The 144,179-nt window shown below is 41.8% G+C and overlaps 3 protein-coding genes and 1 pseudogene across 5 annotated transcripts; 2 read left to right on the top strand and 2 right to left on the bottom strand.

The window, feature by feature from the left end:
- Positions 1-30,883: 30,883 nt before the first annotated feature.
- On the bottom strand, positions 30,884-35,895 carry LOC102182391 (annotated as a pseudogene).
- Positions 35,865-75,569, top strand: OGT (O-linked N-acetylglucosamine (GlcNAc) transferase). Of its 2 annotated transcripts, none has more exons than XM_013976396.2 (22): positions 35,865-36,126; positions 39,480-39,660; positions 40,530-40,773; positions 50,183-50,251; positions 53,514-53,630; positions 56,428-56,507; positions 56,977-57,172; positions 57,429-57,569; positions 58,150-58,250; positions 58,409-58,562; positions 58,664-58,765; positions 58,964-59,143; positions 60,009-60,167; positions 60,284-60,373; positions 62,287-62,412; positions 62,817-62,987; positions 63,095-63,211; positions 63,304-63,474; positions 64,821-64,973; positions 66,851-67,103; positions 67,326-67,449; positions 74,505-75,241. In XM_013976396.2, the coding sequence occupies exons 1-22, from the start codon at positions 36,090-36,092 to the stop codon at positions 74,677-74,679; spliced, it is 3,141 nt and encodes a 1,046-aa protein (XP_013831850.2). In that variant the 5' UTR covers positions 35,865-36,089; the 3' UTR covers positions 74,680-75,241. The 2 variants fall into 2 exon arrangements, with proteins under 2 accessions (XP_013831850.2, XP_013831852.2); XM_013976398.2 differs by having other exon boundaries at positions 35,894-36,126; positions 39,510-39,660; positions 74,505-75,569.
- Positions 75,570-78,355: 2,786 nt separating this feature from the next.
- ACRC (acidic repeat containing) lies at positions 78,356-103,353 on the top strand. 2 transcript variants are annotated; one of them, XM_013976420.2, is made up of 11 exons: positions 78,356-78,675; positions 78,766-78,840; positions 80,348-80,402; positions 88,352-88,398; positions 88,809-91,348; positions 93,772-94,137; positions 96,300-96,375; positions 99,646-99,790; positions 100,936-101,074; positions 102,023-102,227; positions 102,524-103,353. In XM_013976420.2, the coding sequence occupies exons 5-11, from the start codon at positions 91,234-91,236 to the stop codon at positions 102,771-102,773; spliced, it is 1,296 nt and encodes a 431-aa protein (XP_013831874.1). In that variant the 5' UTR covers positions 78,356-78,675; positions 78,766-78,840; positions 80,348-80,402; positions 88,352-88,398; positions 88,809-91,233; the 3' UTR covers positions 102,774-103,353. The 2 variants fall into 2 exon arrangements, with proteins under 2 accessions (XP_013831874.1, XP_017899238.1); XM_018043749.1 differs by having other exon boundaries at positions 78,356-78,840.
- A 1,986-nt stretch (positions 103,354-105,339) lies between these two features.
- Positions 105,340-108,053, bottom strand: CXCR3 (C-X-C motif chemokine receptor 3). Its single transcript, NM_001285723.1, is given in 2 exon segments — positions 105,340-106,829; positions 108,017-108,053. Coding segments are annotated over 2 exon segments (1,101 nt in total). The 5' UTR covers positions 108,029-108,053; the 3' UTR covers positions 105,340-105,740.
- Positions 108,054-144,179: the final 36,126 nt, after the last annotated feature.

The raw sequence follows: 144,179 nt of genomic DNA, 5'->3' as shown, positions 1-144,179 counted from the left end.
TCTGAATTTCAGTATTTAATCCAATACGAATTTCAGGGTGACTTTTTCTATTCAATATGAATTTCAGGGTGAGTTTTTCTATTTCTGCAAAATCTCCACTGGTATTTTCTTTTGTTGTTTGTTTGTTTGTTTTTTGACTGTGTGGCATGCAAAATCTTAGTTCCCTGGCCAGGGATCAAACCCACACCCCCTGTAGTGGAAGCTGGGAGTCTCAGCCACTGGACCACCAGGAAAGTACTTCCACTGGCATTTTGATAGAGATTAAATTGACCTGTAGATTGCATTGGGGAGTATTGTTGTCCTAACCATACTGGATGCCAGATGTGAAATTTACCTTGTTCGGTGCTGGATATTCTTATACTACTATAGATATGCTTAAAGTCTTGTTCTGGGAAGTTCAGTTCAGTTCAGTCGCTCAGTCGTGTCCAACTCTCTGCGACCCCATGAATCGCAGCACGCCAGGCCTCCCTGTCCATCACCAACTCCCAGAGTTCATTCAAACTCATGTTCATCAAGTCGGTGATGCCATTCAGCCATCTCATCCTCTGTCGAACCCTTCTCCTCTTGTCCCCAATCCCTCCCAACGTCAGGGTCTTTTCCAGTGAGTCAGCTCTTCGCATGAGGTGGCCAAAGTACTGGAGTTTCAGCTTTAGCATCAGTCCTTCCATTGAACACCCAGGACTCATCTCCTTTAGAATGGACTGGTTGGATCTCCTTGCAGTCCAAGGGACTCTCAAGAGTCTTCTCTAACACCACAGTTCAAAAGCATCAATTCTTCAGCACTCAGCTTTCTTCACAGACCAACTCTCACATCCATACATGACTGCTGGAAAAACCATAGCCTTGACTAGACAGACCTTTGTTGACAAAGTAATGTCTCTGGTTTTGAAGATGCTATCTAGGTTGGTCATAACTTTCCTTCCAAGGAGTAAGTATCTTTTGATTTCATGGCTGCAGTTATCATCTGCAGTCATTTTGGAGCCCAAAAAAATAAAGTCTGACACTGTTTCTGCTGTTTCTCCATCTATTTCCCATGAAGTGATGGGACCAGATGCCATGATCTTCGTTTTCTGAATGTTGAGCTTTAAGCCAACTTTTTCACTCTCCTCTTTCACTTTCATCAAGAGGCTTTTTAGTTCCTCTTCACTTTCTGCCATAAGGGTGGTGTCATCTGCATATCTGAGGTGATTGATATTTCTTCCAGCAATCTTGATTCCAGCTTGTGCTTCTTCCAGCCCAGCGTTTCTCATGATGTACTCTGCATATAAGTTAAATAAGCAGGGTGACGGTATACAGCCTTGACATACTCCTTTTCCTATTTGGAACCAGTCTGTTGTTCCATGTCCAGTTCTAACTGTTGCTTCCTGACCTGCATATAGGTTTCTCAAGAGGCAGGTCAGGTAGTCTGGTATCCCCATCTCTTTCAGAGTTTTCCACAGTTTATTGTGATCCACACAGTCAAAGGCTTTGGCATAGTCACTAAAGCAGAAATAGATTTTTTTTTTGGAATTCTCATGCTTTTTTGATGATCCAGCGGATGTAGGCAATTTGATTTCTGGTTCCTCTGCCTTTTCTAAAACCAGCTTGAACATCTGGAAGTTCACGGTTCACGTATTGCTGAAGCCTGGCTTGGAGAATTTTGAGCATTACTTTACTAGCATGTGAGATGAGTGCAATTGTGCAGTAGTTTGAGCATTCTTTGGCATTGCCTTTCTTTGGGATTGGAAGGAAAACTGACCTTTTCCAGTCCTGTGGCCACTGCTGAGTTTTCCAAATTTCCTGGCATATTGAGTGCAGCACTTTCACAGCATCATCTTTCAGGATTTGAAATAGCTCAACTGGAATTCCATCACCTCCACTAGCTTTGTTTGTAGTGATGCTTCCTAAGGCCCACTTGACTTCGCATTCCAGGATGTCTGGCTGTAGGTGGGTGATCCACCATCGTGATTATCTGGGTCATGAAGATCTTTTTTGTACAGTTCTGTGTATTCTTGCCACCTCTTCTTAATATCCTCTGCTTCTGTTATGTCCATACCATTTCTGTCCTTTATCGAGCCCATCTTTGCATGAGATGTTCCCTTGGTATCTCTAATTTTCTTGAAGACATCTCTAGTCTTTCCCATTCTGTTGTTTTCCTCTATTTCTTTGCATTGATCGCTGAGGAAGGCTTTCTTATCTCTCCTTGCTATTCTTTGGAACTCTGCATTCAGATGGGAATATCTTTCCTTTTCTCCTTTGTTTTTTGCTTCTCTTCTTTTCACAGATATTTGTAAGGCCTCCTCAGACAGCCATTTTGCTTTTTTGCATTTCCTTTTCTTGGGGATGGTCTTGCTCCCTGTCTCCTGTAATATGTCATGAACCTCTGTCCACAGTTCATCAGGCACTCTATCAGATATAGTCCCTTAAATCTATTTCTCACTTCCACCATATAATCATAAGGGATTGGATTTAGGTCATACCTGAATGGTCTATTGGTTTTCCCTACTTTCTTCAATTTATGTCTGAATTTGGCAATAAGGAGTTCATGATCTGAGCCACAGTCAGCTCCCGGCCTTGTTTTTGCTGACTATATACGTCTTCTCCATCTTTGGCTGCAAAGAACATAATCAGTCTGATTTCAGTGTTGACCATCTGGTGATGTCCATGTGTAGAGGCTTCTCTTGTGTTATTGGAAGAGGGTGTTTGCTATGACCAGTGCGTTCTCTTGGCAAAACTCTATTAGCCTTTGCCCTGCTTCATTCTGTATTCCAAGGCCAAATTTGCCTGTTACTCCAGGTGTTTCTTGACTTCCTACTTTTGCATTCCAGTCCCCTATAATGAAAAGGACATCTTTTCTTGGGTGTTAGTTCTAAAAGGCCTTGTAGGTCTTCATAGAACTGTTAGGTAGGTAGAACAGGGAAAAGGAATCCAAAATGGCAGTGGCTAAAAGACAAGGAGGGGAAAAGCCCGCGAAAATAGAATAAATGAAGGTTCGAGGACCAGAGTGAGGACCTCAGGTAAAACAAACAACACTCCTGGCTGGCCCAGTTTACATAGGACAGGCCCAGGGAGAGAAAAACATATAAAAAGAGGAACCAAAGCTAGCTCGCTCTCTTGCTCTTTCTCCCCCGCGCGCTGGGGCACTCTTCTCTTCGCGTTTTTGGATTGACGTGCCCTCACGCCTCCAGATGGGTTTTCCTAATATCTTCTAAATAAAATAGAGCTGTAAGTAACACTGAGCTGTAACACTGATTTGTCTAAGAGCTATAACACGGTCCGTTTGAGACCTGAGAGCTATAACACGGTCTGTCCAAGACCCGAGAGCTGTGACATGCCTAGGGGGCTTTAATGTCCATCACTCCAAATCTTTGTTGTGATGAAACAAAAACTGAGGAGCATCCAGTCGCCTGACATCTATGGTGCCGTGACTCGGGTTTAACCTGGCTGAAACAACCTCCACGCAAAAGAGGCCAAGCACAGCAGGAGCCCAACTCAGCGAAGCTCCCGTGGTAGAAGCTGAACGCAAAGAAAACCCAGCGCAGGGGAAGGCCCATCGTGCTGGAAACCGGGACAGTGAAAAATGAACTCAGCAGAAACTCACGTGGCTCAGTCTCAGATTCCAGAAGACCTCTGGTTAAGGTAGGAGGTCCTCGCTCCTATGGCTGGAGGGACATGCCTAACAAAATCTTAATTCCTTTATAATCTCTCATTTCTTGTTTCCTCGAACCTCCCGCGAACAGGCAGGCGGCAGTGGGCATAACTGAGGGACTCTGGAGAGGATACTCCTCAGCATGTCCCAAAGGTGCTATCTGCTGAGCTCCAGTAGCTGTTACACAAGCCGGTGGGGGTTCTTCTGTCCTTACTTTTCTTTGTGCCAAGGATCAGACCAATGAAAACTGAGCACCGGTCAGATATTTAGCAAATTTTCCAGCACACTATGAAGGGGATCCCTTGGCACATTTTTCCCACTGCTTTTTTTCCCTCCTGTCCTTCAGCTCTCTTTCCCGGGACTTGAGACCAACCAAAACCCAGGATGCCCAGCTTCAGGACCTAATGAAGCTCAGGCTCTGATGTCTCATTGCAAAAATTCAGTGAGAGACAAAGCGATAGGTAAGAGTTGGACTTGTTAAGATTCAGAGAGAAGCGCCCACTCTACAGGGTACTGGCCATGGAATGCGGCCAAGCTAGGTTTTGCGAGCAAGATGAATTCATATGCTAATGAGTGGGAAGATCATCCCAGCCATTGGGGAACCACCCACTCCTCCATTTTTTGACAGTGACTTGACGCTGTCCTGCCTCTGGGTGTGTCTGTTGGTTTATAGATTGGGGATTAAGGTTTACTTGAATTTGACTTGTCATCTTGGACCCAGTTGATTTTCATTGGTTTCCGTTATACCCTTGTGCTATGTCATTCTTTCAAAGGTTGTGCTCTGCCCTCTTTCTTCCTGTTTCATGCTCTTTTCCTGAGCCCCATCCAGGCCCACAAGGTTGCCTCTACAATCTTCTGGAGAGACAACCAGAAAATAGCTGGCCTTGGGAGGGAAATACTGTGTAATATCCAACCCCTTAATCCTACCTAATATTGGTCACACTGGAGATCTTGGGGACGCCCAACTCCAGTCTGGGGGTCCCAGGAGGTCATCATGCCTTGACCTGCCTAGGGATCTGGTCCTCAAAAGGTTGTCACGCCTCAACCTGCTCTGGGATCCGCTAGTCCCAGGGTTCCCAGGAGGTTGTCACGCCTTGACCTGCCCGGGGATTCAATCTCTAGGAGGCTGTCATGCCTCAGCCTGCCTGGGGATCTGCACCCTGACCCAGGGACACCTGGCGCTCAGGTTGCAACAGTACTAAGTAGGATGAGGTTACATCATGCTATCTATTCCCGTCCATGGTGGGCAAACTAGCAATGAGTTACAAACCCCTTAATTCTACCCAGCAGTGGTCATGCTGGAGACCTTGGGGATGCCCAAACTCCAGTCTGGGGGTCCCAGGAGGTCATCACGCCTTGACCTGCCTAGGGATCTGGTCCTTGAAATGTCACGCCTCAACCTGCTTGGGGATCTGCCAGTCCCAGTGGTCCCAGGAGGTCGTCATGCCTTGACCTGCCCAGGGATTCAGGAGGCTGTCATGCCTCAGCCTGCACCCTGACTAAAAGAGGTCCTCCAGAAGTTTACCAATCTGGACTTAGACTCTTACGAGGGACAGGAGATTTTAAAGGACAAATTCCTGTCCCAATATGCATCAGATATCAGAATTAAGTTACAACAGCTACAGCAGCAGGACCCTGCTTCCTCTTTAGAAGAAATGGTCCAAACAACCACCAATACCTTTTATAACAGAGAACAGGAGAAGGAGGCCACGGCCCAGGAGAGGGAGAGAAAGAGACAAGGCATGCCCAGATGCTGGCCCCCCTCCAGAGAAGCCCTATGGCAAACCCTGAGTCCTTGAAGGACAAGACACTAGGCAAATGCCTAATCTGTAGACAGGCGGGGCATTGGGCCAAAGAGTGTCCAAACTGTGACAAGTCTAAAACGGCTTGCCACACATGCCATCAACTGGGACATTGGGCGGCACTCTGCCCTCGGGAGCCAAGGGCCTCAAGGTCAAGCGCCAAGCCTTCCCTCATAATGGTTCAAGAGGACTGAAGCAGCCCACTCCAGCCAGCCTGCCTGTCACAGATAACCATCTTGGGGCTGGAGCCAAGGGTGCAAATGGATGTGGCAGGTAGATCCGAAAGTTTCTTGGTTGACACAGGGGCTACCTGTTCTGTCTTGATCTCCTACTCCAGAGCCTTCTCCTCCCAAACCTGTACCATTTTGGGTGCTACAGGAAAAAACAACTACTAAAAAATTCACCCAAGCACTTCTTTGTTGCTGGGATAGGCAGATATTTTCCCACCAGTTTCTGGTGGTCCCTGAGTATCCTACTCCCTTATTGGGAAGAGATATACTCACTAAATTAGGGACCACCCTTGTGATGGGAAGTTTTTCAGCCCCTAGAGCTCTACAGCTCCTGGTTACTACTGAAGAACCCATTACACGTTCTTCAATAGAGAGGGACCAAAAACTATGGGAAAACAAAATTAACCCCCAGGTGTGGGACCAGGGAATTCCTGGACGAGCCCGCCAAGCTGAACTGGTCATCATTGTCCTCTGAGATCCCACTCGGTTTCCTAACCGGAAACAATATCCCCTCAAAAGAGAGGCTCGGGAGGGACTACAGCCTTTAATAAATGAATTCCTTGCTTGCGGGCTATTGGTCCCCACCAGTTGACCATGTAACACCCCAATCCTCTCAGTAAAGAAAAAAGACGGGACCTGGCGAATGGTTCAAGATCTCCGGATCATAAATGAAGCTGTAGTCCCCCTCCATCCCACAGTACCCAATCCCTATGTAATCTTGGGAGAAATCCCACCCAGTGCCAAGTGGTTTACAGTCTTAGATCTCAAAGATGCATTTTTTTGCATACCGCTGGCTAAAGAATCCCAATATTTTTTTTGCCTTTGAGTGGGAGGCTCCAGGAGAAAAACACCAACAGATGACTTGGACAGTATTACCTCAGGGGTTCAGAGATAGCCCCCACCTGTTTGGACAGGCCCTTAGCCAGTATCTCCTAGATCTGGACCTGGGACCTAATGGGAAAATATCACAATACATAGATGACCTACTAATCTGCTCTCCAGATGAGAAAGTGCCCAACAACATGCAATTCAGGTTCTAAACTTCTTGGCAGAAAGGGGATATAAAGTCTCCTGTGCTAAGGCACAGATGGTCAAGACAAAGGTCACTAACCTGGGAGTTCAGATTACACACGGGTCCAAGAGGCTGTCCTCTGATCGGGTACAAGGAATCCTCCAGTTGCCCTCCCCCACAACTCGGAAACAATTGAGAGCTTTCCTGGGGCTAACTGGGTATTGTAGAATCTGGATACCCAACTATGGTCTAATTGCCCAGCCCTTATATGAAAGCTTAAAGGGAGATGATTCAATTCCACTGATGTGGGAAACTCCTCAAAAGAAGGCAGAGGCTACACTAAAACAGGCCTTAACCCAGGCACCTGCCTTGAGGTTGCCAGATCCAGAAAAAGCATTCCAACTTTATGTCCATGAAAGAGAGAGAATAGCCTTGAGAGTGTTAACTCAAAGGTTGGGATCTAAGCCCCAGCCTGTAGCTTACTTATCCAAGAGGCTCGATCCAACTGCCCGAGGCTGGGCCCCCTGCCTTCAAAATCTTGTAGCTATTGCAATCATGATAGAAGATGCTTTAAAACTCTCCTTTGGGGGCAAACTAACTATTTTTTACCAGCCACGAAGTAAAACAACTCCTAAATGGGAGAGGCCATTTATGGATGTCTGATCAAGAATCCTCAAATATCAAGTAATGCTGATGGAAAATCCAGGCCTCACTATATATTGCCTTGTGAGGTTCTTAACCCAGCCACCCTCCTGCCTACCCCCGAGGGCTCTCTCCCCTTTCACTCTTGTCTAGAAACCTTGGACCACTGGACAAAACCCCAAGAGGGATTGTCAGAAGATCCTCTGACCAATCCTGAGGAAATCTGGTACCGATGGAAGCAGCTTTGTCTTAGATGGAAAAAGAAGAGCCGGGTATGCAGTAGTCTCCAATTTTGAGACCACAGAGGCTAAGCCTCTGCCACCAGGTACTTCAGCCCAATTAGCTGAGCTCATAGCCCTGACTCGAGCTTTAGAGCTGGGAAAAGGGAAAATAATAGCCATTTACACTGATTCCAATTATGCCTTTCTGGTGCTACATGCACATGCTGCTATTTGGAAAGAAAGGGGCCACTTGACCACCCGAGGGTCCCCAGTCAAATATGGTGATCAAATTCTTAGACTCTTGGAGGCAGTCCATCTGCCCACTGAGGTTTCAGCCTCCCATTGTAAAGGACACCAAAAAGGGAGCACAGAAGTGGCACAAGGAAACCAAGAATCTGATCAGGCAGCTAAGAGAGCAGCATTACAGAACCATGACCTAATAGGGGTTGCCACCTTAGTTCCACAGACTAATTTGCCAGAAACTCCTTCATATACTGAAGGTGAGAGTCTTAAAGCTAAGAGTGAAGGCTTTCAAGATCATATCGGGTGGTTCCAAAAGGAGGGACTCCTTGCCTCCAATGGAAGTTGGTTAACTCCTTACAGGCCACCACTCATTTAGGAGAAAAGGCCCTCCAAAGATTACTAGAAAGGTCCTTCAGAGGAACAGGCTTCCAAACAACTATAAGACAGGTGGTCTCCTCTTGTCCCACTTGCCAATTAAACAACCCCCAAGGAGCTCAAAGACCCCAGCTGGCCCAGCCCATCCAACGACATGGGGCCTACCCAGGAGAGGACTGGCAGATGGACTTCACCCAGATGCCAGTTTCTCAAGGGTATAAATACCTATTAGTCGTGATAGATACATTCACAGGATAGATTGAAGGCTTTCTCACCCGGACTGAAAAGACACTGCTCCAAAATCATTCCAAGATTTGGTCTGCCCATGTCATTACAAAGTGACAATGGGACATCATTTACTTCCAAGTTCACCCAAGGGGTCTCAAAAGCATTGAGCATTACTTATTATCTCCATTGTGCCTGGAGGCCTCAGTCTTCAGGAAAAGTAGAAAGAGCCAATCAATTCTTAAAATCAGCTATAAAAAAGATAACCCAGGAGACCTCCCTGGGATGGAAGGAGGCTTTGCCAATAGCTCTCCTCCGCACCCGCATTGCCCCTAGGGAACAGCTTGGTCCTAGTCCTTATGAGATGCAATATGGGAGACCTTTTGTTTATGTCAATGACCTCTTCCTAGATCCAGAGGTTCAGACCCTCCAGTCTTATACCATGGCCATTGGGCAATTCCAACAGGATATACGCTTGTGGGGTATGAACCAGGACCCAAAAGATTCTAAGGAGTCACCGCTCCAGGGACTCAAGTCCTAATTAAAGTCTGGAAAGATGGGTCCCCAAAGGCTCAACTCCAGCCCACATGGAAGGGCCCCTACCCTGTAATACTTTCTACCCCCACAGCAGTCAAGGTACCAGGACATGACACCTGGATTCACTACTCATGAGTCAAGCTGTGGAAGAAAACAGAAGAGGACACTCAATACACCTGTGAGCCCCTGGGAGATCTCAGATTCCTATTCAGAACTACAAATGAGTGCCAGTCTAATGAACACCCCCCAAATCTGGTTTCTACGGGTAAGATTTCTCAGGATAGCTCTAAAGAACCAACACAGCTTGGTAGGGACTGTACTCCAAAACAGACAGGAGATAGATCTTCTGATCCCTGAACAAGGAGGGACTTGAGCCATCCTGGCAATATGAATTTAAAATGGGCTAATGCCCCTACTAGTCCTCGTTATGCTATATTGATGATGCTTATGATTGTTCCATGTACTGACAATTGTCTAACCTGTTTTGTCTCTGCCCAGGTTAACAAGCTACAACATGCAGTGCCAGTTCAACAAAGATATAAAACTACAGCCGACCACAAAAAATATCACACACCCTTAGACGGACACCGTTATAAGGACTCTGAGGCTTGAGACTAGCAAGAGCGGGAGGCCCAATACCCCTCGCCATTCCAGTTCAGCAGGAAGTAGCCAGAAAGACCTTGACGCTCCTATTCCCAAAGAATTGGGCCTCTCTTGAGGGGGGAATCTTAGGTAGGTAGAACAGGGAAAAGGAGTCCAAAATGGTGGTGGCTACAAGACAAGGAAGGGAAAAGCCCACGAAAATAGAACAAAGGAAGGTCCGAGGACCAGAGTGAGGACCTCAGGTAAAACAAACAACACTCCTGGCTGGCCCAATTTACATAGGACAGGTCCAGGGAGAGAGAAACATATAAAAAGAGCTCTCTCTCTCTTTCCCCTACGCGCTAGGGTGCTCTTCTCTTCGCGTCTTTGGATCGACGTGCCCTCACGCCTCGAAGATGGGTTTTCCTGATATCTTCTAAATGAAATAGAGCTGTAAGTAACACTGAGCTGTAACACTGATTTGTCTAAGAGCTATAACATGGTCCGTTTGAGACCCGAGAACTATAACACTGTCCAAGACCCGAGAGCTGTGACACGCCTAGGGGGCTTTAATGTCTGTCACTCCAAATCTTTGTTGTGATGAGACAAAAATCGAGGAGCATACACTCGTCTGACAGAACTGTTTAACTTCAGCTTCTTCAGCGTTACTGGTTGGGGCATAGACTTGGATTACCATGATATTGAATGGTTTGCCTTGGAGACGAACAGAGATCATTCTGTCGTTTTTGAGATTGCATCCAAGTACTTCGTTTCAGACTCTTGTTGACCATGATGGCTACTCCATTTCTTCTAAGGGATTCCTGCCCACAGTAGTAGATATAATGGTCATCTGAGTTAAATTCACCCATTCCCGTCCATTTTAGTTCGCTGATTCCTAGAATGTTGACATTCACTCTTGCCATCTCCTGTTTGACCACTTCCAATGTGCCTTGATTCATGGACCTGACATTCCAGGTTCCTATGCAATATTGCTCTTTACAGCATCAGACCTTGCTTCTATCACCAGTCACATCCACAACTGGGTATTGTTTTTGCTTTGGCTCCATCCCTTCATTCTTTCTGGAGTTATTTCTCCACTGATCTCCAGTAGCATATTGGGCACCTACTGACCTGGGGAGTTCCTCTTTCAAGTATCCTATCATTTTGCCTTTTCATACTGTTCATGGGGTTCTCAAGGCAAGAATACTGAAGTGGTTTGCCATTCCCTTCTCCAGTGGACCACAAGCTGTCAGACCTCTCCACCATGACCTGTCCGTTTTGGGTGGCCCCACACGGCATGGCTTAGTTTCATTGAGTTAGACAAGGCTGTGTTCTGTGTGATCAGATTGGCCAGTTTTCTGTGAGTATGGTTTCAGCGTGTCTGCCCTCTGATGCCCTCTAGCAACACCTACTTGGGTTTCTCTTACCTTGGACGTGGGGTATCTCTTCACGGCTGCTCCAGCAAAGCGCAGCCACTGCTCCTTACCTTGGGTGAGTTGCCCCTCCTGACCTTGAACGTGGAGTAGCTCCTCTCAGCCCTCCTGTGCCCATGCAGCCACTGCTCCTTGGAGGTGGGGTTGCTCCTCTCGGCTGCCGCCCCTGACCTCGGACGTGGGGTAACTCCTCTCAGCTGCTCCTGGCTCCTGGGAAGTTAAGTTACTTGGCAACAATTTGATCTTTCAGAGACTTGTTTTTCAGTCCCCCCCCTCAAATCCAGAATCAAAGCAGCCTTTTAGTCTTGGGCTAAGTTTGCTCTACTACTGAGGCAAAACTCTCATCAGTATTTTTATCCTGTGTCTTGTGACATTTTGCCATGCAGGATGTGGGAATACAAACGATCTGGTCCTTTTGTGAGCTTTGAATATTTTCCCCTCTAATCCTTTCAGGTGGTTCTTTCTCCAGCTTTAGGTAGTTTCTTTACATGTATTCACTAACCAGTCCTCAGCTGGAAGACTCAAGGAGTATCCTCTGCAGATCTCCAGAGCTTTCTCTATATTCAGCCTTCTTCTCTCTGGTACTTTGTCCTGTGAATTTTAGCTGTCTTGTCCTCCCTGAACTCCCAGCTCTCTCTTCTCAGCTCACAGAAGCTGCTAGGCTCTGCTTAGATTCCACCTCTCTGCACAGTAGCCTAGAAACTCTCTACCGATAGTATGCTAGAACAGTCATAAGACTCAGCTTGTTTGTTTCTCCTCTTTCTGTGATCATTATCATGTCCTGCTTGAGGTCCAATACCTGAAAACTTGTTTAATAGTCTGTCCATTTGTCTTTGTGGCAGGAAGGTAAATTATTCTATCTTGGCCACAAGTTGAAATCCCTTCTGGCTTTTTGTGAGACTGTGGCATGAGATTTCAGAAGTCTTATTTTTCTGAGCAATGAAGAAGCCCAGGATGTGGCTCTGAGAGTGGAGGCTGAAAGGGGATGGAGATCAAAGTTCCTGGAGTAAAAGCAGAATAGGAACTGGAAGGCTGGATTGTTAAATGAGTCATTCATATGGATGCTCAACTGGCAAACTAAGTGGGGGTGGAACTGGCATTATAGACAGAAGGAGGAAGATGGCAAAGGGCCTGGAGGAATAAATTAGCAGTAGCTTCAGAGAACTGTAAAATATTTCTTATAGCTGGAATATAAAGTACCCAAGAAGCCATGCCAAGAAATAAAGTAGACTGGTGACTATATTTGAAGGATGCTGTCTGTTATACTAAGGAATTTGGATATTTTCTTGAAGGCAATTGATAAAGTCAGGAAATTGGGAAGCCGGGGAGTCAGATGATCATCCAGATTAATTCTGGAGTTGTCTAGCTGATGACAGGACATGAGGTAGAGAGGAAAACTGAAAGCTGGATTCAAACATTCTTACTGAATAAACGAGGGTGGGATCATAGGCTTCCACAGTGGCTCAGTGGTAAAGAATCCACATGCAATGCAGGAGTCGGAGGAGGCGCAGGCTGGATCCCTGGGTCAGGAAGATCCCCTGGAGGAGGGCATGGCAACCCACTCCAGAATTCTTGCATGGAAAATCCCATGGACAGAGGAGCCTGGTGGGCTACAGTCCATAGAGTTGCACAGAGTCAGGCACGACTGAAGCGACTTAGCATGTATGCACGCAGACAGTTATAAATCCAGATACAGCCTCAAAGGAACAGAAATGGTTCACCCATGAGTGGGTGGACTTGACAACAGAGAGCAAGGAGAAAGCTTCCCTCATTCGCCCTACTGCTCCTCACCTTTGTGGTAATCAGAGTGTGAGAGAAGAAGCAGCCACCTTCTGGAGAGGAGCAGGAAAGCAGGAGCCTCAGGAGACAACCCCACATCAGTTAAGGACTGGAAGGAAAAGCTCAGCAGAGAAAGCCAATGTGTCAGAGGGCACAGTGGAAAGGGCTTTCAGAAATCAAATAGTGGCAAAAACAGGTTGCAGGTGTATGTGGAGGAAACAGAGCATCTGGGGCTCTAATATCAGTCTTCACCTCTTTTCCAATCTTGCAAAGGTGGTAACACCTCCTCTACTGTCATTTATTTTCAATGCCCTTCTTAATGTGCTGCATTATAACTGATTTTAGTTTCACTTGAACATATTTCTAACTCTTACTTTGCTTTCTGTTTAAAATTCATATGATCAGATTTACGTATTTCCAAGGAAATACTTTCTCTAGCCCTCATGAAATGTGCTCTCTCTGTAGCAAAAACCTTGTCATTCTAATATCTTAAGTCTTGGTCCAAAAGGCCAAATTGCTTTCTCTGACCCTGAGAATTTGATATCCTCCCCGCTCTTCCCAGAGCCCTTCTTTTAGTGGATGAAGAAATGGCAGTGCCCCCTTTCTCTCCCAAGATCGTCAGCTTTTGCCCAAGCATCCTTCCACAGAACTGCTTTGCAAGTTATTTGTAGATGTGCCCTTCAGCCCTGTTGGAGGTGCCAGGAGCAGATAGAAGTCAGAAAGTTAGGTGGATGCTATGACATACTCCATATTCATAGTGGGAAGATGGCACTGCGTTCAACGTTACTTGACATACAATATTTAATTTTTGTATACCTAATGATAGTACAAAAATTAAAATCTCCAAAAATATATTTGGTAAAGAGTAAGTTTCACTTCCTTCTGTATCCCCAATTCACTTCCCCTCCCTGGAGATAACTACAGTTATCAGTTTCTTGAATATGCTTCTAGAAATATTCTATACATTTATCAACTTATTTCCTCTTTAAAAGCCACAGATAGTAGCATCATATACCTACAATTTTGCTTTTTTCACTTAAAACTATATCCTGAAGATCTTTCTAGGTCAGTCCCTATAGAGCTGCTCATTGTGTGACTGTGTAGTAATACACTGCTAGTTATACCATAGTGCATTTAACCAGTTTCCCACTGGCAGACTTTTAGGCTACTTCCAATTTTTTGCTCTTGCAAACAGTGTTTCAGTGAATATTTTTGTACATGTGTCATTTCAAACATACATTTATAGAGTATATACAGATTAAATATATAGGTTATATATAGAATACATCACTTGAAGTGGATTTTCTAGATCAGACTATGGCACTATTGCTTTTGATTGGCCCCTGAGGAAGCTTTATCCAGTGATCTCTTGAACATGATGGCAGCAAGCCATCCACTTCCACAGTCTCCCTTACTGCTGCCAAGGGCAACTGTTTCCACTTCTTTTTGTTTCCACTTACAGAATCCTCCCTCTTCTTCTGTGGAGAATGTGATAAAACATCTTTTCTAGTGAGCGTGCAAAGCCTTCACGGAGAATGCTCTGTTTCTGTGGTGTAATGTGGCTGGTTCAACTTGTTTTTCTTTTCACATTTTTCTACTTATCATCATAACCTTGGTTATGAGCCCCTCGGCTGACCTCCTGGTGTCTTCCTTCTCCTTTTCCTCTTTTTCCTACGCCTCTTTCTCCCTTCCCCCTTTCTCTCCCTCCTCTTTGTTCTCCTTTTCCTTCTTCTTTTTCTCTTCCACTTCTCCCCTCTTCCTCCTCCTTTGTGATGGTTTCTGATGGGTCAAGTTGCTAGACTACAGTGCGCAGTTATTGAATCAAAATAATCTTGCTGTTTGCAGATGTGAAGTCCATAAGTAGTTGGCTTTAAGTAAAGGAGATTATCCTAGATAATCTGGGTGGGCCTCATTTAATCAGTTCAAAGGCCTTAAGCTGGGGCTTCTCTGATGAAGAAATTCTTCCTGTGAACAGCAGTTCCAGCCTGCCTTTCTTGACCAACTACCCTACAGGTTTTGGACTTGCCTAACCAGCCCCTATAACTATGTAAGCTTGTTTCTTGCAATAAATCTCTTAATATATATCTTCTATTGGTTCAGTTTCTCTGGTTGAACTCTGAGTGATACATCCTTCAAAGTATTTTCTCCATCCAGTCTGGGAAGTCCTCATTTCATTGACAAGTGTAAGAAGGTACTCCTCAAACTCTTTTATCTGTTCCTTAAGGTGGAAGGTGAACTTCAGTAAGTACTTACCAAGGGCCATCATTGCCTCTGATTGGAAGGAAACCATTCTTCAGGTCCCAGGAAAGGTTCCCCAGCATCAGGAACAATGTGCTTGGGTTGTCTTATTGGTTGATTGGCTGATGTCAGATCACTGTTAATTGCATTAAGAAGAAAGTAAAAATCATTGAACAAAAAAAATGAGAATGGGCAAAGTATAAAATAAATATCTCTGTGTCCATACTGATATAAATAAGCGATTGACTGAATGAACAGATAAATACATGGAAGAGAAGAGGCAAATCTCCCAGGCAGAAGAATTTCAAATAATTTACATAGGTAATCTGCCCTCAAAGAGATGGATCATTACTCTCTATTTCCTAAGATTGAGTGGGCATAGTGACTTTCTTTCAAAAAGAACACTGTGGAAAGAGGGAGGGAAGACTAACTCTATAGTGTAGAAATCTGACAAATGCTACCTCAGTCAGGCTATCAAGTTCAACATCAGTCGTGCAAAGTCATGTTGATACTACATATCGCAGCTATGATGCAATGAAAAGGCACTTTACCTCTGTGGTCTTCTCCCCCAAACCCATAATCCTAGTCTACTCAGGAGAAAAACGTCAGAAAAATCCAAGTTGAGGGACATTTTGCTAAGTAGTTGACCAGCACTTCTCAGAACTGTCAAGTTAAAGTTAAGTCACTCAGTCGTGTCCAGCTCTTTGCGACCCCATGGACTGTAGCCCACCAGACTCCTCCGTCCATGAGATTCTCTAGGCAAGAATACTGGAATGGGTTGCCAAACTGTCAAGGTCATCAAAAACAAGAAAAGTCTTAGAAACTATCATGATCAAGGAAAAGCCTAAGGTAAGACATGACTAAATGTGATGTGGGGTCGCGGATGCGATTTTGGAAGAGAAGAAGGACATTAGGTAAAAACTAAGTAAGACTGAACAAAGTGTGGACTTTTATTAATGATGATGTATCAATATTGGTCCATTAATTATATGTGTCATACTAATGTAGGATGTTAATAATAGGGATGGATGGATGTTGGGCATATGATAGCTCTCTGTATTATCTTCTCAGTTTTGCTACAAATGTAAAACTGCTCTAAAAAATAAAATTTATCTCTGAAGACAATAAAAATATCAGTGATTGCCAGAGGTTCTGGGAAAGAAGGAAGAGAGGATTGAATAGGCAGAGTTCAGGGGGGTGTAAGGCAGTGAAATAAAACTGCATGATACTGTAATGGTGGATAAGTGTCATACACATTTGTCAATGCCCACAGAACGTGCAACAAAAGAGTGAACCCTACTGTAAACTATTAACTATTAGACTTTGTAACAATGTGTCAACATTGGTTCCTTAACTGTCACAAATGTACTACACTGTTGCAAAATGTTCATAATTGGGAAAATTGTGTATGCCAGAGTTGGAGTGGTGGGAGAGGGAGAGGTGGGTGGGGTGAGTATACAGAATTCTATGTAATATCTGCCTAATTATTCTGTAAACCTAAAACTGTACTAAAACACTGTCTACTAAAATAAATGAAGAAGGAACTTGACTATCATTTCTCCAAAGAAGATATACAAATGACCAACAAACACTTGAAAAGGTGTTCAATGTCACTAGTCATTAGGGAAATGCAGCTGAAACCTACAGTGAGATACCACTTCGCACCCACTAGGATGGCTATAATTTTTTAAAAGTAAAATAACATGTGTTGGTAAGAATGTGGTAAAATTGGAACCCTCATGCATTGCTGGTGGGAATGTAAAATTGTGCAGCCACTGTGGAAAACAGTTTGACAGTTCCACAAAAATCTTTTTAAAAATAGAATTACTGTATGATCCAGCAATTCCACTCCCAGATATTAAAATAATCGAAAACAGGTATTTAAACCATAACTTACCAAAATTTGCACACAATTGTACCTATCTCAGTATTCACAATAGCCAAAGAGTGGAAACAACTGAACTGTCTATCAATGGATGAATGAATAAATAAAATGTGATATAGCCATACAATTAAATTTTACTTAATCATAAAAAGGAATGAATTACTGATGTATGGTACATAGATGAAGCTTGAAAACAGTATGCTATGTGAAAGAAGACAGACATAAAAGGTCATATATTGTATGATTCCGTTTTTATTAAATATCCAGAATAGATAAATCCATAGAGACAGAATGAAGATTAGTGGTTGCCAGAAGCTGAGGGGCACTGGAGGAATGGGAAGCGACTGCTTAATGGGTATGGGTTTCCCACTGGGATGATGAAAATGTTTTGGAACTAGATAGAAGTGATGGTTACACAACATTTTGAATATAGTATATGCCCCTGAATAGCACACTTTAAACTGGTTAATTTAATGTTATGTGAATTTTACCTCGATTTAAAAACCAAGCAATGTACAAAGTACAAGGAAACCACTAACTGCTTTAGGAGAGGTCAGAAGATGGGAGGATGGGAAGGTTTAAAGTAGTTTTCAAGAAAGTATTGTTTGAATTGAATTGAGTCAATCAATGTATCAATCAACTATCAAACATTTATTGTGGGCATGCAAATGCCAAGCACTAAAACACTGAGGAGATATATAAATATATATATATGAATGAATATGAATTGAGATCTCATTTGCCCCCTCAGGGAGCTCATAATCTGTTTGGGAGAGACAGACACGTAAATAGGCAATTGCAGGGCCTTGTAGTAAGTGCAGTGATAGATGTGTGCACAAGGTATTGTTGAAACACACCCTTGGAGTGTTTGAAAGGATAGGTAGGTAGTATGAGTGAAGAGGGAGAAGGAAAGTAATTTTAGTAGAGGGAACATAACAAAGGCATGGAACCAAGATAGAAAGGGTGTGTGTGTGTGTGTGTGTGTGTGTGTGTGTGTGTGTGTGTGTGTAGGGAGTAATTACAAGTGCTTCCATGTTGTAATAGCAAAAATTTTCAAAACAGCAAGTGGCAAATGAGGTTCAAAGCAGGAGGATGACAATCAGGCTTGTATTTTAGATAAATCCCTCTATTAACAGTGGAGACTGGGATTGGAAGGGCATGAGACTAGAGGCAGGCAGACTAGTAGGAGGCTGTTGCCATAAGTCTGGTTGAGAAATTATCTGGGCCTGAGCCAGGGAAGTGGTAATTGGGATAAAGAGGAAAGATCAGAACCAAGAAATGCTTAGGAGATAAAATGAACAAGACTTGAGGATTGAGTGGATGTTGGTGGCGAGGGAGAATCAAGAACAACTCTAGGCTTCTGTTTTGTGTGATGGTATGATATTTGTCAGAGGTATTAGTTGATAGCAATAGAGGCTGACTCCAGTTGACTAAAGAGAAAAGCCAGTTTTTAAACGAAAGAGTATTGAGGTGCTCCCACAAGTATTGGAAGGGTTGGAGCCTGAAGGCTAAGCTTCCAGGAACAATGCCCCAAACCATTGCAGAAGCAGTCAGATGATACAGGTAATACACGTAGAGCCCAAAAGGAAACTGCTACTGATGCTGCTGCAAGAGGTCAATCTTGAAAACACTGGGAAATCTCTGATAGCAAAACTGGAAGCTCTGCATAAAGCTGGTTTCCCCATGGTGCTCAGTTCTGAATCAGTCTCATGCAGATGTTTCTGAGTGGAGAAGTGAGGGTGGGGGGGCAGCAGGTAGTCTTGACTCTTACACAAGGGAGGCAGAGCTCATAACATGTAAATACTTCCACATGTAAAAAGGTATTCCGATAATGAGGACAGCCACAAGTATAACACACGGTGCTGCTGTCACCTAATGTAGAGGATGCAAGTTTGCAATTTCCCCTGCGGTCCGGGGGTTAAGACTTGGCCTTCCAGTGCAGGGGGCATGGGTTCAGTCCCTGTTGGGGAACTAAGGTCCCACATGTTGTGGGGTGCAGCCAAAACTTTTTAAAAAGTTTTTGGGGATGAGGGTAATGAGTTCCATCTCAAACTTGTGTAGTTAGAACACTCAGCTATAGATGTCTGGAAGGTGGTTGGGGTATTTGAAGGTCCCAGCATAGAGGTAGCAGTTAAAATAACAAGAAGAGGTGGGATGGTCCAGGGAGAGCATGTAAAGTGAGATGAGAAGACAGAGGATAGAATCCTAGAGTGGGAAAGAAAACTTCCCAGGATTTCTCAGTGCCCCTGTAAAAAGCCTGTAACACAGGAATGTATACAATGTAAAGATGGAGAATGTTTGCTTTCATTTCCCCTGCATTTCACTTTTTACATGCCTTGAGGATATTTCTAGTCCTTTGTCTAGCTCACTGCTGTGATCCAAAGGGATGATAAAACTTCTCTTATCTCTCCAAGAGCTCCAAGCAGTGACAGCCTGGACCAGGTCCCCAGGTGAAGTGCCCAAGATTCCAGGAAGACTGAGCACTATTTCCCTAAGTATTAACACTTCAAAAGGGATAAAGCCCAGACTTTGGAGATGTCTCTAGGCTGTAAAAGCTGGAGACAGGGGACTTATCTGGCTTTTGGAAGGACATGCTGACCTTACAAAAGATTGGTATAAGAACCAGGACTCTTTCCAGCTCCTCTCCCAGGAACAAAGGGTTTTCTCTTTCCTTTTGGAGGGGAGCAGGATGGCTGTCTCTTTCCCATATATAAATGGAGAAAATCCACTGTTCTCTATCTTTTATCTTGGGGGTTAACCCACCATTCACATAGAAAGTTTCCATCAGTTCTCACCCTGTTGCCTATGGGTCCAGGTATGGTGGATTGACATGGTAATATTACTCTGGCTGTTGATCTGGTTCTGAGTATCAAAAAAACAAAAACAAAACAAAACAACTTATCCCTGATCCAGGTGTAGTCTGCTTCTTTAGTATCCATACATACATATAATGTACATAACTGTGCAAGTGGGGTAACACCTCAGACCCCTTGACAAAAGTTCTTGGCAAAACATTGGGGAAAATAAGCATTTAAATGGTGGAAGGAGGAAGAGATTTTAAAAAGAGAGGACAAATGAAATAATGCCATTTGCAGTGAGATGGATGGACCTAGAGATAATTATACTAAGTGAAGTTAGAGAAAGACAAATATCATATGATATTACTTATATTTAAGGCCTTAAAAATGATACAGATGCTTATTTACAAAACAGAAATGGATTTACAGATATAGAAAACAAATTTGTTGGGGACTTCCCTGTCAGTCCAGTGGTTAAGATTCCATGCTTCCAATTCAGGGGCTATGGGTTCAATCCCTGGTTGGGGAACTAAGATCTCAGATGCTGTACAGACCAAAAAAAAAAAAAAAAATTTATGATCACCAAAGGGGAAAGGAGGGGGGATAAATTAGGAGTTTGAAAGGAACCGATACATACTACTATATATAAATTAACAACAAGGATCTACTATGTAGCACAGGGAACTACATTCAGTATCTTATAATAACCTATAATGGAAAAGAAACTGAAAAAGAACATAGATGTGTGTGTGTGAATCACTTTGCTATATACCTGAAACTATCAGTTCAGTTTAGCTGCTCAGTCATGTCCAACTTTGCGAAACCATGGACTACAGCACGCCAGGCTTTGCTGTCCATCACCAACTCCCGGAGCTTGCTCAAACTCATGTCCATTGAGTCGGTGAGGCCATCCAACCATCTCACACTCTGTCGTCCCCTTCTCCTCCTGCCTTCAATCTTTCCCAGCATCAGGGTTTTCCAATGAGTTAGTTCTTTGCATCAGGTGGCCAAAGTATTGGAGCTTCAGCTTCAGCATCAGTCCTTCCAATGAATATTCAGGACTGATTTCCTTTAGGATTGACTAGTTGGATCTCCTTGCAGTCCAACGGGCTCTCAAGAGTCTTCTCCAACACCACAGTTCAAAAGCATCAATTCTTCAGTGCTCAATTCTTCCATCGTAGCTCAGTTGATAAAGAATCTGCCTGCAATTCAGGAGACTCTGGTTTCATTCCTGGGTCAGGAAGATCCGCCTGGAGAAGGGATAGGCTACCCACTCAAGTATTCTTGGGCTTCCCTGGTGGCTCAGCTGGTAAAGAATCTGCCTGCAATGTAGGAGACCTGGGTTCAATCCCTGGGTTTGGAAGGGTCCCTGGAGAAGGGAAAGACTACCCACTCCAGTATTCTAGCCTGGAGAATTCCATGGACTGTATAGTCTGTGGGGTCGCAAAGAGTTGGACACAACTGAGCTTCACTTTCACTTTTCAGCTTTCTTTATGGTCCAGTTCTTACATTCATACATGACAACTGGAAAAACCATAGCTTTGACTATGTGGACCTTTGTTGGCAGGATAACAACCTCATTATCCTCAGTGAGACTATGAGCCATGCTGTGTAGGGCCACCCAAGATGGACAGGTCATGGTGGACAGTTCTGACAAAACGTGATCCACTGGAGAAGGGAATGGCAAACCACTTCAGTATTCTTGCCTAAAGAACCCCACAACAGTATGAAAAGGCAAAACGATGTGACACTTGGAACTGTCACAACATTGTAAATCAACTATACTTCAATAAAAAGTAAATAAAAGAAAATGCCTGAAAATAATATTGCCTACAAAACCAACAAGGATCTACTGTATAGCACAGGGAATGATACTCAGTATTTTGTGATAATCTAGACAGGAAAAGAATCTGAAAAGGAATATATATATATATATATATATATATGTATATATACACACACACACACGCACACATATATTTATAACTGAATCATTGTGCTGTATACTTGAAACTAACATGATATGGTAAATCAACTATACTTCAATTAATAAATAAAAATAAATTTTAAAAAAGAAAGAGGGACTTCACTGGTGGTCCAGTGGTTAAGACTTCATGCTTCCACTGTAGCAGGCATGGTTTCGATCCCCGGTTGGGGAACTAAGATCCCATATGCTATGCACAGTGTGGCAAAAAAAAAAAAAGGAATGCCCAGAGAAGTACACAATAACCAGGCAACTGAATGAATTCCATGTGATGGAAACCTAAGAACAAGAACGTTTCAAGGGGGAGGCAATTATATGCAGTGTCAAAGGCATAGAGAGGTTCGATAACATCAAGACTGAAAAGCTCTGGCAGTTTGGAAGTCACTGGTGACTTTTCCAAAAGAAAATTCAATATAAACATTTTTCAGTAGTTTGAGGCATGAATGAATTTAAGAAAGTAGAGGCAGCAACCATAGGCTACTATTATTTGGAGAGGCTTAACCTGAGAAGGTAAAGAGAATAATTGGCACCTCATGAAGATTTCAGGTCAGGAAACTTTTTTTTTTTTTAAACAGGAGAGACCCAAGCAGGTTTAAGGATAAGAAAAGGTACTACAGATTGAAATCAGAGACAGAAGGGATAATTGATGGGGCAAATTGCTAAAGGTGGTTGAAAAAGATGGCATATAGGGCCCAAGTGGGTGAGTGGATCTTGAACAGGAAGGTGGGATGGAGACAAGGATGGTTGTGAATGTAGGTTTGTCTGTAGAAGAGATTAGACAATGAATTTAATAACTAGGTGGAGGAGAGAAGGGTGGTTGGTAGAACTGACACAGAGTGAGAAGTTTGTGGGGCTGGTTTGGCAGACAGGAAAAGGGAACTGAGGCTGCTGGTGAGAGAGTAGTTCAGGTGATCAAGCATGACGTTAAGAAAGGTTGGGAAGAGAAGGAAATGAGGCCAGGAGGGGCTGGGAGATTGGGAGAAAAAATGGAGGGTGCAAAGGACTAAAGGGGTAAAAGGTATATGAAGTAAAAGAACAAGTGTCCTGTGAGACCCTTACTCCTGAGGGATCAGGTGGAGAAGAGATTGTCTCAGAATGGAAAAGTGAGGGGTTCAGTGTTAGAGGTGAGCAATTCTGGGCCGCAGTGAAGTTCAAGATGTGGTGCTTTGGGTGCAGGTGGCTTAAGTGGAATGGGGAAGGTAACTGAGAGGGCCAAGGGACCCAGAGGTTGCTGGTTGTGTCATCTCCATGGACAATGAGATTTCCCAGTATGAGTACCAGGAATTAGGAGGGCATGGGGGAGGCACCAGTCTCCTTATTTAAGAAGGGAGGAGTGAAGGATACCTAAGAATTTTCTCAGCAGACTGAGATGGAGAGGATGACCAGTCTAGATAGAGCAGATTAAGAAAAGGCATGGCTGGAAGTGTGAAACAGCCTGATCTTTTCAGGGAACTGAAACCAATATGAGTGTGAGCACAGAGATGTGGCAGCAGATGAGGCTGGATCAGCAAGTGGAGCTGACATTGGAGGCACAGCCACTGAGAGGTCTTAAGCAGAGCATTGACATCATTCTGATTTGTGTTTTAGATTTTCTAAGGTGAAGTGTGGAAAACTAGAGTCAGGTAGGGTTAGAAACCAGTTAGATATAGTAGTGTGCTATTTATAAAATAGATGACTAATAATAATAGACCTACTGTATGGCACAGGGGACTCTACTCTTATAATTGCCTATATGGGAAAAGAATCTACAAAAGAAGGGATATATGTGTATATATAGCTGTTTCACTTTGCTGATTTCCTAGGCAAGAATACTGGACTGGGTTCCCATTTCCTTCTCCAGGGAATTTTTCCGACCCAGGGATCAAACCCATGTCTCCTACATTGCAGGCAGATTCTTAACCATCTAAGCCATCAGGGAAGACCCATGTGCCATGCCACTTCTATATGGGAAAAGAATCTGAAAAAGAAGGGATATATGTATACATATAACTGTTTCACTTTGCTCTACAGTAGAAACTAACACAGTATTGTAAATCAACTATATTCAAATAAAAATTTGAAAGAGAGAAACCAGTTAGAGGGCTCTGGGAATTGCCTGGGCCAGTACCAGGGAAGTGGCACTGACAGAGGAGGTGGAAGATGAATTTCAGAGCTATTTTGATATCACAATTGTGTTTTGGCAGCTCTACACCCTTTCACCTATTTTCAGCATATGCAGTATGAAGCCTGCTAGGTTTGTCCTTTCAGTTTATGTATTTTATGGTTCAGCTCTTCATCACAGAAGCTTTGATATTATCAGTAATATCTCCATTTTGTCCATTGTATAGGACAGGGTATGCACTTATCAAAGATTTTGGTCTCAATGAATTTACTTGTCTTTGCTTTCCCCACCCGCTACCAAATCCTTCAGTTAATCTGAGGCTAGAATATGGGGTTGGGCTGTTTCCCTCTTTTTGTGCTCTATTGCCTGGAGCTCACATGTGGCAAATCCAAAGGGCTAGTATGGTATATGAGAGTTGAACTCAGTATGTGAAACTGACAGCCTCTAGTTAGCACTTCTCCTTTTCCAGGGTTACTCTGCCATTTGTTGCAGGTAGGATTCTAATGTGGTCCCCAGGATTCCTGCCCTCCTGGTCAATACACACCTTCTCCCAGCTCTTTGCTCAAAAACTAATCTAGGTGCTGCTGTGAAGGGATTATGCAGATGTAATTCAGAATCATCTAACTTAAAAAAAAAAAAAACACCTAGATTATCCTAAGTGAGCTGACCTAACCAGCTGGTCTCTCTTTAGTCACAGAAGACAAATACTGTATGATTTCACTCACATTAATGTAGTCAAATTCATAGAAACAGAAAGTAAATTCCAGGGGCTGGGGAAGGGGGAAATGGGGAGTTGTTTAATGAATCTAGAGTTTCAGTTTTGCAAAGTTTAAAAGTTATAGAGATGTGTTGCACAGCAGTGTGAATATACTTAGAACTACTGAACTGTACACTTAAAATGGTTAAGATGGTACGTTTTAAGTTATTTTTTATCACAATTTTTAAAAAGTGGGAGAGATGGGGCTCTTTCTGGTGAGATTCAAAGTGCAAGAGGAATTTGACCTGAGGGAGATTCTCCATTGCTGACTTTTTGGGTTGCCTCTACCAGCTGAGAGTACCTTCCAAGATGACTACTATTAAAGATGTGGAAACTGTGGTCCTATGACCACGAGGAACTAAAATTCTGCCACAACCACATAAGTTTGGAAGAATATCTGAAGTCTCAGATGAGCCTACAGCCTGACATCTTCATTTCAGCTGATGAGACCCTAAGCAGAAGACTCAGTTAACCTGTGCCTGGATTTCTTTCTTTCCTTCTCTTTAAAAAAAAAATTTTTATTTATTTGGCTGCACCAGGTCTTAGTTGTGACATGTGGGATCTATTTCCCTGACCAGGAATCAAACCCAGGCCTCCTACATTGGGAGCACGGAGTCTTAGCCACTGGACCACCAGGTAAGTCCCTGTGCCTGGATTTCTGATCCATGGAAACTGTGAAAAAATAAATGTGTGTGTTGTGTGTGTGTTTGGTATATGTTTTTAAATGAAAATTTTATTTATACACTGTATATAGAAGTAGATACATAAATTCGTGTACAGTTTATTTCCAAATGTGTGCAAGAAATTGCTATTATTTATTTACAATCCAAACCACATATTGCAGTCAGTGGACTTGGGATGATAAGTGAGGTTCTAAATACAAATGGTTTTACACACCTGATTTGAAACAGAGAAAAAGTATAAACTACAGCAGTCTGGTTTGCAAGTATTAATCTCATGACACACCATGATTGTAAAATTTCTAACCCAACATGTGTACTTATCACAAATTCCATAAGGATTTTTCATCATCTCTAGATGTAGAGTTTGTAACACTTTTCAGAAACAGCAGCTAAACATTTTGTCATGTCATAATTGATTAATAAAGAGGTTATAAAAAAACCTTCTTTACCAGATTAAAAAAGTACTAAAAGAAATGAAATTTGTGATTACTAGCATATCAACACTTTATTCTAGAAATGCAAAGTTATTTATGGAACGGGCAATTGTTCTTTATTGGAGTATTCAACAGAACTGTCTATTGCTGATAGTAATGATTTTGTTTTTCAAAGACTTCACATTTGAAGACCAAGGACCTACTGTATAGCACAGGAAACTATATTCAATATTTTGTAATAACTTACAATGGAAAAAACCTGAAAAAAAATATATGTATGTATTATTGAATCACTTTGCTGTACACTTGAAACTAACACAACACTAAATCAACTACATTTCAATTAAAAAAAAAGAATTCACAGAGTCCCCTGGTGGCCTAATGGTTAGGAGTCTGAGGTTTCACTGCTGTAGCCTGGGTTCAATCTGTGGTCAGAGAACTGAGATCCCACAAGTGGAGCAGTGCAACTAAAAAAGAAAAAAATGTTGATGAAAAGCAATTACAATATCCTGCTGCTAAGTCGCTTCAGTCGTGTCCGACTCTGTGCGACCCCATAGATGGCAGCCCACCAGGCTCCCCCCGTCCCTGGGATTCTCCAGGCAAGAACACTGGAGTGGGTTGCCATTTTCTTCTCCAATGCATGAAAGTGAAAAGTCAAAGTGAAGTCGCTCAGTCGTGTCCGACTCTTCGTGACCCCATGGACTGCAGCCAACCAGGCTCCTCTGCCCATGGGATTTTCCAGGCAAGAATACTGGAGTGGGTTGCCATTGCCTTCTCCGCATTACTGTATACATATATATATATATATATATATAAATACCTATTATTGAATCATTCATAAAGCAATATCTCTCACAACATGAAATGTACAATAATTAAAACTGCAATTTCTGAAGGCATTTATTTATATATATTTTTTTTATATTTATTTATTTGGCTGCATTGGATCTTAGTTGCAGCATACAGGATCTTTGCTGCCTCATGTGGAATAGAACCCCAATTCTCTAGCCATGGCATGCTCAGGCTCCTGAGTACCCGGGCTCAGTTGCTCTGTGGTGTGGGGGATCTTACTTCCCCAACCAGTAATCAAACCCATGTCCCCTGCATTGCAAGGCAGATTCTTAACTACTAGACCACCAGGAAAGTCCCTCTGAAGCCATTTTATAGAGGAAATTATTGTTTTAATTAATTAATTTTTTTTGGCTGCCTTAGGTCTTCGTTGCTTTTGTGCTGTCTTTCTCTAGTTGCAGTGCACAGACTTCTCATTGTGGTGGCTTCTCTTGTTGCAGAGCACAGGCTCCAGCCTCTGCAGGCTTCAGTAGCGGCTCCATGCGTGCTCTAGAGTGAGGGCTCAGTAATTGTGGTGCAGGGGCTTAGTTACTCCACTGCATGTGGAATCTTCCTGGACCAGGGGTTGAACCCTTGTCCCCTGCATTGGCAGGTGGATTCCCAGGGAAGCCCTCTGAAGGCATTTTAAACAAAATGTTTAGACTTTTACCTCTAGCAGAGACATTGCACATAATCTATTTAAGATTTTAGTAACTTTTATCTTTTTATCCAGTTTCAATAATACTGGCCCAGAAATTATATACATACATACATACATACATACACACACACACACACACACATATATATATATATATACATATATATATATACATACATATTTTTTTAAACTTGTTTTGGTCACGTAGCTTGCAGGATCTTAGTTCCCTTACCAGGGATTGAATCTGGGCCTTTGGCAGTGAGAGTGCAGACCACTGGACCACCAGGGAGTGCTCACTTCAGCAGCACATATACTAAAATTGGACCACCATGAAATTCCTTCCCTTCCATTTTTAACTAGACTCTTTGAGTATCATGTAAAATTAACATTTTACATTCTGTTGTACTACCTATGTCTAATGGCTCTCTATGTATTAATACAAAAGTGTAAAATACTGCAATAAACTTTTCTTTTTATACATTTATTTTTTGGCAAAAATTTTTTATTTTAGTTTATATATTGTTAGAACCTAATAATTTCAGATTGCATTATAACAGGGCATATTTCTTTAAAGTATTTTATCATCCAGCTTCACAAAGACACATTAAAAATTGTCTTTCTGAATAGAACAGTATTGACATTTTCCCTCTAAAATAACACAAATTTTTTAAAAAGTTAACATTTAAACAGATAATCCATTTAAAAAATGGGCAGATGACCTGGACAGACATTTTTCCAAAGAAGACATATGGACAGGCACATGAAGAGATGCTCAACATTGTTAATCATCAGGGAAATGCAAATTAAAACTACAATGAGATATCACCTCACACCTGTCATAGTGGCTGTCATCAAAAAGAACACAAATAAATGTTGGCAAGGATATGGAGAAAAAGAAACCCTCATACACTGTTGGTGGGAATGTGAATTGATGAAGCCATTGTGGAAAACAGTATGGAGGGTTCTCAAAAAACTAAAAATAGAACTGCTATATGATCCAGCAATTCCAATCCTGGGTACATATCTAAAGACAATGAAAACACTATTTGAAAAGGGACATGTATCCCAATGTTCACAGGAGCACTGTTTACAATAGCCAAGGTATGGAAGCAACCTAAGTGTCCATGAACAGATGAATGGATAAAGAAGATATGGTATATGAATACAAAATGGAATACTTCTCAGCTATAAAGAACGAAATTTTGCCATTTGCTACAACATGGATGGACCTGGAGGCTATTATGCTTAGTGAAATAAGTCAGAGATAGAAAGACAAATATTACATGATATCAATTACATGTGGGATCTTAAATAAATGAACATAATGAAACAGAAATAGACTCACAGATATAGAGAGAACAAACTAGTGTTTACTAATAGGGAAAGGGGAGGGGAGAGACAAGAGGTAGGGAATTAAAATGTACAAACTACTATGCATAAGATAAATAAGCTATAAGGATATATTGTATAGCACAGGGAATACAGTCAATATTTTATAATAACTATAAATGGAATATAAACCTTTAAAAATTGTCACTATATTGTATACCTAAAACCCTATATAATATTGTACATCAACTATACCTCAATAAAAAAATAGTAAAGTAAAATAAAAATGTGTTTCAGGGAAGTCCAAAGACTTCTGTACATCATGGTTTCACACAAAGTACATGTAAATGCTTCTAGAACATGGAAAAGTCATTTCAACAGTTATTATTAATATACACTGGCTCTCTGACAACACGTGCCATCTAATATGGATGCACAAGATTTTTAACTCATTCTTGCCTGGAGAATCCCAGGGACGGGGAGCCTGGTGGGCTGCCGTCTATGGGGTCGCACAGAGTCGGCCACGACTGAAGCGACTTAGCAGCAGCAGCAGCAGCAGATACATTTTAAATTGTTTAAAAATAAATAACTTTGCAAAAGAATAGTTTAAATGTATTACATTAATTTGATAACAAGCTTACAACTGTGTAATAATTCTTAATATGAATAGCTTATAGTGAACACAAATGGTATTATTATAATAGTCTCCATCTTCTTATTAGGTAGAAACATCAGAAAATGAGAGAGGAGTTTCCACAACAAGGTATAATCAGTATCTGCCAAAACTCAGTATTTTCCTCTCAAGTCAAAAGAAATAGTGCCATGATATTATGGCTTTGTGCCTTTTCTTGGTAATATCTCAATTCTGACCTTAAAGAACAAATAGAGAAAAAAAATAGGGATATAGATATGTTTGAATGACAAAGCAAATAAATTTGACTTAAGACTTTAAAAAAAGACTTTTACTCTTGTGGTTAAATGAGGCTAGGGAAAACTTAGTGACAAAGGAAGAAACATCTTGAATTACATGTGTCATCTTAGATAGAAACATTTTTCTTGTGCAAATGGAAACATTTTCAAGACAGGGCAATATCAAAACACTATGTTACAGCATTGTGCAATGAATAAACACTCTGCATTTCAAAATAAAAAAATATTAGGGATAATCACCCCCATGACTACTGAATCAGAGGTAAAATGTTTAATGATTTCAAATTACTCAAGACTTGGCTAAATTTAAAATAAACAAGTAAAAAACTTTCAAAAATGGCAGTACATATGATAGGCAATAAGACTTCCATATATCTCATATGGTTTAATACTTTTCTTACACAATGCTTCAGAATTTCCACACTTTTTTCCACTACAGTCTTTGGTGGGGGCAGAGGTCAAATCTAGCACATTTTACTAGTGACTACATTAAGGAGAAATATAAATCCAACTGCAAAACAATGTTTTCTTTTTATCTAAGTCAATTCCAAACCTAATGTAAACTTTAATATTGCGAGAGAATCTTCCAATCCATTTATGCAAATTAGTGGTACAATCAAGTGCTACCAAGAAAATGTTGACTAAACTGAAGAAACTGAGATAAAGCATTCAGCATAGGAAAGTACAGATGTAAAAACTTGCTACCATAGGAATTAAATTCGTGTAATATTTATTTAATAATAGTTCTAGTTCCATAGGTCTTTATATATTATGTCAATTTGTGTCAGTGTTTATAAAGACAGAAAAGGCAACAATTTCTAAATAGACTACATTTCTTCAAGATTTTTAAATGCAAGGCCATTTTTATAAAATATAGAAATCACTGGATGAAAATGAAGGCAACAGAAAAACTGAACTTTTCACAACCAAAAAATTAGCACAACCTTAAAAACAATTTAGAAAAAAAATTGTCATAAAAGATAAATTGCAGATCTTCATTTTATTACCCAATCTATGTCAATTCATAATTCTAAATCTTTCTACAGTATAAGATTAAAGATCTTTTTTAGTGTATATGTAAATTCTGCATTTTATCACATGGGCATGTTTCTTCAACACTATCTTTTGAAAACAGGCCACTTAAATAGACCACAATTTTTATTCTAAAAATTTCTTTCAGCTTAACTTCAGGTTGCATACAGGTGAAATGTGTTCTCAATGCATAAAAATCACAATGGATAGCAGCAAAGGACTTGGGGGGGGGCATAGATTAAGGAGAATCTGATAATTTACATTGTCATTATTTTGCATATGATAAAATACAACTCACACTTCTCAAACCTTTTGGTTCTTTTTAAAGAACCAAAAATGATCTCAAGACATGTTGGCAATACTTCCTCACCCCTAAACAAATTGGCTTTTCTTTTCACTTTAATTTTGAACAGTTATGGCAGTGAAAGATTTTGATAGTAATGTAAGTTTATAAACTATAGTCCAGTCTCATTTCTGGAACCCAAAGTGCAAGATGGAGGGTTCTCCTAATCTTTCAATAATTCTTCATTTTGTTTGGCAAAAGCAGTTTGTTAAATAAATCTATTCTGATATGCTGACATATAACAAAACAGCACAGGTGTGGCAAAGAATGCACTTGCAGGAATCTTGATACTTGATTGGTCAGTCTGACAGGGTAAACTGCATATCCAGGTAACGGAGACCTTGAATAACAAAAAGCTCTATTTTCCCAGTTTCTGGCTGAATGCTTAATTAGATCAGCAAATTGTCCATCCATATCTGGTTGTTCATAAAAGCAAAACCTAACATTTGAGCGCTCAATTCTAGTGTAAAGTGTTTTACTATGGGAGTGATAGCTGGAGCTTAAAAGATAACAGTCATCAGAACTAGCTGGAGCAAGAAAAGAACCATCTGGCATTTTTGCTAGATTTCCTTCCTTCTCCCAGCATGTGATTGGTCCCCAGCACTATCCTTATTTCGCAAGTTTTTTCAACTCCTCTGTAAAGCTTGTCACAACCATAAGACCACTACTTTCCATTGAGTCATAACTCTTGCAACCACAGGAGCAGAGTCAGGATCAAAATTCATATGATAGCACACATACTTTCAAACACATGGACATCTGTGCTGGTAAGCCCAGTGATGTTCATTTGGATTTGATTATTCTGTAATGGTGAGTGTGGAGGGACATCATCATGACTCACTCTTGGGCTTTGCAACGTGACACCTGTGGTGTCAATGAACAAGCTATACATAGACGGATCCACAAAGTTTTCTAGGGCAACAACTAGGTCCTTGTCTTCGGATTTTCATTTTGGGAGAAAGAGTTCTCTCTGGATTGAGAAGGAACTGCAGAAACTTACATGGGAGAACTATCCAGACAATAGCTAGGCTATCCTTCCAAAGCATACATTACCTCATTTCTAGGCACAAAATATCAAACGCAGTATTTTTAAAAATAATTTATTTATTTTTGGTTGTGCTGGGTTTTCATTGCTGCCAAGAGGGCTTTCTCTAGTCGTGGCAAGTAGGGACTGTAGGGTAAGGGAGTCAGTGAAAGCGAGGTTCGGAGAAAGAACAAGACGGGCACTTTACAGGAACAGATCACCTTTAATGAGGTGAGAAGGGGCAGTAGTCAGATTAGTGAGCTGCTGCACTAACCCAAGAAAAGAGTAAGTATATATAGGCATATATGTGGAAATCTACTGTCTTAAGGGGGCCTGTTCTTCTCCAAGGTTGTTCAGAATAGTTCTCTCTTAAACGGCTGGGGCAAGGCATTTGGAGATCTGCCAGAGGCTGGGACAGGCTGGGAGCTGGGCGTAATCAACCTGAACGTCCATTTTTTTTCTTCCAGTGAGAGAGTTCTTTGTTTTGCAGGGAATGGTGGGGAGGACCCGGAGGGGATTTTGAGCCTTTCCTTCACGGACCACCCTCCATTGTTGTGCCCTGGGTTCTCAACGCTCTCTAGTTGAGGACCACAGGGCTCTAAGTGCATCTGCTCAGTTGCTCGGAGGCATGTGACATCTTCCCAGATCAGGGATCAAACCTGTATCCCCTGCACTGGGAGGCAAATTCCTAGCCCCTGTACCAGGAGGGAAGTCCCAAGGGCAGCCTTGAGGCATAAGTCCAATAACTACAGGTTCATTGAGGGAAGATGCAAATCTCCATTCTGAGATTCTAAACTCTTCAATTATTTTGTTCTCAGCACACAGTTTCAGTCTGAAGACTGAAAATATTTTCAGACATCATTCTGTGTTGGATCTGGATTGGAAGAATGAACCAAGACTTTGAATCTTACTTCCTCCATTTTGATACAGGCCTCCTCAAGAGTTTGCTGGTCAAGAGGCTAAAGGGTATGACTATAGTGATGATTGCCAAGGGAAGTGGACCTTATTGATCTTTCAGAAGTCACATCTTTAAAAACGACTGGTGCTGAGGAGAGGACACTGCATCCTCATCTGGCAGAGCTCCCAGAGGGTGCGATCCTCTTGCCTTTCTGCTTTTGTTCTGCAGAAAGCCACCTTTTTAAGGTACCCATTAGGCTTTCACTCTTTGATCTATTTTGTTCTTTTTCATCTTCCCTGTTGATATCCCAGCTGGCCATGTCTTTACCATAGCAGCTACCAAATAAGGAATCATGTTTTCCAAACTCACTGGCTAGTGATGGTTGCTGTGCTACCATGAAATCAGTTTCATCCTTTTATTCGGGTTCAACGATTTCCGGGAGGTTTTTAAACAAATTTTCTTTGTTATGACTGGTTAGCTAATCCGGGGGGGGGGTGGTGGAGGTCGATCTCTCTCTGGAACAGTATCCGCAAACATCTGATGAGCCTGCGGTGCTACATCTGTGTATTCTTCCAGCTTCATTGAACCATTTGGTGGCGGCGGCCAGAGCGTGTCTCAGGCTCCCTCACCGAGCGCTGGTGCAACTGCTGCAAAATATGTATTTGTTTCAAGCCGCTAAGTTGGTGGTGATTTGTGGGACAGTAACAGAAAACTAATACACCATTAGCGGTGTTATTAAGGTGGCAAAGTTTGGGGTTGCGGTGGAAGAAGCATCTGGTTTGTTTTAGATGATTCTGAATTTTGAATTGCTACCCATAAAAGGGAGAAAACAAAACAAAACACTAAACAGAAATCGGTGTGAAAGAGAACACACAGAAGCACCCCCTTCAACACCTAGGTCACGCCTTCTTCGTCACCCTTCTCCAGCCTGAAGTGACTGTTCCCTTCTCAGATATTTACAGACACTGATGTATTTTATCACCTTTATAATGCTCTTCTTTTTTATGCTCTAGTGGCTTTCTGAGTCTAACTAACTGGGCTTCAATTTCCTTGAGGGCAAAGATCTTCCCATTGATTTTTGCATCTCCCACAGTGCCTTGCACAGACTCTAGTAAGTGTTACTTGATTGGCCAAAGAAGATGGTTTTATCTGGTAAGTCCTTCAAACTAAACCCTCCAGGTGCTACTCCTGGAAAGCACCTGGAGGGGGTTCTTGAGATTCCAACAGGGTGTGGGGGGGTGTTTCCTTATTGATTCACAGTGAGCCCCACCACCCAGCTTTTCCCAGCAGCATCCCTTGATTCCTCTCTCAGGAGAAGGAAACTTAGACACAAGTATGGATGGGCCAAATAGCTGGCCCAGCTGGCAACATAACTTGGCATTGAAGAAGAATTTTACTTAATTAGCTAAGCACCCTCTACTCAGGAAGGCCTAAACATCTGCCAGTGGAATTTGAGAAGTCTGTTATAAAAGTTGAAAAGCTGATTTTATTCACCACAGATCAAACACTTGTAGTGAGGGGTGGGGCATCGGGGGGAGTGGGGTGGGGGGAAGGTTTTACCAGTTAAATTAAGAGAAGAAGCTGGTGCCCAATTTCCAGGAAAGTTTGTGCAGTGAACTTTTTCACTGTACCTGACTTTTAATTATGGATGTAATAGAAGAAATTATCAATATTACAAGTTTCTTCTGCACTCATATCCATAATTAACAGTATGTGAACTGTCTCAAATAAATTAAAGCAAAATTTGAGGACCTAAGTTTTTTTTAAAAATAAGAGTGGTCAGATGACTAGGTAGTAGAAACATTTTGAATAAACTCACAGACTTGTCTTAGATCAAGGACTATTTTTGGGGAAATAAAAAGGCTCTGAGAGCCCCAGCTTCTTGCCTTCATTGGTTTGTAATTTCTTGCTAATGTGGCAAGCTACTTTAATCCTTTCTGGAACAAGAGATGCAATATAAATTAATACCAAATGTGACAAAACGTCTGAACAGTGGACTTGAAACTGCAGGAGGATCATAAAGAACTGATTTGTTCAAGGAAGCGCAGCAGTTTAGTCTCTAGATGTGTGGTTTAGGTAGATGGCAAATGAATCAATTTATCATTGTTGAGCTGCCTTGAGTTAAATGGTATCACTGATTGTAACAATTCACAAAGCAATGTGGTGGAAATGAAGTCAACTCGGAAGGGTCATGGATTTTGAAGAATATGAATCTTTAACATTTTTATGGCTGCTGCCTTTGCAGTGCAAACTGTCAGCATGTCCCTGAGTTGTGAAGCATTTGCCGTAATACTGTGGGCAAAATTATCGTGAACACCAAGAGGATTTGGAACTTTTGGGCTATATGGCCAAAATCTGAGATGCTTGGGTTCATTTGGCCCTGAGAAACTCAATCCTTTTAATCAAAGTGCTTAAACCAATGGCTGGAATCAGAACTAACACGTGTTCAAATTGGAACTCTCTCTTTTAAATTCTAGACTTTGAAATATAACCATTTAAATTTACTTGCTCAGAATTGATTCATCATCTTTCAACTATACGAATGAAGTTGATGAAACCTGTATACGCCTTTGGCATTCCTATTAAAATCTATGCTCTTTGCTAGGTGGTAGACTATACCACGGAGAAGGCAATGGCAACCCACTCCAGTACTCTTGCCTGGAAAATCCCATGGACGGAGGAGCCTGGTGGGATGCAGTCCACGGGTTCGCTGGGAGTCGGACACGACTGAGCAACTTCACTTTCACTTTTCATTTTCTTGCATTGGAGAAGGAAATGGCAACCCACTCCAGTGTTCTTGCCTGGAGAATCCCAGGGACGGGGGAGCCTGGTGGGCTGCCGTCTATGGGGTCGCACGGAGTCGGACACGACTGAAGCGACTTAGCAGCAGCAGGAGCAGCAGCAGCAGCAGCAGCAGCAGCAGCAGCAGCAGCAGCAGACTATACCACTGGCAAAAGTATCATTCAAGTGTATAGTTTCTTTTAAACCATCCGCTTCGCTAGTAAAAAAAACTTGGTGGCTCCTGTCCCAGACAGTGCCCTAACAGCCAGTCGGGCTGACACGGCTGCTCGCATGCGCTCTAGACATAATCGTGTTTGTCGCAATGGGCCCTGCGCGGAAGGTTACATAGGAGCGATTGACTTTGATTATAGTCATTTTGTTGGTAGCACTGGTTACCGCGCTACTTCCGCGCTGGTACTTGATTGTAACAGAAAGTAGTTCCGGTCCGTGTTGTTTCGGCCGAGGAGCCGTCGCCGCCATTTCAAGACCGTGAGAGGTAGATGGCCAACCAGAGTTCTAGGGTTCGAAAGCTGTAACTGTTGCTGCTGCTTAAGCCTGCCAAAGCACTGGTACGGCTGCTGCCCTCGTGCTCCTACCTCTAGAAACATTATTGCCAGTAGTGGCGGCTGCAGGATTCAATCACCCCCTTCTTGCACTCGCTCTAGAAGCTCCAGATGGCGTCTTCCGTGGGCAACGTGGCCGACAGCACAGGTACCGGTGTCTGTTCTACTTTGGCAGACGCCCCCTTGGGGTCTCGCGCCGTCCTCTGCCTCTCATCACTCCCTCCCCTCTGGCCATCCCCATTGCATCAGTGGCATCGCTAAGCTTTTCGGCGTCTAGCGGCATCTGATCTGGGTTTTCTGCTGTCGTCCGTTCCTAAAACATTTTCTCTCGCTTGCTTGCGTTTTGCTTCCTTTCTTGCTTTGTAATCCTATACATTTTCTAGCCTTCTGCTCTCTCGGGACCCTTCTACACCTGCGCGCTTAGACTGTCTCAGAATGGACTGCATTGGAATCCCTGCCCTTCTCGCTGCCTTTCATTCTCCTTCGCAGTCGTTTTCTCCCCAGTTCAGCTCACCGCCCCCTTCTCTTCCCCCTCCACCCCGCTCCCTTTAGCCCGATTTGGTGGTCCTCTGTCAATCTAGGGCGGAGGTGCCGTTCCAATGTAATCGTATCCTCACTTTGCATCACCCCAAGGACGAGCGCAAGCTCCTGGGTGCGCTCCGGGTAACCTCTCCAGCAGGGGATTTTGAGCAGCACCGCGCCTGGCAGCGCCTGTGTGCTGTGCCTTGGGTTGAGCGGCCCCGGTTTCGATTGGAAATTTCCAGGGGTTTCTTTTGCCATCGCCCAATTCCACTCGCTGCCCCCAGCCTGGATTTCCCACCCTGTCCTCCTCCCTCCTCTCCCGCGGGGAGCCACACCCTTTCCTTCGCGTGGTTGCCAGCCCTGCGGTCCGTTTCCTACCCTCGGGGAGAAACCACTCTAGTGCGGGGGCTTCGGCGTTGACCATCCTGCCCGCCCAATTCTCGCTTTGTGTTACTTTGTCCTTGTATTCCTCCGCCGCCGTCTCTGGGTCTTCCATCCCCATTCTTTAGCCCGGTATTTCTTTATTCATAGGGGGTATATTTTTTTGAGTTTTCATCCCTGCTTGAAGAGTTTGTAAAGCAACTGGAGTGTAGCTGCACAAGTGCAAGGCGGTTGCCCTTTTAGACAATTAGTCTGAGAGCATTTAGTACTAAAAATAAGAAAACTCCAAATTATAGGAGTGTCCTTCAGCTGCCTTTCCGTATTGAGGCTATTTGGGGCGGGAGGGAGGGGGGATTGGGCTGCGGTTCTAAGGTTTCCCACGAGGTTATTTTTTTTGTTGGTTTCTCAGTTGAGATATGTCAAGGGTTTTATTGTTCTTGGACATTGTGCACTAAGAGATGAATCTTCAATTGTATCTTATATTTGACTGTAGGTAGTGAGATTGGTAGTGTTCCCCTCTCGCTCAGGGATTTTTTTTTTTTAAAGATTTAAGAGTCTGTCCTAGATTCTCTTGTTCTAGCTTGCCCTTTTCTTTATTTTTTGGCCGCACCATGCGGCTTGCGGGATCTTAGTTCCCCGGACCAGGCATGGAACCTGTGCCCCCTGCATTGGGAGCGCATAGTCTTAACCGCTAGACTACCAATGAAGCCCCTGCTTGCCCTTTTCTGCCTGTTATTTTATTTGAGAAAGTTGTCATTTCTAGTGTTAAAATAGCAGATAGGCGGCTTTTGAAAAGTTGATAAAGTATGGGTTAAAAATAAAGAGCAAGGAAGGGAGTTCTAGAGACTTGTTTAAAATAGATAGAGTGAATAGTGAAATCGCTCAGTCGTGTCCGACTCTTTGCGACCCCATGGACTGTAGCCTATCAGGCTCCTCCGTCCATGGGATTTTCCAGGCAAGAGTGCTGGAGTGGATTGCCATTTCCTTCTCCCGGGGATCTTCCCGACCCAGGAATCGAACCCGGGTCTCCCTCATTGCAGGCAGACGCTTTACCATCCGAGCCACCAGGGAAGCCCCAAAATAAATGGGATCGAATTGAACAGAAGCAGAGTGAGCTGGGAAACAATAGCAGTCTGGAATTCTCCAGGCCAGAATACTGGGGTGGGTAGCCTTTCCCTTCTCCAGGGGATCTTCTCAACCCAGGGATCGAACCCAGGTTCCCCACATTGCAGGCAGATTCTTTACCAGCTGAGCCAGAAGGGAAGCCCATAAGAGGTATAACCGTCCACAAATGTGGATGCAGGTCTCTCTGCTCTTAACGTTAGTGGTCAGCTAGCTGTGCCTTGTTAGGAAATTTACTTTACTTTCCTGAGTATACAGTTCATTTGCCAGGTCTAATGATTGAGGGTCTAGGCTCAATATTAGCTTCTCACTTGGAGCTTGGTAGAATTTAAGTATTTAATTTGTAGAAAGTTTCTTACTCTGTCTCGTGGAAGTACTGTGGTCAAATTCCCAAGTAATGTATCATTGTTAAAGTATTTACACTTGAGACTTAGGCAGCTTGTTGTTGTTTTCCATCTCTGGGCTTTAGCTGTATATTCTTTATCTTTTTGTATCTGAACAAAGTTACATACAGCAAAGTACATTCATTTATTATTAATTTAGTTGCACTTTATTGAATGGTTTTATATTTTAGCGTTTCTCCATTCTTTAAAAAATTCATTGCAGTTGTAGGTAACTGCTTAGTTTATACAGGGTTGTTTGAAGTGTTTTAGTCCTTTTAGTCAGTATCAGAGCTCTTTAGAAAATGCTAGTGTTAAACCATCGTGGGTGGGATTTAGCTAATTTGGTCTCAGTGTGAGTTTGGAATGGTTACAGGAGCAATATAATATAATCTTGGATTTTGATTTAAAATGTTTGACCCCTTTAAATATTTTGGCTCTTGACAGATGAATTCATCTTGTTTATCAGCTGTTTTAAAAATAGCACCTTGACTTTTAGTTTTTTCCCCTTATGCCTGTTTCTAGTGTCACCCTTAAAATAATTTAAAAATTAAGTTGTGAAATAATACAAAAGCATGAATATAATTTGAAGAGTTAACCACACATCTGGTGTCCCCACCCAGGTTAAGAGGTAGATTGTTACCAGTACCCCCCCCCCCAATCCAACCTAAAACATGGGACAAAGTATTAAGTTTCCCAGTAGGTTATTCTGACATTATTACATCTATGTGACCTCGCAAATCACATGTTTTATATTTCGTTTCTCTGTTAACTGAAGTATAAGGAATAATGTTTAGTAGTGAATCTTTAGATGCTACATCTGATTTGTAACTTAAAATACCAAGTATTTTTGGTCATAAAATATCTCATTTGCAAGTAAATATTTCTGTGTAGGCGGGGAATTCTAAAAATGCCAATTCTGCACCTGATGTTAACTTGGGGGTATCGATAATGTGCAGAACATTCTAGTGCTTTACATAGTTTCAAGCGTTTTCATCTTTAAGTTTAATATACCATATTTTTACATTTTTTTGTTTGCATTTCTAACTTTTTGTTTTCCCCCCTCCTTCCCTCAAATGTTTTGATGATTCTCCAGAACCAACGAAACGTATGCTTTCCTTCCAAGGGTTAGCTGAGTTGGCACATCGTGAATATCAGGCAGGAGATTTTGAGGCAGCTGAGAGACACTGCATGCAGCTCTGGAGACAAGAGCCAGACAATACTGGTGTGCTTTTATTACTTTCATCTATACACTTCCAGTGTCGAAGGCTGGACAGGTAGGAGATGTGGGGGTGATGCTGGTGATTGCTGCCTCTGAGTGCTGAGCTTGAAAAATGTTACTTAAATATCTGAACTTGAAATTTTTCCAGTTCTGGGTTTCACCTGGAGCCACCAACGCACATCTGCTCTCTTGCCCACTTGTGATAGGCCCAGCTGCCAGTTTTCTTCCCTTCTTTTGTGGTGGTGGTTGTATTATTGGTATAACTAGGAACCTTTTCTAGATTTTTCCACCTACGTCGGCTGCTTTTTTAGAACTCTTTTTCAGGTAATAAATTATTCTTGGTCTACATCTGAGCATCCAGTCTCACCTTTGTAAGATGTGTCACCTTGAGGGACAGAAGTGTTCAGAGATAATAGTGTATATGTTGCGGTAGGAGGTGCATATGTAGTTCAAGTTGCAAATGCCATCATTAAATCATTATGATGTACTACTTTTAGCTAATCAGTTGAATTAATCAAAAGGGAAGAATTTGTGTTCTTGGCCTTTTAATAAATTGTCACTGGCTTATTTAGACATTTAAAGATGTGCATCATTGAATTTTATCAGCAGATGGAAAATGAGACTCATGCACATAGCGTTTTCATTCTTGATCTTATTGATCATTGTTTACAATGAGGCAGTTTGGTAATGAGACTAGTTAAGAATTTTCTCTCTTAAGAAAAAAGTGTTCTGATTTGAACTCCGAATGCCTCCACGTCTGAAAAACTTTGATTTCCACAATTTTTCCTTCTATGAGCTAGTTAAAAGATAATATATTATTATATAATGATCATTACACAGGATCTTCAAAAACTGTTGCATAAGGGCCATACCTTCTTTCTGTAACATGCATACCCATGCATCAACACTTTTCCCCTTTTCCAGATCTGCCCACTTTAGTACTCTGGCAATTAAACAGAACCCCCTTCTGGCAGAAGCCTATTCAAATTTGGGGAATGTGTACAAGGAAAGAGGGCAGTTGCAGGAAGCAATTGAGCATTACCGGCATGCATTGCGTCTCAAACCAGATTTCATCGATGGTTATATTAACCTGGCAGCTGCTTTGGTAGCAGCAGGCGACATGGAAGGGGCAGTACAAGCTTACGTCTCTGCTCTTCAGTACAATCCTGTAAGTATAATTTTAATGGTTATTATTTTCCTTTCACAAAAGCCTAGAAAGAAGCATAGTTTGATACTTTAGACACTAAAATAGGTTTTTTTGCATGGAATAAAGTCAAGAGTTTGGAAATGTTTAGTTACTTAAAATGATGAAATTGCTTTGACCCAGACCTGTGTTGTCATCTTTAAAAAATTCATTTTATCTAGCAAGTTATTAGCATAAAAATTACCTTATTGCAAGAGAGTCTTACATCTATTTTTAGAATGCCTGTAAAAGTACAGAACACATGGTATTGTTTCTTTGGGCTCTTTTGGTTAAATTTGGATAATTTCTGCTATAATGTTCTCACAGCAGGTAATTGATTTTCAAGGAATAGTGGTAGCAGGGCCTTAATCTGTAATATAGACTAGTTAAAATGAGATGTCAACATATGGATCCATAACATGAAAACTAGGCTGCAAATTTTTTTCCTCAATATCCTATTCTCTCTTCTTTCAACATAATTAGAAGTGGTAAAATAGAGGTAATAGTATGCACACAAGGCTTTTGATTAGTCCTTAAAATTTTTTTTTATCTAAATTGCAGATGTTTTCTGGGAAGCAAGTGAGGCCCAGTTGGCGGACACGTTCAGTGTGTTAGGGTCTCTGAAAGGTACACAGAAAAAGTAAGACTTGCCCTTAGAACTTTTGATGTAGTTAAGGAAATAAGATAGACATAAATTTAAGAGGAAAGTGATAGAGAGATTATAGGTTCCAGAAAAAAATTTAGGGATATGTTTCTAAGCTATGTCATCAACTTTTAGCTTTGCAGCAACCCAGGAAGTGGTTAACAGTTAACTGTTATGGCTACCATTTATTTAAAGTCTACTGTATGCTCAGACACTGTGCCAGTCAGACATTGGTCTTTCTTAATGCTCACAATGATCTTTCAAAGTAGATGGTATTCCAGTTTTATCACTTAAAAGTAATGGAGGGGTTATGTAACTTGGGAGCAAATAGAATGATGAAGTGGATATTGAAACCTGAGTCTGAATATCTTGAAAGCAAACATTGAAGAGAGGAAGAAAGACAAGATAAAAAGGGGAAGAGGTGCTCAGAGGGCACTCATTCCTCAAGATAGCCCTTGAGCACAGTGTGAAAACCATTGTGCTATCCCTTAATCCTTATTTTACAGGTAGGAGACTGAAGCTTAATTTAGTTTATGCAAAGATCTGAAATCACTTTTTATCAGGACATCTATTAACAGTTGTTTTTTTTTTGAGTTAATTTTGAGTGTAAAATTTTAAACTTTATTTATTGTTTTTTGTATGGATACAGTGTATCCTTGGAGGTAGCTGATACTAATTTCTTAGGCATCCTTTTGGAGATACTCAGTGGGTATATATGTAAATTTAAAGGACTTCTTGTAATTTTTATTGCAGTACTATCTAGCTAGTTACAGAAAGTTTTAGGTACCCCTGTATGTGCTGCTGCTGGGGCTTGGACCTTGTTCTTGCCAAGGTTCAGGGCTCACTTGTGCATCTAACTGTGATAGTAAGTTCTTTCCCTTTATTAATTAGGTTGGTCCCATCCTTCACTTGTTGATTGCATAGACATTCATTTGTGTCCTCTTACCTAGCCGTGGGCCCAAACGTCTTGAACTCTGCTCCCCTTTGCTCAGGTTTCCACATGTGTGGCAGAGCAGTCATTGCTGCTGACAGTATACCAAACTGCAGGAGTATGATGAGAAAGAAAAACTAAAGTGGGAGACAAAACCATGCATTTCAGTATCTAACCTGTTAACAGAAAGCTTATCATTGTGCCCTACCAAAGAAGTAAGATAATATGAAAATAAGTCATGGGACTACCCTTGAAGGTATTGAACAGCTCTGCGTTCCCTGCTTTTGTTTCTACTAGTGAAAGGTGCTGCTTTATTTCTCTGTCTTTACCAGTGAGAATGAGAAAGAGATTGTGCCTACTGCCTTGATTTCACCTAAATATATCGTAGTGATCATGCTTTAATTCATTTCAGGGTATCTTGTCTTAGTAGATTTAAGAGCTTCCTAATGCACTCTGTGCGTGCTCAGTTGTGTCTGACTCTGTGATACTATGAACAGCCTGGAGGCCACTCAGGCTCCTCTGCCCATGGAATTTTCCAGGCAAGAATACTGGAGTGGGTTACTATTTCCTCCCTGGGATCTTCCCAACCTAGGGATCGACCTCGCATCTCCTATGTCTTCTGCATTGGCCTGCAGATTCTTTACCACTGTGCCACCTGGGAAGCTCCTAACTAGATTAAAGCTTACTGTCAAATGTCTTTGTTAATTCAGGACTGACAGAGAAACTTGAGTCTGTCCTTATCGCAGTGCATTGCTGGCCTGAATCAGAGTTGTAGTTGGCCTTCTGTGAGAAATAGTTAAACTCAGGTTATTCTGGTTTTGCTGTAGTGAAAAAGTAAAATGTTATGGTGGGAGTCTTGGCAACATGTTTTCTCTTTTTCGTTTGTCTCTTTAGGTTAATGGTATGTCAATTTGGAAGTTATTCTCTGACTTGGTTATAGAAATTACTTTTAAGAAGTAGAGCTGTTTCATATTTTTACATTCTGAATTGGCTTCCATAATGTTGGGTGATTTAATAATTTCACTAAAATTTTAGTCCATCGTATTTGAATGTACTATTGCAGCTGGTAATCTTCACATGATGACTCACTAGAGTTATTCATACTTGACAATCCCTTTTATGAATTATGTTTAAAATGTTCTTTGTAAAATGGCTGTAACCCTGAGTTGCTATAAGGAGCCCTGTTTCTGATTCTATAGGTTGTACTTCTGTTTTGATTGTGGAAGCATAGCACTGAGATCTGCTGGCATCCTGACCATCAAGTGTTACTGTCTTTTGTTATTTGTTACTGTTGCAAGCCTCACTCATACAGCTAAACTGTAGAAAAACTTATACAGTCATCTGTTGGTATCCATGGGGGATTGGTTCCAGAATCTGTGGGTGCTCAAGCCCTTAGTATATACCTTACCACTTAAATAAAGCGGTGTAGTATAGTTGGCTCTTCATGTCCATGGCTTCCTCACCCAAAGATGCGGAGGGTTGATTGTATTTCTATCCCTCTCTGCTTTGCTTTTTTTTTAAGTTTGCTGTGCATATGTCACATTTAAATATTTGAGTACTTACTGTATGTACAATCCTTTGTTAGGAACTGGGGAGATGTGTTGGAGGGGGTTGTGGATTATAGCATGAGCAGGACCTGACCCATAAAGGAAAAAAGTTGTAAGCTCCTCAGATGATTATTATTAGAGTATTAATCATGAGGTTTTCTCGAGTGGATGCTTATAACCTAAGCATTCTGTAGGAAGGTAAATAGCAAGTAGACTTCCTTGTCTGAAGTGGTGAGTCAAGTAGTAACAAGAAGTAAGCGTAGTAGAGGAGAGTCAATTGGAAGATTTAGAAAGAATAGAGAGGCTGAGGAGTTTGAATTTAATTTAAGAGGCAATTGAGAACTACTGTAGGCTTTTATCCGGAGAAGGCAATGGCACCCCACTCCAGTACTCTTGCCTGGAAAATCCCATGGGTGGAGGAGCCTGTTGGGCTATAGTCCATGGGGTCACACAGAGTCGGACACGACTGAGAGACTTCACTTTCACTTTTCACTTTCATGTACTGGAGAAGGAAATGGCAACTCACTCCAGTGTTCTTGCCTGGAGAATCCCAGGGACGGGGGAGCCTGGTGGGCTGCCATCTATGGGGTAGCACAGAGTCGGACACGACTGAAGTGACTTAGCAGCAGCAGTAGGCTTTTATCAACCCGATTTTATTTCCCATCTATGTTGGGTGTCGGGGGTGGGAGGCTCTAGAAGGATAGGTGGGAAATAGATGCTATCTTAGGAAGGGTTGTTGTGCAGGAAATTCTTACTCATTTCCATCTTACCTTTATTCATACTATTTTCCCTTGTCTACAATGCCCTCCTCTTTTGTCTGTTAAAACCCTACTCATCCTTTAAGGCCCAGCTTTTAGTGTCTCCTTTGAGTTCATTTACTTCTCTAAAATTCTTTACAGTTATGTGGCTGGTTAATATGTATGGGTTTAGTGTTGCATGAACAAAAGTTTGCTATAAGAAACTTACCAGATTAACCATCATTAACATCTGTATCTACTTTGTGTTTAAAAATCAGTTGGTAATTCTGAAACACTGTAGAATAGATAAAAATTATTTTGTGATCCTAACTCTTTGTTGAACTAGACTATTTTTGCAGCATTCCCTGTAATCAGAAATACTGTTAAAAGTTTAAAACTAGAAGCAGCAGAAAAGTAGCTTGTAAAATTTATCCAAGTAGAGTGAAGGCTAGGCTGTCTTGGGGAAATAAAAGTAAAACTCAGAGCAAGGGCTTCCCTGGTGGTTCAGTGGTAAAGAGTCTGCCTGCCAATGCAGGAGGCACAAGTTCAATCCCTGATTTGGGAAGATCCCACATGCTGAGGAGCAACTAAAGCCCGTGCACCACACCTATTGAGCCTGTGCTCTAGAGCCTGGCAGCTGCAACTGCTGAGCCCACGTGAGGCAACTACTGAAGCCCGTGCACCTTAGAGCCTGTGCTGCACGAGAGAAGTCACTGCAATGAGAAGCGCATGCGCCGCAACTAGAGAGTAGCCCGTTCTTCACAACTAGAGAAAAACCCATGCTGCAATGAAGACCCAGCACGGCCAAAAATAAAATTTTAAAAAAGCAATGTTTTACATGGGAAAAAATATGTATGTGTTTGTCTTTCCACATAGATTGTAGGCCCTTTGAAGATAAGGATTCTATTATTTCCCCACAGTTTCAGGCATATTGTTGAATAAAGGTTTGCATAAAAGATATTAAGTTGGTGCAAAAGTGTGGTTTTTCCTTTGTTGAAATTTGCTGTTTGATATTGGAATACATTCTAAATAAATGTGGTTATGTTATATACATCATTTTAATGCACATTTCTTGCATTAATTTTTTTTTTTTGGGCTAATGACTTGTTAGGTTGGTGAACAAGTAATTGTGGTTTCAGACCATGGATTTTAAATCATAACTAGGCTCAAACACATTTTTGTTAATCAAAATAAGAACAATTATAATCAACACATTTTTGCTAACGAGAAATATGTTTATTCCTGTAGCATAAAAATCCGTGCTTTGGGCTTCAATGAACTTTTGGAAAGCATTTTCTGCATTTTGCTGGTCATGAAAGCATTTTTCCTGAAAAAAGTTGTCAAGATGCTTGAAGTGGTAGTCAGTTGGTGAGAGGTCAGGTCAATATAGCAGATGAGGCAAAAGTTCGTGGCCCAGTTCGTTCAACTTTTGAAGCATTGGTTGTGCGATGTGTGGTTGGGCGTGGTTGTGAAGAAGAATTGGGGCCTTTTTGTTCACCAGTGCTGGCTGCAGGCATTGCAGTTTTCAGTACATCTCATCGATTTGCTGAGCATACTTCTCAGATGTAATGGTTTTGCCAGGATTCAGAAGGCTGTAGTGGCTCAGATGGGCAGCAGACCACAAACAGTGACCGTGACCTTTTCTGGTGCAAGTTTCACCTTGGAAAGTGCTTTGGAGCTGCTTCTTGGTCCAGCCACTGAGCTGGTTGTTGCCAGTTGTCCTATAAATTCCACTTTTCAGCACACGTTGCAATCTGAGAAATGGTTTATTGTTGTTGCATAGAATAAGAGAAGACAACACTTCAAAATGATAATTTTTTTTGATTTTTGGTCATCTCATGAGGGACTCACTTAACTGAGCTTTTTCACCTTTCCAATCTGCTTCAAATGCCAAATGACCATAGAATGATCGATGTTCAGTTCTTCAGCAACTTCTCGTGTAGTTGTAAGAGGATCAGCTTCGATGGTGGTTCTCAATTGGTCATTGTCACCTTCTGATTGTCGACCACTGTGCTCCTCCTCTTCAAGGCTCTTGTCTCCTTTGTAAAACTTCTTGAACCACCACTGCTCTGTACATTCGTTAGGTGATCTTGGGCCAAATGCATTGTTGATGTAGTGAGTTGTCTCTTCTTTATGACCCATTTTGTAGTTGAGTAAGCAAATTGCTTGAATTTGCTTTTCGTCTAACATCATTTCCTTAGTCTAAAATAAATATAAAATACACAGCAAGTAATAAGTTATTAGCAAAAAACGTAAATAAGGAAACACATTAAAATGATGTATAACATAACCAGATTTATTTAAGAATGTATTCCAATATTGAATAGCAAAGTTCAACAATGCAAAGCCACAGTTACTTTTGCACCTACCTAATACTTGCTGTTTATTTAATATTTATATTTATTATATACTTACAATTATGGAAATGATGTTAGAAAGCAAATTAGAGTGATTTTCTTATTTGAGTTCAAAATGGGTTGTAAAGCAGTGGAGACAACTCAAAACATCAACAAGACATTTGCCCAGAAATAACAGTGCAGTGGTTCAAGAAGTTTTACAAAGGAGACAAGAGCCTTGAAGAGGAGGAGCACAGTGGTCGACAATCAGAAGGTGACAGTGACCAATTGAGAACCACCATCGAAGCTGATCCTCTTACAACTACACGAGAAGTTGCTGAAGAACTGAACATCGATCATTCTACGGTCATTTGGCATTTGAAGCAGATTGGAAAGGTGAAAAAGCTCAGTTAAGTGAGTCCCTCATGAAATGACCAAAAATCAAAAAAAATTATCATTTTGAAGTGTTGTCTTCTCTTATTCTATGCAACAACAATAAACCATTTCTCAGATTGCAACGTGTGCTGAAAAGTGGAATTTATAGGACAACTGGCAACAACCAGCTCAGTGGCTGGACCAAGAAGCAGCTCCAAAGCACTTTCCAAGGTGAAACTTGCACCAGAAAAGGTCACGGTCACTGTTTGTGGTCTGCTGCCCATCTGAGCCACTACAGCCTTCTGAATCCTGGCAAAACCATTACATCTGAGAAGTATGCTCAGCAAATCGATGAGATGCACTTCAGTGCCTGCAGCCAGCATTGGTGAACCGAAAGGGCCCAATTCTTCCAGGCCACAGTGCCTGACCACCCATCACACAACCTATGCTTCAGAAGTTGAGCAAATTCGGCTACTTTTGCCTCATCTGCTATATTCACCTGACCTCTCGACAACCACCTACCACTTCTTCAAGCACCTCAATAACTTTTCGCAGGGAAAATGCTTCCACAACCAGTAGGATGCAGAAAATGCTTTCCAAGAGTTCATCAAATTCTGAAGCACAGATTTTTATGCTACAGGAATAAATAAACTTAATTCTCATTGGCAAAAATGTGTTGATTGTAATGGTTCCTATCAATAATGATGCTTTTGAGCCAAGTTATAATGATTTAAAATTCACAGTCTGAAACTGCAGTTACTTTTGTACCAACCTAATATTAACCTAGGAATGGATGCAATGGGCCAGGTTTGAAAAATGTGATTCTTCTAGTAGATATTTTTTTGATATGACGAATGGAGCAGAATAGGTTTTGAACTTTGGGGGAGAACAGTGATATCCTTGAATTTTGAATTTTCTAGAAATTAGGTATTCATGCATGAACGTTTGAATTTCCAATGGGAAAATTGGATTTCACTATGATATTTAGTATATGTTTTACCTTCTAAAATTGCTTTATTATTTTATAGTGATCTTGAAGATAATCTATTTTAAACTATGGGCACTGTGTTAACTTGATTTAGCATGTTGTAATGGATCTAAATGATGTAACTAAATATTTATATACACTGGGATGTAACTAAATATGACATACACTGTCAGCACTTGGATGGCGTGCATCCAAGAGTTTATAGAAACTGGAGGGTAAAATTATGCAACAGTTGGCCAAGATGTATAGCCCACTAGGGTCATTGTTGAAGAAGTACTGCAAGACTTCTGATTACTATGGCTCAGAAAAGGCATAGGAATTGGTAAAAGTCCAAAGATGTATAACCACAGTAATCAGATGTAGTAGAAGGAGTTTGTATGAGTAGATTGAATTGTTCTGTCATGGTCTGCCAAAACAGAAGGGTAACCCTTAAAGATTAGGGGGAAAAAAATCATACAAAGAAGATAGCAAGGTTATATAATTCATTACTTCTCAGAGTGTAAATAGGGGTAAAAAGTACTTAGACTCATTAGAGGAGGAGAAGTCTGTAATAAGATTAATGATACCTGTAAGGATTAGTGTTAGCCTTTTGTGCTTGAGGTCACAGGAGACAACCTTTCTTCCCCAAAACACCAATCATTGTTCAATGGACAGACATACCATGTAGCTCATGGAAGTGACCCGGAATGGCCAACCATAAGGGTTTTCTGTGGCAGCCTATTCTTTGCTGGCTGACTTTTGGTTCACCTGATGGATAATAATATACAGTCACAAAAGCTGTTTATCAGTTAAATTAATCACCTGGTTCTGGAAACCATGATATAGTTGCATATAGAATAATATATATGATGATACTCTGGCACAGTTGACTGAATTTCACTTTCTAGGCCTTAGTGTAAGGCTCTTAGACCCATGAAACAATTTAGAATGATAAGCTTACTCCCTATTGCCATTGTCTTTGCTTGTTGACTGACAAGGCAAATAAGGACAAATAAAAATTTAAGCTCACTGTCCTGACCTGTCTTTCATACTGATGAACAGACTGGTGAGTCAGATGACTAGTAACACAGTTGTGCTGCTAATAAAAAGTGGAGTCAACTGCTTTTCATTATTCACCCACTCAACTCTAATGGCACTTAATACTAATGAATAATCTAGTGCCAGGTGCCAGGATTAAAGCTTTGGTTGGATGGTAATCCTTTTGTCTATAATAGTGAAATGAAGTCACTAAATAAGTTTCTAAATGTGTCTGACAGCCTTAGGGTCAGGTTTGCTGATAACTAGTCACAGCTAAATATTTTTTTCCACTATGGAAAATTTTTGACCCTTGATATAGTAGTGGTTCATAATAACCTTGAACAAAATAGTCGAACAAACACTTGATGCTTTTTTTAAACATGACTACCATTTGGGGAGAGGAGAACTACAGCAAGGCCCATAGTCTTATCTGAAACCGCTGGGATCAAATGCATCTTACAATTCAGAATTTTGAGGACTTTAGAAAGATGATAATACCATATATAACCCCCAGGTGAGTCTGGAGCAGCACCTTCTAGTACAACACGTATTTCTGCAGCAAAAGGTATGAGTGTTCATACTGAGTGGGACCAGTGAACTCTGTAAATAATTTCATTCCAGTTCAAGTCAGATTTAATCATCAAATGAGTTTTTTAAATTTTGGGAATTGAGGATGAGGGATTGTGGTTCTGTACTGAAATTTGTCAAGCAGTATCTCTAATTGATAGAAAAAATGGAGCTAGATGAATAGAAGTAATGTCAAGATATCTTTGGTTGACGAAGCAGTGTAATTAATGCCAGAATATCTTTGGGTTTCTAGGATTTGTACTGTGTTCGCAGTGACCTGGGGAACCTGCTCAAAGCCCTGGGTCGCTTGGAAGAAGCCAAGGTAGGTGTTTGATAGAACACATTTAAACATCAGTGTTATGGAAACTTGTACTTTTTGCCAAGTCTTCAACTCTTCATTGAGCTATCTTCACAAAACAGTCCTATGAAACTGAGGAAAACTGACGGCATGAATCGCCTCAGACTAGAGCAGGGCCAGGCTTTGGCATTTCTGTTCTAAATCTGGGGGTAAAGCAAGAACCTGAACATTTTGGAGCCTTTCTGCTGACTAGATCATCTTTATAACAATGGGCTCCGTCATGATCTTGTGTGGGAATAAATAACATTCCATTAAATCTGAGGCTTGCCTGCTGGTGACAAGCAGAGCGCCTGTGATTTGGCTCAAGACTCCTATATGATGCAGGTGCCATTGAAAATGCTGCTCTTCTAAGTCCTTTGTGGCTTGTAAGTGGAGAAGAATTTCATCCAAATGTTACCCTATAATACTGGCATTTAAAGTTCTTATTTAACCTTCCTCCCTTCATCTTCCTCACCCTTTTTACAGTGGAAGAAAGGCTGTTAAATGATTGCAAATTAATAATTGGAACATCCTCCCCCTTTCTTGTCCCCACTCCCTCCCCCAAGTTCCTTTTTCCTCTTTTCCAATCCTAGTTGTTTACCTTCTTTTCTTCCTTACTTCCTTCTTTTATTCTTCCCACCCCACCTCCTTAAAAAAAAAAAAGTCAGAAGGACAAAGCTGGTTTGTTTGAGAAATGGACTGATCGAAAGAAAACTTGCCAAAGTGGAAAGGTGGCTTTTAGCATTGTGTTTCCAAATAATGAATTTGAACACCAGGTTGGGTTATTAAAGCTTTTGGTATAATTTTAAATTAAATTTGTAAATGAAATTGTCTTGTTACAAGCCACCTTACGCAACCGCGCTGCAGGGGTGAGGAGTGGGGAGAAACCAGAATGCTTCTGAAACTCCCACCTGTTGCTCTGAGCCCCACGCGCATGCTAATACGTGGAGTGTATGCGCAGCGTAGCTGTCTGTTTGCTTCATCCAGGGAGGGACAAGGCTTTTCAGCACTATCTAATGTTAAAAGGCACTAGTTTTAAGTGCATAGCTCATAAATTCTGCTGACACTTTGGATTAACCTTATGTAGGTTTCCAGCTAATGAATTGTAATTGATTTCAGTCTTAGTTGATAAATCTAATTGGTAATTTATAGAACAAATATTTGATAAGCTTCTGTTAATTGTCACCCCACCAAGCGGACAGCTAACATGAATTGCACTTCACTGCAGCTTTAGAGATCGGTTTAGGCTGAGACATTGCGCCTGCCTTAGGTTGCTGACTTCTTTATTTCAGAGCTCTGGAGACACCTAGTTTGAAAAATGTTACTCTGTTTTTTGTGAGAGTTTAGTGAACAAGAAAATACTCTTGAGTGAAATGCAATGTATTTCTTTTGTAATCAGTGCATTTGAAAATTCAAGCCAGCATATTCCTAGCAGATGGAAGCAAAATTCAGTTGTCTTTGTAGAAAATAAAGAGCCTTTCTTCCAGCAAAATCCCTGCTGTATGCAATAGCCCTGATTAACCCTCTCCCTTCTGCATGTTTCCCATATTACAGACTTGAGACTGTCCTCATTCCCATATGTAATAGACATCCAAAGAATTTCAATTGCTTTGTTGAACTTTTACTAATGATCTTGTTTTTATTTTCTCTCTTGTTTTTGGTTTTTCACCATTGATATTGTATTTAGAAGGTTTCAGGTGGGTGAAACCTCCTATTCCATGCGTAAGGTGCCTCGCTGAAGGGAGCTCGAGGCCTGGATCTAGGGCAGACACACACCTCCTCCTCTTCCAGCAAGGAACGCACCGAAAAGTCACATGATGAGAAATATGGTAACGGGTTTGTAACTGCCACAGCAAAACAATTTGCCTCCATGCCTGAATCTTCTGTCTTGTGGCTTCAGAAACAGCTTAAAATAATTTTAATACAAGCAAGTTATGTAAGAAAATGTTTTATACTGTAGCCACAATTCTGTCAAAGATAAGTAAAAGTTAATTGATATTAAAAATTATTAGAGATAATTTACTAGTAAAAGCTTCTAACTCTTCTTGTTGTTCATTTTTTCCTTTTTTCTTCTTTGTTTGGATTGCAGCATTCTGCTCTTCTGATGATGCGCTGTGACCCTGCAGTAGCGCAAAGGCTGCGCAGCGTTAATGCGCAATGCGTGCAAATGAGCCCCTGTGAACGGTTGACTAGATGAGTAATCTGATTGACTGGCTCCCTCAGTCCTATTCTGTAGCCTTTTTGGATAAAATTGGGTTTTAACATACCTTGAGTCCAACTAATCTCATTAAGAAAATATTCTCTATGGGCCTGTCTAGTAGATTAATGGATCTGGTTGGCCGTTTGCTGCGTCTAGGGGTGTTCTCTGTAGCGCAGCAGTTCGCAGCGATTGCGCAGTGCGATGCTGTTAGGTTGCGCAAGCGATGTTTGCGCTCGCATTACAGGGACCTCAACCTAGGTGCAATCCTGTCATATGAGGTTTCAGCTTCAGTCCCCCTTGGAGACAAGGGCATTGTGAGGATGTGACTGACAGCTTGGCCTTATATCTGCCTTGGCAGAAAAACATTTTCCTCCTCAGCATAGTTTGACGTTAGTGAGGAACAATATTGTTTATTTAGAGCAGCATTTCCCAAAATGTGTTTTATAAGTATTATCATGAAATGTCCAATATTCCATGATCAACTAAGTTTAGGGAACCCTCTGTATACTGTTAAAGGCTTAGGGAAGTCCTATAGTCAAGAAACCTATTTTCTATTTTCTTATTTGATCATGAAATCTTTTTTTCCTGGTAATAACTGTTATCACCTTGTAGAACACACTTTGGGAAACTTGAGTAGGGAGGATAGGTGGGAAGAATTTAGCCTTAAGTTGTACCTCCTAGATACCATTTGAAAACAGTAGCAGGAGCCCTTGGGTGTTCAGATAAGAGAAGTCTGGCATGGAGTCTTAAGGCAACTGACTTCCTGGTTAAGTCCCAGTGTAAGGGTTGGTTATCGGTTGGCAGAACTGAACATGGTGGTTTGCACCTGGGTTCTGGTGGCGCAAGCGCAGGAGCAGCCAGCTGTGGCAGCGCATTAGTTTTGGCGCAAGCGAGCCTATGCTGCAGGGTCACTTTTGGCTGGTCAGAGAAGGAATAATGATATCACCTTCTTCCCCCTCCCCCGATCTTTTTTTTTTTCCTTTACAAATTTTCCCCTTTCCCTTTACCTCCTTCCCCTCCCATCTTCTTTCATTAACCCCTCCTAAGGCATGTTATTTGAAAGCAATTGAGACGCAACCCAACTTTGCAGTAGCTTGGAGTAATCTTGGCTGTGTTTTTAATGCACAAGGGGAGATTTGGCTTGCAATTCATCACTTTGAAAAGGTTAGTCATTAAACTGATAATTGGTATTTATGAAATACTTATGTATGCAGGGTGTTTCTATTAGATCTGAATAATAGTCCTTTACTTAAGTAGACATGTAATATCTTTTTCTGACAGTATTATAGCATTTGCTGGATGGTATATGGCAGTTTCCAGTTTTGCATTGAAAATGTACTTTAGTAATTAGAAATTGCTTTTTTAAACTGGCAGCTTGAAAAGAAACAGGGTTGTAAAGAAGCAGGGCTCCTTGGTGAAAAGACTGACTGCAGATCTGGGGCAGGAAATGTACAAAATTAATCTGGAGTGCCAGAGTCTGTCATAGCAGAAAGCACAGAAGTTTTGATATATTTATGTCAAAAGTACTCAGGAGGAAACTGGAAGAGACTTCCACTGTCTAAAAATGGGCGTTGAGCATCAGTGGGAATAATAATTGAAATATTATTGAAACTTATCAAATTCTTTAAATTCATGAGTGCATAATTATTCTCAGAAGAAATTCATGGGTCATCTTCAGAAGATAAGGACCAATTCATTATGAAAACTGGTTTAAAAATTGTCCTCTCCTGTGTCAACTGGACATCAGGGTAACCCAAGAGTTGATAGGAGAAAGTTTCTTTTTATACAGGTGTTCCAGTTAATAAATGAAGTAGGTTAAATAATAGAATCTGAGTATCACCATTAATTTAGGCATTTATCAGTGGCAAAAAAGAGACCCAACCAGACATTTTGTACCTTGTGATAGAAGTAAGTATTGATACTTCCATTAGCGAAATAGCCTTTCAAAAAGAGAAGAGAACCCAAATCTGATTAAGGTTGTAGTTCCACCAATTTATAGGAAGTAACATGAGATGGAAGCATAAACATGTTAAAGATACCATAGGAGTGCAGTCAGCAAATTCAAACTGTGGGAAGCTGTATAGAACAATGATCTGACCTCTTCAACAAATTGCAGGAATAAAAATGGAGATTTAAACTTTTAATTTAAAAGATTAAACTCACATGTTAGTTGTATGGGTCTTATTTGGATCCTGAATCAAAGTTAATCAGAAATTGGACCACTGAATGGATACTTGATATTAAGGAATTGCTGTCATTTTTAAGTATGGTATTGGTATTGTGGTTATGCTAGGAAAAAATATTCCTGTATTGTCCCTCAAATAGATTTTGAAATATTTTTGAGAGCTCTGAAAATTAACTTCAAAATGATCTGGGAAGAGGGCAAGTTAGGCTGGAATATAGATTAGATATGATTGAACATGACTTTTTAATTGTTGAATCTCGGTAATGGAGACTTGGGGGTTTATTATAGTTCTCTGCTTTTGTATATATTTGAAATTTTCCATAATAAAAAATTAGTGGGTGGACATCTATCACTATAGATAATCTAACTTAAGTGCAACAAAGTTGCCATCTATGAAGAGGAAGTATTCTTAATGAATCTTAAATATATTCGCAGTTCCTTCTTACCTTTACCTTTTCAGGGTTTCAGTTCAGGTTTCTGCTTTTGACACTATAAGAGTACCTACTGGGACTTCATGGTGGTCCAGTGGCTAAGACTCTGTGGTCCCAGTACAAGGGACCTAGGTTTGATTCCTGGTCAGGGAACTAGATTCCACGTAGCTCAACTAAATATCCTACATGCTGCAGAAAATCAAAGATCCTGACTGCTGCAACTAAGACCTGGTGCAGCCAGATAAATAAAGTTAAAAAGAAAAAAAAAGAGTACCTTCTCTTGCTCAGTGGTTCTCTTTGGTTGCACATGAGGAGCTTGTAAAAGATATGGATGTCCTGGCCCCATTTTCATTTTTAAAATTTTTATTTTATTTTACTTTTTGCCTGCAGCCAAGACATGTGGGATCTTAGTTCCCTTATCAGGGATTGAACTGTACTCCCTGCATTGGAAGGCAGAGTCTTAACCACTAGATCTCTGTGGAAAGTCCCCCAGCCCCATTTTCAGAGAATCTGATTTAATTTCCCGGTAATAGAACTCAGGCGCCATTTAGGAAGTGTTAGTCATTCCAGTCGTGTCTGACTCTGTGATCCCATGGGCTGTAGCCCCACCAGGCTCCTCTGTCCATGGAATTCTCCAGGCCAGAATACTGGAGTGGGTTGCCATTTCCTTCTCCAGGGGATCTTCCCGGCCCAGGGATTAAACCCTGGTCTCCGACATTGCAGGGAGACTTTTTACCAACTGAGCCACCAGGGAAGTCCTACCATTTAGGAGGTGAATTCTGATACAGTGCCAGGGTTGAGAATTACTTCTGTGGATATATCTGCTTATATGTTAAGATAGCTTCAGAACTATTTGGATAAGACCATTTAATGGTTAGCATCCCATTGTAGTAATGTATCTTACTGAATATATGGCTCTAATTATATATGTTACTAATGTCTGAGTATACAGTTGTAGTTATTGAAGTATATATTTCCTTTCTCAGAGTTTGCTGCTTCTTCCTGCCATTATTTTTTTAGAAAACCTAGGCTTCATTAACTGAGAATAAAATAGGGCCAGCTATTAGAAGTATTCAGCTGAATAAAATTGGAGCAGACCCAGTTTAAAATTTTTTCCTTCAGGACACATTTTACTCATATTACATAGGAAGTTATTTTGATGATATTGAGACTTGTGAATAATGAATGTACTGAAATAATTGGGTTTTAAAAATGAAAGAAATAATATCTAATTATACTAGAAAATGTAATGGGACATCTAAAATTATGTCAGAATTAAGAATTGTAATTGGGAAGTGAGTCTGAAATTCTAACTTCCTCTAAGTAACTATCTTGCAATTTTTAGGCTGTCACCCTTGACCCCAATTTTCTGGATGCTTATATCAATTTAGGAAATGTCTTGAAAGAGGCACGGATTTTTGACAGGTGAGAGAATGTTCTATTTGGAGTCTGTTGTATCAACACTTGAGAGTTTGGACTGAAATTATTACAATGGTTTGTTGAAATGCACTCCTTTTCTACAGTGTTGCTTTCCCTGATCAGGTCTGCTGTGTTACCTTTTATTATTGCCTGACTTTGCATTGTTGGCTTTTCGCAAAGTCACTATCTGTCTCACTAGTTTAGTTGAAATTTCCTTTATTGTAAAACTATTGAAATGGTTATCTTTTAGACAAAATTATTCCTTAATGGTTCAAAAAGTAAAGTAAATCCTGAATTTAAACTTTGTGTTGTTTTCAAAGGAAAGCCTGTTTCTTATGTGGGTATAGACAAATTTTCAGTGTAAAAATACATTTTATAAGGGTGCAATATTGATTTTTGAGATTAGTATGGCATGAATTGTAACAAAGCATCCACTAAAGGTTAGCTGTATTGTGTGTGTATGTTTTATTTACAGAGCTGTGGCAGCTTACCTTCGTGCCCTAAGCTTGAGTCCAAATCATGCAGTGGTACATGGCAACCTGGCTTGTGTATACTATGAGCAAGGCCTGATAGATCTAGCAATAGACACCTACAGGCGAGCTATTGAACTGCAACCGCATTTCCCTGATGCTTACTGCAACCTAGCCAATGCTCTCAAAGAGAAGGGCAGTGTAAGGATTTTTATTCACTTTTTCTTTGTTACCTGGTGGGATTTTTTTAAAAGTCATTTTTGTATTTATTGTCATTAAATATTGAAGCGGTAAATTGTTTGACTTCGGAGTTTCGGTTGAGAGGAAGAATAGCAAAAATACCTGTTTCTAGACTGTTACCAGCCACTAGGCTTAACTAAGCAATTATTAGAATAATATCACTGGTGGCTCTTTGATTCCTCTGTATAGGGTTTGAATAGTTTGTTTTGTTTCTTAGGTTGCTGAAGCAGAAGATTGTTATAATACAGCTCTCCGACTGTGTCCCACCCATGCAGACTCTCTGAACAACCTAGCCAATATCAAACGGGAACAGGGAAACATTGAAGAGGCAGTTCGCTTGTATCGTAAAGCATTAGAAGTATGTTGAGGGTGGTGTGACTGGGTATTTTGTGTGATAGCAGAGGGAAGGCAGTTAAATCTGCCATGTCATCTACCTCTTTCGTAAAAATAAATAGTGGTTGAATCATTCATTGAACCAATTAATTGAGTACCTAAAGTATGAGTGAGGTCCTGTGTAACATTCAAGAAAGTCCTTAACATTGAGTTTGTTATTTTATGTGTAGATAAGATCTGCATAAAAATTTAAACAGTAAGCGACAGTTCAAGAGGAGTTATCAGTAAGTATATAATTTCAGTGCCTGATGGCTATAATGTTGGTTGGTTAGATGTGGTAGCAATTTCAAAGAGAGAGATACTAGAGTTACCAGCATAAATTAAGATGAGGAGAGGTCCACCTCATTATGTTTTGAAACATGGAGAGGTATAAAATAAAGAGGTGGAATTTGAGCTCTTTGGCTTTGAAGAATGCATAGACTTGGAGAAGGTAGAGAGAAGTATAGGGATATAAAGGTGCTTGAGCCAAGTTCTTGTAAGTTATTACTGCTGTTTAAGCTAAAGTTATTTTTTTTAACCTCAGTTATCATTTTTAATCTTTATAGGTCTTCCCAGAGTTTGCTGCTGCCCATTCAAATTTAGCAAGTGTATTACAGCAGCAGGGAAAACTGCAGGAAGCTCTGATGCATTATAAGGAGGCGATTCGGTAAGAGACTCCCAGCCTTATTTTTTCTTTCAAGGTTTTAAATGCTTGGTGTTTGGCACATTTGATATATGGCACTTTTAGTAACAGCAGACTAAATTAACATTACAGGGTTAAAGGTTTTAGTACTAGAGAAATAAAATCTTTGTTCTGTCCTTTAGAATCAGTCCTACCTTTGCTGATGCTTACTCTAATATGGGAAACACTCTAAAGGAGATGCAGGATGTTCAGGGAGCCTTGCAGTGTTACACTCGTGCCATTCAGATTAACCCTGCATTTGCAGATGCCCACAGTAATCTGGCTTCCATTCACAAGGTACTATTTTTTAATATGTATTTTATTATATGTGCATCTTAGTAGGTAATGTTTTTAATTTTAGGGAACATTTTAACCATCCCGCTTTTATTTACTTTCAGGATTCAGGGAATATTCCAGAAGCAATTGCTTCTTATCGCACTGCTCTGAAGCTTAAACCTGATTTTCCTGACGCTTACTGTAATTTGGCTCATTGCCTGCAGGTAAAGAGTAACGGGCCAGTAACTGGCTTTCAGGGTTGTAATCTCTTTTTAATTGTTATGTGCCATATTAAGCCAAACTTGGTTGGAGACAGTGTTCTCTAATGGGTTGTCTGACATTACTTGAGGCCAAAGACACATAAAATGGTAAAGTCGTGGAATACGATTTACTGGATAATATCTTCTTTTTGCCTTCCCTAGATTGTCTGTGACTGGACAGACTATGATGAGCGAATGAAGAAGTTGGTTAGCATTGTGGCTGACCAGTTGGAGAAGAATAGGTTGCCTTCTGTGCATCCTCATCATAGTATGCTATATCCTCTTTCTCATGGCTTCAGGAAAGCTATTGCTGAGAGGCATGGAAACCTCTGCTTGGATAAGGTGCAAGTCTTTTGTTTTAATCTTTTTGTTGTCAAGTAAGACACAGATACAAAAAACTGTGTGAATCAGATTTATGGCTTAGTGAGCTATCATAAGGTGAACACCACCCAAGTTGAGAAATGAAGCTTTGTGAGTGAGCCCAGAAGCTCCTTCCATGTGTCCTGTCTTTTATTTTTATATTTAGCTGTACCAGGTCTTAGTTGTGGCATACAGGATCTTCAGTCTTCATTGTGGCATATGCAGTCTTTAGTTGCAGTACACAGAATCTAGTTGCCTGACCAAGGATCAAACCCAGGCCTTTGCATTGAGAGCGTGGAGTCTTAGGCACTGGACCACCAAGAAAGTCCCTGTCCTATCTTGATCATAATCCCTTCCATTCTATAAGGCAGAATCCTAACTGAAATACTACCAGTAGGCTGATGTTGTTTTCCTTTAGTTTTAAAATCATAGTTTTTAATAATGTATTTTATACTCACTTTTGAGAATCAGAGCACTACTTGATAAAAGGTGGGAATTTACTTAGCAGAATAGAGTGGAGTGCTAGGTCTAATTCTGTTTTTTGAAAATGTTCCCCTACAGAATTTTCTTCTAAAATGTAGGGTTTGTCATACTCTGTCCACTTTGCTTCCTTCCTATAACTTTTAGACTTGCTTGGGCTATTTCACTGGCCTCAGAAACAGGTCACAGTATGAACCACGTTATGTAAGTTGCTAAGGTTGCACTGAACTGGCTATATGAATTAAAGAAGTATTCTGGGCACAAAACCATTCCCAATAGGTGTGAGTTGTGTTTTTAGTCAGTTTTCCTAGGTGAAAGTTTACATATAGATTCAATTTTACTAACAAGCCTTGAATTCCATTGTTAGATTAATGTACTTCATAAACCACCATATGAGCATCCAAAAGACTTGAAGCTCAGTGATGGTCGACTGCGTGTAGGATACGTGAGTTCTGACTTTGGGAATCATCCTACTTCTCATCTTATGCAGTCTATTCCAGGCATGCACAATCCTGATAAATTTGAGGTAAGACTAGTGTTTCCCTAGAGCCACTATTGTCACCATTAGGTGTTAAGCCCAGTGTCTTTTTAGGAAAGATTTGAGCCAAGGTTATTAAATACATATTATGTGCTACCTTTCAGGTATTCTGTTATGCCTTGAGCCCAGATGACGGCACAAACTTCCGAGTGAAGGTGATGGCAGAAGCCAATCATTTCATTGATCTTTCTCAGGTAGGTGTAACTCTTATACTTTAGCTTTTTAATTTGAGCAAATAGTGAATAAAACTGTTGACGTCTAGCTTGTATTTTTCCTGACAAATATTTAACATCAGCTGTTTCATGCCTTTCCTGGAGAAGGGAATAGCAACCCACTCCAGTATTCTTGCCTGGAGAATACCATGGACAGAGGAGCCTGGTGGGTTTGCCCATGGGGTCGCAAAGAGTCAGAAACGACTGAGCGACTAACACACACATGCACGCACGCGCGCACATGCATACTACATGCCTGTGGGCAATTGCTTTGATCTTATTTCCTTGACTGTTTACATTTATTACATTACATTTATAATCATCATGGATTTTGCTGAGGTTGCAATTAAATAGAAATATGATATATCTCTGCTTGGACATAGAACTTCTCTGGGGATTGAGCTAGCACTTGTGACAGTAGATATCTAATATTACCTGAATAAGTTGAGCAAGATGATGGCTTGGAAGAACAAACAGGTCATTTAAAGGGCCTTTGCCTTTAAATCTCTATTTCTATACTTGGCTCCATTGCTATTTTCTCTAGGAGCTAAAGTTTTATGATAAATTAAGATTGAAACCTGTGAGGGAATGTTGCTGAAGGTATGGACTAGAGTTTTTCCTTACAGGCCCTTTTGGCCACTTTGGTGATTAACAGAGGTATGTATGGTATGTCTAGTAATTCATATAGATGAATCATTGAAGTCCTAGTAGAACTGCAAGACTCTTGTCATTTCATAAATAATTTGTACCCAACATCTTTTGCATTATAGCTATTACTTTGGAAGTACACCTTACCATTTTTGGTGTAGGGTTGGACTCTTCTGTGACCAAGCAGCATACGACCCTCCATCTCTTGAGACCTTTCAGGATTCACTGCTTATTGACTGAAGTATAAACTCTTTAAAATGTATATATATCTTTTATACATATATATTAATTGAAGCATAGTTGACATACAATATTAGTTTCAGGTGTGTGTGCACTCGCTAAGTTGCTTTAGTTGTGTCTGACTCTTTGAACACTATGGACTGTAGCCCCCCAGGCTCCTCTGTCCATGGGATTCTCCAGGCAAGAATACTGGAGTGGGTTGCCATTCCCTTCTCCAGGGGATCTTGGTAACCCAGAGATCAAACCTGTGTCTCTTGCATCTCCTGCATTGGCAGGTGGGTTCTTTACCACTAGCGCCACCTGGGAAAATTTCAGGTGTACTACATAGTTAATTGATACTTGCACATATTATGAAATCACCATGAAAAGTCTGGTAATCATCTGTTTCCTTACAAAGTTACTACAGTATTATGACCATATTCCTCATGTCATAAGTTATATCCCTGTGGCTTGTTTTATACCTGGAGGGTTTTTTAAAGTAATCTTCATATATGTAAACTTCATATATGAAGTCCAGACTCTTCAGAATGGCCTTCACAACCTTTCTGAGTTTGACTGCAACCTTGTTTGCCAGTGCTTTTCACCCACCATCAGCCTTCAGTTATACCCCATAGCAAACAGAAGTGATCTACCCATTTTTTTCAACCTACTGTGCACTTTACTCTGGTTTCTTATTCATACAGTTCTCTGTGAGATTATAATTCTTCCAACTCCCTCAAACTCTTAGCCATCTTTGGACACCCATTTCAAATACCATCTCTGCTATGAAGCCTAGTTGTTCATACATTCAATGTAGAATTAAACTCTCCTCCCTCTGTATCCTGTTTCTGTGATACTGTGGGCCCATTTTAGTGGCACTTAACCATATTTTTACTCTGCATTAATGTTTTCTTAATTTGTGTTCTTGTATTTTTGCATCTGGGAGTTTGAATTCTGTTAATATCATTAAGGCTAATTGAATCAGTCTGAGATTGTACATAATAAATTTTTATTTTTTTATTCTGTAGATTCCATGCAATGGAAAAGCAGCTGATCGCATCCATCAAGATGGTATACACATCCTTGTAAATATGAATGGTTATACCAAGGGTGCTCGAAATGAACTCTTTGCTCTCAGGCCAGCTCCTATTCAGGTAAAGGAAATAATGATAATAATAACAACATTCACTATGTTTATTGGGCTAAAAAGACAGTGATATGTTTCCCCCCTCTGATTAACTGTCCTTTGACACAATAGGATAGACGTGCTTAACTTATGAAAAAAGTGTAGTTCTTGAAAATGCATAGGGACAAAGAATTATAGGTAAGGACACAGTGCCCACAGGTACGTGTTTATGGAGGCATGCAGTTTGTAGTTGATGTAAATAGTTGTTCTGTGTTATAAATTGGAAAAACAGTTTAGCACTTGGAAGTTTAGTCTGAAATATTACTTGATTGCTCTTGGCTAAAGAAGTCCACCCTCGTTTGTTGACTTATTTAATTTTAGACCCTTTTGATGAAGGTTCTTAGTTTTCCATCTGATTTTTTTTTCTTCTAGGCAATGTGGCTGGGGTATCCTGGGACTAGTGGCGCACTTTTCATGGATTATATCATCACTGATCAGGAAACTTCACCTGCTGAAGTTGCTGAGCAATATTCTGAGAAGCTGGCTTATATGCCTCATACTTTCTTTATTGGTGATCATGCTAATATGTTCCCTCACCTGAAGGTAGGTAGAAAAACAATACTATAGGGGAATTGCAAAGAACTGTAGTCATTTATTTTTTACTACTGTTCCTGTGCATCCTAACATAGTCTGAAACTTTTTTTTATTAGAAAAAAGCAGTTATCGATTTTAAATCCAATGGGCACATTTATGACAATCGGATTGTGCTGAATGGCATCGACCTCAAAGCATTTCTTGATAGTCTACCAGATGTGAAAATTGTCAAGGTCAGAACCTGGTCAATATTGTAATTGAAATAAAGTTATCTGCATTTGGGATCTTTTCCCTAATGATGTATTTTGTGTGTAATTATTTTAAGATGAAATGTCCTGATGGAGGAGACAATGCGGACAGCAGTAATACAGCTCTTAATATGCCTGTCATTCCTATGAATACTATTGCAGAAGCAGTAATTGAAATGATTAACAGAGGACAAATTCAGATAACAATTAATGGATTCAGTATTAGCAATGGGCTGGCAACTACCCAGGTAAGAAGAGAATAATAGAATGTACTGTGTACCACCAAGTATACATTTATCTTTTTCAGATCTCATAACTCTAGGAGGTAAGCATCATTACTCCTGTTTTATAGATGAGGAAATGAATTTGGGGAAAACTGGCATCTTATATAGGTTTGTTTGATTTTAAAAGTCACTTGTATTCAGCCATCAGATTACTTAATGAGAGTCTTCTGTGTTAATACCTTGTTATTCCCTGCCTCTGTGGCTTTACTCTTACCAATGGTGAAATATCTGTAGACATCGTACAGTTTCTTGCTTCTATATAACTCATCCTTTCCCCAGTTAAATCTTACTCATCTCTAAGACTTTCAGTTCAGAGAGCTCCTCCGACAATCTGTTTCTGTCCATATCTGTAACCTCTCCTTCCCTGCTCCATTGGTACCCGTATTCTCTGCTTCTGAAATATTTGGCATGTATCTTTACATCCAGCACAACACATTCTAAGTCCTGGGTTTGAATGTATCTGCCACTGAATTGAATTACTTTAGAGCCTGTGTCTTAGCCTCCGTAATGTAGTATGTGCTCAGTAAATATATATTGCTTGTGTACTTGAATAAGTGAATGTGTAGCTCTGTCAAGAGATATAAGGCAAGCATCTTTGGCCTCTTAGGAGTTAAAAGTTTTAGTGGTATAGCAATTTATACAGAGGGTGCTTGAAGTGAATTCAGGTGAGTTGAAAAGACTGATGTGTTTTCCCCCCCCTTCTGGTTAACTGTTCTTTGAAACAATAGGGCAGACATGCTTGACTTAAGGGAAAAAAAGTGTAATTCTTGAAGTGTACAAGGGCAAAGAATTTTGAATGTAGAACACAGTGCCCATTTGTATGAGACGTCCATCACACCTGGAATAGTTACATAACAATGTAAGGTAGTCCCCAGATGTGTGGGAATTGCAAGATAAGACTATAATTATGTATGTAGATGCTCAGAAATAGTGGTGAGGCGAGGTGCTTTTACAGAGATTGTTTGGTAACTGAAGTTTAGTCCTGAAAGGTGGATGTGATTTAGAAAAGGACATTTCATTCATGAAGAAAAAGAGTGAGAAGAAGCTTGCTATTGGACTTATACGATTTTGAAGAGAACTTTTTGGCTAGAGTGAGATGTTTCATAGTGCAGTCCACCCCAAATTAAGATAGTGCCCTAACTTTTTTCCTTTAACTTAATGCGTCACAAATATTTTCCCATTGTAGTTTAGTTATATGACTTTTAATGGTTATACCACTTTGCATCATGAGGATTCTTTATTGATTGAAAAATATTGGAGTATGTTGACTTTAAGTATAATCGTCATTCATATTCTTTTTCTTGCTGTAGATCAACAATAAGGCTGCCACTGGAGAAGAGGTTCCTCGTACCATTATTGTAACCACACGGTCTCAGTATGGGCTACCAGAAGATGCCATTGTGTACTGTAACTTTAATCAGTTATATAAAATTGACCCTTCCACTTTGCAGATGTGGGCAAATGTGAGTATGTGTAGATTCATTATTAATGTCTAGAGATTCTAGAAAAGATTCTGTATATAGGCCGTCTTGCTGAGGCTGCCTGCCCCTCCCCCACCCCCATTCAGGAACTATTGTGCTCATGTCTAATTTTCAAAAGAGCTGTAGATTTCAGCAGTTTTTTATGTTCTTTCATGTGTCTAAATATCAAATTATGGACTTTTAAAATTGATGTATTTAAAAGCAAACTTCTTCAGGCCAAGTGGTAAATATTTTTGGTTTCTCAGTCCATACTGTCTGTCATATCTACTCAGTTCTGCCGTTGTAACAGGAAAACACCATACTTATGTAAATGAATGTAGGTATGTTCCAATAAATTTTTATTTACAAAAGCGGGCAATACGTGAGATATGTCAGATTTGGCTCATAGGCTATATTTGCCAACTCATGGTCTAAGCTGATAGTAAAGCTGTTAATGTATATTCATCCGTGTTTAGTAGCATTCTTGCAATATTGTAGAGTTAAAACTAGGAAGGAATTGGTTTATGCCGTTACCTATATCAGTCATTTCATTGTACTACTTCGTGTAAGCAGGACCTCTGAAGGTTCTAAACTTTGTTATCCCTACCTGGTTTTTATTCCATAGAGCTAAAATGGAGATACTTCTTGGTTGACTTTTTTTCTGATCAATATCTGGGTTTTTTGGTGTGTTTTCTTTTTTTTTTTAAGGAGGAGGGAGGGTGGGGGAGAAGAGGAAGCAGATGAGTTCAGGTTTACTATCCCTTAGTTTTCAGTTCCCCATTTCAAAAAACCTGAAAACCAAAAACATGTTCATTAGTTTGTGGTAATTTATTTGGTAGCAAAACTGCCTGAAATGATGTTAAGCTATTTATGATTCTTTATTTTATTCCATTTAGTATGAATATTCCTACATCTTGATGGAAAGATATTAATATGTTTGTTTACAGGAAGTTGCTGCTGAGCACATTATGTAATTTATACTTATGTACTACTTTTTAAAAATCTGAAATACTCTAAATTCTGAAATCTGTCTGTTCTCATGACTTTGAGTGAAGGGATGGTGAACATAATTGAATAGATGTGGATCTAAATCAGGTTGACAAACTGTGGCCAGTGGGCCAGATCCAGTGCGCTGCTTGTTCTTGTTTTGTTTGTTTGGTTTTTCGGTTTGTTTTTGGTCACAATGTGAGGCATGCCAGCTTTTAGTTCCCCAATCAGGGATCAAACACACACCCCCTGTGGTAGAAGCACAGTCTTAACCACTGGACTGCCAGGAAAGTCCCAACTGCTTGTTTTTGTAAATAAAATTTTATTGACACACAGCTATGCCTACTAATTTACATATTGTCTGTGGCTGCTTTCCAGTGACGAGGGCAGAATTGAATAGTTATGACAGAGTCCATGCTGGCATCAAAAGCAAAAATATTTGCTCTGGTCCTTTACAGAAAAAAATCTGCCGACCCCTGATCTAGATTGGGCAAATAAAGTTTGGCAAATGTGAGCTAACTTTGTTTGTTGTACCATGCTGGGGAATTTGAAAGCTGAAATGGAAAATTCCTATCTTGTGGACAAAAACCACTCCTAGTATCAGTTCCCACAGGACATAGCTGCCTCAGATTTTTCCAATTAGTTACTTGTTTTGTGCTTCTTGCATCAGTCTCCTGTTTCTTTGAACTGTGTTTGGGGACAGCTAAGCAGAACACTATAACCCAGTTGATCTAATTTATCTATGTGAAAAAAAAACTTTTAAGTTCACAGTAGGCTGCTTTCTGGGTGAGAAGCATAGAGTATGGTATATGGTAGAATTACTAGAAATTTATGGGAGCCCTTCTTGAGAAGGGCAGAGGTATTAAAACTTGTTCTTGTTTTCCCTATTTTAGATTCTGAAGCGTGTTCCCAATAGTGTACTGTGGCTGTTACGTTTTCCAGCAGTAGGAGAACCTAATATTCAACAGTATGCACAAAATATGGGACTTCCTCAGAACCGTATCATTTTTTCACCTGTTGCTCCTAAAGAGGAACATGTCCGGAGAGGCCAGCTGGCTGATGTCTGTCTAGACACTCCCCTTTGTAATGGACACACCACAGGGATGGATGTTCTCTGGGCAGGGACACCGATGGTGACTATGCCAGGTGAGTTGTTTCCTTATTCTTTTAAAAATCTCCTTGGAAGAAACACTTCCAGGTGAAATCATATGTACTAGAAGCAATATTTAGGGCAAAATGATAGAAAATGAGACTTGTTCAGGTCTGAACATGCCTCATCTGCATTGTGTGGATATTTAAACATAAATAACATTAATAACTGTCTGCTGTTTGCATTCTCAAATGTGCAATTATCTTTTTTTACTGCAGGAGAGACTCTTGCTTCTCGAGTTGCAGCTTCCCAGCTCACTTGTTTAGGTTGTCTTGAACTTATTGCTAAAAATAGACAAGAATATGAAGACATAGCTGTGAAGCTGGGGACTGATCTAGAATAGTAAGTAAACTTTTCCATGAAAAATTATATGGTATAGTGAAGGAAATAAGGAAAATTTAGAGAGAATTTAGGTGTGAAATCATAAAATAAGGGTAATATAAAATAAGTGAATTATTTGTATGCTCTCTGGATGAGATAAGAACTTTTTTTTTTTTATTTAATTCATTTTGGCTGTGCTGTGAGGAATGAGGGATCTTAGTTCTCCAACCAGGGATCAAATCCTTGCCCCCTGCAGTGGAAGTGTGGAGTCTTAACCACTGGATTGCCAATATATAAAGACTGAAGAATATTTACATTTTAAATCCTTTAATAGGAAAGTAAACAAGGAAATGACAACTGACCAAAGTAGAAAATCAAATAGTTAACAGGAATAAGTTTCAGCCTCTGTTGTAGAAATAAATATTTCTGTATGTACTTATTTATTGGCTGTGCCATGCTGCTTGCAGGATCTTAGTTCCCTGGCCAGGAACTGAACCAATGCCTTTGGGCAGGGTGAGTGCAGTAGCCTAACCACTGAACTACAAGGGAATTCCCTAGTAGAAATAAAATAACATTGAGGTATACCCATTATTTGGCTATAAAGTGAAAGACTTTTAATATGATACCAGTGATGAGGGAGCATTGAGGTGCTGGCCTTTTCATACGTTGGTAAATAAATTGGTGCAATCTTTTTAAAGCTTTAAAAAAAAAAGCCGAATCTTTGACCCTAATAATATCCAGGTACAATGTAAATGCTTAGATAAATGATGCTTTATCCATACAATAAAATAGTGTATTACTTAAATGAGATTTTTCTTTGGGTATTATGGGTGATTTTTTTTTTCTTTTTGTTTTTCTGAGAAGTAGCATATTATGTAGAAGCTTAAAGAAGCTCCCTCTTTTGAGTTAGACTTCCTGGATTTGAATCCAGGCTCTCGTAATTTTTGTGACTTTGGATAAGTTAGTCTTTATGTGCCTCGGTTTTTCCATCTGCAAAATGGGGATGGATGATAGTACCTACCTTGCAGAGATGTGAGGATTTTTTTTTTTGTAATTTTAAAATTTTATTTTATTTTTTAGATGTGAGGATTTTAGAAAGGTCTTCCATGTGAAGCACTTATAACAGTTCTTGGTACATAGTAAGCATTCAACAGATGTATGTTAAGCATTTATTTATTTTCAAAATTTTCTCCATTGAACATCACATACAGCTAAGAAAAATAAGTGAAAAATTTGAGACCGGGCATTAAATATGAAGCTTCAGGTCCATCATCCCAGAGATAACTACAGTAAATAATTCAGTGTATTTTTTTAAATGTTTTTGGAACTTAGCTGATTTCATATAAATAATGATTTTCCCCAATATTTTGTTGTGAAAAATTTCAGTTTTATAATAAACACATACTTACCACCTAGCTTCCACCACTAATATTCTTCTATACTTTTACCACATTTATTTCATCTTTTTATTTCTATACCCATTTAGTAATCCATCTTATTTGAAGTAAATTATAGACATCAGTGTTTTTACTTGAGAATGGACATCATTAAGAGTTTAATATTTGCTTCTCTTTTGAGGTAAAATTTAAATACAGTGGAATGCACGAATCTTTTTTTAAATTTTGTTAATTGAAGTGTAGTTGATTTACAGCATTGTGTTTCTGGTGTATAGCAGAATTGATTCAGTTATACACACACACACATTTTTCATTTTCTTTTCCATTATGGTTTATTATGGGATATTGAATATAGTTCCTTGTGCTATAAACTAGGATCTTGTTTGTTTTATATATACGATATACATGTGTTGTGTGTGTATGCTATGTATAGTATCTGCTAATCCCAACTGGAATACACAAATCTGAAGTGAGTTTTGAGAAATACCTTTATAAGCCAAACCTCCAACAAGATATAGCATATTACCATGACTCCAGAAGGTTGCTTCACACCCCTTCTCAGTTGGTCCACCTCACCAGCCCTGAGAAAACCACTGTTCTGAATTTTTTTTTCACCGTAGTTTATTTGAGGCTTACCAGGTGGCACTAGTGGTGAAGGACCTGCCTGCAGTGCAGGGGATGTAAGAGATGCAGGTCTGATCCCTGGCTTGGGAAGATCCCCTGGAGGAGGGCATGACAACCCACTCCAGTATTCTTGCCTGGAGAATCCCATGGACAGAGAAGCCTACAGTCCATGGGGTAGCAGAGTCGGACACCACTGAAGCAACTTAGCACGCACACACGCATGCACATAATTTACTTAGTCTTATTAGAACCTCTTGCAAATGGAATCATACATTATGTACTCTGAAGGCTTCTTTCACTCAGGATGATGTTTTGAGATTCATCCATGTTGTTGGCTGATATCAGTAACTCATTCCCTTTTATTGCTGAGTAATATTTCAGTGTATGGATGTAGAGTGCTGAGATTCAGAATTTTATTTGGAAGATAACATTAATATGGTTATCATTGGTTTGAGGCCAGGGGATATGCATAGCCATTTTACTATGTTTGTTTACAGCAAACAATAAAATAACATTTTAATTAATTTAAAAACTCTTCAGGAGTCTTCCAGCTTCTGGTTTTAAAGTAATAATTGTCTCTATATAAGAATAGTTTCATGACAAATGATATATTCAGAACAAGAGTCGAGAGTGAATTCTTTCCTGTGTTCCCAGAAGAATTGATTTTTTTTTCCTGTTTCTGAACAAGTGATATTAGGAACACTTTTTTAAAAATTTAATTTATTTTAATTGGAGGATAATTACTTTACACTATTGTGATTTCTGCCATACATTGACATGAATCAGCCATGGGTGCACATGTGTCCTCCCATCCTGAACCCCCCTCCCATCTCCCTTACCACCTCATCCCTCTGGGTTGTCCCAGAGCACCAGTGCCCTGCTTCATGTATCAAACTTGCATTGGTCATCTATTTTATATGTAGTAGTATACATATTTCAATGCTGTTCTCTCAAATCATCCCACACTCACCTTCTCCCACATAGTGCAAAAGTCCTTGAATATAGGATCATTATTACCGTCTTTCTAAATTCCATATATATATATATATTTATATAAATACACTGTATTAGAGTTTCTCTTTCTGACTTACTTCACTCTGTATGATAGGCTCCAGTTTCATCCACCTCATTAGAACAGACTCAAATACATTCTTTTTCATAGCCGAGTAATATTCCATTGTGTATATGTACCACAACTTCCTAATCTATTCACCTGCTGATGGACATCTAGGTTGCTTCCTTGTGCTAGCTATTGTAAACTGTGCTGCAATGAACATAGGGATACATGTGTTTCAGTTGTGGTTTTCTCGGTGTGTATGCCCAGCAGTAGGATTTCTGGGTTGGATGGCAGTTCTAATTGCTTTTTTTTTTTTAAGGAATCTCCACACTGTTCTCCATAGTGGCTGTTACCAGTTTGCCTTCCCACCAACAGTGTAAGAGGGTTCCCTTTTCTCCACAGCCTCTCCTGCATTTATTGTTTGTAGACTTTGATGGCAGCCATTCTGACTGGTGTGAGATGATACCTCATTGTGGTTTTGATTTGCATTTCTCTAATAATGAGTGATGTTGAGCACTTTTTGATGTATTATTAGCCCATCTGTATGTCTTCATTGGAGAAATGTTTGTTTAGTTCTTTGGCCCACTTTTTGATTGGGTTGTTCGGTTTTCTGGTATTGAGCTTCATGAGCTACTTGTGTATTTTGGAGATTAATTCTTTGGCAGTTGTTTCATTTGCTATTATTTTCTCTCATTCTGAAGATGACTTTTCACCTTGCTTACAGTTTCCTTTATTGTGCAAAAGCTTTTAAGTTTAATTAGGTCCCATACTGTTTATTTTTGTTTTTATTTCCATTACTCTGGGAAGTGGGTCAGAGAGGCTCTTGCTGTGACTTCTGTCAGTGTTCTGCCTATGTTTTCCTCTAAGAATTTTAGTTTCTGGTCTTACGTTTAGACCTTTAATCCATTTTGTATGGTGTTAGAAAGTGTTCTAATTTCATTCTTTTACACATAGTTGACCAGTTTTCCCAGCACCACTTGATAAAGAGATTGTCTTTTCTCCACTGTATATTTTTGCCTCCTTTGTCAAAGATAAGGTGTCCATAGATACATGGTTTTCTCTCTGGGCTTTCTATTTTGTTCCATTGATCTATGTTTCCATCTTTATGCCAGTACCATACTGTCCTGATGACTGTAGTTTTGTAGTATAGTCTGAAATCAGGAAGGTTGATTCCTCTGGTTCCATTCTTCTTTCCCAAGATTGCTTTGGCTATTGGAGATTTTTTGTGTTTCCAAAGAAACTGAAATTATTTGTTCTAGTTCCATGAAAAATACCATTGGTAGCTTGATAGGGATTGCATTGAATCTATGGATTACTTTCAGTAGTATAACCATTTTCACTCTATTGATTCTTCTAATCCATGAATGTGGTATATTTCTCCATCTATTTGTGTCATCTTTGATTTCTTTCATCAGTGTTTTATAGTTTTCTCTATATAGGTCTTTTGTTTATTTAGTAAAATGCATTCCTAAGTATTTTACTCTTTTCCTTGTAATGGAGAATGGGGTTGTTTCCTTAATTTCTCCCTCTTTTCATATACATTGCAGTGTATAGGAATGCAAGGGATTTCCTTGTATTAATTTTATATCCTGCAACTTCATTGATTAACTCTAGTAATTTTCTGGTGGCATCTTTAGGGTTTTCTATGTAGAGGATCATGTCATCTGCAAACAGAGTTTTACTTCTTCTGTTTCAGTCTGGATTCCTTTTATTTCTTTTCTTTGGTTGCTGTGGCTAGGACTTCCAAAACTATGTTGAATAGTAGTGGTGAGAGTGGGCACCCTTGTCTTGTTCCTAATTTTAGAGGAAATGCTTTTCAATTTTTCACTGTTGGAATAATGTTTGCTGTGGGTTTGTTGTATATGGTTTTTATTATGTTGAGGTATGTTCCTTCTATGCCTGCTTTCTGAAGAGTTTTTATCATAAATAGGTGTTAAATTTTGTCAAAGGCTTTCTCTGTATCTGTTGGAATAATCATATGGTTTTTATCTTTTCAGTTTGTTAATATGGTGTATCATATTGATTGTTTTGTGAATATTGAGGAATCTTTGCATCCCTGGAATAAAGCCCACTTGGTCATGATGTGTGATCTTTTTAATATGTTGTTGGATTCTGTTTGCTAGAATTTTGTTGAGTATTTTTGCATTTATGTTCATCAGTGATATTGGCTTGTAGTTTTCTTTTTTGTGGCATCCTTGTCTGGTTGTGTTAGATTAGGGTGATTGTAGCCTCATAGAATTGAGTTTGGGAGTTTACCTTCTTCTGCAATTTTCTGGAAGAGTTTGAGTAGGATAGGTGTTAGCTCTTTTCTAAATTTTTGGTAGAATTCAGCTGTGAAGCCGTCTGGTCCTGGGCTTTTGTTTGCTGGAAGATTTCTGATTACAGTTTCGATTTCCGTGCTTATGATGGGCCTGTTAAGATTTTCTATTTCGACCTGGTTCAGTTTTGGAAAGTTGTGCTTTTCTAAGAATTTGTCCATTTCTTCCAAGTTGTCCATTTTATTGGCATATAGTTGCTGATAGTAATCTCTTCTGATTCTTTGTATTTCTGTGTTGTCTGTTGTGATGTCTCCATTTTCATTTCTGATTTTGTTGATTTGATTCTTCCTTTTTTCTTTGATAAGTCTGGCTAATGGTTTGTCTATTTTATTTATCTTCTCAAAGAACCAGCTTTTAGTTTTGTTGATCTTTGCTATAGTCTCATTCACTAATTTTTCACTTACTTCTTCTCTGGTTTTTATGTCTTTCCTTTTGCTAACTTTGGGGTTCTTCTGTTGTTCTTTTTCTAGTTGCTTTAGGTATAAAGTTAGGTTGTTTATTTGATGTTTTTCTTCTTTCTTGAGGTAGGCTTGTATTGCTATGAACCTCCCTCTTATGGATTTTACTGAATCCGATACATTTTTGGTTGTCATGTTTTCATTTTCACTTGTTTCTATGCATATTTTGATTTCCTTTTTGATTTCTTCCATGATCTGTTGACTTTTCAGAAGTATGTTGTTTAGTCTCCATATGTTTGTTTTTTATAGTTTTTTTTTCCTGTAGTTGGTATGTACATTGTGATCAGAAAAAGAAGCTTGAAATGATTTTAATTTTTTAAAATTTGCCAAGGCTAGATTTTTGGCCCAGGATGTGATCTATCTTGGAGAATGTTCCATGTGCACTTGAGAAAAAGGTGAAATCCATTATTTTGGGGTGAAATACCCTATAAATAGCAATTAGGTCTAACTGGTCCATTGTATAGTTTAAAGCTTGTGTTTCCTTGCTAATTTTGTTTGGTTGATCTATCCATAGGAGTGAGTGGGGTATTAAATCCCCCACTATTATTGAGAACACTTTTTTTGTATCTAAATAACCAACTCAGTTCATGTACAAGGGGAAAATTATAGCAGTAGACATTGCATTTTTCCCCTGGAGTGTTTTCCTATTTCATTAAAATATTCATAAAATGAATACTTCCATCTGTTTGTGCCTTAGCTATTGTGAATGGCGCTTCAGTGAACATCTTTGCATGGCCAGATGTGTCTGCATCTCTGATTTCTTTTGAATAGATTAAAAAGGTTATTGACAGGTCATACGGTTATGAACATTTATGGTTCTAACAGACACATTGCTAAATTGCTTATTGAAAGAGTAAAGCAGTTTACATTCTAACCAGTAGTACATAGGAATAGATACGTGTCATTGCCAAGAATTGTTTTTATTTTAAAGGTAGGAATAAGATGAATGGAGAAAGCATGGTATCTCTTGGATATACTTGTTTAGGAAAGAATTAAATTTTTTCACAGAATGTGGGGGTGAACTCCATTATAGGTGTTTAACATTTTGTTATTTGTGATCTTTCACTGTTTTAGCATTGAGGTAATGGTGGGCCGGTCAGAAGAGAAAATCTTATTAAAAAGTTTGGCCATGTAATTTACCACAAAGGTGTTTAGGTATTTATGGGAGCTAGTTCTGAGTTTCTGTTGTGATTTATAAATTTGGCTCCTTTTTATTATCCAGCCTGAAGAAAATTCGTGGCAAAGTCTGGAAGCAGAGAATATCTAGCCCCCTGTTCAACACCAAACAATACACAATGGAACTAGAGAGGCTGTATCTACAGATGTGGGAGCATTATGCAGCTGGCAACAAACCTGATCACATGATTAAGCCTGTTGAAGTCACTGAATCTGCCTAAATAAAGACACCATGTACACAGGAGAATTACCCCTATACCTGAGCCTCAACCTTCTGGTGAAAGGGAACTAGATATGTACTTTTTACTTATCTGTATGGTATCATCATGTTGCAGATGGGTGACAAATAATGATAATACAATAGCACAGCCAGACTTGCTTCCTGCATGATAGGGAGAGACGCAGGAGATGGGAAACTGCTATTCCACAAGGAGTCTCCATAGGATTTTGCAGCAACCAGGTGGTGCATAGGTCTGGAAGGTCTGATCTCCCTTGGTCTTCCATGGGATGGATAGTGTGGAGGGGAGAGAGAGATTGTCCAGCCGTTTTGTGATTCCATGGATTGATGAGTCTTCTGAATTAATTTTTTTCTTTATATTTTGGGTATTGGAGCTTTTAAAAATGTTTGGTTTCAGGTATTTTTATTCATGTGAAGTGTATATGATTCTCTTGAGATAAGGTTTTAAGCTAAAATTTTCCTTGTTTTAGTTTCTGAACTCTACGGATTAATGGGAACTTTGCTGGTGTAGTCTTTTTATAGGTTTTATAAACCACTTGAGCCTATATCAGTCGTTTTAGTGTCTGACATAATGTCTGGAGCTATCAGTGCTTTCTTGGTTTAGATGATGATGATGACAACGATGACGATGATGATGATGACTTAATATTTTTCCTGGTCTGTTTCCTAGTTCCTTCTTCCCCTCCCCTGACTTTAAAATTTTTCCTGTAACTTGGCTAACAAAACCAAGTCTGATTCAGAACCTCCCAGAGTGTTTCTCTTAAACATATCATCTGGTGCCAAATGAAAATTCTTAGGAGTGATTATTAATTATGAAGGGCACAGTTGTGGTACTGTCATTGATGATAATAATATAGGTTTTCTTGGCCTAGAGTCTTGACCTATTTCACCAGTGTTTTACCTTTGACTGTCCCTCTATGCTGCTTCCAAAAGTGATAATGTGTGATAATATTTTTACCTTCATTTCTGAAGTTTGTTTTTTTAAAGTGAGTCCTGTTCTTCCTATTTCTTTCAGCAGAAATGAAATCCCAGGTAAGTATTCAAATATTTGATCAGTAAGTCACAGTTATCTCTGATACATTAAATAACTTTCATCAAAAAACATGTTATAGGAAAAAAGCTCTAAAGGACCAGATAATGTATATGAGTAATTATTTTTCAGACCTTCTAGGGTATCATGTGTAATAACTGTCTTCTGGACTTGATCCTGAAGTCTTTTCGGACTCAGCCTCAGTAGCAGCAAACTGCACTGCTACTTGGTTCGGAGTACAAATTAGACTTTAGCTCTCCTGGAGCTTGAGTTTTTTGGTATTAAACTCATAGGAATAAAATTGAATTTCAACAAAGGATGGAGAGCTTGAGGCTTAAATAAGCCAACATATGAATATATGTTTTGTCTTGCTGTACTGCACATATGCTATCCAGTAACAGGTAATATTTTGTCTGCTAGTAGTGCTCTAGATTATAATGTCTTTCCAAAGTGCTGAGGCAGTGCACCTATTTTGTAGTTGCAGCTGATGCCTGAATGTATCCTAGCTGACAAATTATTGATTAATAAGAACTTTCTGAAATTTCTGAAAGATTCATACTATTAACCAAAATCTGAGCAAAGAGTCTCAAGTGTAATTCTAACCAGAATTACATGTTAATGAACTTGTGTACCTTTTAACAATGTAAATGAAAGAACATCAGTTTAGGGATTTCTTAATTTATTTTTTATCTAATTAAGATACCAGTTAAAGGTTGTCAGCTTGGTTGCAAATAAATTGATGTTTGAAATTCACCAAGCTACTTAATGTGGAATAGGATAATATACTTCCAGTGCCCTCCAGGCTGTGACCTTACAGCCATTTTACATAGCACATCATTCCTCCTATAGGGATGAACCTTTTCCTGGCACGAAAAGTAGCCGCTCTGGTTGAAGCTTTGCTTATTGTAACAGGCTTTTGTTTCCAGGTAACATGTCTGTGGAGGACTTATTTCTGAATAGAGATAGAGATATTACTGGAAACTACTTGTTTTTTTCTATTATACTCTGCTTTATCAAAGAAGTAAAACATTTAAATTGTGCTACAGAAATTCAGATGTTGTCTTGCAATCTTTAAACAATAAATGAATGATTTGCCCTTAATATGGCTGATGTATTTTGTGTTCTATTAAATTGAGCATTGGCTGGAATAATAGGGTCCTCCAGTGATGAAATCTATATTTCAACAGTTCCAAACGACAACAGGACCAAATTTCCTTATAGTGCACCTATGATAATAAGAATTATTTCATTTTCTCAGCCATGTGTGGTGGAGCATGGGTCAGGTTGGTGTATAATCTATTAAGACTTGAGAAAGCCTGAGACTCCCAGCGCACTCACTTGTGCTTGTTCCTGTTTAGCTGATAACCATTCTGGCTTCATCTACCCTTGTAGTCTCATTGTTTATGTGGACTGTTCCTTCCCACTTTGTATGGTGATTAACTCAAAGACAGGTATGAGGGAGGAGGAATATCCATGTATCAGGGACCAGAACAGGCAGTTCAGGTGCCTGTTTTCACAGAGATATAAACAAGAATTTGTTTCCAATAAAATACCTGGTGCTTTACCTCCTAAGTTCTGTGGACTGTGACCCTCAAAGCCCTAATGTAGGTTGGTGTTTGTTTCTTGGAAGATGGAACAAGAAAGGTATCCAGTAACTTAGTCATAAATACTTACCACCCTCTTGACTATTTATCAGGAATCTGCATCAGTTATTTTCAGTCTGCTTCAGCTCCTTCTGCCTCCAGTCTAAAGGAGTTTCTTATGTACCTTGAATAAACTTGTGTAACTTACCATTTGATTCCGGTCCTAAATCCACTCTTTACTTGAAGCACATATCTTTTAATACTAACTACAGCTAATGTTCAGATTCTTTCCCCAAACCTCTGAGCCACACAGTTATGTAAGCCTTATTTTATGGAAGCAGCTTATTAGAGGTAAATTGAAAGTTTCTTGTAAGAGATAAGGTTATAATGATAAACCTTTTTTAACCCAATTTCTTATCAAATCAGAAAGTACCTTTATATATGTAGATAGGCAGTTTGGTGCTTCAGACTAAATTAGTGCTACTGGAATTTGAATTCTAGCTCCCTGCCACTTTTTAGCCACTGATTGCTATAAAATGAGGGTACTAACATTGCTTTTTTAAAGTGTCTGTAAGGATTAAATCCAAATAAAACGTTTGGAACCATTTCTAACATGATATAAACTCATTGTTATTAATATTTTTAAATGCCAAGGACATTTTGTTTGTATTCTGTTGGCCAAATGCTTAAATTATGGGATGTATGGGTTTTTGCCAGAGAATCGGGCACAATATAGAAAGCATTTGCTTACGTGTGTGTGTGTGTGTGTTTTTAATCTACCCCCGTTTGTTTTTCTTGGTGTCAGGAGTGAGTGCCAAAAAGCTTCAAGTTAACTCCTCTTTATCTGCAGAATTCGGAGGGTTCTGGAAGCGGGCATCACAGTTCAGTGTTGCCAGGCACTTTTGGGTTGCTGCTTCACTCTTATCTAGGGGTCTGGCCTGCGTGCCTGAGCCCCGGCCCGCCCCCGCGCCTGCGCCGCCCACGCCCCCACCCCTGTGGTCACCCCCCCCGTCCCTGCGCCCGTGCACCTGCGCCCGTGCCCCTGCGCCCGTGCCCCCGCCCCCACACCCCTATCCCTCAACTTCATGCGTGATTGGGGGAGGCAAAGAAACCTAGAGGCATGGGCAATTCAAGCAAGAAACAGGGCTCGCTTATCCAAGTCCTTGCAAATGATGAAATTGTTCTGGAGGATTTGGCTCGGTTTTTCCCTGTCGCCCCCCAAAATGAAGGATTGCTAAACTACGTCATCTGTGTGAAATGGCGCATTCACTGTGGAAAGAGATGGACGTGATTCCGGAAGTACTGTTCCAGGGCGCCAAATTCATAACCGCGAAAATTTGAATCTGCCTGGTGAACACACTGATAGGTGGGTACAGGGAGGGCGGGAATACGTCAGTTCCTACCGCCAGCTGAGCCCGGGCCCTATAAAAGGGCTTGCGCTTGGCGTTCGTTACAGTTGCTCGGGACCTTGCACACCACGCACTTGTCCGAGGAGAGCAGCGACTGACTAGGCCAGAGGCTGCAGAAGCAGGTAGGTGAACGGAGGGTACCAAAGCAAGAGCAAATCTTGAAACTTGTTGCAGTTGAGCAGGCTTCATTAAAGTGAGGACCACCATAAGCCCTGGGCACTGATTTTCCGTGAATCTTGAGACTGAGATTTTGGCAAAATATTTTGCCTGTTTGCACCTAATACTTTTGGAAGAAGGAATTTTTGTGCATGTGTTAGTGATATTAACTCCGCTAAAGATGGGGGATGGGCAAGCAGCTATACCAGTTTGGGGCATAAGGAAATAGGCCTGGGAGGTGGCATGCAGCTGCAGCAGGGTGGAAGGCTGACCGGCTGGAGTTTGGAGTGTGGCGGTAGGGGCAGGTGAAGGCTGGGTAGGGGTGCATGTATGTTCCTGGGGGTAGGGTGGGGGAGGGGTGGGGTAAGGTGGGGGAGGGGTGGGGTAAGTTTTGGGAGGGAGGCAGGGGTGTCGATGCCTGATCAGCTAGGGGTGAGAGGCAAGTGTGGGAGAGGGGAATGGAGGAGCCGAGGCCCTACTGGTGCAAGACTCACTGCGGGCGTGGAGAGGTGAGATGGGGGAGGGGTCTAGGTCCCTGGGGAAGAGGAGGTGGGAGTCGAGGCCTGATTGGTGCAAGGCTGTCTCCAGGCAGCAGCAGAAGGGTCTAGACCTGTTTGTGTAAGGACCTCCTGGGGAGAAGAGGCAGAAACAAGATGAGTGGAAGTGTGCGTGAGGGGTGGTGGAGGTGTTGAGGTCTTATTGGTTCAACACTGGAGGGAGGAGGAGTCTAGCCTTGATTGGTGCAAAGGTGGGGAGAAGAGGGAGGGGGAGGCAAAGGAGGGGGAGAGGAGGCACTGTGTTGAGTGTGATGGTGAACAGAGGTTTCGAGGCCTGATGAGTGCAAGACTAGCTGAGGGAGAAGGTGAGAGTAGGAAGATGGAGTTGTGGGGGGAGGGTGACCTGATCCCCTGTGGGAGGAGGGGATTGGGGAGTTTGTGAGTTGGATTGAGGTGTGTGGGGATGTGTGGCCTAGTCTGTATAAGTCTAGCTGTGAGCAGAAGTAGGGAGGTGGTGAAGGGGGGTTGTGAAAGCCTGATGGAAGACTTTCTTGGGGTGTGAGGTAGAAGTAGGTGAAACGAAGATGTGGGGAGAGGGAAGAGAGGGTGGTGATGTGTGTGTGGGTTAGGAATACATTTAAGGGTGAAAGAGCATTGGGCCAGGGACCTAGTAGCGCATGCTAAAGCCATATAACGGAGAGAAAATTGATCTGGAGGCTGATGAATGATTGCTCTCGCCTATTTCTGTAATAGGTGGCTTTGAGGTGACTTAACATCAGGAGCCCCCATATGCTTTGCGCATTCTGACTGATGTACAAAGAATCTTGGTGGAGCGAGGTGGGAGAAAGGTCGACAATAAACAAATTTAAATACTTATTTCATGGAGTGAAGTTTTGGTTTTAGGTTACAGTGAAGAAGCTGCTTAAAAGCAAATGCAGAGTGTAGAAACGTCTAATTGGTTTTGGTTTCTTAACAGATGTGGACATGTCCAAAGAAGGGGCTGGCCGTGTGAAGGTCGAGGATGATAAATGGTGAGATTTGAAAAAATTGTTTTCTCTTAGTTTAGTCCTACTCTGTTGTCAAATCGATTTTCTCAAAAGGTATACATTTATGTCATTTAGAGTCTATAGAATGTATAATTTAGTTAGTCATAAAATGAGAATTGTAAAAAGAGATCTTAGAATCATGGGAGTCCAGCCTCCTATCCAATGCATAAACCCTCTATATAAGAGCTCTTTTAGTGGCCAGGAGTATACAACTCCATGAAGCAACTTTATGCATTGTTGAACATAATTTCTAGAAAACTCGTCATTCTGATGACCATCAAGTCTGTCCTTTTGTTATTCACACCCCATTGTTGTCAGTACTCCCCTCTAGAGGTACACAGATGAAGCATTTTTCTTTTTCATGATAGGTATTTTAAAATAGTTGTCTCATCTCTTAAGTCTTCATTCTCCTGAAAGGTTGCTCTCTTTTTCTCCTTTCTAGGTAAGATAAGCATACAGATAAGTGTATGGTGTGGAAGAAAGTAGAAACCATAGACTAGGGAGTCTAGAAATTGACCCAAATGCATATGAAAATATAGTTCAGGATGGGAAAAAAAAGGCATTTCAAATCAGTGGGGAAAAGATAGCTTCACTGACAAATAATTTGAAGATAATTGGTTGACCATTTGGAAAACAGCAAGAATTAGATTCTTACCTCATCACTCCTTATAGCAAAATAAATTACACACAGATAAAATACTTTAAAATTAGAAGTGAAACCATTAAAAATGCTAGAAAATATAGCTGGATTTTATTTCCAATAATTTTGAAGTGAGGAATGTCTTTCTAAATTTAATATCTTAACAAAAACATAAAAACAAGAAACTGAAAAAAAATTTGTATTACTTATGATAAAAGTCTATCTTCCTTAGTCTACAAAGAAAAAAGTAACAATTAGGGAGTTCCCTGGTGGCCTAGTGGTTAGGATTCTAGGCTTTCACTCTGGTGGCCTGTGTTCATTCCCTGACTGGGGAACTGAGATCTCACAAGCCATGTGTCATGGCCAAAAAATAAATAAAAGCAACAATTAAAAGGTGAACAAAGAGAAAATGGGCAAAAGTTTTAGAAGGTAGTTCTCTGGGAAAAAATACAAATGGCTTATAGACATTAAAATTTATTCAAATTTTAATTTTATTATTTAAAGGAATTTTAAACAAGTTACCATTTTTCAAATATCAGATTAGCAAAGATTTAAAAATTTTGATAATACCCAGTGTTGGCAAATCCATAGGGAAATTTCATGCAGTCATGGTGGGACTGTAAATTGGTACAACCTTTTTGTAGTTCAGTCTGGCAATATGAAAATTTTAAATGTCCGTGTCCTTTGAGCCAGTAATTCTACTACAAGGACTTTTTCTTTTTAAAAACAAGTGGTTGTTTCATACGTGTTCTTTTTGTAGTTCATTCTTACTTTCTCTTGACTCCTTCCCCCTACTTCTCCCATGTCCCTTCTCCCTGTAACTTCATGCTCATTGGATCACATACAAACGTACACAGACTGTTTTGGTCTTTGTTCAGTTCTGTGGATGAAGGATGTATGATTAATTACTAGTGCACTAAGAAATACATACAAGGATGTTTACTGCAGCATTGTTTGTAATAACACAAATTTAGAAGTTTATATATCCTAAGGGTGTACTTGAAATAAATTATGGATCATCCAAAAAAAAGTGATAAGAACTATATATGCTGATAGTAGAAGTACTAAGATCTATAAAGTCAAAAACTGTAAGTTGCAAAATAATTCATAAAGCATAATACTATTTATAAGAAAGAAAGTTTTGTGCACTTGACTTGTAGGGGTATGTGCTTATGCTTGAGAGCTTTCTGAAAGAATAAGAAACATTACTTATCTCTGGGAAGTGGGACTGTTGGAAGAACAGGGACAAAGTGTTTCTCTACTCCTCTTTTCAGTGTATTTTATCAGTCACAAAACTGGTAAACACTTTTTCTTGATAGCCATTAAAATGGGGAGGATTAATAAAAGAATGCAGCAAACAAACATTTGGAAACATATCTTAAGAAGTAATAGAAAGAAATGCTAATTTAAAATTATTTACTGCTTAAATTAGCAAATTTTAAATATTTAGTCTTATTATAGTAGTATTCCTGACACCGTAAACTAGTATGACCCTTTGGAAACAAATAAGGAAATGTACCTAGAGCTATAAAATTGGTCCTACTTTAGACTGAGTAATTTGACTTCTGGAACTCAATCCTAGAAAAATCCAATTTATGAAAGTAATTAAATGCACAAAGATGCTAGGTGTGGCATTCAACTAAAGAATCAAAGGGGTGTGTGTGTGTGTGTGTGTGTGTGTGTGTGTGTGTGTGTGTGTGTGTGTGTGTGTGTGTGTTCAAAAATGCACAAGGTAAAGTCCCGGCTCTCTCCATGACCCTCAGTAACATGCCCCAAATAGGGAATTCCCAGGGCACTTGGTTGGCATTAGTTCTCCCCTAAGAAGCAAACAAGTATATTCTGCTTTATAAATCAGCCCCTTGAAAACTTGGTTAACAGGAGTCACTCCTCTAGCATTTGATGAAAAATTGAGAAACCTGAATTCCTGAAGCTATAGATACAAAGACCAGATGCTGGACTTCTGCTTGGAGATTGCTCTTGAGGCTGGACAGCAACCTGCCAGGCTCTCCACCTGCCCCCACTGCAAGTTAGGACCATTATGTCAAGTATCTGGGCACTGTATTTTCATTAATGCAGGTGATATTGTTACTTGTTTGTTTATTTTTGCTTTAGGCTGACTCTGTACTTCAGGCTGTCTCATAGATGGGCATATATATGTAATTAATTTTTGGGGGGGGAATTTTTTAAATTGATAAATCATTGAGACAGTATTGAGTAGATATTTTAAAAGGCCCCTTGTTTAAAAATTTATTTATTTTTAATTGAAGGATAGTTACAATATTGTGTTGGTTTTTGCAATACATCAGCATGAATCAGCCATAGGTATACATATGTCCCCTCCCTCTTGAGCCTCACACCCCTCTAGGTTGTCACAGAGCCTCAGTTTGAGTCCCCTGAGTCATACAGCAAATTCCCACTGGCTATCTATTTCCTATTTGTTAGTGTGTATGTTTCCATGCTACTCTGTTTGTCCCACCCTCTCCTTCCTACCCCTCCTCTCGTCCATAAGTCTGTTCTCTATGTCTGTGTCTCCATTGCTGCCCTGCAAATAGGTTCATTAATACTCTTTCTTGATTCCATATATATGTGTTAATATATGATAATTTGTTTTTCTCTTTCTGACTTACTTCACTCTGTATAATAGGCTCTAGGTTCATCCACCTCATTAGCACTGACTGAAATGTGATCCTTTTTATGGCTGAGTAATATTCCATTGTATATACTTATCACAGCTTCTTAATCCATTCATCTGTCGATGGACATCTAGGTTGCTTCCATGTCCTAGCTATTGTAAATAGTGCTGCAGTGAACACTGGAGTACATGTGTCTTTTTCAATTTTGGTTTCCTCAGGGTAGTAGTGGGATTGCTGGGTCATATGTGATTTTATTCCTAGTTTTTTTTATGGAATCTCCATACTGTTTTCCATGGTGGCTGTATCAATTTACATTCCCACCAACAGTGCAAGAGCATTTATTGTTTGTAGATTTTTTGATGATGGCCATTCTGACCGGTGTAGGTGATATCTCATTGTGGTTTTGATTTGTGTTTCTCATGATGTTGAGCATCTTTTTGTGTGTTTACTAGCCATCTGTATGTCTTCTTTGGAGAAATGTCTGTTTAGGTCTTTTTCCCACTTTTCCCCCCACTTTTTGATTGGGTTGTTTGTTTTTCTGTTATTGAGTTGCATAAGCTTCTTGTATATTTTGGAAATTAATCCTTTGTTAGTTATTTCATTTGCTATTATTTTCTTCTATTCTAAGGGTTGAGTTTTCATGTATGTAATTAAATTTTTAACTGGAAAAATATTTCTTAATGAGATCCAATAGACAAAAAATCCTTTAAAAATGAGGTTCAGTGGGATGTGGGTGGGAGGATGGAAAATAATGAAAGCAATCTTTGGAACCACTTTTTGAGATTCATTCATTTATTCAGCAAATATTTATTGAGTACTGACTTTGTACTTAACAGTTTGAAACAGACACACTTCGAGATCCATGTACAGGTTACTGTCTGAAATGGGAGATAGATGCATGTAAACAGGCAATAAACAGTATAGTGTGGTAAATGCCATGAATGGGGGAGAAGTACATGACCCTCTAGGATCTTGTTTAATTTTCATAGTAGCCCTCTGAGATAAATGGTTCATTGACAACTGAGGCCCAGGTTTGATTTGCAGAAATCTAGGTGAGCAGTAATGATGGTTTAGAGTAGGGTGGTGATAGTGAAGTTGGAGAGATTTGGATAAGTATAGAATATATTATCGTTTAGTTCAGAGACTTTCCCCACATCTTAACATTTCTGAGGCTGGGATGCTTCATACATTTGATAGCATGTCATCATTTGATAGTGTTTTTTCCTTTCTTAGAGGTACATATAATAATGTATTAGATTAGATGAAATACACTCTAGAAGTAGAGCCAACAGGTCTTGCTGATGGATTGGACATGAGAGGTAAGAGAGAGCAAAATCAAGGATGACTCCTAAATTTTTGGTTTGCATTAGTGGTTGGATGGTAGTGCCATTGACTGAGCTCAGAAAGGAACAGAATGGAAGGACAAAATAAAAAAGTCTGTGTTGGTCATGCCACACTTTAAATACTTAGTAAATATCCAAGATACCATATAGATAGGTGGAGTTCAGTGGAGAGTTCAAGGCTAGAAATATAAGATTGGAGGACATGGGGTCTAGGGATCGTAGAATGAATGACCCAGGAGAGAGGGGTCAGTCCTGCAGCACAGCATGGAAGGTGGCAGGAAGCAATTCCTTGAGAACTGCAGGGGAGAGATCCAAGGAATAAGGGAGGGTATGGCCTTAGATAGTGGAGGGGACACTGCATTCCTTGTTAAGGCAGAGTTGGTTATAGTTACAGACAGGTCAGTAGATTTGTTGGTGGGAGGATGAGGCTGTTCCTGCGTGATTACCTCTTATTTTCCCAGTGATTTATGGGACAAGGTCGTTGAGGAGGTTTTGGCACTCTGACGGCAGAAATGCTACTGAGATACATAATACAAAGAATAGGGGACTGGTTTTCACTGAGCAATCAAAGCCTAATTCATATTCTCTGGTGCTCACTGAGTAGTTTTTTTTTGTTTTGTTTTGTTTTGTTTTTAAGCGCAAGATTCTTTGTTTTGTTAATGACTACCACACAATAAAAATGCAGAAATCCCATATTGTAAAAATTACCCTGTTAGACTCACTTTAAAAATAATTGGATCAGAAAAGCAAATGGGTCACCTAGTGGGCTGGCTATTATAGATGATAAATAAATGGTTGAATCAATGAATGAATGAACCATGGATGTACCCATCCTATTTAATTATTCCATATTTATTCAGAAATTACCAGTAGAATACAGGCCCACGTTAAAAATAAACAATACAGAAACATCTAAAGTAAAAAGTGAGAGTCAATCTCACATGTACACACCCTCCCATTCTTTTGAAGTAATAATTACTAATAACTTGATATTGATTCTTCTATATCTTTTTCTGTAGTTAAGGAAAGCATAATCTGTATGGTTTATGGCTTCAGTTTTAAAGGGAAGATCTCTGGGTACTTAAAAGTTTTCAAGGGCTTTTATTTGATATATCTTGAAAGCTTTCTAATATGATTTCTTAGTCCTTCCATGGTAGAGTTCTGGGTAAGCCAAATGGCTTTTCTCAGGTGCATATATTTTCTAATATGCACCTAGTGACATGAGTCTTTAAACACTTTCTAGGGACTTGGACTCCTGGTCATACATTTTACATGAAAAGGGTACTACGTTCTACTTTTTTGACCACCTATTTCTTCCTTAGTGCTGTCCTCAGACCTTTTTACTTTTCCTGTTGGTTACCTGCCAACACAGAATAAGGTGTTTTCTCTTTGGGGATTAGAGTGGAACTCTGTTGTATAACTTTCTGTGTCCTGTTTCTGATCCCTGGTTCCTTTTATTTGACCTCTAAAGAAAATGCGTGTGTGTGTGTGTGTGTAACACAGAAGTATGTGAAAAGATAGATGATGTATGAATCACATTTTAGTTTATATGTAGTGATGTATATTGATAATAGATTTTATATAACCAAAGTCACGTTTTGACCCATACCTAGGAAACCAAGAGATTTCATTCTTGATTGAACAAAAATGACTTGAAGCCTACTATTGAATAAGTCCAGTGTACAATGACCAATAAATGAATAGAAAACTTAATCAAGGGGGTGAGCCAACATGTGTGTTTAAAAGGTATATAATCAGTCCAGTAATCAATCTCAAGGCCAAAATAAAAGTCTACAAGAAGTGGTTAAGGCTGATTTTTTATGTAAAACCTTATAAATATTTTGTAAAACCTAATAAATATGTAAAGCAATATAAATATATGTTAAACTTTAGAGCTATGATGCCCAATTTCTTCAGCACTTTATTTTCCTCTGTTAGCTGTATGTCACAATAGTTCATGATAAGATTACCCATGAGTAGGTCCTAGAATTGGAACCTGGCTCCAGCATGGAAGTATGGCTTTTCTGAACTGGACTTTGAGCCTCTCTGAATCATCATGAGTGGCTGATTTAGGGGATGTCCAGTCACTTGCTTTCTGGTGAGCTAAAGAACCCCCAGCTGGAATGTGCTCTGGTGTCACCTCAGTACAGTTGTCCCTCAGTATCTGGGGTAGGCAGGGATTGCTTCCAGGGCTCCTCTTGGATACCAAAATCCTTGGATGCTTAAGTCTCTTACATAAAACTGTGATAATTGCATATGATGTATGCACATCCTCTCATGTACTTTAAATCACCTCTAGATGACTTATAATACCTACTACGATGTAAATGCTACGTAAATAATTGCCATCACGTAGCATATTCAAGTTTTGCTTCTTGGAACTTGCTGGCATATTTTTTTTTCTGAGTGTTTTCCATCTGAGGTTGATTGAATCAGCAGATGTGGAACCCTTCAATACAGAGGGCTGACTGTAATGTGAAGCTAGAACAACCAGCCAAGCAGCCTGCTGCTAGCTGGGGTAGAATGAGTGCTAGGGTCTCTGGCAGATTGTGAGGCCAGGAAGCAATGGACCCAATGCCATGGTTCACCACAGGGAGCAGTTGCAGGTTTGAAATCACCCTGTGTTTTCTCCCCAAGAAATGCACTTCAGCATTTGTGCATTTACTCAGATAGCAATCCCAATCAGTAGATCCTCTTCACGCAGCAAAGCCCCAAAAGGTGTCCCCCTTGCTCTTTTGCCCTTTTGATTTTTAACTGTAATCTCTGCATTCTCAAGTCCTTTTCCCTGTGGTCCCTTTCTTGGAATTCATTTTCATATCTCTATTTTCATTTTTAACTTTATTTTTTACTTTTTGGCCATACCTCATAGCATGTGGACTTAGTTCCCCAACCAGAATTTGAACTTGCTTCCTGTGCATTGGAATGTGGAGTCTTAACCACTGGACCACCAGGGAAGTCCTCATATTTTTAAATAGAAATATACCACTGGGCAGAAAACAGGATTCTCACTGATAGCTAATGATACTCAACTAACATTCTTTCCCTGACTTTGTGTAGTAGAGCACAAAGTGGCTTTGAGCAGCTTGTGGCTTTTAATTTTTCTTGTCTTCCACTACTGTGATCGTCATTTCATAAGCCCTTAAAGCCTTTTTACATTTCAGAAACTCAGATTGGTGGTTCTTTTCATATGAGATTTTTGACATTTGGTTGCTAATATTGTTAGTAGCTTTCCTTTAAAACAGAACATATGGAAAAAAAAATAAAACAGAATGTATGTTACTAGCTTTCCTTTAAAACAGAATGTATTTTATTTTGCAGTCCTGTTGTTACTGTGGACTCAGACACTGATGAAGAGCCTGACTGCTGTAAGTAGAGTCTTCTCAAAGCAGTAATTTACAGTCTAAAAGCGTAATTTAGCCATGTCTTCGTAGAGATGACTGAAATGTGATTTTGGACATTTGGTATAAGCTGTTCTAGCTTTGTTTCCTCTAGAGCTCTCTAGATTGGTGAAACAAAGTTTATTTCCCTACTGTGAGGAACAGAGGATGTCCTCTGTGCTTCTTTTCCAATTTGCTTCCTGTCCTTTTTTTCATTATAGATCTCTGTACTTTTTTATCTCCTCTCTGTCTCTCATGGGAGATGACTTAAGAGTCCACCATAAATTTTAACCAAGTCTAATTTATGGACTTTGGTTTTAGGGAGTTAAAGACATAGGTAATCAGATTTGACCATGCTTCACATGCTTTCTAATGCCCTCTTTCTTTCTCTGATTCAGATATAACTGGAGTGAAGATGAAAAAGGAGACCGTCAGGTGGGTAGAATTGGTGAAAATTGACTTTTTTAAAGGAATAATGTTTGGGTAAGATGATTTCAGAATAAACATCATATTTTCTCTGTGAATCCTATGTTCAGGGTTATAATGGGTGTTGGATCTCACACCTGGGTTCAAAATACTAGACTCCTTATCACTGGCCCATTATCTAATTGGTCAGTTTCTTCTTCATAATGTCTCTTTGAACCATCCCTTAACTTCTAGTCTCCACTACTAAGACCTTTATCAATTTTTACCCTTGTATTCATGCAAGAGCTTCTTAAGTGGGCTCCTTAGCCTGATTTATTCCTCCTCTGATCAAGTCTGTATTCCACTTCCATATTAATCTCCTGAGACACTGCTTTGATCATATTAATTTTCTATTCAAATTGTCTATCTAAGGGAGATCAAATAGGTAAGCCTAGGAGTTAAAGTCCTCTGTGAATTGGCCATAACCTGTCAGCATTATCTACCACTTTTCCTATTTAGGAGTCCTCTGCTACACTAAGGATTGTTGCCCAGATGCCAAACTATAGTGCTAAATTTACTGGAATGAATCTGAAATAACTTGTTTCCATATCAGCTCCTTGAATCCTGTAGGAATGTGAATTGGTCGTTTCTGTTTCCCACACTAAGACGAAATAATGCTGTCAAGTGGGAAAATGTTTTTCTGGCTAGTTCTGATCTATCTCTGTTGATTATTTTTACAGCATGCAAGCCACCAAGCCTGACACCAATGTGTGAAGTCAGCAGTTGCAATCAGCTGAAATTCTAGAACTGAATAATGCATTGTATAAAGCTATCTATTGGAAATGATCGGTTTTGTTATTTATATTTTTGAAGTTAGGTCTATTGAGGTATGATTTACATACAGAAAAACTCACCCTTTTTAGGTATACAGTTTAATGAGTTTTGACAAACGTATATGGTATGTATATGGAGTAGGTACTGTAAACATCACCACAAAGATGCAGAATTTCCATCATTGCCATTTACATTTTGAATGTCATAGATCCTTAGAAATATCCTGATTTTCAATATTATATGCTATAGAGCCCTTGACTGAAAATAAATTTAAGAATATCCAATTGGTTTCTTCCTGTCTCCACTAGATAGATGTTGAACAAATATGTAAAGAAAATCCATTTCGAGGTGTCTTCCTGGAGTGCCCACAGATCTTGATCCAGTTCTGGGGCCTTCTATCTGTGGGATGCTGTAGGAAGGGTGGATTTGAGGAAGAAGGTGATGTGTTCAGTTTTGGGTATGCTGAGATTGAGGGGCCTACAGGCAGGGCTGATACTAAAAAAATTTTACAACCAAGAGATACAAACAGGGATTAGTCAGGATTGCTGCCTGATTGGTTCAAACAGACACCACCAATAAACAGTTGGTGAGGCTGTATCTGTGTAGACTGACTAAAAATTGACCCTGCCCATAGGACATCCAGGTAGGACATTGGCACTATGGAGCCAGAAGTCAGAAGCAAAGTTGGGCTGGTGGATAGATAATGTTTACCCAATCCTTAGGGATTGATTGGCTTGGCATGAAAGGGATGTGGATAAAACCTGGGGACGAGTGAGGAAGGGAAATGAGTGAGAAGGAGTGGGCAAACAAGTGAGAAGAGAATCAAAATCAATAGTGTCCCAGGAATCAAGAATTTTAAGGATGGAATGAATGGTCAACAAGAGAGCAAAGGTCTGTAAACTTGGCAGCTTAAAAGTGGTGAATATGAAGGAAATGGATGAATAGATTTGTGTCTGTAACGAGGGCAGACAAGTTCTCTAGCAGTGTTTTAAGTAGTTTTCTCTCTCATCATAAAGGTATATCACACTTATACACTGTGTAGGAAATAAAGGTGGTGAATTTCAGCCTTCTGGAACATCTGACCCAAATACCTGGAGAGCTGAAAATGACAGTTCCAGAGGTGTGCCCACAACACCCACATCCTGGGTGTCACCAGGGATACTGCTCACTTAGAGAGGTGGTGCTGGCTTTGGGCTGCAAAGAGTAGCACCCGGGAAAAACCTCCCCACCGAGGCTGCCTCTCTGCATCTGTGGCAGGGGGATCTCAACGCGGATAAAGAGAAATGGCAATTAGACTTTTCCTTAATCATTTTCCCCTCACACCAAAACCATTTGAACACATACCCTCTGACACCCCACTTCAACTCTCAATACTAGACAGATTCCTCCCTTTGAAAGGATTTAGGCAGATGGAAAGGTTTGGTAGGAAGTTAGGAAAGATGGAAAATCAGGAACAATGATTGAGTGGTTCCAGAGGAGGGGAACAGAGTTACTTTAGGAAACCAACAAAATCATTTCAAAGTGATTTTGCTCACTGGAGAAAAGTATAATAGAAAATGCAATGAAAAGAAGAATGTTGCTTTCATGCTTTTGTTTTTCTCTGTCCTGTCACTCAGCTACGTGGTGATTGACTCAGACTCTGATGATGAATACGTCCCTGAGAAAAAGAAACCTAAGATACGTGAAATAAGTAACAAAGGCAAGTATACTACTAACTTAGAGAAAGAGCTGTGCAGTGCAGCTTCACCATGCACAGTCATCTCAGGATGAGTCGGCAAACATTCTGTTTTGAATCATTCCGTAGTGAGTGCCACTGTTTTTCCTTCCTATGTGCTGGATGTGGATATGGCTGGGTCCCCTGCACTCCCTGGTTAATTTCCTAACAGAGCAGCAGCTGTTCCTGCTACCGTAGAACCCAGGCATCATCCTCTGTAGGGTTCTTATCTACTGAGCATTATGTTGCAGGAGCAGAGGAAGTTAGGAACTCAACCTGAGCAACGTGAAGGTTGCCCTGCTCTTTTGCCTTCCACTCTTCATCTCTCTCTGTGTGTGGATGACAGGGAGGAGGAAGGGACTCATTCTTTCCAGTCTGATGGAGATGAGGATGTGTGAGGCTTATAGGCTAGCTGGCGGTGACTTCTCAGGGATACGCTTGTTTTCTCTGTCTAGCTGTTTGTCTTTGCCTTTTGCTACCCTCTTTATATATTCTAGAGAGTCTTGTTTTTCTTAGCGTGTATTTGCCATAACAGATCCTTGCCTCTTTGAATTCAGAGGCACTCATCACCTTTCAGGAGGTGTGGAGTTTTACTTGCAATTCAGAACCTGTTCAGTGGGTTTGAGACATAGGAAGACTAGGAGCTTCTTAAACCTTTGGGATAGTATTTTACTGATCTCCATTTGCTTAGGACCTGACATAGGGCAAGAGACACGGGCACCTGCTTAAAGTACTGGCACCCTTCAAAATACTGGCTGCTGCTTTGGTAACTACCCCCCGAGCTAGCAGTGGCCAGATTCTGCTAGTTAACCTGGGATATCAGAGCAGGGAAAGGATAGGTGGCGTGGAACCCTCATCTCCTACTGTTTCATCACCTGTCCCATCTGATTTCTTTTTTCCCCTCCTCTCTAGCTCTGAGTAGATTGCCTGAGCAGGGTGCAGGTCCAGGTGTAGAGTAGGGGGTGTAACATGACAAGCTTCTGCAATGTACATAGAGCCCCAGGGGAAGTAGCTTTAGCGTAGGGGCCTGAATGACAAAGCCAAAGTCAGCTGCTGACTCCTTTAGTCAGAAGATCCATAAATCGGGTTGATTCACAATATTTTGTCAGTTTCAGGTGTGTTAGTTTCATAGCAAAGTGATTAGGTTACTCACACACATATATTCCTTTTTTCTATTATTTTCCATTTTAGTTTATTACAAGACATTGACTATAGTTCCCTGTGCTATACAGTAGGTCTTTGTTGGTTATCCATTTTACACATTGTAGTGTGTATATGTTAATGCCAAACTCCTAATTTATCTTTCCTCCCTCGCCCACCTCTTTCCCCTTTTGTAACCAGAAATTTGTTTTCTAGGTCTGTGAGTGTTTCTGTTTTATAAATTTGTTCATTTTTGTCCCTACTTTTTAGAATTTAAGTTGCACATGGGAAATCTTTAAATCTTCTAGTAAGGATGACTTTTTTCCCATAGGAACACCCACTGCTTTTTCGTTCCTTACTGCATATCTGCAGTTCTTTTTTTTTTTAAGTTTTGATAATTAATTTAAATCATAGATGGTACTCAAAATATGTTATCCCAAATATGGAATTTTAGGATAAAGAGTTTTTGCACCATAAATACATTTTTATAACTTGTCTGTGCTGTGACTTATATTTTTTACATCCAGAATTGTAGAAATCTAGATGCTGAACTCTGAGCAGAATGCAGACAGCTTGTGTCTTAGGCATGCTGCCCCTTGTTTCTAGATGAACAGATGGGTCCTCCATGAGGCTAGGGACCATCCCAGTGTTCCCGGGGCCTCTTGGTGCTGGCATCAGAATTTCTGTCCTCATTTTCACATCAGTGGTTCTGAGAGCTTTGGACTTATGGACTAGTTTAAGAAAGAAGTTTTTGGGGGGTAACAAAGGATTGCCAATTTTTAATTTTTCTAATGATGGAAATAAATTCCAACTATCATCTGTCATCATAATTTCATAAAATAAAGAGTGCCAAAAGTTTAATGACAACATAATCTCAAAATAAAGTACAGTCCTTTAAGTTATAGAAGCCAGGCTTGATTCGCAGGGAGAACCCACTTTATTATTTTCTCTCTCTTTTTTTTTTTTTTGCTTTGGCCCAGTGAAAATATACAAGTTTCAGACCTGTGGGAACCCCTGAGCACCTCCATGGTGCTACTCAGAGAATGTGATTTGAAAATTGCCTCTGGGTTTGAATTCCTATTTTATCTGTCATTGTTCTCAGCAAGATAAAGTAGCAGAGGGAAAACAGTCTAAAATAACTGACTCTTAACTGTGATTCATTATACCACAGTTCCTGGCTTGTTTGATTTGTGCTCAATAATCTGAAGTTGAGGGGGGTGTGAGGGTGGGGGGAGTATGTTTATACATGATTGTGTTTCGAATTTCAGGTAAGAGTCAGAAAGTGTCTGATACTAAGAAGCAGCTGACCCAGGAGGCTCCAATAGTTATCACTGATGATGATGATGATGATGATCTGGAAAAACCTGTGGTGACAGAAAATGATTCGTGTGATCAGAACAAAATTGTCAAAGTTGAGGAAGAAAAGGATGAGTTTGCTGTCCTCCAGCACAAGTTATCTTCTGCAGCTGGTAAGCAGAGTCTTCTGAAAAATCTCTGCCAGCTGCCAAATGATGATCCTAAAGCTAAACCAGAGATTTTAGACAGAAAGTTGTCAACTGATGAAGAGCCTATGCCTGTGGTGGAACAACCAAGGAAAAGGAAAAATAAAACCAAAAACATAACCATGCCACCTGGTAAGCCAATCAAACCAAGTATGTCTGTCCCACTGACTAAGCCTAGTGCAACAAGTGTGCCAGCCAGGCTCGCAGTTCCCTTTCCCCCAGATATGTTTGTCTTGTAGAGTCTGTCTTGCTTATTAACCCTCTGCCATGTTTCAGCAGCTCTCTAGTGGCCAAGGGTGGCAGCCATCACAGTGAAAAGGCTCTTTCTGAGGAGGGGGAGGGATGGCCTTGTTGTCCTCATGCTCCCAGGCTTAATTGCCAGTTTGCTGTAGGAAGCTGTAAGTCTGAGCTGCTCCTCCCTCCCAGGTTCCCAAAGTTCCCAGACTTCATCAGTAATAAGAGCACTTACATAACTGTGTTAAGTATCTTTCCGAATCTGTCCCCCTAGTCGATGGTGAGCCGCCTTTTCTTTTTTCTTGGCTGCTCCGTGCAGCATCCGAGGTCTTAGTTACCTGACCAGGGATCAAACCCATGCCCTCTGCAGTGGAAGCACAGAGTCTTTACCACTGGACCATCAGAGAATTCCCGATAGTGAGCCTCTTGGTGAGAGGGTTCTCACTCATCTTTCAGTCTCTCCCAAAGTCTAGCCTGGTAGTTGGCATGTAATAGATGTTTAATAACTTTTAGATAAATGAATGAAGGGCGCTGCCTCCTAAATACATGAATTTCTAGCTAGTTCAGTTCAGTTGCTCAGTCATGTCCAACTCTTTGCGACCCCATGGACTGCAGCACGCCAGGCTTCCCTGTCCATCACCAGCTCCTGGAGCTTAACCAAACTCATGTCCATCACATTGGTGATGCCATCCAACCATCTCATCCTCTGTCGTCCCCTTCTCCTCCAGCCTTCAATCTTTCCCAGCATCAGGGTCTTTGCCAATGGTCAGTTCTTCACATCAGGTGGCCAAAGTATTGGAGCTTCAGCATCAGTCCTTCCAGTGAATATTCAGGACTGATTTCCTTTAGGATTGACTGGATCTCCTTGCGGTCCACGGGACTCTCAAGAGTCTTCTCCAACACCACAGTTCAAAAGCACCAATTCTTCGGTGCTCAGCTTTCTTTATAGTCCAACTTTCACATCCATACATGACTACTGGAAAAACCATAGCTTTGACTAGATGGACCTTTTTTGGCAAAGTAATGTCTCTGCTTTTTAATGTGCTGTCTAGGTTGGTCATAGCTCCTTTCTTCCAAGGAGCAAGCATCTTAATTTCATGGCTACAGTCACCATCTGCAGTGATTTTGGAGCCCCCCAAAATAAAGTCTGTCACTGTTTCCATTGTTTCCCCATCTATTTGCCATGAAGTGACGGGACCAGATGCCATGATCTTAGTTTTCTGAATGTTGAGTTTTAAGCCAACTTTTTCACTCTCATCTGTCACTTTCATCAAGAGGCTCTTTAGTTCTTCACTTTCTGCCATAAGGGTGGTGTCATCAGCATATCTGAAGTTATTGATATTTCTCCTGGCAATCTTGATTCCAGCTTGTGCTTCATCCAGCCTGGCATTTCTCATGATGTACTCTGCATATAGGTTAAATAAGCATGGTGACAATATACAAGCTTCACGTATTCCTTGCCTGATTTGGAACCAGTCTGTTGTTCCATGTCCAGTTCTAACTATTGCTTCTTGACCTGCATACAGATTTCTCAGAAGGCAGGTCAGGTGGCCTGGTATTTCCATCTCTTTAAGAATTTTCCACTGATAAATGAATTTCTAGCTGGAGCAACTAGCAGTGTGGGTACTAGACAAAGGAGAGAAAATTTGGCTTGTATACTGAATAAAGGTGCTGCCTAGGATGGGAACCACCCTCCTCAAAGCAAGTGTGTGAGCTATGCCACACCATTTCTTATACTGCTTGTGCCTCTGTTGTCCCCACAATCTAACCTTCTATGGTATATTCATGTAGCTTCATAATAGTCCTCGGTGCCTAGGATAGAATCCTGCCCCACTTACTCTGCCTGCAGCTCTGTGACTCATGTAGGTAAAACCTTTCATGCCAGCTACTAGAGTAGGATGCATGCTTCAGAAAGAAGCTTTTAGTTTATCCTTTTTAGTTTTTATCAACACTAAAATGTACTCTGGGCTTGTTTGTGGGGGCCTCTCCTGGGTTTACCTTCCTGTTAGTTGCCAGTTGGTACCAATTTCCAGGGTGTGGATGAACTATTATCTTTTCAGCTGTTAAAGAACGAAAGAAGCGTAAGCCTTCAGAGAAGAAACCCAAGACACCGAAATCTGAAAAATCCAAGCCTGGGTATGTACTGCTCACAGTCAGTGGCTCAGGAATTGACTGCACAGTTGTCACATGCGAAGCCATTCACTGGTCACGTGGGAGGGTCTTTGGGGAAGTGAAGGGGTCTAGTGGGCAGCATGGAACAAGTTTTATATCCCTGATTTGGGAGGATAGACTCAGCAGCAGGAGGAAGGTGGGGAGAGGAGAAACCTCTGTGTCCCCTTCCTCTGTCTCCCTAGCAGAGCTGGTGTGGGCGCTCCACGCAGAACCTAGCGGTTCTGGGCAGACTGGAGCTTTTACCCCCACAGCAGCTCTGGCTTCTGAGATTTCCTTTGTCTTTAGACTCAGATTGTTTAAATGATGTATAGCCAAACAAGATCATTTTTTTTCAGGCTAGATACAGCCCTATGGCCACCAGTTTTCCCAGAACTAAAAGCAAAGGTAGTAGGAATGGTGAGAAGGTAGCATGAATGTGTTCCCATCCATTGGAATTGAGGGGAGGCAGTCAAGATTATCTTCCAGGGTTTCAGATGAACCCTTAAAAAATTTTTTTTTCTAATTGAAGTGTAGTTGATTTACAATATCATCTCAGTTTCAGGTATACAGCATAGCAATTCAGTGTGTGTATTTTCAGATTCTTTCCCCTTAGATGTTATTACATAATATTGAGTATAGTCCCCTGAGTTGTATAGTAGATCCCTGTTGATTATCTATTTTATATGAACCCTTATTCTTACTACCTATATATTCTTGCTAATTTTTATATCTTAAATGTTAGGATGAAAGGGATCGCTTGCAGTCCATTTATCTTTATTAAGCTATATGTTATGTATATATTGATACTGGTATTATATTGTTATATTGATAGTGAAAACAGCAGGTCGTTTAGACCAAAGACATGTTAATGCTCAAAGGAAGCAAAAAAAAAAAATTAATGCATTTCCTCACTTAGATTCTAGGAACTTCACTTTTTCTCTTAAAAATGTGATAGAGTGAACATGTTTTTTTTTTTTTTTTTTAACTTGCATTCAGGAATAATGTATACTTCCATCTGAGTTATGTTACAAAAGAAGGGGTATATTTGAAGGACTGTATGATTCTTTTTTTACCTGTATTTTAGGGCAATAAATGCATCTTAAGGGAAGAAGAAAAATGATATGTCAGGCGTGAGGGCAACAGAGAAACTGGACTTGAGTAAAGAGGCTTTCTGTTTCTGCATTTCTCTTCAGTTTGGTGTACCCTTTCTTAGATGGGCCCTCTTTTAGCAAAGCTTCTTCTCTGGATTCTCAGATCCATATTTAAGGTGCTTTGCTTCTAGGGACATGTGTCTTGGGTAGGTCCCAGGTTGCTTTGCTAGAGAACGTGACGAATGAAGGAAAAAGCTGCTCCTTTGTGTCGCTGTCCTCTGCCTCATCCAAAGAAGGCTGGCCTGTTGGGACTCTTCGCTGTTGCCTTGCTGCTTCCTGTTTTAGTCTGTAGGCTTCCTGTTCTCAGCATTGTTCCCGTGGAGGCTGCTGGCTGGTCATGGTGTCTGATGTACTTGTCTGGGGTCTTGTTGGTTCCTCTGATGTGGAGATGCTCAGCCTGCAGTAGAGTGGCATCACCACTGAAGTGAAGGCTTGCTAAGCCTCAAGCTGCTTGACATGAGCACAGACACATGCAAGGGTCATGCTCTCTGCTGAGGTCTATAGAGGGTTTAGGTTTTTATCTGCCACCTTTTCTGATGCAAATTTGCTTTCAGAGCTAAATAATTGGAGGCAGAAATGTTAGTCACCCATATCAGGTTTTGGGGTGAGAGATTCTATCTTTAGCTGCCTTTGTATTGTCTGGTACTTTTCCCCCACCTGCAGCTCAGGCACCTCTCATAGGGTTTTATTTTGTGACTTAAGGGGTAACAAGTGTCTTGGCAAAATCTCCGTTTCAGAAGTTCTGTTAAGTCAGAAACACTTCCCTATGTTTGCTAGTGGTTTATCTTTTCAGCTCTGTGGGCTGATCTTTTTGGATTTGTGGACTGTCCAAGCCAAGATTAAAATGTTAAATAGTTATTACAAGTGTGTTTTTTTATGGGCTCTGCACTATTCTTTTTTTTTTTTTTTGCACTATTCTTTGTGCATTTGAATTATGCCTTGAAAGATGGGACAGCAATAGTGGTCTAATGGAAAGACCACAAGATTTGGGTCAGTATATTCAGTGTCTCTGAACTTTGGGTAAGTCATTTAACTTCTGAACTTTTGTTTTGTCATGTGCTAAGTGGAAATGGAAAGAATAGTAGTGTCTTCTTTGGAGGATGGTGTGAGGATTAAATATGATGATGTAAAAAAGAAATTCTTGGCAAATGATGAAGCGCTCCACAGAGGGTGGGTCTCCGGAGAAGTGAAGGTGTGACTATTCTAGGCCATGGACAAATAGGTTTTGCCAAGGTATGAATGAACTATGTGAAATGTCAGTCCATGTCCTGGGAACATTTAAGTTGCTCGCTTTGGCCAGAGTGGAAATGGTAGCTGGAAATAGAGGTTGGAACCAGGTTGACCTGGGCCTTAAATGTTAGGCCACACAGAGAGGGACATCACTGGAACATGGCCTAGGAAAATTAATCTGAAGGTGTATGTGTGTGGTTGGATTAGAAGAAAAAGAGCCTGTAGGTAAGGAACACAGTGGGATGTTATAGTAGCAAGGCATAGAGAAGAGGACAGGAACTTGACCTAGGGTGATGACAGCAGGGTGGAAAGGAGAGGCTGGCTGGAAGAGATGATGTGAAGCAGACAGTGATCTGTCTTTGTACCTAGTTGAATATGGGGCGAAAGAGAAAATGGATTTTAAAATGTCTCAGGTTTTTAGCCTATTGTAACAAAAGTTGGACGATTAAACACATTTAGCTGGAGACATACTCAGGTTAGTGAAGTCAAGTTGCTCAGTCATGTCCGACTCTTTGCGACCCCATGGACTGTAGCCCACCAGGCTCCTCCATACTCAGGTTAGTTGGTTGGAAATTTGCACTGGGCACTTGTGAACTCAGAACTAGATCTTAGGAGAGAGGTGGAGACTGCAGATCCAGGTATGGGATTGCTCCTTTTCGGGTTGGAACCATGGGCTTCACATCTCTGACAGTGTGCGGGGAGTGAAGGTGAAAAGGCTATGAATGGAACCTTATAGGAGATGCCCTTGTAGCAGGAGCTGGAAGGAAGAGAGACCAGCGAGTCTTCTAAGTCTCTCTTGTCGTGACCTGTATATATGCATTTCTTCTATTGATTTCTTTCACTCTATAAAACTCAGCCTTTTTTACTTTTGCAGGGATTCTCAGTGCGAAATAGCTGGATGTTTCTTTCATGGCCTTGAAAACGTAAAGCAGTATTCTGGAAGGAATTACAAACGAAATAAGGATGAACTGATTCAGAAAATCTACGCTCTGCTTAACAGATCTGTCTTTGATCAAAAGGTAGAGTCAATGAATAAGCACCTATTGAACAGTTGCTGTATGCCCAGCTCTCTTGGGTGCTGGGAGGTGTGCAGATGTACTAACTGTATATTTCCTGCCCTTGAGAAGTGTGAGTTTAGATGGGGAGGGGAGATGAGACATGCATATGTGAAAGAAACAGACTGTTTTGTGGGTTATAGTATATGGTCCAGACTGTTACTACCATAGGCGATCAGCAGAGGGAGAAATCACTGAGAGCCTGAGCAAGTTGGGAAATAGGATTGCCTGGAGGGACTGAGACTTGTTTTGGGTCTTGAAGGATGGTAAGGGGAGAGAAGAGCAGTGGTTGGGGAGATGACAAGTGTTGAGGCTTGACTATCTGGAAGAGAGGGTTTGTGTTAAGGATACTAGGAAACAGCTATGGGACCTTGGGCGTTACTGAACCTCTGTTTGCTCATCTGTGAAGTGGGGGCAGTAGTAGTATACCTCCTGCCTACTACACAGAATTACTGTTAGGCCTGGTAAGTGAATCCCCCTGAAGTGCCTAGAACAGGACCTGTGATATGGTGAACAATACATGTTAGCTGGTGTAGGCCTGGTTAATAGAGGGTCTTGGGAATCAGGTTGGAAAAATGGAAATCAGTAGGCACCACTGCCCAGGAATATGATATAACATGGAGTGGCTGCTGAAAGAAATGGTTTTGTCAGTGGTATGGGGGTATGGACTGGATCGGAGAGAATCTGGAGGCAGAGAGACCTGTGGTCATTAGGTTTTTCAGACTTTATTGTCTCTGGTGACAAAACTTTCTGCATGGAAAGTTCTTAGATCTTTCTAAAGGTTCCCCAACCTTTGGAGCCCTTCCTGATGACACTGGTAGTACATCAGATGACTCTGATGAGTGGAACCTTTAAGTGTTCTGAGTTGCACGGTCTCTGTCTCCTAGCCCAGCAGAAGTGTCCTTTCCTTGGCTGCCCCTGACTTTTGTCTCCATGCAAGGGAGCAGAGATTCTGCATTCATATTCTTGCAACAATCTTGTCTTTGCCTGGGCTTCAGTTTACATTTTATTATCCCCAGAATGTTAGATTTGCACAACTCTTGAGTTGATATTTTCTGATCTGCTTAGAACTGCTTTTTGATTTGTTCTTGTTTGCTTTTTGTTCTCAGTTGCCGGAGAAAATCGACATTGGCTGGAATAATAAGATGCTGAGAACTGCTGGCTTATGTACCACTGGCAAGCTTCGATACCCTAAGAGAGAGCGTTATGCTAAGATTCAGATTTCTCTGAAAGTCTGCGACTCTGCAGGTAACAGTGGGAGTAGAGTGGCTCCTCTCCGTGCTTCCTTCCCACACCTGAAGGGCTTCTCTTGGGTGCTGGTGTCCTCCGGCCGCCTGAATCACAGCCTCCCTACCACTCCTGGGTTGACAGGTCTACTGTGTATTGCTTAGAGGACATTATTATTGGATGTCTCACCGCCACTGAGAGTCTAGTTTGTCCATATTTCTGCCAGGCCTAACTTAATTTCTGCAGCTCCCCATTACAGGCGGCAGCATCTCCATTCTCCCAGTAACAAGTTCAAGGGTCCCTATATCTAGCCTATCACTGGATGTTCATAATGACTCTCCTATTATCATTCCTTCTCTGTCTTTGCCTTTGCCCAGCTATGGACCCCTGTCACCTCAGTTTTCTCCCTGCTCCGTGTGATTTCCTGATAGGAAACCTCAGGCTTGCCAATGCCTGGAGTATGGCTTACGAGGCCATTGTACTCTGCCCCCCTCCATTGGCCAGTCTTGTCTCTGACTACTCCACCTGTGCTTTAGCTAGCCTTTCTTCACGCTGGCTTTGAAAATAGACTGCACACTTTCCTGACCCCAACCTTGGCTCACGTTTCCCACCACATCCAGCCAATTGTTTATTGCCCAGCTTTTCCATGGAGCTTCTCCTGACCAAACCCCACTGATGTTCTCAGAGGGTGGCGACTGGGTCTCAGCTGGATGTATTTGTAGCAGTGTCCCATAAAAAGAGCACACTGGAGCTTTTCTGAAAGTACTTGCTCACCTGAGGCTCTCTGCCATTAACAAAATTGGGTTGGAGTAGGTTGAAATTTCACTTTCAGCATCCTGGGGAGATAACACTTCTTCCTGCCCACATATGCTTGTGGATCTGGTCGGGTGGAAAGTCTAGGGGTGGTTGGGTAACAGACCAGTGGTAATTGGTTTAAGGCTCAGGATTTCTTTCCATTCCTCTCCTAAGACCGACTCCGAGACACTTTGATCCATGAGTTATGCCATGCAGCCTCCTGGCTGCTCGATGGCATCCGTGATTCTCATGGTGACATGTGGAGATACTATGCCCGAAAATCGAATATGGTGCACCCGGAGTTGCCCAAGGTCACCCGTTGCCATAACTACAAGATTAACTACAAGATTCATTACGAGTGTACTCAGTGCAAATTCAGGTAAGACCCTTCTCCTTAGACTTTTCCAATTATGTTTTTACTGTGGCCTCCACATGGCTCTTTAGGAAGTACATGGCTATCTGACTTGAGGAGTAAAACTTCTCTACACCTTTCTGTGATGTCTTTCTCCATTCTCTTCTGCTTTGAGCTGGCCTGACCATAGCCCCTTCGTGGTGTCCTACTTTCTGAGATCCCACAGAAAATGTCTGGCTTTGGACCCAAGGCCAGCAGCTCTGAGAAGATGTGGAGGTACAGTAACTGATTCCTTTGCTCTGTGGTGTCTCTTTCCTCCTTAGGGTCGGGCGCTATAGCAGATCGCTGGATACCACCCGCTTCATCTGTGCCAGGTGCAAGGGCTCTCTGGCCATGTTGCCACTAACTCGGAAAGATGGAACCCCCATTAAGCCCCACGTGAGGCCATTTGCCAAATATGTACAGGAGAATTATAGAAAAGTCAAGAGGGAGACAGAAGGGATAACTCATGGGGATGTGATGAGAAAGCTCAGCAAGGATTTTTTTGCCAAAAAACAAAGTCAGGGTATTTGAGGTTATCTGAGAATGTATTTGTGTGAGATGAGTCATCTTTGGCTTCATCTATTAGTAAGGAGTTTTAGGAAGATATATTTGATGCTGTGAAACTATGAATATTAGAATTTAAATTCTTTGAAAAACGCTTCCTGTTGTTAATGATGATTGTTCTTCCCCAAGGATTCTGTTGTTGTTAACCATTTTGTGCTGATACTCAAAAGCCCTTTGGATATACCTTGGATCTTACTTATATGCTATTCTTAACATGTAGAACAAAATGCAAAATATGTAGAACAAAATGTGAACGTGTAGAGCAAAATGCAAAAGAGAAATAAGTTTTTGAGAGTGGCGGGTTGAGAGAAGGAGAGACATGCTGCAAAGAGAACATGTTTTAAAGGCAGTATTTCAAAACCAAGGCTTCTGTCTGATGGAACCTGTTACACCTACATAGAAATAAGAGAAATGTGCTTCACGAATTGAGTTGCTCTTGACATTGTATGAAGTCATCTGAGCCAATGTATTTGTTCGTGAAATAAAGAAGAAGCCACCTAAGCAGTGTAATTGTTCATAGAATAAAAATAAAATGTTTTTTGCCGTTTACTTGTTAGCAAAGTCTGTTCATTGACAACCCATGTCCAGAGCGGAACAAATCCTTGGGTCTTTTGTCCAAGACCCCTGATTTCTTTTTTTTTTTTTTTTTGTCTTTTATTTTTACTTTATTTTACTTTACAATACTGTATGGTTTTGCCATACATTGACATGAATCCCCATGGGTGTACATGCGTTCCCAAACATGAACCCCCTTCCCACCTCCCTCCCCATAACATCTCTCTGTAAGACCCCTGATTTCATAAGCTTTCCAGGATGTGTCTGGAAGAACAGCCTCCACTTCGGGTTTCTGTTGGATTTTTGTGACTGCCCCTAAGCACTAAAACAACCTCCCCACTTTGGGGAGGTATCTGGAATATAGGCTGGAATCAATGTTGTACTTGTTTGTTATTTCTGCCAAAACAGATTACCAAGAGGTTAGTGACTAAACACAAATGTATTATCTTCCATCTCAAGAGGTCGGAAGTCTGGTGCAGACCTCAGACCTCAAGGTGTGGGCAGGGCTGAATTCCTTTCCGGAGGCCCTGGGGGAATCAGTTTCCTTGTCTTCTCAGTGTCCAGGGGCTACTTGCATTCCTTGGTTTGTGGCCCTCTTCCTCTGTCTTGAAAGCCAGCAACATCTCTTTCTTTGACTCTCTTCCTGCCTTCCTCTTTCCCTTTTAAGCACCCTTGTGATAATATTGGGCTCACCCAGATAATCCAGGAAAATCTCGATTTCCTTTTGCCAAATAAGGTAACATATTAACACATTCACAAGTTCTAGAGATTAGAGTGTGGACATTTGGGAACTTGTTATTCGGCCTACCCCAACATCTTTACTAGTCTAGCATCCCTGGTAATTTTTATAGGCAAGATGTGTTATTCTGTCATCTTTCCATCTTTCCTTCGTTTTGCAGATGCTGAGGGTGTTCTTTCAGTGGCCACAAACTGAAGTCTTAAGCACAAGTCTAGATGGGATTGGGTATATGCACAGGGTAGTGCGAGTTTCCCTAGTGAATCCTTGGGTCCTTCTCCAGTCCCACCTCCAGCTATATCGGCAGTCTCAGCAAAGGCCCAGCTGGCCTGTGAAACTGGATCATGGCACACTGGTGACTTCATCAGGGAGAACTGACAGTGCAGTGGTTCTACCCCTGCCAAAGTAGGGTCCCACCCTTTGCTTAACTCAGTAGCCCTGTCATCTGCCTTCCTGGCGAGCCCTGATAGTCTCCTCCACTCCCACCCCAGCTATAGCTACAGGAAGGTGCTCTCTGCAGCCCACACATGTGTTGTTAAGTCATTGCCCTATCTTTTTTTTTTTTCCCCAATCCCCCTGCTGTTTTTCTTAGTAAAAGCCTGTGTCATCTCTAACATGAATAGCCACTACAGCCTTGTAACCTGTGATGCCATCACCTGGGTCCCAAACTAACTTTCAGTCTTTTCAATCCTTTCTTTATCTGAACCTTTAATTCTAGCCAGTGTGGACCACTTACCATTCCTCCAATAAGCTGCACTGCTTTTAGCCTTCCCACCTTTGGTATACTACCCTCTCTGCCTGGAAATACCATCTTTCCTTCTCTTTACCCTGGACATACTACTTGCCCTTTAAGTTTTGCTCATTTCTCCAAGAAGTCGCCCCAAATGGCTCCAGCTACAGCACTCTGAACGTGTGCCGCACATTTGCCTCGTGGCATAGACTGCTCGGTAGTCCCCTACACATCTTCCTTGTCAGTCTAAGCTTCTGGAGTGCAGGGACTCTTATTTATGTCTGAAAGCCCCTTCCCCAAATTATGCCTAGACAGTATCTAGCCAGCTGGTCGACTAACTGCTTACCCTGCACCCACTCACCCTGTGAGTGATTGGTGTACCCAGGAGGTCAGAGGAGGGGAGACAGGCAGCATTGGTTGGCACAAACCCAGGGCCAGACAAGGAGAAGCAGGAAGAGCATCCCCAGAGGCTGGGCAGGGCTGGCTGTAATGATGCACTAACACAGTGTGGTCCTGTTTAGCTTGTTTATTGAAAAGTTTGAAGCAGTCTTACGTGTAAAAGTCAAAGTGAGCAAATACAGCCGTCTCAGAAACCACTGCCAGTCACTGCAGAGCATCATGCTGTTTGCCTCATGCTCCCTGCATATGGGGAAGGCTGAGGCCTAGTTGGCAAGAGTTGGGAGGGTGGTGGGGTTCTGCACAGCCGAGGTAAGAAGGGCCTGAAGGCAGCCACCCCTGAAGCAGTGGGATGGGGCAGGGCGGCGACGGAGCAGTGATGGCAGAGCCCTCAGAGTCAGGAGGGTGGCTCCTTGGGAGACTAGGGCCACGGGGGACTCCCAGGAGTGTGTGTCGGGAAAGTGAGTGAGGGAACAGCCTGAAATGTGGCAGGGGGAGAGGGATCCCTATCCCAGCCTCACAGGCCTGAGTAGGAGGCCTCTGTGGTCTCGGACCAGGATGAATCTCGGCGGGAAGCTGACGGCTGCCGCTGGTGGCCCCTCTGGTCAGGGCAGCCCAGACGCATGAGTAGCACCCACATCCGCTCTCGGAACTTGACGCCCACAAAGGCGTAGAGCAGCGGGTTGAGGCAGCAGTGCATGTAGCCCATGCCCGACGTGACTGACTTGGCTACGTCCACACGGCTCTCCCGGCCGCAGTTGCGGGCTAAGGCCCCCAGGTCCATGAGGGTGTCCACCAGCACCACCAGGTGGTAGGGGGTCCAGCAGAGGGCGAAGGCCACCACCACCACCACCACCAGCCGCATGGCTCTGAGCCGCCGCTGGCCCCTGGAGACCAGCAGCACAGTCAGGATGCGGGCGTAGCAATAGGCCATGACTAGCAGGGGCAGCAGGAAACCCGCGACCAGCTGCAGGACGCGCAGAGCCGTGCGGCCCTCCTGCGGGAAGTTGTACTGGCAGTGGGTGGCGTTGAGGCGGTTGTCATGGTGAGAGGACAGGAAGATGAAGTCTGGGAGCGCAAAGAGCAGACAGAGCCCCCAGACTGCCACACAGGTGAGGGCCACACGAGCTGGGGGGCCCCGGCGGTAGAACTGGGTGGCGTGCACAATGCTCAGGTACCGATCGAAGCTGATGCAGGCCAGCAGGAGGGCCCCTGCATAGAAGTTGATGTTGAAGAGTGCACCCGCCACTTTGCAGAGGCCAGAGCCAAAGACCCACTGGATGGCTGCATCCACTGCCCAGAGAGGGAGTGTCAGCACCAGCAGTGCGTCGGCCACGGCCAAGTGCAGCAGAAAGGTGTCAGTGCTGCTCAGGGCCGCCCTCTGGCTCAGCAGCACGACTGCCACGACGCCATTCCCCAGAAGCCCCAGCACAAAGAGGAGGCTGTAGAGGACGGGCAGGAAGGTGCGGTCGAAGTTGAGGCTGAAGTCCTGTGGGCAGGGTGGGGAAGTACAGCAGAAGTAGGTCTCATTTTCTCCGTAGTCATAGGAAGAGTTTTCCAGGAGGTAGGCAAATTCAGAGGCTTGGAACTCTTGGCGTTCACTCATCTGCGGAGGGAGGGAGGGCATAGAGCGTGTGAAGGCCTTGGAAGTTACTCTTTTGAGTAGGAATTTGGGATGAACACGCTACTGTATATAAAACAGATAAATAACAAGGGCCTACCACACAGCACAGGTAACTAAGTAGCTTGTAGCTTATCTATAATGAAAAAGAATCTGAAAAAGAATACATATATATGTCTGCATAACTGAGTCACTTTGCTGTATACCTGAAACCTTGTAAATCAACTATACTTCACTTAAACAAAAGTCACTCCTTGAAGATTTAGTCTGAGGAACCTTTCGTAAAGCAGCTGGGCTTCAGGCTGCCACTGTCCTGTGTTTCCTTCCAAACTGACCTCCTGAGCTCCATCTGCCCGGCCTGGGTGCTGGGCTGATAACTTCCCTTCTTAAAGCCTGCTTCTCTCTTTCCCTTCTGGGTCATCCCATCAGCACAGGGATTGTGAACCAGAGGGAGAGCTTCCCTTCTGTCCCGAACCCTCCCTGCCCCTTCTCTCCTTACCCTTTCTTCATGGCTTATGGTCCTCAGTTCCTGGCCACGCCTAGTTCCACCACCTTCCTCCCCAGGCACCTCCCCACCGTCCCCTCTCCCAGTCACTGGCCCTCCTGTTCCCTCCTCAGCCCTTGCCTTGGGACCCCAACTTCCTGCCCCCCATGGGGCGCCTCTACAAATCACTGCTGCCCCCAACACAAGTTTCTGCCCCTGTATTTCCCCTCCCCTACACCAAGGCTTGCCACCCACCAAGTTGGGTGGCTTCCCCACCAAGCTCTAGTAGAATTATTCCTTCTCCCCTTCTCCCACCTCCCCACAAACCATCCCAGAGCTGTGGGTCTCCCAGGTGCCAATTTAGTCCAGCACGGAAGATCAAAGTTCCAAGTCAGAGCTGAAGGGAGCATTGGGGGCCGTGAGGGGTGAGCCTCAACCTCATGCATTTTGCAGATGAGGCACCAAAGCCAGAAAGGGGAGGGACTTGCCTGTGGTCATTCGCAAGTCAGTGGCCAAGGTGGTTTCCGAATACCCCGTCTTGTGCTGCTTCTATACAATCCCTGCATTCTGTACCTGTTCACCCAACCCTCTGGTGGCCCTGACTTCTGGGCCAGTCCTGACGGTCCCCTCATGTCCTAGCCTCTCCATTCATAGCTGTGGTCCGGCCTGGTTGGGCAGCGGCACTTACCTCGGGGACCATGGCTGGGCTGGTATGCTAGCTGCTGGGCCGTGTGCTGCCTGCCCCTCTGCTTTGGTGCTTGTGGTCGGGAACCTGCGCTACACAGAGGAAGTGAGGGTTTCACGCGGTTCTCAGCAGCAGCCTCTTCCATGGGGTTATCTACACCAGACCTCCTTAGACCTAAGGCTACGGGGTCCCTACCCCACCGTCCCCCTGGTCCAAGGTAGCTGCTCTGGGAGTTGGCCACAACCCTGGGACCAGAAAGGCTGGGGCAGCGGGGCGTGGGCAGTGCTTTGAGAAGAGAGGTCTGAGGGTAAAGCGGGTAGCTGACGGGGCAGGGCAGCCCTGCTGCCGGGGTAAGATCCGCTGCTCATCAGTCCTGGGCTGGAGTTCATCTCACATGACTGTAGACTGGGTTGCTAAATGTATTAACTGTATAAAGGAGATTAACCTTCTTAAAAACTGAAAATATTTGAGAGCAGTCCAACACACAAATTCTAGTCCCTCACCCTTGCCCCTCCCCGCTAATCAACAGGAGCAAGGAACGGGAACTGCTAGTAATGAACTGGCTATGTGCTGGGGGTTGCTTCAGGCACTTTTTCTGACACTGCCTCATTCTAGCCACACAAGCCCCTTGTGTAGGCAGTATCCCCATGGCTAACCCAGAAAGGGGAGAGGCCTTTGCCAGACACAGCAAGTAAGGGTAAGTGCTAGGATAGAACTCACAGTTGTCTGACTCTCCTATTACTCTGCCCTTACTCTGCCTCACACTGCCTTCAGTTGTTTTTTGATGGATAAACAGTGATGTATTCATGCAGGTGAAAACAGATGAACTAAACGCTAGATACTTTAACATGGAGGCATCTAGAAAAGCCAATGGCCAACAGTGGAAAAAGCAAGTGATAGAAATCTGTGTATCGTTTGATACCACTTATGTAAGTTTGAAAAACCACACACACAAAACAATACCATCTTGTTTTGGATACAGCTGTTTGTTTTAGAAGGGTAAAGTAGGGAATGAACACACCACAAATCCATGAGAGCAGTTGCTTCTAGGGCAGGAGAAGGGTTGGGGAAGAGTACATGGGGATCTCTTTTTTTAAAGAAAAGCTGTAAAAGCGTTTGTGGAGCAAAGCAGTCTCTTTGTAGCTGTGCACTGCAAAGGTTCCTCCCCCACCTCGCCTGGTGCCCCCTCCGCCCTCTTCTCCCCTCTCTGCTCTCATTAACAGAGGGGAGAGGTGGCCCTTTGCCTCTCCAAGCAGTTTCCTTTCTCCTCACAGATGAAAAGCAGAGAGAGGGAGGGAGAAGAGAGAGATTGAGACAGAGGCCATGGCTTTGGGGTCCAGTTTTCAGTCAGAATGTGTCACCTGAGACTCCAGGCTCAGGCCTGGAATTCAGCTCAAACTTTCTGACAAAACGCACACTTGGGAGGCAGCAAGGCCCTTCCCCACCTCCTGTGGTCAGAAGACATGACTTTTCTCTCTCTAAGCAGCTTGTCACTTGCAGGATTCAGGCCAGAGGGAACTAAGGGCTTGGAGAAGGTCAGGAGCAACACAGGTAGGGGAGCGTGGGAGGATTCCAGAAGCCTTGGCAGTTAGGAAAGACAGGACTTGGCAGGTGACGGCCTGCGGGTGGGGGCGGGGAACTGGGACCATGGTTTGCAATGCTATCCCATGAAGAGTTTCCATTCCCTGGGCTCCTACACATGATAGAAAGGAGGAAAACAAAGAACTCTGTTCAACTTAAAGGGAGTTCTTGTATTCTGCATTTATACCCTTCGCCTGCTTTTTGGTATCAGAAAGATCTTTATGAATTGATGGTGACAATAGTTAACAGTTTTGGAAATGTCTTGTGTCGGAAGAAGTTGACAACCTGATGTGGGTCTTCCAGACATGTTGGAGTGCAGAGGTCCATGTGACATTTCAAAGTCTGTGGATCTCAGGTCTCCTTCCTGTGTCCTAGTCTCCTCATTTGCCACATGGGGACCACTATCCCCACCTTCATGGGTTGCTGGAAAGGAAAAACAAGAGAAGTTCAGATAAGACCATTGGAAAGGGGCAGAGAGCTTTCTTTTCTGAGTTGGGCTATATCCTGAGAGGCTAGCCTGGGCTATGGGGCAGGCTGTTCCCGCTGCTCCCTGTGTGGCCAAGATGCGGTATGTGTGTGTGGGCTCATTTGCTCAGTTGTGTCCGATATTTTTGTGACCTCATGGACTGCAGCCCACCAGGTTCCTCTATCCATGGAATTCTATAGGCAAGAGTACTGGAGTGGGTAGCCACTCCCTTCCCCAGGGCATCTTCGCAACCCAGGGATTGAACCTGCTTCTCCTGCATTGGCAGGTGGATTCTTTACCACTACCACCACCTGAGAAGCCTGTGATGAGGTGGGAAGAATGGAAAAAATGCTGAATTTGTTTGGCTCCAGCTCTGACTGAGCCTTGTTCAAGGAGTGTGACCTTGGACCAATGACATAACAGTTTTGAGCTGGTCTCGGCAGGGTTGTTACACGATGATCTGAGATGACCAAGGCTGTGAGGCCCCTGCACAGGGTCAGCCATTAATAGAAGCAGAGCTGAGAATGTTGAGTGTGAGGGATACTGGCCGCAAACCCAGAGGTGCTGGGAGCCCTTTCACATCAGGGACATGGTGGAGGATGGATCCTTCTGAAAGACTGCCCCTCGCCTTAACTGGGAGGGTTTGACCAGTCCTGGTCTAATCCTCTGGCTAAGCCATTATGTCACCCTAGGAGGATCATTTTCTCTCTCTACCTTGGTTCCCTCATTTGGAAAGTAGGGATAAAGATAGTAAACATATGTCAGGGCTGTTCTGTGAACTGTAAACAATACATGTGGCACAGAGTAACGTACCCAGTGAGCAGCAGTTTCCTCCCCTTCTAGTAACTTTCCAGATCAGCCCCTCCCAAGGCTGCAGAAGGTCAGATCTACAGTGGGCTGCTGCTGTCTCTCAGAGCTCACATGCCTGAGAAATTGCCTGGGTCATGGTGCCAAGCCAAGTCCTCACCTGGCCCTCGAATTTGGCCCCTCGTGTCCCAAGAAGCCCCCAGACCAGGTCCCAAGCAGACCCAGTCCTGGGGAAGACCCACCTAGCCAGGGGCCTGCACCCTGAGTTCTGGTGGCTGTGCCCTTCTGCTTCTGGCCTTCTGAGCCGCCAGGGGGGAAGCTTGAGAAGGAAGTTAGTCAGAGTGAAGCTGCTCCGGGCCCCACCTGTGGTCAAGGTGTGAAATGTGCACCTGTCTCTTCTCTGCCACCCCTCCCCCTGTTTTTTTTTCTCTCTTTCACACCTCTGGGCTGTGGTTTGGGGAGCTGGGAGGCTCAAAGATCTGAGCCCTGGGCCTGGTCCCCCACAGGAAGGAGGGCCTCCACAGCTGTCTGTCAGGCCAGCCAGGGAAAGGGGCCACTTCCTCCTCCTCCCCCTCAGTGTCTGCTGTTTCACAGCCTCTCGCAGCTTCTCCGAGTGCCGCTGGAAGCCCTGCTCCCGAAGTCCTTTGGATTTGGCTGCCTGTCCCCAGCCTCCACGGGCGCAGGCTCAGTGAGGCTCAAGCTTTCTGTGGGGTTCAGGTAGTGGCCTAGGCTGGGGCAGAGCCTTTCTTACATGAAATGAAGAAGAATCCTAACCCGAGGAAGGAGTATAGGAGGCCCAGGTAGTGCTGGGACTCTGCTTCCTTCTGCCAGCTCTGGATTTCAGAGAAGGAGAGCTTAAATCACAGGGAGGCCCAGGGATTGGGAACCACCCCTCCTTTGCCCTTTTCCCTGTAGCTCTGACCCTGATGGAGACAAGTCCTTCCTAAGTGCTGGGGCCCTGGGCTGGAGCCTCAGCAGTCCAGGCCCATGAGACTAAGCCCCCAAGCTATAGGAAGGAGGATGTTGCTGCCATTTGTCAAGTGGCAAAGAGAGACAAGGCATGTCAGGCCATGGGAACAGGAGATGCCAAGGCCAGGAAGTGAGGAAGAGCTTGTCAGCCCAGGGGCAGGCAGTCTGGTTGGAAAAGAAGGTATGTGTGAGAGTAGGGAGAGGAGAATAGTTCAGGACCCAAGCCATGGGAACAAGCACAATGACCTTCCTGTTATCCTGTCCACATCCCAGCAGTGCCTGGGAACTGATAAAAGTATCTTCTACTTGGCAAGTTCTTGGCTTTGTAACACATGATCTCCTTTAAATCTTTCAGCCTCCCGGGGAGGCAGAGCTTGCTGTACTCATTTTGTAGAATGGAGTGAAGGTTCAGAAAGATGAAGCGACCTGTCCCAAGCTAGTCAGCTAGAAGGGTTTGTCACAACATTCCTATCCAGGCTACTTTCTGATGTGCTCTCCCAATACTCACACTCATGCCCAAGGATTGGATCTTTCAGGAGGCACACCTTATTCACCATGCAGCTTCACCCAGGCATCTTGTGTAAGGGCAGGTGTTCACCCGTCGGGGCTCATGCCCTAGAGGGAGCTTTGGTGGACCTCACCAAATCTCTTCTTCTGCCCTGCTCCTCCTCATTTACTAGGGAGAGGAAATGTCAGAGTCTCTAGGATGAGGAGCCCAGAGGACCAAGCAAAAATCTGCCAAGTGCCAGACCCCTTTTGTGACACTTGCAGGAGGATCTCTGGTGCTTCTGGAAGTCTCCATTCCACTGCAGGTTCCTGAAGACCCGACTTGGAGAATTCCCCACATCTGCAGTCAGTGTGCATCTGCCCCCATCCCGCCTTGTTCTTGGGATGCCAGCTCTGCTCTGGGGCCTGTCCAGACTCTCCAGAGGTGCAAGTGGCGACACTGGCAACACAAAACATTTCTATCATGGAAGGCTGACTTTGATGAATTCTTTTTTTAAATCGAAGTATAGTTGATGTATAATGTTGTGTTAGTTTCTGGTGCACAGCAAAGTGATCCAGATATATATATATATATATTTATATATATGAATGCATGCATGCTAAATCACTTCAGTCACGTCCGACTCTTTGCAGTGCTATGAACCATAGCTCACCAGGCTCCTCTGTCCGTGGGATTCTCCAGGCAAGAATACTGGCATGGGTTGCCATGCCCTCCTCCACATATATATACATATATTCTTTTAAAAATATTATTTTCCATTATAGTTTATTACAAGATATTGGATATAGTTCTCTATGCCATACCAATAGGACCTTGTTGTTTCTCTATTTTATCTATAGTAGTTTGTATCCGCTAATCCCAAATTCCTAAACTGATGCCTCCTCCACCCCGTTTCCCCTTTGGTAACCTAAGTTTGCTTCTATGTCTGTGAGTCTGTTTCATAAGAAATTCATCATATTTTAGATTCCACATATAAGTGATATCAAATGGCATTTGTCTTTGTCTGACTTACTTCACTTAGTATGATAATCTCTAGGTTCATCCATGTTGCTGCTAATGGCATGATTTCATTCATTTTTATGGCTGAGTAACGGAGCCTGGTGGGCTTCCATCTATGGGGTCGCACAGAGTCGGTCATGACCGAAGTGACTTAGCAGCAGCAGCAGCAACATTCCATTGTATATATACACCTCACCTTTATCCATCCATCTGTTGATGGACATTTAGGTTGCTTCCATGTCTTGATTATTGGAAACAGTGCTGCTATGAACATTGGAGTGCATCTAACCTTGATGGATTCTTGAGTCCCCATCACTCCCACAGTGAGCAGATAGAGGCTATTCCCCTGCGCTGCTTGGCTGTGCCACCCCACGGAACGAAGTCCCAATGTTTGCTTCTTAAACTTCCTTGGGTCACCCAATGGAATGAGATCAAATGGGATAATAAGACAAGCTGACATCTACTGATTACGTAATTATGCACCAGGTACTATTCTGAGAGCTTTATTGGGATGAACTCATTTAATACAACTATGTAGTAACTATGACATTACTCCTATTATCATCCCCATTTTACAGACAGCAGAAACACAGTTTAAGCAACATGCTCAAAGCCACAGAGCCAGCAAGCAGCAGAGAACTCCTGCTCTCACCCATTATGCTATCATGCCTTTTAAGGTGAGAGGGACTGGGATGGAGAGTGATGTTCAAAGAGGACAACTTTTGGCCTTCTTTGTAACATTTTACAAGGAGATCACATTCACTATTACCTTCATGATTTAAAAAAAAAAATCCAAAAGGAAAATAAAATTAAGCTAAAAACCTGGGACAATTGGTGAAATTTGAACATGTTCTGGAGATGAGATAAAAACCTTATACCCATGCCATTTTGCAAAGTTTGATAATGCAAATGAATATCTTTGTATAAATTATGACTGAGGAATTTAGGGGCAAAAGGCTGTCACATCTGCAACTTTCTTTCATATAGCTTGGAAAACAGATATGCAGAGTGAGAGAAAATGCACAAAGTATAAAGGCACTGGGTCGGCGTGCTAATAGTTGGTGATACCGGGAAAGGGTATAAAGGAGGTCTTTGTACTATTCTTGAAACTTTTCTGTACATTTGAAACTATATCAAAATAAAAGTTACTGAAAGGATCTCTGTCATGCAGGATGGGTTTGGTATCAGATACCCTTCCTAGGATAAGTTTAGAGGCCTTGTGAGAAGAAGGTGGGTCTGAAGTGGCCTGGGAGCAAATACTCTCTGGCTGGGTCCTCTGGCCTCATCCCCGGGAACTCCCTTCCGTGGCTCAGTCCCCTTCCCTCCTCTCCTCCAGCCTCCATTTGCTTCTGGCTTCTTCCCTTCCCCTTTCCCACCATCTGGCTGCCTCCAACCTCTCGGCCTGGAGTTCCTCCCAAATTTCCCCACTGCCTTCTGAGCCAGGAAGGGAAGTATCACTGGCTCTCTAGGTGGAAGGCACTGGCCTCATGTACTCCTCCAAGCCCTTCACGACCTCTCAGAGAATATAGCCTGTGCCTGAAGCTGTCAGGGTGACCCCTCTCTTGGCTCAGGCTGGTTGAAGAGAAGGGATTGGGGCTTGTGTCCTTCAGAGGGTGTCACCAGCTGAGAGCCTGGAGTTCTTGTTCCCAAAAGAAGTGGTCCTGCCACGTTGGGTGAGGACCCTGCCTGGGAGGCTGCTCTCCCTGAGGAGCCAGTGGTCTGGGCAGGGTGTTTGGCTGCTATTGGGCTCCCACGAAGAGGAAAAGGCACGCCCCGGAAACTATGGTGCCTGCCACTAAGGAACTCCACTGAGCAGGAGCTGCTGAATGGTAGCGTCTCTCCCTGGGTCCTTATCTCGAAGGGAACCCAGCTGTGTATTAAGCTGGCCTCCCAGGAAAGCCCTTTGCTGATGAGCCTGACTCTGGTCTGAACTCTACCTGCCTGGACTCTGGTCTTCTAGAAAATTCCTCAGCTAGCCAAACTAATTTCCAAAAATCCCATGTGATGGTGGCCTGAGGGATTTTTTGTCCACATGTCCCGAGAAGGCTGCCACATGTTCTGGCCTTGCCTCTCATTTGTGTTGGTCCCATATTTCTCCAACTAGGGAGCTTCGCAGGTGGTGCTAGTGATAAGCCAATGCAGAATATGTAAGAGACATGGGTTTGATTCCTGGGTCAGGAAGATTCCCCTGGAGGAGTGCATGGCAACCCACTCCAGTATTCTTGCCTGGGAAATCCCATGGATAGAGGAGCCTGGTGGGCTACTGTCCATGGGGTTGAAAAGAGTCAGACATGACTGAACGACTTAGCATGCATGCAGGTGCTAAGTCATCTGCACAGGTACAGGCATTCGGGTTCATCTGGCCAGAAATGAACTGGCTCCATGCCGGGCAGTGTGGCAGAGCAGGTGAGCAGATGGACTCTGGAGCAGCCTGCTGTCCAGGCTGTCTGGATTGGATTCCTGGCTCTGCTCTTTGCTAGCTGTGTGACCTTGCACTGGTTACTTCCCTGCTCTGTGCTTCGGTTTCCCTCTGTGGATGAACAGAGTTAGTATGCTGCACATGTCGAGGTGCTCCAGACAAGGCCTGCTGCATGGGCAGCACTTCCCTCCTCACTATGGCTGCTGAGGTCCTCCCAGGACTGGGTACAGCCCTGGGGGCAGCTTCATTTTAAAAATATTTGTATTTATTTAACATTTTTTATTGAAGTATAGTTGTTTTACATTGTGTTAGTTTCTAGTGTACAGCAATAGTTAGACATATATATCCTTTTTCTTAATCTTTCCTTTATGGTTTATTGCAAGATATTGAATATAGTTCCCTGTGTTATACAGTAGGACCTTGTTTATCTATTTTATAAATAGAGTTTGTATCTGCTAATACCAAACTCCCTCCCCCCCTCATTTCCCACTTCGGTAATGATAAGTTTGTTTTTTATGTCTGGGGGCAGCTTCATTTGCATTGAGGTACTGCACACCCCGAACTGGAAAGCCTAAGCCTTGGTCCTGAGTTGCTGAGTTGGTCAGAGCGCTGGCGTCTTTGTGGGCCCAAATGACAGATCCCAGTGCCCAGGTCTTCTGGTGATGGGGTGAGAGTTTCCTTCTAGATGCAGAGGGGACTAGGTGTAGAAGCTGAGCCTTGCTCTGGACTAGGGACTTGAAAGGAGCTTGAGGAGACACCAAATTGAAAACATGCTTTCCCTTGCAATATCCACAAGTTCCTCACTCACAGAATATCACGTTAATTGCCGACTGGGCCAAAATGTCTGTTGAGGAGGGGACAGAAAACAACAACAATACCAATCAGTAATGCTTATATAGCACTTATCATGCCATTTGAAGCACCTTTACACATACATATCCTAACAACTCTTTGAGAGATTCTATTTTTATTCCTATTTTAAAGGTGAGGGAACAGACTCAAATAGGTGAAGTAACTCATGAGGTGAAACAGCTGGTAAGTGACAGAGCCAGGCTTTCAAACCCAGCAGTCTGGCTTCAAAATCCACACCCTTAACAACCCTGCTCTACTGTCTTGGGTTTGAAAAGGCTATTACATGATTTCATAGAAGCAGAGGCTCCTGAAGCTGAGCTGCAGCTGGGCCCGGGATGAATGTGCAGCTCAATACGCAAATCCTAAACCTCAACCAAGGTTCCAGAGTGGCGAGGCCAGTGCGGGGGCTGCTGCAGAAACGAAGGCAGAGCCACTCCTGCGACAACAGAGGCTCCTCAGGCATATTTCACAGCCAGTGCCAGAAGGGAAGTGAAGGACAAGAGTCTGGAACGTGAGGTGGTTACCATGGAAACCCACAGTGTGATGAAGCTCCAAGCTCAGATGAGCCTGTCTGGGTTTATTAAAAAAAAACAATTGATATATATAGTTTTTAATTCTAGACTTTTTTTTAAGAGAAGGGCTTAGAACAAACCCTCTGTGAAATTCAGATGAATTTTTAGCATATTTGCTAGTGACTGCAGTCTTTCATATAACTACCCAGAGGATTTATAAACTACTATAGTGGCTCAGCTGGTAAAGAACCTGCCTACCAATGCAGAAGACACAAGAGATGCAGGTTCAATCCCTGAGTCCAGAAGGTGCCCTGGAGGGGGAAGTGGCAACCCACTCTGGTATTCCTGCCTGGCGAATCCCATGGACAGAGGAGCCTGGTGGGTTAGGGTCCATAGGGTCGCAAAGAGTCAGACACGGCTGAGCATACATGCTCATGCACAGTGGTGTATCGTGTAGCTAGAGAAGTGCTTGCATGTGAAGAGGCGTAGGATAAGACGGTTGAGGAGAATGGGTATGAGGAGACAGTTTGGGGCAGGTAGGTGTGAGGAGACAAGTTAAAGGGAGGGATAGTGTTCGCTGAAGTGTGAGTAGCAAGGGTGGCAGGGAGGGGAGAGAGAAGGTGATTTACAGCTGGAATCCACAGCACTGATCGGCCACCCCTAGTCCAGTCTGCCTCTCCTGGATTTCCATTCATCTTTGCTGTGAGGATGGCATCCACTGTGGCTCCTGATCTGGTCCCCTACCCTCATGTCAGGTCTGGGACGTTTGGCATGAAAGGGGTCTGTTTAGCTTCTTTGAACTCCAAATTAGTGACAAGGAAACTTCACTTTCTCACGTAATACCTCTTCCCGTTCCTGCTATTGTTATCCCCAAACGCGAGTTATCTGTAGGATGCACTTTGGCAAATACCAGTACAGAGAATGGAGGCTGTTCTCTTGCCTGCTTTCAAAGCCTTCTGTGACCTGGCCTCAGCCTCCCGTGCAGCCTGATTCTCCTCTCTGCTTTGTGCATCCTATATGGTAACCAAACTGAGCCCCACACTGTTGCAAGCATACCCCAAGTTTTCATGCTTGGTTGGTCTCTACCTGAGGCCTGCCCACTGTCTACGACTCAGAGGTACAGCTCAGACAGGAAGGCATTACAGAGTCCCTTTATCTGGACACCATGGCTCTGCCCTGAGGGCCCTAGGTGATAAGGCTGACAGAAAGGAGAGGTGAGAAGACCCAAGGCAAGAAGTAGGAAGTTTCAGTACCCTCTGCCCACCTTCCAAAGATAGAAATGGGTTGAAATTCTTCTGTGGGGCAAGTCTCTGACTAGAAGTGTCCTTGGCCATCTGATCTCTCTCCTCCAGCCTTCTTCCCCTTGGAACCACTCACTTCACTGGCAATCATTGAACAAGTACAGAAAGACCAAGACAGGCTCAGGAAGACCTCAGCAGGAGTCCTACTGAGGACAGGAACTGTGCAGCATGGTAGTAGTAAATGGGCTTTGTTTGGTGTCTGACAGGCCTGGGTTTCAATCTCGTATTGACCACTCAACAGCTATATGATTTGGGTAAATCACTTCACTTTCCTAACCTCAGTTTCCACATCTGCAAAGTGGAGATGATATCCACCTCATATGAAAAGGACAAAATGTTTGTTTAAAGGATTACATGAAACAAATTTAGGAAAATCACCTGGTGAAACACCTGGCCTTCTTTGACAACCACTTTAAAGTAGCCACCGCATCCCTTTCTGTCCCTTTCAGTTCAGTTCAGTCACTCAGTCGTGTCCAACTCTTTGCGACCCCATGAACCGCAGCACGCCATGCCTCCCTGTCCATCACCAACTCCCAGAGTTTACCCAAACTCATGTCCATTGAGTTGGTGATGCCATCCAACCATCTCATCCTCTGTCGTCCCCCTCTCCTCCTGCCCTCAATCCTTTCCAGCATCAAGGTCTTTTCCAATGAGTCAGCTCATCGCATCAGGTGGCCAAAGTACTGGAGTTTCAACTTCAACATCAGTCCTTTCAATGAACACCCAGGACTGATCCCCTTTAGGATGGACTGGTTGGATCTCCTTGTAGTCCAAGGGACTCTCAAGAGTCTTCTCCACACCACAGTTCAAAAGCATCAATTCTTCAGCGCTCAGCTTCCTTTATAGTCCAACTCTCACATCCATACATGACCACTGGAAAAACCATAGCCTCGACTAGATGGACCTTTGTTGACAAAGTAATGTCTCTGCTTTTTAATATGCTGTCTAGGTTGGTCATAACTTTCCTTCCAAGGAGTAAGTGTCTTTTAATTTCATGGTTGCAATCACCATATGCAGTGATTTTGGAGCCCAAAAAAATAAAGTCAGCCACTGTTTCCCCATCTATTTGCCATGAAGTGATGGGACCAGATGCCATGATCTTCGTTTTCTGAATGTTGAGCTTTAAGCCAACTTTTTCACTCTCCTCTTTCACTTTCACCAAGAGGCTCTTTAGTTCTTAGTTTTCTGCCATAAGGGTGGTGTCATCTGCATATCTGAGGTTATTGATATTTCTCCCAGCAATCTTGATTCCAGCTTGTGCTTCTTCCAGCCCAGGGTTTTTCATGATGTACTCTACACATAAGTTAAATAAGCAGGCTGACAGTATACAGCCTTGACGTCCTCCTTTTCCTATTTGGAACCAGTCTGTCCCTTTAGCTTATTTGATATTCATTATCACCTGCTGTTTATGTGCTAATTTGTTTATTGATTGATCACTCCATTAAAGTATACTTTTCACAAGAGATACAGTTTTATTATATTAATTACTATATTCCTAGGGCCTTCAATAGTTTCTGACTCATAGTAAGGGCTCATATATTTATCGAGTGAGTGCATGTATTCATATATAGATGGCTATAACTCTCATGCATATGACCTGGCATTGCTGCTGTCAAGCATGTGACCTAGCACAAGGTGTATTCTGGGAAGTACTTTTCTAGGGCCTGTGTTTGGGAAGGAGAAGGCAATGGCACCCCACTCCAGTACTCTTGCCTGGAAAATCCCATGGATGGAGGAGCCTGGTAGGCTGCAGTCCATGGGGTCGCTAAGAGTTGGACACGACTGAGCGACTTCACTTTCACTTTTCACTTTCATTCATTGGAGAAGAAAATGGCAACCCACTCCAGAGTTCTTGCCTGGAGAATCCCAGGGACAGGGGAGCCTGGTGGGCTGCCATCTATGGGGCCACACAGAGTCAGACACAACTGAAGTGACTTAGCAGCAGCAGCAGCAGCAGCAGTGCTTGGGAAATAAGGTGTATTAGCATAGATGTTTGGGGAGCTTCTGCTATAAAGACAAGAGTACTCAAACTCATTTGGTTATCATATTAGTTTACTAAGGCTGCGGTAACAAATTACCACAAACTGGGTAGTTTAAAACCCCAGAAATCTATTCCTTCACAGTATTTATAGGCCAGTCATCCAAAATCAAGGTGCTGGTAAGGCCACACTCCCTTCAGAGGCTCTAGGGGACAACCTGTTCTTGGCTCTTTTAGCTGTTAGCCCACTTTCCATGGTGGCTCAAGGGGTAAAGAATCCACCTGCAATGCGAGAGACCTGGATTGGATCCCTGGGTCAGGAGGATCCCCTGGAGAAGGGATTGGCTACCCACTCCAATATTCTTGCCTGGAGAATTCCATGGACAGAGGAACCTGGAGGGCTACAGTCCATGGGGTTATAATGACTTCGGCAAGAGTGAGTAACTAACACTTTCTTTCAGTTTTCCACATGCCTTGGCTTGTAACCATGGCTCCAATATTTGCCTCCATTTTTGTATGGCCTGTCCCTCATCTATGTGTCTGTCTGCTGCTACTGCTGCTAAGTCGCTTTAGTCATGTCTGACTCTGTGCGACCCTATAGACGGCAGCCCACCAGGCTCCCCCGTCCCTGGGATTCTCCAGGCAAGAACACTGGAGTGGGTTACCATTTCCTTCTCCAATGCATGAAAATGAAAAGTGAAAGTGAAGTCGCTCAGTCGTACTCGACTCTTACTGACCCCATGGACTGCAGCCTACCAGGCTTCTCCACCCATGGGATTTTCCAGGCAAGAGTACTGGAGTGGGGTGCCATTGCCTTCTCCCTCTATCTCTCTCTTATAAGGACAATTGTGATGGCATTTAGGGCCCACCCAGATAATCCAGGATTGATTCCTCATCTCAAGATCTTTAACTTAATTATATCTGTTAAGACCTTGTTTCCAAACAAGATGACACTTAACCGGTTCTGGGGCCTAAGGCTGGACAGATCTTTGGGAACCATTATCAGCCAACCAGTCACTGTCTCCCCTATTTCCCACAACTCCTCTACTATTTTGAGAAATGGTGAGCTGAGAAAAATGGGTTTTTAGAAAGGATAGAAGTGAATATGGGAGTAGAGCACAGGAAGAAACAACTTGAAAACATAAAAGGATACTATAATTGTCAGGCTCTCCTCAGGGTGGAAGAATGAGGCTGAATATTGACCAAGATCTCCTGCTGATTCTTTTTGTGTGTCAAGGACTCGGACCCACTGTGTACAAAGACATGGAGAGGTAATTACACCAGAAAGAGAGTGATGACCGCGCTGTACTTATTTAATTAGGCCAGGAAGGGCGTCTGGGTATGGGTGGTTTTCAAGAGCTCTCCAGGTAATTGTAATGAGTAGCAAGAATGGAAAAACCACTTGGACAATAGTGTCCGTATGATGAGAATGTAAAAATAGAGCTGTTAGTGAATACTATCTATAAGAATAGTAACAAGGTTCATAATGTTGACGTCCATAATTAACCCTCTTGACCTTCTCAGGGAGATAACAAGGAAAGTGCCAGGAACATTGGCTGCCCCTGTAGGGGGAGGGTGGGGAGATGCTCAGTAAGTGTGAGGGACAGAGGCAAAGCAGAAAGGTGTCTCTGGAGCTACAGATGTGTGAGAACCTCAGCCCCCAGCCAGAGTCTACAGGACCAGGGCTGGTGGGACAAAGGGACCCAGCAGAGAGCTGCCAAAGGTTGCGGGAAAGAAAGAGGAGGTGATGTTTATTTAATAAAAGAAGGGAAAGCCCTTGGTCTGGGCCCACTGGTTAGCAACATCTATTCCCTTCTGGCCCAGCTGGAGGAGGCAACTCTACCACAACCGCTGAGGCTGAGGCTGGGGGGTCTTCAGCAACCCTGCTGATTCTCTGAATGAGCAGTTGGCCTTTAGGATGGGCCAAGTGTTTTTGGTACTAAAGTATTAAATGTAAGTTTGAGGTTTAAGCTAACTGGTATGAGGCTTTATAATGATGGACTAAACCTTTTTGATGTTGGTGCTTCCAAAAAGGAATACTTCCTTTTTTCATGGGGGTCTTTTTAAAAACATTAAAAATTTTTTATATTGGAATATAGTGAATTAACACTCCATGGGGTCTTATCCAGGGCTTTTCTGTCCACTATCTCCTTAATCCCCTAGCTCTCTGAGGAAATAAGCCAGGCAGGCATTATTACTAGTTTTTCCTCGTTTAAAAAATTGTGGTAAAATACACATCACAAGGGGCTTCCCTGGTGGCTCAGACAGTAAAGAATCTGCCTGCAATGTGGGAGACCCAGATTTGATCCCTGGGTAGGGAAGATCCCCTGGAGAAGGGAATGGCTACCCATTCCAGTATTCTTGCCTGGAGAATTTCATGGACAGGGGAGCCTGGCGGGCTATAGTCCGTGGGGTTGTAAAGAGTCAGACACGATTGAGTGACTAACATTAACTAACTATACATCACATAAAGCTTACTATTTTAACCTTTGTTGGGGACAAGGAATCATAGATACATTTTTATGATAGGTAATAGATTCTTCACATATAGAATATCACATTTAGCTTCAAAATCCCAAATTATTTCAGTCTACTGAAAGGATAAGATGGTGGCTTTGAAGCTGTCTTTTGTAAACTTCAAAGTTCTCACTTATTTTGAATAATTATAAATATCAGGGGGCTTCCCTGGCGGCTCAGTTAGTAGAGAATCTGCCTGCAATGAGGGAGACCTGGGTTTGATCCCTGGGTTGGGAAGATCCGCTGGAGGAGGGCATGGCCACCTACTCCAGCAGTCTTGCCTGGAGAATCCCCATGGACAGAGGAGCTTGGAGGACTACATTCCATGGGGTCGCAAAAAGTTGGACATGACTGAGCGACTAAGCATGGCACAGCACATAAATATCAGGAAGAATACTCTATTTACTGCATTTTATGTCTGACTCTCAGCCTTCTCCCACAGTGATGAGGTAGAGTAAGAACTATATGTCAACGTGGATTCAAACTTTTTGTTTTGAGTTATTCAATTTAGACATATTATTTTAACATGGACTTCTTTAGTGGCTCAGATGGTAAAGCGTTTGCCTACAATGTGGGAGACCTTGGGTTCAATCCCTGGGTCAGGAAGATCTCCTGGAGAAGGAAATGGCGACCCACTCCAGTACTCTTGCTTGGAAAATCCCATGGATGGAGGAGCCTGGTAGGTTACAGTCCACAGGGTCATAAAGAGTCGGACACGACTGAGTGCCTTCACTTCACTTCATTTTAACTTAAGTGCTTTTACTTTGGCAGCTGGCATGCAACTTTTAAAAACTGTGGCAAAATATACATAAAGTTTACTCTCTTAATTATTTCTGGGTACAGTTCAGTGGCATTAAGTATATTCGAAGTTTTTTACAACCATCACTACTATCTCCAGAGCTCTTTTCATCTTTCTCAACTGAAATTGTTCTCATGAAACACTAACTCCCATTCCCCCCTCTCTCTAGCCCCTGGCAACTACCATTCTACTTTCTGTTTCTATGCATTTGACTACTCTATGTACCTCATGTAAGTGGAGCCATATAGTATTTGTCCTTTCTTGGCTCGTTTATTCCACTTAACATAATATTTTCAAGGTTCATTCATGTTATAACATGTGGCAAGACTTTCTTTTTAAGGCTGAATAATATTCCATTGGATGGATATATCATATTTTATTTATCCATTCATCCATCCATTTTGGTCTTTCCCATTTTTTGGCTATTGTGAATAATGTTGCTATGAACAAGGATTATTATTATTTTGTAGGAAAGGAAAGTGAGGTTCAGAAATGATGATATAGCAAATAAGTGATAGGACCAAGATTAAGATGCTGACTTTGCCCAAATCCATACCCATTGTCTGGTCTAGTGAAAGTGAAAGTCGCTCAGTCGTGTCTGACTCTTTGTGTCCCCATGGTCTGTGTGGTCCATGGAATTCTCCAGGCCAGAATACCGGAGTAGGTAGCTGTTTCCTTCTCCAGGGGATCTTCCCAACCCAGGGATCAAACCCGGGTCTCCCGCATTGCAGGCGGATTCTTTACCAGCTGAGCCATCAGGGAAGCCCCGGTGGCTTTTGTCTGGGCTAGACAGCCTCCAAGAAACAGCTGCCCTGCTCTCCCTCTCCACCCTTCCACCTCCAACAGCACTTAGTACCCTACAAGCTGGCAATTCACACTCCCTGGAAGCTTGGAACAGGCCCACATAGCAAAGACTCTCATGGGGAATGAGAGTCTCATGGAGAATGAGGGGGCTTTAGCTTTCACAAACCCCAGGGGCCAAGTGGCTAGACTTTCCTGCTTGGGCGACATTTGTGCCTGTTTCTTACCAAAAGGAAGATGTTGAGGTCTTTCCTCTCCTAGTCTGTGTCCTGCCTCCCAGGGCACCCTGACACCCTGGTCTCCTATAGGGCACACTTATTCTTGAACAAACATCACCACTAAGCCCCCAGGAAGAGCTGGAGGAAGAGACTGGAAAGTTCCTGCCTAGAGTTTTCTGTCTCGGTTAGGTCTGAGAAACAAGTCTCTTACAAGCTGTATGGCCTTCACTTCTTTCATCCTCCAGCTGCTGTCGACATTTAGAAAGGAAATACCTCATCAAAGCTTTGCATGACACTTCTGAAAACACCTCTGCATCTAAGCATGTGGGAAAATCCCTGAAGGTAACCCTGTCTTTCTTGCCTGCTTCTAAGGAAAGCCAGCCCCTCCAATAAGCACAAACGATAGAAGGATCAAAATTCCCTCAAGACGGGCATTAAACCTTCAAGGTATTTCAGCCACAAGTCACACTCCGTTTTGTGTTTCAGCTATGCCGTAGCCCAGGCGTCATCTCACCAGGAGTGTGGGAAGGAACAGAAGAAGCGAACTGCACAATCCAGGGAATCCAAGTGTCGCAGCTGGTGCGGGAGAGAAGCAGCCTATAGCTTGGGCAGACAGTGGTTTGAGTAGACTCTGTTGGTTTCTATTTGACAGCCACGCCCCTCCCTTTCTTTCCCACAGGGGAGCCTTTCTCCCACAAAAGAGGTTGGAAATGCCAGGCACTCAGTTTCCCAGCCTCCTTTACAGGTAGGAATGGTCATGTATGATGACTGAACCGTGGTACATAAGGGGAAATCAGCTAGAAGGTTTCAGTAAAAGGGTTCCCTGTCTTAGAGAAATTGGTGTTCCTCCTGTAGCTTCTTGTCTTTTGATATGGCTGTGTGAAGCAGCCATCTCACAGTTATGACAAACCCGAGGACCAATGTCAACATGCTTAGCAAATTGGAAGGATGGAAAAAGTCTGGGGTCCTTGATGAAGTCTTTGTGCTCCTGAATAATCCCCGAGACTACTCTGGGTTTATGAAGTGAGATGAAAAAGTCCCTATCTTGTTTTACTTGCAGCCAAAAACTTCCTCACTTGCACAGCATCTCAGAGTAGACCATGGGAAAGCAGAGGTCAGCTTGTATCAAGTGAGGAAACGGGCATGAGGCTGGGGCCAGAGTCCATGTTGCCCAACTTGTGCCTGAAGTGAGGAAGGCTCAGGCTCCACCTCTTGTAGCCACTTAAGAGATAGCCTAGGAAAGAGAGCTACTGATAGGACCTAGGTCTGTGAGCATAGGCAAGACCAAGCTATCCGGTGATAACAGCAAAAATATCCAAACCCCAGAGGGTTAACCAAACAGAACTTTATTTCCCACTCACATTAGATGTGCAACACATGTTGACCACGGCTTGGCTCACCATAGCCACTCAAGGACCCAGGCTGAGGGTGGTCCCATCTCAGCCCCTGCTCTCATGGTTACCGCAGTCTTGGGATGAGAATGAGATGAACTGCAAGCTGTCTCCTAAAACTTCATTGGCCAAGGCAAGCCACACAGCCACATCTAACTTCAGTGGGGGACAGGATGTGCAGTTCAGCCATGAGCCTGAAGGAGGACCCATTTGTAGACCTAGCTGCCTTTAGCACTCGTCTCTAGTCAAGGCTTGGTTTTTAGATGGATTGGAGGGCAAGGGGAAGATATTGATTTCTCAGGGTCCATGTGGCCAGGGCCAGAGGTGGGCCATCTGTTCTACCCACCCTCTAACATCCAAGTATAGAAGCAAACATGATACCAGTCTTCCCCAGTGCTCTCTTAGAGCCCCTCGGGATGGAAACAGTTACACTGGAAACAATGTCAGGACATTAAAAAAGCATTGTTTTCCTCTGTCAGGCTGTATTTATTCCCTATTGCTGCTGTAGCAATTTATTATTAACTTAGTGGCTTAAAATAACACAAACTTATTCTCTTACAGTTCTGGATGAACTGTAAGAAATGGGTCTCACTGGACTAAAATCAAGGTATCGGCAGGATCGCACTCCTTCTGGAAGCTCTAGGGAAGAACTGGTTTCCTTGCCTTTGCCGGCTTCTGGACACTGGCTGCATTTCTTGGCTCGCAATCTTTTCCTCATCTTCAAAGCTGGCAACGTCAGGCTGAGTCCTCAGGCTACCATCTCTCTGGTTCTTTCACTCTGGCTCCCTCTTCCACTTACAAGTACCCTTGTGATTATATTGGCCCACCCAGGTAATGCAGGAGAATCTCCCCATCTCAAAGCTAGCTGATTAGCAACCATAATTCCGTCTGTAATCCTTAATTACCCCTTGATGTATAATATTAATATAACATATTCACAAGTTCTGGGATTAGGATGTGAGCATCTTTGGTGGGGTGGGGAGGGGAATCATTCAGCAACCCGCCCCCCCACCGCCGCCACAGGCCTAGGAAGAAAGGAGTTTCCATCCTAGCAACAAAAATGTCAACATCATCTGGGAGATGCCCCATGAATATGTGGGGCTAGAGCCCCATTTAAGTGTTTTAAAGTTAGATCGGACATTGTCATTTTCACATTATTTTTAAACCATAAGCTCTAAGATTGTTTTACTCTGATATTAGATCAGTTTTAATAAACCTACTCAGCAGTGAATTAGTTCATCCTTTTAGGTGTCATAGGCTGAAGGCTGCGTTTTTCCTTCTTGTATTTTCCTCTTTCTTCCCACAACCCCACCAAAATGAAGTCAGCTCTGAATTTTACTGTCTCAGGAGAGGTACATAGCCTGGTAGTGGGAGGAGAGAGAGAACTGTGGGTCTCTAGACCCTGCTTCCTAGTAGTGCTCTGAGGAGCTGGTAATTCTCCAGAGTGGAGTGCTCTCCCCTTCACCCAGTTCATCCAGAAATACCAGGGCTCCCAGCTGTCTGGAAGATTTCCTCAGCTTTCTACAAGAGCAGCAATGGGCAGGGGACAATGAGGACAATTAGTGGCTTGGTAGCAACTTACATACTATGGATGATTGATGACCAGATGGGGCTCCCTCAGACGTCTGGCACTGTGGAAATTTCCAAGATCTATCTCGGTCTCAGGGAGGCAGGAACTGCAAGAATGACTCAGGTAGAATTTCCCAACCCTCTACTGAGATGGGGTGAAGAATCGAAATTAAGTTGATTTAGAAAAACAATAAAGAGAAGTACTATTTCTTGTAAGAAGGAAACATACTTTTCAATCTGCCGAGGAGCTTGGGCGCAGTGGGAGCGAAGGCAAAAGAGAGCCACCCAATTGCTTGGGAAATCACATGCTTAAAATGAAGGTTTTAGTTTTCTTTATCCACAATCAGAAAATACAATCTCTTCTATGGAGCATTTTATATGAAATAGCATTATAGGAAGACTGAGAGAATGGAAAATAGTTGGGGTACCCTTAATGAACATCACCTACATAAAATTTTCCAGCCTTTTTGGAGAGCAATTGGGTAGTATCCAGAAAACATGCATCTTCTTTGAATCAGCAACCCCAGCAGAACAAGTGCTCGAAAATCTATGTATGAGGATATTCTCAAATAGATTTCTTCCCCTCTAGCCTTCTTCCCAGGGTTCAAGCTGGCATCTCTCACCTGGCCCAGTATAACAGACTCCTATCTGATTTCCCAGTGCCCAGTTCTGCCTCTCTATGGAAAGGCTGCTCAGAAGACAAACCTGATCATATACTTCCCTGTTTAGAAACTCCATGATGGTCTTCTCCACTACTTTCTGTACACAGGCCAATGCTCTAAGCTTGCCACACAAGGCCCCATTAACCTGGCTCGTTAACAGCGACCCCACTTTCCAAGCATGTTGCAAAGTTCATTCACCAAACCGATCAACAGGCCTTTTGCGTCTCTGTGCATGCTGTGCTCATCTGCTCTGCTCTAACTCAGTTGCCTCCTCACCCGTTGAGAAGCTCTTCCTTTCATAAGCTGGTCTTGAATGCTCTCTGCAGTAGTAGGTGTTTCTCCCTTGGGCTCCCTCAGCACTGTGTGCAGCAGGAACGTACATTAGCACTTTAGGTTGTCATTTTAAAGACATTTCTTTCTCCTCTATGGATGAGTTCTTTGGAAGTACAAGCTATGCTTGTTATCTCTATATTTCTGCCATTTAGTAAGATTCTCAATAGTTTTCTCTGAGGATATGGTTTCAGACTTGTGCAGTTCCTCATTCTCCAAAGTCACCTCCCTTTGGTCTGTCACCTCAGGCTGGAGGGAGGGCTAGAGGTACTGGAGCTAGAGATTTCCCCAATCCAGTGAGACGGTGGGGGCGATAACGTCTACTTTCCCTGAGATGGCTCAACAAAAGAACCCAGTATCTGTCACTCTGTGTGATCATGGGCAAATCATAGTTTTCCAGACTGTTTCTTCTCAATAAAATGGACATAATAATAATGGCTACCTCTAGAGACTGTTGTGAACGTACTGATGGATGAAGTCATGTATTAATGACTTCCAAAGGATCACTTTAGCTCAAAGTGGCACAGAAAAAGAGATATAAAAAACTAAGTCCCTAATTTAGGAACCTGATTCATACAGATAAAACCCTTCTTATTCCATTCCCACTGTTCGAACTGAGCACGTGCTTAATTCTGCCTTTACCTGTGGGACATTGTCCTCTTCTCTCCATGCTATCTTTTTTTTTGGCTGTACCCTGTGGCATGTGAGATCTTAGTCCCCAATCAGGGATTGAACCCGTGCCCCCTACATTGGGAGTATGGACCAGCAGGGAAGTCCCCATGCTATCTTTTTTATTCTATCTCCAGTGATAGAAAATTATCACATCTCTCCCATGACATGGTCAACTGGATTTTGGAGCCACAGATCCACACTCCAATTTCAACGCTGCCATTTCCTAGCTGCATGAATTGGGGCTGGCCACTTAACCTCTCAGTGCCCCAGTTTCTTGGCCTTCTATCTCCTGAGTATGTGACAAGGAATAAATAAGGCCATGTAGCTTGTTCCTTTCATTTTCAGTAATCTCCAAGTCTACTCTTATTCAGCCTCCCACACATTTAATCACACCTAGGATGTCTTCTTCATTCAACCAGAGTTTCATTTTCAAGATTTTAAATGTGGAAATCCACTTTTCTGGGTATAACTTCTGTTTCTTTCAGTTCTCTTTCTTCCACCAGAGTCAGTCTGTCTTCAGCTTGGCTCCTGGCCCCTCAAGCCATCCTCATTCTCCCAGGCCACCTTGGTCTGGTCTCAGCCACCCCTCTGCCAAGTCAGAACCCTGTGTCTAGCCATGTCCTGTGCTTTCACCAGCTCCTTGTGCTTCCACACTCCTTTCTCTGGATGCTCTCTGGGCCTGGATAACTGTCTGCTTACTGTTTTAGTTTACAAATGTCCAGATTTGCAGGGGAGAGTGTTTTACTCCTATGCTATGGGAGTAGAGGACTCCTCACCCGAAAAGCCTGTCTGCTTCTCCTTGATCTTCTATTGCCACGGCTGGGGGAGAATTGCCTCCTTTCATGCCAACAGTCTCCTCTGACGGGCACCCTGGCTCCTACCCCATATCGTCTCCTCAAGACCTTGCTCCAGCAGTGATCCTTTGTGTCATTCATTCACCTCTGCATTTGTTCTTTCCACATTTCCCTCCAGCATATAATATACTCAGGTCTCTTCCACTCTGAAACCATCTTCTCGCCCTCCACTCCAGAGACCACCCTACCCTAGTCGCTCCCAACATGAAACGTTTTCACAGAATAGTCTACACGAGCTCCCCACCTGATCATAACCTACTTCCTTGTTATCTGCTTCTGCCACTTTATTTTGTTGCCAACCCGGCGACCACTAACAGTCTCCTAGCCGCCAGACTCAAATGGAAGTTGTCACTCTCTGTACAGCACTTGACACTCTGGCCTAGCTGTCTTTTTGAAGCACTCTCCTTTGTTGAGCTTTGCTGCTGCTTTATTATGGTTTTCCCTCTGTCTATTCTCTTTATTACCTATGAGGCACTTCCTAGACACGACTCACTCAGTGAACACCTTTACTCTTATGATTTCAACTGGGCGTTGGCAGACTTTTTCTTAAAGGTCAGAGAGTAAACATTTTCAGTTTTGTGGGCCAAAAGGCAAAATCAAAGCAATTATGTAGGTACTTACATAAACATTGAAAATATAAAAATTGTTTTTAGTTCACAAGCTGTACAAAAGGTGGTTGTGGGTTTGATTTGGTCAGTTGGCTATAACTGACCTTTGGTTTCAACCACCATCTCTGAGCAGAAAACTCCCCAATTGATACCTCCAGCTCCCACCCCTCTGGAGGGAACTTCTAGAGTTCCGGATTTGTGTTTCCAATTGCCTACAGAATATCTATACTTTGCCATCCCCCACACACCTCAAGTTCAATGTGTTTAAAAAAAAAAATCCATCTCCCCCAAATGGCTTCCTTTTCCTGAATTCACTATTTTTGTTAATGGTGTCACGATATCCTCAGTCACCCAGTCCAAAGGCTTTCACACAGAAGGAACCTTCTTATATGAGGAAAGTTTGCCATTTTGTTTTATTCAGGCCATTAACTGATTAGGTAAAACACACCCACATTATTGGGGGGCAGCCTGCTTTACTCAGTTGACTGACTGAAACATTAATCTCATGAAAAAGCACTCTACTGAAATACCCAGATAAGAATGTCTAGGTGCTCTGTGGACCAGTCAAGCTGACGCATAAAATCAACCATCACAGATAGTATGGACTTCTTAACAATATTTGGTATTCCAGTCTGTGCACACAGATGCCTTTCCATTTATTTGTGTCTTTTTTAGTTTCAGCAATGTTTTGTAGTTTTCAGTGTGAAAGTCTTTTTGACTCCTTACTTGAGTTTATTCCTCAGTATTTTATTCTTTTTTGATGCTATCATCAATGGAATTGTTTTCTTAATTTCCTTTTCAAATTGTTCTTTGTTAGTGTATAGAAATACAACTGAATTTTGTTTGCTGATTTTCTGTCCTACAACATTGTTGAATTTATTAGTTCTACAGGTTTTGTGTGTGTGTGAGAGTGTGTTTGTGTGTAATCTTTTGGGTTTTCCATGTACAAAATCATGCTATCTGCAAACAGAGAGAATTTTACTTATTTCTGGTTTGGATGCCTTTTATTTCTTTTGCTTTCCTAACTGCTCTGGTTATGACTTTCAGTATGTTGAATAGAAATGGTGAGAGTGGGCTTCCTTGCCTTGTTCCTTACCTTAGAAGAAGAGCTTTCAGTTTTTCACCACTGAGTATGATGTTCATTGTGGACTTTTCTTACATGGCCTTTATCATGTTGAGGTAATTTCTTTCTACTCCTAGTTCTTTGAGTGTTTTTATCATGAAAGAGTGTTGAATTTTTAATGTGATTTTTGTGCTTCATTCATGTTAATGTGTTTTATTACATTGATTAATTTTTGTATGTTAAACTATCCTTGCATCCAAGGGATAAATCCCATTTGACTGTGGTACATAGTTCTTCTAATGTGCTGTTGAATTCATTTTGCTAGTATTTTGTTGAGGATTTTTGCATCTGCATTCATCTGGGAAACAGGCCTGTAGTATTTTCTTTTGGTGCCTATGATATCACAGTAATGCTGGCCCATGGAGGAGCCTGATAGGCTGCAGTCCATGGGGTCGCTAAGAGTCGGATACGACTGAGTGACTTCACTTTCACTTTTCACTTTCATGTGTTGGAGAAGGAGGTGGTGACCCACTCCAGTGTTCTTGCCTGGAGAATCCAAGGGACGGGGGAGCCTGGTGGGCTGCTGTTTATGGGGTCACACAGAGCCGGACATGACTGAAATGACCTAGCAGCAGCAGCATAAAATGAGTTTGGAAGTGTTCTCTCTTCTTCAATCTTTTTGGAAGCATTTGAGAAAGATTGCTATTAATTCTTTAAATGTTTGGTGGAGTTCTCCAGTGAAGCTATCTTTTCCAGATTTTTTTTTTTTTCCTGTGGGGAGGTTTGTGATTACTGATTCTATTTCATTATTGGTCTATCAGGTTTTTTGTTTCTCCTTGATTTTCTGTTAAATTGTGTGTTTCTAGGAATTTATTTATTTCTAGAAGTGAAATCTTCAATTGTCTAGGTTGTTCAATTTCTGGCCATACAATTGTTTATAATATTCTCATATAATCCTGTTTGTTTCTGTGGCATTGGTTGTAATATTTCTTCTTTTATTTCTGATTTTACTTCCTTAGTCTTTTTCTCTTAGTTAATCTAGCTAAGTATTTGTCAGTTTTGCTGATCTTTAAAAAAACTAAATCTTAGTTTTGTTGATTTTTTCTGTTCTCTTCCCTATTCTTTATTTTTTTAATCTCTGCTTTAATCTTTATTATTTCTTTCCTCTGGTAGCTTTGGGTTTAGTTTGTTCTTTTTCTAGTTCATTGAGGTATAAAATTACGTATTTGATTTGCGATCTTTCTTCATTTTTAATGTATGCATTTACAGTTATAAACTGTATAAACTGTATGTACAGTTATAAACTCCCAGCTTTCATTGTACCCCATAACTTTTGGCATGTTGTGTTTTCATTTTTTCTGTCTCAAGGTGTTTTCTAATTTCCCCCATGACTTCTTTTCTGACCCATTAATTGTTTAAGAGTGTGTTGTTAAATATTCATATATTTATGAATTTTCCCACCTTCCTTTGTTACTGTTTTCTGGTTTCATTTACTGTGATTGGAAAAGGTACTGTGTGTGATTTCAGTTTTCTTGAAGTTGTTAAGGCTTGTTTTGTGGCTGAACATGTAGTTTATAATGGAGACTGTTCCATTTATACAGGGGGATGTGTATTTCACTGTTGCTGAGTAGAGTGTTCTGCATATGTTGTTAAGTTCAGTTGGTCTGTAGCATTGTCAGGTCTTCTATTTGCTTGTTGACCTACTGTCTGGTTGTTTTATCCATTACTGAAAGTGGGATATCGAAGTCTCCTACTATTATTGTGCTGCCATGTATTTCTCCCTTCAATTATGTCAGCATTTGCTTCCTATATTTAAGAGCTCTGAGGTTTGGTGCCTAAGTTTGTGTAATTGTTATATCTTGTTGATGAATTGACCCTTTTAGTATTATATAATGCTTTGTTGCTTGTTACTGTTTTTGATTTATAATCCATTTTATCTGATATTTGTATAGCCACTCCTACTCTCTTTTTGCATGGAGAATCTGTTTCCATTCTTTCATTTTCAGCCTGTGTGTGTTCTTAGACCTAAAGCAAATCTCTCGTAGACAGTGTATATGGATCCTGTTTTTTTCTAATCCATTCAGCAAATCTATGTATCTTGGGAAGTTTAATCCATTTACATTTAAAGTAATTATTGATAGGAAGGACTTACTATTGCCATTTTGTTAATTATTTTCCATATGTCTTGTAGCTTTTTTGTCCCTCCTTTCATCTCTTATTGCTTTCCCTCCTGTTTCATGGATTTTGCTTTTTGTAGTGATATGTTTTAATTCCCTTCTCTTTTCCTTTTGTATATATTCTACAGATATTTTCCACGTGGTTACCTTTGCAGTTCTATAAAACATCTTTAAATTATAACACTCTATTTTTAAATGGTTAAAAAAAGCTTCAGTTACATATAAAAACTGAATTCTCTCCCAGATCACTGCCTTTTTACGGTATTAAAAACATACATCTTTCTTTATTGTATACCCATTAATATAGGTTTATAGTTATTTTTGTGTTTTTCTTATTTAATTCTATTCACCAAAACTATCATTGTGTTTGGTGCATGTATTTGCCTTTATCAGAGAACCTTATGTTTTGACATGGCTTTGTATTGCTGTTTACGGTCCTTTTGTTTCAGTTTGAAGCACTTCCTTTAGCCTATCTCGTGGAACAGGTCTAGTGGTGTAGAACTCCATCAGCTTTTGCTCATCTGGGAAAGTCTTCCAGTCTTGTGGGAGTGGGGCCCAGTATCTGAGATGGCTGTGCAAGCGCAAGAGTGGACAGCTGTGTGGGTGAGGGTATCTTCCTTTCATTTCTCTCTGTCTCTGCCTCTCTTCCTTGTATTCTCTTACATGATAAAACTTCCTATGTAGAAAGATTAAAAAGCACATATAAATTTACACAAATTAAAAAATAACCTAATTGCCCTAACATACAGTTTTGGTTGGCACAGAACCCACTTTCTAAAGTACCACATACAACAGTTTGACCGAATGTTTCACCACCACATGCCTAAGAGTAACAACTTTTAAACCTGCCATAGCTTTACCATTATGGCTCCAAGTCCAACCCTTCCTATTCAGTCAATTCTAAAACTTTAGATTCTGTAACTTACAGCCTGTGCTGTAAGTGGTACCACATTCTAAATCAATTAGAATCTGAATTTAGCTCCAGTAACAGGGACTCCAAAAACAGCAGCTTAAACAAATTAAGTCAAATTTTATTTCTATTTAAGGAAAAATCTGAAGATGGGCAATCAAGGGCTGAAATAGTACTTCCTGATGCTTTCAGAAATTCAGACTCCTTTTGTACTTCTGCTCAATGTTACAATGGTCATTTAGCCTTCACAAAATGGCTGCCTGATCTTCATCCTTCACATCTGTGTTCAAGGCAGCAGAGAAGAAGTGAAGGTAAGAACAAAAGGGCATTGGTCAACTGATTCAGCTCCCCACTCATGTTTCTTTGCCATAAAATATATTTGTTAAGCATTCAGGTACTTTTAGGTAAGAAAGATGATCTGATTTCACTGCTAGTTTCAGCAGAGTATACTGTCAAAGAATGATATATCCAGTGTGGAGTTGGCAGTGGTACATCAAAACAGATTTTAAACAAAGAGCACTCAATCTGCAAAAAGATTTATAATAATAATTTAAAGCTTCATGATCTAGGATCATTCCAATTTAAAACACTATGAAATGAGACCGTCATGAAAAGTAAAATCAACTTCTGACGGTAAGAAAAGGAATGCTGGGTAAGAAGAAAACTAGCATTTGTTGAGTTAAGAGTACGAGCTTTCCATAAGATGGATATTATTCTTCAGTGGGAAACCTTGCAGATACAAAATAAAATCCAAACATTTGGTCATGTAATACAAATTTTACCTGAAATAAAACCAAAGCAATAGATTCTGGTTCTGGCTTGTTAGCTATTCCCTGCACTAACTTATCTGCAGAAGCACCTGGCCAATTTGAACCTAGTGACTCTTTATGCATGCTGAATGGGGCTCAGGTAAAGTAACTGTAAAATGACAGAGCTGAAAGAGGATTCTGCACCCTGGGGGAGTTATCAGTATTCAATAGGAGATTTGGATTTCATATTTTTGTTTCCTTATTATAATTCAAATGCATTTCTGGGTGTGATCTTATTTTTGAAAAGGAATCTGTGTCCTCGGCTTACACTTAACAAGAGTAATTAAAAAAATAACTACCCTAGCTTTAAGGAGCTGACATACACATGACATACATACAGTCCCAGCCATGGGACATGCTGAGGTCACCTTGCTTCCTGAGCAATTTTCCCCAAAGCGCTATGGGCTGACTTCTACTTATGTCTCACTGGCCAGAATTTAGTCATGTGCTTATCCCTCTTTGAGGAAGACTGGAAAATGTACCTTTGTAGCTTGCACATATTGCTGCCCCCAACAAAATTAGAGTTTGTTAACATGCAAGAAGGAAGAAAATATCTCGTGGGGGCTATTCTAACTAGTTGGGACAGAAAGGAATTTATCCCTTGCAGAATTGTTAGAAGAGCTATAGAAGAAGCTGTAGGCAAAGCTCTCAGAAACACTGCTGCGTAATTTGTCTTACTAACCTCAGAAACACTGCCTCTATGGTTTCCATCCATGCCAGGGAAACCATGACCTCTGCCCAGCAGTTTCCTAATGTCACGTGCAAATCAAAGCCTTCCACAGAAGTACCTTACCGGTGAGAACCAAATCACAGGCTTGCAAGGGATGTTGGAAAATGTAGATTAAGAAAATTATCTGAAGAAGATAGGATTCATCTTCTAGTGGTGAGAAAGAATATTTCATTGATTCTAAGACAGGCTTTTTTTTTTTTTTTTTTACGTTTTCATGTTTCTAAAATGAGCATACTTTTGACAGTGCCAGCTGTTGGTGATCTGCCAGTTTTATGACGTAGTTTTCATTACTTCTACGTACATGAAACCCACTTAGAAAGCATCTCCATTGACAGGGTGCAGATGGGGGTCTCAATCTGGGAGGGAGTCCTGGACCCCACATGTGAAGCACTCTTTATAAGTGGTGTCCCACCAAAGAATTGCATGTGGTACAAAACTAGCAACACTGATAATTCTGAGTTGAAAAGGGACTAATAAAATTCTATACTAAATAGTAAGAACTGCTGGAAACATCATAAATTTATTTAGCTTTTCTGTGTATTTCTAAGAGATGTACACCTAAATAAATGTAAATGATATGTTTCAATAAGAACAAGATAAGAACATCTAAATGATAAGGGACTGACTCATTGCATCACTCTCGGGAATTGAACCTGAGGAAATCATTTAAAAGAAAAAAAATTCTCTGAGTGTAAAGAAGTTTACTCACAACAGTGTTGTTTACACGGGCAAAAACCCATGATAGATAGGTATATTTTCAGAAGCGACTAATATCTGTTGAAGCTTTACTGTGTGCCAAGCCCTCTACATACATTATGTCATTTGACTCTGACAACAGCCATGTAACGTAAATACTAATCTTATCCCTATTTCATATATGAGGCACACATGATAACTTGTCCAAGGTCAAGGTGCCTGCAAGGTCAATTCCTGGGGAAGGAACTCCTCCTGTATTGCAGTTGGCCACCATGTTTCCTCACATGATGTTTCCTCTGTGTGTGTATGCAGAAAGAGACAGACCGCTGGTATCTTCTCCTCTTATAAGGATATCAGATCCTATGGGATTAGGGCCCCACTCTTATAACCTCTATATGTGCTGTGCTTAGTCTCTTAGTCATGTCCAACTCTTGGTGATCCCATGAACTGTGGCCCACCAGGCTCGCATGTCCATGGAAATTCTCCAGGCAAGAATACTGGAGTGCCCTCCTCCAAGGGATCTTCCCAACACAGGGATCAAACCCAAGTGTCCCACTTTGCAGGCAGTTTATTTACCGTCTAGCCACCAGGAAAGCCCAAGAATACTAGAGTGGGTAGCCTATCCCTCCTCCAGGGGAACTTCCTGACCCAGGAATCAAGCTGAGGTCTCCTGCGTTGCAAGCAGATTCTTATCCAGCTCTCTCAATTAACCCTAATCTCTAAAGGCTCCTTCTCCAATTCAGTCACATTGATAGGTTAAGGCTGTAAGATAGGAATTTGGGGGCAACACAATTCAGTCAATGATAGGACTCATTTGAGAATCTAATGAAAGCTCCATACACTCTCCCAAGAAGACTGTATACATTGCCTCCACAACTCTGCACACAATTTCAGGAAGTTCTTGGACCCCAGGCTGAGAACCATTGTTCTAGATCACCTTCCTCTCTTCCCAGATGGAGAAACAAGAGGTTCAGAAAGGGAAAGTGATTTTCAGCAGGTTAGGAGAGAGGTAGGTCTTCTGATTCCTTATCAAGTGCTTGCCCTACCTTACTTAGCCTTATGTTAGGCCTGTTAGGTCAGCAATCCACAGTGACCCCAAAACACTAGAGATTCTGTGGCTGCAGTGAAGGGGAGTGCTTCACCTGGGATGCTCAAGTGAGTGAACAAGGCTCTAGCTATAACTGACAGTAAATGGGACAGATTTCATTGTTTCAAATTAGTCAGGAGGTTGGGAAGAAGCTGCACCAGCTTCAACATACATCCACAAGAGTTCTGAGTATGGAGATGGAGGTGCTTCTGTCCTAACAAATGCAAAGTGGGGACTGAAGAGGTATAGTAAGACTGTCTGCTGGCCTTGACATGGCACTGACCCTCTACTCTCAGATTCCTTCATTTGTGCACCTCTCACAAGTAGACCTATTAGATTTCTGCATGAGATTATCTAGCTCTAATATTCTGTACGTCTGTGATTCTGGGGCCGGAACCATGTGGAAAAGATTAGTTGAGGCATTTGGGTTCTAGAGTTAAGGGCAAAATAATTTTTTACAAAATGTCTTCTTATGGTGTCCAAGAATTAGCAATAAAGTACATGTAGTTTAAAGAGATGAAAAATCCCTAATAAGCACGAGAAGACCCTTTACACGCTCAGTCATTTAAGGTAGTCTCCACAGAAATGCTTCCTCAATTTCTCTTTCAGGTCCACCCTTAAAAAGGGAGGCGAATTATAATAGCTGGAATTCTGAACAACAAGGTTAGAAGATGGAACAGTATTTATAATGGGAATAGTTATGTTATCTTTACGCAGAGGGGTGGCCCCAGAAAATGACTCTTGTTTCATTTCATCAATCAATGAGCATTTAAAAAGCAGGACATTCTTCCTATTGACCCTATCAATGCCACAAACCAGTGTGGAGCCTTCACTTGGGCCACACAAGACTAGAAACAAAAGCAGGGGCACTCACTGCGGGGTGGAGGCTAACATTTCAGGAAAATTCTTTCAGCTTTGCTCCCTACAAAGAACAAGGGAAGGGCTTGAAGGGCTGTGCACACCCACCTACTGCTTCTGTGCCAGTGGAAGGTGGGAGCACACCCAGTCTAGCACATCAATGGTCTCAGTTTCTGTCTGAGGAGAAAGAGGAAGAAAAGAGCTGCTGCTGCAGGGAGCAGGGGTGAAGGCTGGCCTTGAGATAGAAGTGTCAAACGGGCAAGGGAGATGCAGCCCATCCAACCACCAGCACCATCACCACCACCACCTTTATTGGCACAAATAAGCCTCCCAGTCTCAGGGGTTAACAGACTAATCACAAAGAACAGGAGGAACTCCAAAGGCATGGCAGCTGGCCCTTCCCAACACACAGCCTTAAACGATACTGCCCTCGGCTGGTCGAATCGGAGTATTACAATGCAGGGACATTGCTCCGGATTTTTGGCCTTCATTTCTGTTTCTCAGGTTCTTGGTGCTCCACCTCTGAGAGGAAGTGGATAGGGAGGGGAGAAGTCTCTGAGAAATTGTATCCAAATACATCACTTCCGTGAGTTTCAGCACAAGTTCACAGTTAAATTCTGAATGATAATGTACTACCCAAATATGGAATATTTATTAAAAATTGAGATTGCTATTATAATTATGTAAGCATCACTTTATTATTTTTTGTTACAAAGGTATGAGTCCTCAAAAATATAGCTATTAATGTAGGTGAAATAAGATTACTAAGCTCAATTAGATATGTTATAAACAAAGAAAGTAACTTTGGTTCTACTTCTGGTTAGAACATAATTACAATATGCTTATACTGGGTGTTATTTCCCTAAGCATTATGTTTTTCTCCAATTATACTAAAACGTAACATAGAGAAAAAGTCACAATATATACGTGGGGTTTAATAATTGATTATCAAGTGCATACCCCTAAGTCACAGAAAGGAATAGTGTCGGCTTTCCCCAACACTCCTGAATTTTCCCTGTCTTATCTTTGAGCCCTGTTCTTCCTCAAGGAGAATAGGCACACTGTTACTTATGTGCCATCCTTTCTTCCCTTTCCCTCAAAAATTTTATACTATATATGTATATACATATATATATATATGTAATGTTACGAGTTAGTGTTGACAGCTACTTACAGTTATATGAATGGAATTGTTAAATATATCTGTGTTGCTTCTTGGTTTTTCAGTCAATGTTAGATTTGTAAGATTCATGCCTATTCTGTGTAGTGGTAGTTTGTATATTTTTGCTGATGGAATTGTATTTATTCACATGAAAAGGATCTCCCAGAACTTTTGGATTTGAAGCTGGCAGGGCTTAAGTTTGGGAGAGCCAGAGGGTTGTGGGAAACAGAGTCCACGCTTAAAGGGGGCATACAAAATCTCACATGCTCCAGGACCCAGGGCTGAAGCAATAATTTGAAAGGAGCCGGGGTCAGAGGCAGCTGCTGATCTTGGAGAGCCTCCCAGAGGGGCAAGAGGCAGCTGAACTCACCCTGGGGACACAGACACTGGAGGCAGCCATTTGCGGAGCTCCATCTACCACGTGGACACTGGTGCTAGCAAGTGCCATTTTGGAATCCTCCCTCTAGCTTACTAGCACCAGTGCCCAGACCTGCCCATCAGCCTGTAGGCAATAATACCAGGACAGCACAAACTACTAGCCAGGCAGAGATGCAGCCCCACCCACAAGCAAGCCTGCTGCCTTAAGACTCCTTGGAGCTGGACCTGTCAATCAGAGGCCCCGACACACCACACTGGCCCTATACACCAGTGAGAAGGCACTAAGCCCAGGACTCCAGGATCCTGCAGTCAGAGACCCTGGGACTTGGTTCCTTCCCACAGCAGGCCATCGCTAGCCCCGGGACCAGTTTTACCCATCAGTGGGTAAGCACCAGCCCTAGTATGCCCTGGACCCAGCCCCAGCCACCGATGGCCCAAAACACGAACTCTTGGACCCCTCCAGGGCCCTGAAGCCAGAGAACCCAAGAACCAGCTCCACACACCAGCAGGCAGACAACAGCAACCGGGGTAACTCCAGCCCTGCAGCCTGCCATACCAGGAAATAGGTCACCCACCAGCAGACCCACACAAGCCCCAAGAGCCACTGAGTCCCAGCACAGTGTACCAGCAAGGAGACACCAGGTCTGGGACACTTTGGAGCTCTCAGCCAGCAGCTCTGGAATCTGGCCCCACACTGCAGTGTGTGGAAGCCCCCTTTGGGACATCTAGGATCCCACAGCCAGCCATGTCAGGAATTAGCCCCACCCAACAGTGGACTGAAACCAGCTTTGGGATCCCCAGGGCCCTGCAGCCTAGACCCAGGAACAGAAACAGAGCTCCACCCATGAGTGAGCTGGCACTAGCCCCAGGACACCCTGGACCCCAAACTCAGTCAATGGCAGGACAAACCAGCCTCAAGATACCTTGGTATGTCAGCCAGCTGCCCCCAGAAACAGCCACACTCACCAGCGGAACAAGAAAAAGTTTGGGATACCTAGGACCCCATACCTGGCAATGCAGGAACTAGCCCTACAAAACAATAGGCCTACAGTAGATCTGGGATTCCCAAGCTTGCACCTATTCACAAGAGAAACAGGCTCAAAAAACCCTCAGGGACACAGAGCCAGTAGTACCCCACCCCACTCATAATTGACTTGCAGACTCCACACAAAGCAGGGCCTGGCAAGCAGTCAGACTGGAGGCTAGCTAGCCCTATGAGACCATGCTTACATATGGGGCATCCCTAGAGCATATAGCTCTGGACCAGAGGGGAGTGTACTGCCGAGATGCATGGGATGTCTCCTACAAAAGACCAGTCTTCCAAGATTGGTAGATGTAATCAACCTACTAAACACATAGGGTTAAAAATGAAAATTAGACAAAATGAGGAGACAGAGGAATATGTTCAAAACAAAGGAGCAAGGTAAAACCCCCAAAGAAGCACTAAGTGAAGGGGAGGTAGGCACTTTACCTGAGAAAGCATTCAGGGTAGGGATCATAAACCAGATCAAAAAATTCAGGGCAAGATTGAATGGACAGGGAAAGAAGTTATAAGTTTTTAACAGAGAATTGAAAATCTAAGACAAATTCTAAGATTCTTAGAGGAAAACAGGCAGAACAGCAAGATTCTTTATGACACACCACCTAGAGTAATGGAAATAAAAATAAACAGTGGGATCTACCTAAACTTAAAAGCTTTAGCACAGTAATGGAAATTATAAACAAGGTGAAAATACAGCCCTCAGAATGGGAGAAAATAACAGCAAATTAAACAACTGACAAAGAAGTAATCTTCAAAATATACAAGAAGCTCATGAAGCTCAATACCAGAAAAACAGAAAACCCAATCAAAGACAGGGCAAAATGTCTAAATAGACATTTATGCAAAGAAACAAATGGCTAATAAACAGATGAAAGATGCTCAGCATCACTCATTATTAGAGACATGTAAATGAAAACTATAATGAGGTATCACCTCACACCAGTCAGAGTGATCATCATCAAAAAGTTATAAACAATAAATGCTGGAGGGGATGTGGAGAAAAGGGAACCCTCTTGCACTGTTGGTGGGAATGTACATTGATACAGCCAGTATGGAGAACAGTATGGAGAGTCCTTGAAAAAACAAACGAACAAGCAAACTAGGAATAAAACTACCATAAGACACAGCAATCCCACTACTGGGCATATACCATAAGGAAACCATAATGGAAAAAGACGTATGAATGGATAAAGAAGTTGTGGTACATATATACAATCGAATGTTACTCAGCCAGAAAAAGGAATGCATTTGAGCCAGTTCTATTGAGGTGGATGAGCCTAGAGCCTATTATACAGAATGAAGTAAATCAGAAAGAGAAAAACAAATTTCGGATATTAATGCATACACATGGAATCTAGAAAGATGGTACTGATGAACCTATTTGCAGGGATGAAATGGAGACACAGACATAGAGAACAGATTTTTGGACACAGTAGAGGAAGGAGTGGGTGGGACGAATGGAGAGAGTATCATTGAAACACATACATTACCTTATATAAAACAGACAGGCAGTGGGACTTTGTTGTCTGACACAGGGAGCTCAAACCTGGTGCTTTGTGACAACCTAGATGGGTGGGATGGGGTGGGAGCTGGGAAGGAGGTTCAAGAGAAGGATACCAAAAAACAGAGGAAAGGGACATATATATACCTATGGCTGATTCCTGTTGATGTATGTCAGAAACCAACATCATATTTTAAAGCAGTTATCCTCCAATTAAAAATAATCAATAAAAAAGTTTTAAAAAGAACCAAAAATAAAAAATCTATAGGAGAACCAAACAGAGCTGAAGAGTACAATAAGTGAAATGAAAAATATACTTCAGTGGTAGGTGAGATGATACAGAGGAACGGCTCAATAAGCTGGAAGACAGAATAGTGGAAATCACTGAAGCTGAACAGAAAAAAGAAAGAATAAACAGAAATGAGTTTCAGAGACCTCTGGGACATCAAGCATAGAAACTTTTGAATTCTGGGGGTCCCAGCAGGAGAAGAAAGAGAGAAAGGGGCAGAGAGCATATGTGAAGACATACTAGCTGAACACTTTGCTAACCTGGAAAAAGAAATGGGCAATCCAGGTACTGGAACACAGAGTCCCAAACAAAAAGACCACACCAAGACACATTGTAATTAGAATGGCAAAAATTAAAGCTAAACAGGGGATATTAAAAGCAGCAAGGGAAAAGCAACAAGTTACAAACAAGGGACTTTTGGGCAGAAACTCTGCAGGCCAGAAGGGAGTGGCATGATATATTTATACTGGATGCTCGGGGCTGGTGCACTGAGACGACCCAGAAGGATGGTACAGGGAGGGAGGAGGGAGGGGGGTTCAGGATGCGGAACACGTGTATACCTGTGGTGGATTCATGTTGATGTATGGCAAAACCAATACAATATTGTAAAGTAATTAACCTCCAATTAAAATAAATAAATTTCTATTAAAA

This window comes from Capra hircus (genome assembly GCF_001704415.2).
Source record: "Capra hircus breed San Clemente chromosome X unlocalized genomic scaffold, ASM170441v1, whole genome shotgun sequence".
Lineage (NCBI taxonomy): Eukaryota > Metazoa > Chordata > Mammalia > Artiodactyla > Bovidae > Capra > Capra hircus.
Note: the sequence above shows the minus strand (reverse complement) of the source record. Positions and strands in the feature narration are given on the sequence as shown.

What these genes read in the sequence shown, in the direction of transcription:
- OGT (XM_013976396.2), top strand. Translation starts at nt 36,090, where the DNA reads ATGGCGTCTTCCGTGGGCAACGTGGCCGACAGCACAG. An exon ending in GAAACCTCTGCTTGGATAAG is followed by an intron (nt 59,144 to 60,008) that starts GTGCAAGTCTTT and finishes TTCCATTGTTAG; the next exon opens with ATTAATGTACTTCATAAACC. An exon ending in TCAGGCCAGCTCCTATTCAG is followed by an intron (nt 62,413 to 62,816) that starts GTAAAGGAAATA and finishes TTTTTCTTCTAG; the next exon opens with GCAATGTGGCTGGGGTATCC.
- ACRC (XM_013976420.2), top strand. Translation starts at nt 91,234, where the DNA reads ATGCTTTTGTTTTTCTCTGTCCTGTCACTCAGCTACGTGGTGATTGAC. An exon ending in GAAAGTCTGCGACTCTGCAG is followed by an intron (nt 101,075 to 102,022) that starts GTAACAGTGGGA and finishes TCCTCTCCTAAG; the next exon opens with ACCGACTCCGAGACACTTTG. An exon ending in TGTACTCAGTGCAAATTCAG is followed by an intron (nt 102,228 to 102,523) that starts GTAAGACCCTTC and finishes TTTCCTCCTTAG; the next exon opens with GGTCGGGCGCTATAGCAGAT.